Source organism: Hyla sarda, chromosome 4 (genome assembly GCF_029499605.1).
Source record: "Hyla sarda isolate aHylSar1 chromosome 4, aHylSar1.hap1, whole genome shotgun sequence".
Classification (NCBI taxonomy): Eukaryota; Metazoa; Chordata; class Amphibia; order Anura; family Hylidae; genus Hyla; species Hyla sarda.
Window position 1 is genome coordinate 401,930,997 of NC_079192.1, and position 144,179 is coordinate 402,075,175.

General features: G+C 44.8%; 4 protein-coding genes across 11 annotated transcripts in view; 3 read left to right on the forward strand and 1 right to left on the reverse strand.

The window, feature by feature from the left end:
- Positions 1-7,341: 7,341 nt before the first annotated feature.
- On the forward strand, positions 7,342-31,376 carry LOC130267491 (hepatitis A virus cellular receptor 1 homolog). The gene is made up of 5 exons (XM_056517370.1): positions 7,342-7,390; positions 19,648-19,980; positions 22,610-22,669; positions 24,610-24,674; positions 31,319-31,376. Exons 1-4 carry the CDS (start codon positions 7,342-7,344, stop codon positions 24,639-24,641), a joined length of 474 nt encoding a protein of 157 aa, XP_056373345.1. The 3' UTR covers positions 24,642-24,674; positions 31,319-31,376.
- A 9,591-nt stretch (positions 31,377-40,967) lies between these two features.
- LOC130267492 (hepatitis A virus cellular receptor 1 homolog) lies at positions 40,968-62,795 on the forward strand. Of its 7 annotated transcripts, none has more exons than XM_056517372.1 (7): positions 40,968-41,265; positions 46,758-47,093; positions 50,272-50,352; positions 50,720-50,778; positions 54,985-55,099; positions 57,859-57,895; positions 62,267-62,795. In XM_056517372.1, the coding sequence occupies exons 1-7, from the start codon at positions 41,019-41,021 to the stop codon at positions 62,337-62,339; spliced, it is 948 nt and encodes a 315-aa protein (XP_056373347.1). In that variant the 5' UTR covers positions 40,968-41,018; the 3' UTR covers positions 62,340-62,795. The 7 variants fall into 7 exon arrangements, with proteins under 7 accessions (XP_056373347.1, XP_056373346.1, XP_056373350.1 ...); XM_056517371.1 differs by lacking the exon at positions 50,720-50,778 and adding an exon at positions 52,131-52,189; XM_056517375.1 differs by having other exon boundaries at positions 50,275-50,352.
- Positions 62,796-65,422: 2,627 nt separating this feature from the next.
- On the reverse strand, positions 65,423-90,085 carry LOC130267493 (patatin-like phospholipase domain-containing protein 2). Its single transcript, XM_056517379.1, has 9 exons — positions 89,627-90,085; positions 77,730-77,962; positions 77,275-77,340; positions 76,241-76,450; positions 74,430-74,490; positions 72,382-72,591; positions 71,298-71,430; positions 71,089-71,202; positions 65,423-69,641 (listed from the first exon to the last, which is right to left on the reverse strand). Exons 1-9 carry the CDS (start codon positions 89,811-89,813, stop codon positions 69,374-69,376), a joined length of 1,482 nt encoding a protein of 493 aa, XP_056373354.1. The 5' UTR covers positions 89,814-90,085; the 3' UTR covers positions 65,423-69,373.
- Positions 90,086-133,336: 43,251 nt separating this feature from the next.
- SULT4A1 (sulfotransferase family 4A member 1) overlaps positions 133,337-144,179 on the forward strand; it is a 22,461-nt gene continuing 11,618 nt past the window's right edge. The window contains exons 1-2 of one of the 2 annotated variants that reach the window (XR_008843208.1): positions 133,337-133,618; positions 142,374-142,504. Coding sequence is in view for 1 of the 2 variants with exons in the window: in XM_056517380.1 (XP_056373355.1) it covers positions 133,450-133,618; positions 142,374-142,504 (300 nt within the window). In the remaining variant the exon portion in view is untranslated. The remainder of the gene's footprint in view (positions 133,619-142,373; positions 142,505-144,179) is intronic. The other variant, XM_056517380.1, reaches the window with a different exon arrangement.

Genomic DNA, 144,179 nt, shown 5'->3' on the forward strand with positions numbered 1-144,179 from the left:
CATGGATTCCCACCTGGCCTGGGCTCCTGGAAGTTGAATTGTGCCCTGTTGGAGCGGAGGGAGGTCATGGAGGAACTTAGGGATGCGTACCTTGTATGGCGAAATGACAAATGTCTGTTTAAGTGCATCAGCAATTGGTGGGAATATGTTAAAGTCGAATTCCGTTGTTTCTTTCAGGCAAAAGGCAGACAACAGGCGTGTGCGAAGAAGTGGGACTTCAGGAAACTGCAGCGCGAGCTGCGGTCCCTGCAGGATGTGCTCCAGTGTGGCTGGGACGTCAGGGAGGAGCTGGAGGAGACCAAAAAGAGCTTGAAAAGGCACTTTGAGGAGGAATCCAAGCGAATCGTCTTTCGTTCCAAGGTGGAGAACCTGGAGAAGGGTGAGAAATGTAACTCTTTCTTTTTCAGGAAGCTCCATGCCGGCCACACGCCCCTGACTGAGCTACGAGATGAGACCGGACACATGAGGAGAGGCAAGGAGGAAGTGATGGGGGTCGTCTCCGACTTCTACAGCAACCTCTACGCCCCCAAGTCATCCGACCCCGAAGCCGCCTAGAGGTTCCTGTCAGGTGTCACTAACGTTGTTGATCCCGCAGGTGCGGCGGCTATGGACGATGACGGTGGGGGAGCTGCTCTCTGCCGCTAAATCCTTTAAGCCCGGCAGGACCCCGGGCAGTGACGGTCTCCCGGCCGAGCTCTACGTAGCGCTGTGTGACCTGATCTGTCCGGACCTGTTGGAGGTGTACGAGGAGGTGGTGGTGGGGGGCAGAATGCCTCCGTCGTTGAGGGAAGGGATGATCACGATCTTGTATAAGCGGAAGGGGGAGAGATGTGACCTGAAAAACTGGCGTCCCATCTCTCTCCTGAACGTGGACTACAAGATCCTCGCCAAGGTGCTGGCCAACAGGCTGAAACCTGTCATGGGGCAGATCGTCCATTCGGACCAGACCTGCAGCATTCCTGGCCGCAGGATTGCTGACAGCCTTGCCCTTGTGAGAGACACGGTCCATTACATCCAGGACCGCGGGGGCCGCGCCGCCCTGGTCAGCTTAGATCAGGAGAAGGCGTTCGACCGTGTCTCCCACGCATTCATGGACGGGGTTTTGCGCAGGCTGGGTCTGGGGAAGATGTTTTGCTCTTTTGTTAACGTTATGTATTTTGACATTTACAGCACGGTGTTGGTGAACGGCTGGAAGACTGACCCCTTTCCGATTCTTTCAGGGGTTAGACAAGGCTGCCCTCTTTCACCTCTTCTTTTTGTTTGCGTTATAGAGCTCTTCGCTGAGACTATCCGGCAGAATGGAGAGATCAGAGGGATCACCGCACCAGGACCAGATCGCCACGAGGTTAAGTGCTTGCTCTACATGGACGACGTGACCGTCTTCTGCGCTGACCAGCGTTCGGTGACTGCACTCGTCCAGACCTGCGAGGACTTCGGCAGAGCTTCGGGGGCAAAAGTCAACTGCGGGAAGTCGGAGGCCATGCTCTTCGGGGAATGGCACCTGGCTTCTTCCGCCCCCTTCCCCTTTACTGTTAAGCCGGACTTCATTCAAACTCTTGGAGTCTGGTTCGGGAAGGAAGGAGCGGCCCTTAAGTCTTGGCAAGACCGACTAGGAAGGATAAACTCGAAGATCGGACTGTGGAGCTCCAGAAAGCTCACGATGGAAGGCAAGGCACTTGTCCTGCGGAGTGAAGTTTTGCCTGTGCTCCAATATACCGCACAGGCCTGGCCTCCCCATACCACCGTTTGCAAGGCCATCACCCGGACAGTGTTTGGCTTAGTCTGGGGCAAAATGGACAGAGTCAAGAGGACCGTGATGTACAAGGAGCCCCGCAAGGGTGGGAAGGGAATACCCGACATCCCCGCTCTGCTGAGGGCCTCCTTTGCATGTGTCACGGTGCAGCGGACTCTTGTTGAAAAGACTGGCTCAGCGGGCAGGTCCATGTCTCGCTTGCTTCTCATGCCCCTCTGGAGACAGCTGGGCTGGGACAAGTGGGACAGCTCCATCCCTTACAACTGGAACACTCCCTGGTTCTATGGGGATGTTGTCCGGTTTGTGAGGGAGCACCAGCTGGAAGGACTGAAACTCGACCTATGGAAGCTGAAGACAATCCACAAGCTCATCCGAGATAAGGACTTGACCGAGCTGGTGCCGGGACTCCCCGCAGCCACTGCAGAGACAGTTTGGAACAATGTGGCCTCAAAGCGGCTTACCAATGGACACAAGGACTTGTCGTGGATGGCCGTCATGGGAGGTCTCTCTCTCAGGTCATTCATGCATGCCCGCGACCTGTGCAAGACCCGGTACTGCCCCCGTTGCCCCTACGTGGAGGAAACATCTTTCCACGTGTTTTGGCAGTGCCCCTTTGCACAGGGTCTGTTGGATGCCCTAGAACATGAACTCAGAGACTCAGTGCCCAGGAGCTGCCTATCGTACCATTCGGTGCTTTACGGCCTGTTCCCTGGGACCCACGACGTGGAGGCCATCCAGGAGGCCTGGCGCCTTATGAACTGTTTTAAGGACGCAGTGTGGCTTGCCAGGAACCGCCTCGTGATCAACAGGGAAAACATGTCCGTCCAGGACTGCCGCAGGTTCATCAAGAACCTGCTTAGAGACTATTCCATCTTGGACAGCCCGGCCGTTGATGAGGAAGAAGAGTAGTGAAGACCCCTCTCCTTCTCCCATGTCTCCCTGAAGATACAGCCCAGCAGTTTGGCCCTGTGATCCGCCCCCTCCCTACCCCCACATAGTCGCCCACACCCCTACCCCGATCACAGATTGTATTATTTGGTTTTTGTTCGATCTCTTGTGCCTTTCTATTGCAGGATTGAGCTGAATGTTAGAGTAGCATGGTGTGCGATGTATAGCTTAGGGAACCTTTGCTGTGTATTGTACTATCATGCCTTGTGTGACTGTAATTTATTGTACGACTTGTAATGACTGAACGGAAAATAAAGCTCTTTCAATCAAAAAAAAACAAAACTCTGGCAAGCACATGGAGGGCTGTGCGGCCCCCCAAAGAAATGCCACCCCACACCATTACTGACCCACCGCCAAACCGGTCATGCTGGAGGATGTTGCAGGCAGCAAAACACTCTCCACAGCGTCTCCAGACTCTGTCACGTCTGTCACATGTGCTCAGTGTGAACCTGCTTTCATCTGTGAAGAGCACAGGATGCCAGTGGCGAATTTGCCAATCTTGATGTTCTCTGACAAATGCCAAACGTCCTGCACAGTGTTGGGCTGTAAGCACAACCCCCACCTGTGCACGTCGGGCCCTTATACCACCCTCATGGAGTCTGTTTCTGACTGTTTGAGTGGACACATGCACATTTGTGGGCTTCTGGAGGTAATTTTGCAGGGCTCTGGCAGTGCTCCTCCTGCTCCTCCTTGCACAAAGGCGGAGGTAGCGGACCTGCTGCTGGGTTGCTGCCCTCCAACAACCTTCTCCACGTCTCCTGATGTACTGGCCTGTCTCCTGGTAGCGCCTCCGTGCTCTGGACACTACGCTGACAGACACAGCAAACCTTCTTGCCACAGCTCGCATTGATGTGCCATCCTGGATGAGCTGCACTACCTGAGCCACCTGTGTGGGTTGTGGACTCCGTCTCGTGCTACCACTAGAGTGAAAGCACCGCCAGCATTCAAAAGTAACCAAAACATCAGCCAGGAAGCATAGGAACTGAGAAGTGGTCTGTGGTCACCACCTGCAGAACCACTCCTTTATTGGGTGGTGTCTTGCTAATTGCCTATAATTTCCACCTGTTGTCTGTTCCATTTGCACAACAGCATGTGAAATTGATTGTCAATCAGTGTTGCTTCCTGAGTGGACAGTGTGATTTCACAGAAGTGTCATTGACTTGGTGTTACATTGTGTTGTTTGAGTGTTCCCTTTATTTTTTTGAGCAGTGTATTATTGTAGGCTGTTTGGAGCCACAAAGGCCCTGTGGGTCAGCACAAGCCAAAACATTACATTGTAATACATTCTACTAAGATCTATATGTATAATAAATTATAAATATAAAACCTAGAGGACTGGAATACAAATTTTTGATTTACATTGTGGTGTAGACTTCTCTTTACTTACACAACTCTGGTCCTGTGACACGATACGCAGAAGGATGTATCCCGGAAAGTCATAGAAACATAGAATGTGTCGGCAGATAAGAAACATTCAGCCCATCTAGTCTGCCCAATAATCTGAATGCTATACCTATCCCTATCTTATATGAAGGATAGCCTTATATCTATCCCTATCTTATATGAAGGATAGCCTTATACCTATCTCTATCTTATATGAGGGATAGCCTTATACCTATCCCTATCTTATATGAAGGATAGCCTTATACCTATCCCTATCTTATATGAAGGATAGCCTTATACCTATCCCTATCTTATATGAAGGATAGCCTTATACCTATCTCTATCTTATATGAAGGATAGCCTTATACCTATCCCTATCTTATATGAAGGATAGCCTTATACCTATCCCTATCTTATATGAAGGATAGCCTTATAAATATCTCTATTTTATATGAAGGATAGCCTTATTCCTATCTCTATCTTATATGAAGAATAGCCTTATACCTATCCCTATCTTATATGAAGGATAGCCTTATACCTATCCCTATCTTATATGAAGGATAGCCTTATACCTATCTCTATCTTATATGAAGGATAGCCTTATACCTATCCCTATCTTATAGGAAGGATATCCTTATAAATATCTCTATCTTATATGAAAGATAGCCTTATTCCTATCTCTATCTTATATGAAGGATAGCCTTATTCCTATCTCTATCTTATACGAAGGATAGCCTTATACCTATCTCTATCTTATATGAAGGATAGCCTTATGCCTATCCCTATCTTATATGAAGAATAGCCTTATACCTATCCCTATCTTATATGAAGGATAGCCTTATACCTATCTCTATCTTATATGAAGGATAGCCTTATACCTATCCCTATCTTATATGAAGGATAGCCTTATACCTATCCCTATCTTATATGAAGGATAGCCTTAAACCTATCTCTATATTATATGAAGGATAGCCTTAAACCTATCTCTATCTTATATGAAGGATATCCTTATAAATATCTCTATCTTATATGAAGGATAGCCTTATACCTATATCTATCTTATATGAAGAATAGCCTTATACCTATCCCTATCTTATATGAAGAATAGCCTTATACCTATCCCTATCTTATATGAAGGATAGCCTTATACCTATCTCTATCTTATATGAAGGATAGCCTTATACCTAACCCTATCTTATATGAAGGATAGCCTTATACCTATCTCTATCTTATATGAAGGATAGCCTTATACCTATCCCTATCTTATATGAAGGATAGCCTTATACCTATCCCTATCTTATATGAAGAATAGCCTTATTCCTATCTCTATCTTATATGAAGGATAGCCTTATACCTATCCCTATCTTATATGAAGGATAGCCTTATACTTATCCCAAACATGCTTAAACTTTTTCACTGTATTTGCAGCTACCACTCCTGCAGGAAGACTATTCCATGCATCCACTACTCTCAGTAAAATAATAAGTCCTGATATTACTGCAGAAACTTTCCCCTATATTATAAATCTATGTCCTCTTGTGGTAGTTTTTCTCCTATATAAATCTCTTCTCCTCTTTACCGTGTTGATTCCCTTTATGTATATATAAGTCTTTATCATATCCCCTCTGTCTCTTCTTTCTTCTATACATGTTAAAATCCTTTAACCTTTCCTGATAAGTTTTATCTTGCAATCCATGTACTAGTTTAGTATCTTTTCTGAACTCTATATACTTGTATCTATATCATTCTGGAGATGTGGCCTCCTGTACTGCACACAATACTCCAACCCTCTCTACTGCTAAGACCTTTCCCCATACACCCACGAGCACTTCCCTCTTTCCACTGCTAATAACTCAATCTATATACACCCATGAGCACTTACCTCTCTACTGCTAATACCTCTCTATATACACTCATCAGCACTTACCTCTCTACTGCTAATACATCTCCCTATACACCCAAGAGCACCTCCCTCTCTACTACTAATACCTCTCCCTATACAACCATGAGCACTTCCCTCCCTACTTATCCCTTTCCCTGTACACTCATGAGCACTTCCCTTTTTCTACTGCTAATACTTCTCCATATACAACCATCAACACCTACCTTTCTACTGGTAATACCTCCTCCTATTCACACATGAGCACTTCCCTGTCTACTTCTTATCCCTTTCCCTATACACCCATGAGTACTTCCCTCTCTACTGCTAATACATCACCCTATACACCCATGAGTACTTCTCTCTTTCTACTTATGATACCTCTCCCTATACACCCATGAGTACTTCCCTCTTTCTGCTGCTAATACCTTTCCCTATACACCAATAAGTACTTCTCTCTTTCTACTGCTAATACCTCTCTCTATACATCCAATCATTTCCCACTGCTCTATTACATTGTCTGCATACCTTTAAGTTTTCTTAAATAAATACAACTAAATCCCTTTTCTCAGATACTGAGGTTAGGACTGTATCACATATTCTATATTCTGCAGTTGGGCTTTTACATTTAAGGTGCATTATCTTATATTGAAAATCTTTATTTACATAAAATGTCAGTTTCCAGAATTCTGACCATTTTTCTAGTTTCCTAAATTATTTTTCCATTTGGGGATTCGCTTCTACTCTGGACAGTTCCTAAAATGGACAGAGGTGTCAGCAGAGAGCACTGTAGTCAGACAGAAAAGAAATTCAAAAAGAAAAGAACTTCCTCTGTAGTTTACAGAAGCTGATAAGTACTGGAAGGATTAAGATTTTTATATAGAAGTAATTTACAAATCTGTTTAACTTTCTGCCAACAGTTGATTTAAAAAAATGTTTTCCAGTGGAGTACCCCATTAAGGCCATATATACATTAAATAAAAAGATGGTGGAATCCACCAGTTTCAGCAGGACTAGACAATTGTCTTCAGATCATATCGAATAGAGAAGGGTCGAGCATGTAGAATTTCACCCCATACTTGTTCTCCCTGAAGCAATTACAGGTGTATGGGCACCTATAGGCCTGGGTGATGGCCACAGCTACCCTACTAGGCTATCTTCATCAGGCCTATCGAATTGACTGGAACAACCCATACCCAGTGCCCTGCCCCCCACTCATCTGCCACTTGTTTATTCTGCAGAAATTCTTCACTACCACAAAGTTACAGCTTCATATTTGCAATCTCTTTGATATTATCTCTTCTCTACTCCACCTAATCTATATAAGAAAGTGAAATGATAAGTATTCTGTTCCGTATTCTCCAGAAGACTGCAGACAATGAAGATGTGCTCAGCTTGGGTTTTTTGCCTCGTCCTGTCCATTACAGGTAGGGAATCTTGTTATGTCATTTATTACTTCTTTGGCGGTAAGTTATCATCTTATCATCATGGTACAATGGGGGTTAATGTTAAGTTTTTTTTAAAATTGACAGTCAAATCACTTCCATCGGTGTCGCAGTGCCTAACCTTATATGGACAGGGTATTTGTGCCCTAAAAGTAGTGTATTTACATGTACAATATGGTGGCATCACTTATGTGCACAGTATGGCGACATACCTACACTGCAGTATGTCATTATTTATTCCCTTATAGAAAGGTAATTGACCACACATTACCTCCAATACTGGTTTATTAGGCTGCTATCACTTATTTTAAAGAGACTATTGCAACCAAAGCCCTAAAATTTAACCTTTACTAATCTGTCTAAAAGTATCCTTGGATACATGAATACAGTAATTCCTAAACATAAACAATTCATAGATAAGTGATCTTGATGTGGGTAGATGAGGTTTGTACATTCAGTCACCTCCTTCACCCTATACACACACCAAGGAGTTAATATCAATTGTTACAGATCATCTCATACTTTTCCAGTTATACAGACAACTCGGTATTTAATCTAGGTATGACCAGATACTGTATATAGTATCCAACGTGTTTCACCATCAGGTCATGGTTCATCAGGGAGATATGAAACAAGAACAATCACAAGGCAATGTGAAGAGACCCAAAACCACATCTGGTACAATATAGTGATACACCAGGACACCTGTAGGATACTAAAGAGAAGCAATGTCCTGTTGTGATTGGATATCCTGTAAGATGAATGTCCCTGTTAACCCTTGATAGTGTGAATAAGATATAGTGCTCAGAGCTAGATGCCCCGAAATGTTGTTCTGATAGTTATATTGCAGAGATCACAGCATAGAGTCCAAATTCAAGCAACAAGCGTATAGGTGTATACTGCATGAGGACATCTATATGGGTGCGAAATAACCTGGAGAGATAAAGAAGACACCACTTGTCTGTATCTTAGACTGGTCCTCTTCATCATTCCGGGTTAGTTCCTCATATGACCGGTATCAGAAGCCTGCCTTCCCATGAAGCATTTATATAGATGACTAGTTCAGTGTTGAGCAGTGGCGTCTCTGTGAAGTTCTTTGTCAAACATTAACATAAGTTAGACAATTTCCAATAATAAATACATGTGTCTCTAAAAAAAAAAAATCATCTAGTTACCAAAAATTAAAGAGGAAACGAAATTATTATAAAAATATTATTACCATACTGTTACGCCGAGCGCTCCGGGTCCCTGCTCCTCCCCGAAGCGCTCGCGGCGTTTCTCTCCCTGCAGCGCCCCGGTCAGACCCGCTGACCGGGAGCGCTGCACTAACGTGGCCGGCGGGGATGCGATTCGCATAGCGGGTCGCGCCCGCCCGCGAATCGCACCCCAGGTCACTTACCTGTCCCGGTCCCCGGCTGTCATGCTCTGGCGCGCGCGGCTCCGCTCCCTAGGGCGCGCGCGCGCGCGCACCAGCGCTCTGAGATTTAAAGGGCCAGTGCACCAATGATGGTGCCTGGCCCAATCACCCTGATTAGCTGCACCTGTTCCTTGCCCTACTTATGCTCACTTCCCCTGCACTCCCTTGCCGGATCTTGTTGCCTTGTGCCTTGTGAAAGCTTTACTGTGTTACCAATACTGTGTTCCAGACCTTCTGCTACGTCTGACCTTGCTCTTGTCTACTCCCTTGTACCGCGCCTATCTCAGCAGTCAGAGAGGTTGAGCCGTTGCCGGTGGATACGACCTGGTTGCTACCGCCGCTGCAAGACCATCCCGCTTTGCGGCGGGCTCTGGTGAAAACCAGTAGCAACTTAGAACTGGTCCACCGACACGGTCCACGCCAATCCCTCTCTGGCACAGAGGATCCACCTCCAGCCAGCCGAATCGTGACAGTAGATCCGGCCATGGATCCCGCTGAGGTTCCCCTGCCAGCTGTCTCTGACCTCACCACGGTGATCGCCCAGCAATCCCGACAGATTACCCATCTAAGTCACCAGCTGTCGGAAGTGTCCACCATGGTACAGCAACTTCAGTCGCAGCTACAGCATCTGCAACAGCAGCTACCATCTCCTCCACCAGCTCCTGCACCTCCTCCGCAGCGAGTGGCCGCTCCTAACCTCCGCTTGTCCCTGCCGGACAAATTTGATGGGGACTCTAGACTCTGCCGTGGTTTTCTGTCACAATGTTCCCTTCATTTGGAGATGTTGTCGGACCAATTTCCTACAGAAAGGTGGCTTTCGTGGTCAGTCTCCTGTCTGGGAAGGCTTTGTCTTGGGCCACACCGCTCTGGGACTGCGATGACCCTGTCACCGCCTCTGTACACTCCTTCTTCTCTGAGGTTCGCAGTGTCTTCGAGGAACCAGCCCGAGCTTCTTCTGCCGAGACTGCCCTGCTGAACCTGGTCCAGGGTAATTCTTCAGTAGGCGAGTACGCCATCCGATTTCGTACTCTCGCTTCCGAATTATCTTGGAACAACGAGGCTCTCTGCGCGACCTTTAAAAAAGGCCTATCCAGTAACATCAAAGATGTGCTGGCCGCACGAGAGATTCCTGCCAACCTGCATGAACTTATCCATTTGGCCACCCGCATTGACATGCGTTTTTCAGAAAGACACCAGGAACTCCGCCAGGAAAAAGACCTTAATCCCTGGGCACCTCTCTCTCGGTATCCCTTGCAATCTACCCCTGTGCCTCCCGCCGAGGAGCCTATGCAAGTAGATCGGTCTCGCCTGACTATTGAAGAGAGGTCTCGCCGTAGGGATAAAAATCTATGTCTGTACTGCGCTAGTACCGAACATTTCTTGGTGAATTGACCTATTCGTCCTCCACGTCTGGAAAATGCACGCACGCAACCTGCTCATGTGGGCCTGGCGTCTCTGGGTACGGAGTCTGCTTCTCCATGTCTCTCTGTGCCCGTACGGATTTCTCCTTCTGCCAACTCCTCCTTCTCTGCTGTGGCCGTCTTGGACTCTGGTTCTTCTGGAAATTTTATTCTGGCCTCTTTGCTTGATACTTACTGCATCCCGGTGACCCGTCTCATCAAGCCGCTCTATATTTCTTCGGTCAACGGAGTCAAGCTGCACTGCACTGTGCTTTATCGCACAGTGCCCCTACTTATGAACATTGGACCACATCTCGAGGAAATTGAATTTTTGGTTTTGCCCGGCTGTACCTCTGAAATCCTCCTCGGTCTGCCATGGCTCCAGCACCATTCTCCCACCCTTGACTGGACCACCGGGGAGATCAAGAATTGGGGTCCTGCTTGCCGCAAAGAGTGCCTCACGTCTGCTCCCAACCCCGTCTGTCGGTCCTCAGTGTCTCCTCCTGTGCCTGGTCTCCCCAAGGCCTGTCAGGACTGTGCCGTGCATAGTCCCCGTCCTGGTGACACTCTGCCCCGTGCCAAGTCTCACCCTCTGCCCCCCCTCCCCATTCCCACTCCTTCTGACCGGTCTGCCATTCTTGTTAAAACCCAGGACTTCACTGTCCCCCAGAAGGAAACTCTACAATCACTCCCGATGTCCTTGTCCTCTGTGGAGCGACATCCCGACAAAAAGAGGGGGAGACCTAAGGGGGGGGTACTGTTACGGGTCTGACCGGGGCGCTGCAGGGAGAGAAACGCCGCAAGCGCTTCGGGGAGGAGCAGGGACCCGGAGCGCTTGCGGCGTTTCTCTCCCTGCAGCGCCCCGGTCAGACCCGCTGACCGGGAGCGCTGCACTAACGTGGCCGGCGGGGATGCGATTCGCATAGCGGATCGCGCCCGCCCGCGAATCGCACCCCAGGTCACTTACCTGTCCCGGTCCCCGGCTGTCATGCTCTGGCGTGCGCGGCTCCACTCCCTAGGGCGCGCGCGCGCCAGCGCTCTGAGATTTAAAGGGCCAGTGCACCAATGATGGTGCCTTGCCCAATCACCCTGATTAGCTGCACCTGTTCCTTGCCCTACTTATGCTCACTTCCCCTGCACTCCCTTGCCGGATCTTGTTGCCTTGTGCCTTGTGAAAGCTTTACTGTGTTACCAATACTGTGTTCCAGACCTCCTGCTATCCCACCTTGACTACGAACCTTGCCGCCTGTCCCGACCTTCTGCTACGTCTGACCTTGCTCTTGTCTACTCCCTTGTACCGCGCCTATCTCAGCAGTCAGAGAGGTTGAGCCGTTGCCGGTTGATACGACCTGGTTGCTACCGCCGCTGCAAGACCATCCCGCTTTGCGGCGGGCTCTGGTGAAAACCAGTAGCAACTTAGAACCGGTCCACCGACACGGTCCACGCCAATCCCTCTCTGGCACAGAGGATCCACCTCCAGCCAGCCGAATCGTGACACATACATATTAACATCATACTGTTACTGACCAAATCCTGTTTAATGAGACCAATATTACCAAAAATACCAGTATACAAGGAGGAATATTATCACCATATATATTGCCACCATACTGTTACTGACCAAATCCTGTATAATGAGACCAATATTGCCAATAATATCAATATACAAGGAGGAATATTATCACATATATATTGCCATCATACTGTTACTGCCCAAATCCTGTATACAATATTACCAATAATACCAGTATACAAGAAGGAATATTATCACCATACATATTACCATCATACTGCTATTGAACAAATCCTGTATACTGAGACCAATATTACCAATAATACCAGTATAAAAGAAAGAATATTATCACCATACATATTACCAAAATACTGTTACTGACCAAGTCCTGTATACTAAGACCAATATTACCAATAATACCAGTAAACAAGAAGAAATAGTATCACCATACATATTACCATCATACTGTTACTGACCAAATCCTGTATTCTGAGATTAATATTACTACTAATACCAGTATACTAGGAGGAATATTGTCACTATACATATTATCATCATACTGTTACTGCCCAAATCCTGTATACTGAGACCAATAATACCAATAATATCAGTATATAAGGAGGAATATCATCACCATACATATTACCATTAATGGGATATTTCACAAATATATTGATGATCATTCGTCCTATCTTTGCGAAATTTGCATGTTTGCTATGTTCGTTCACTTTTTTTTTCCATGCAAAAATTTGCATGGAAAATTTGCATAAAATTAACTTAAAAATTTGCATGTGAAAAAAAACCAAATATTCGTCATTACGAATATATAGCACTATATTCTAAATATTAGCAAAATCGCAAAGTGCTGATATTCGCATAAAAAATTCGTATTACGGATATTCGTGCTCAACACTAATTACCATCATACTGTTACTGACCAAATCCTGTATACTGAACAATATTACCAATATTACCAGTATACAAGGTGGAATATTGTCACCATACATATTACCATCATATTGTTACTGACCAAATCCTGAATACTGAACAATATGAACCAATAATACCAATATACAAGGAGGATTATTATTACCGTTATTTATTACCATCATACCATTACTGCCCAAATCCTTCATACTGAGACCAATATTACCAATAATACCAGTATACAAGGAGGAATATTATCTCCATACATATTACCTCATACTGTTACTGACCAAATCCTGTATACTGAGACCAATCTTACCAATAATACCAATATACAAGGAGGATTATCACCATACATATCATCTTATACTGTTACTGTCCAAATCCTGTATACTAAGACCAATATTACCAATAATACCAATATACTGTCACGATTCGGCTTACAGGTTGTGGATCCACTGTGTCAGCGAGGGATTGGCGTGGACCGTGCTGGTGGACCGGTTCTAAGAGGCTACTGGTGTTCACCAGAGCCCGCCGCAAAGCGGGATGGTCTTGCTGCGGCAGTAGCAACCAGGTCGTATCCACTAGCAACGGCTCAACCTCGCTGACTGCTGAGAAGGCGTGGGACAGAAGGACTAGGCAGAGGCAAGGTCAGACGTAGCAGAAGGTCGGGGCAGGCGGCAAGGTTCGTAGTCAAGATGGATAGCAGGAGTTCAGGTAACACAGGCTTGGACAACACTAAACGCTTTCACTGGCACAAGGCAACAAGATCCGGCAAGGGAGTGCAGGGGCAGTGAGCAGATATAGCCAGGGAGCAGGTGGAAGCCAATTAAGCTAATTGGGCCAGGCACCAATCATTGGTGCACTGGCCCTTTAAGTCTCAGAGAGCTGGCGCGCGCGCGCCCTAGAGAGCGGAGCCGCGCGCGCCAGCACATGACAGCAGGGGACCGGGACGGGTAAGTGACTTGGGATGCGATTCGCGAGCGGGCGCGTCCCGCTGTGCGAATCGCATCCCCGACGGCCATGTCAGTGCAGCGCTCCCGGTCAGCGGGACTGACCGGGGCGCTGCAGGGAGAGAGACGCCGTGAGCGCTCTGGGGAGGAGCAGGGACCCGGAGCGCTCAGCGTAACAGTACCCCCCCCTTAGGTCTCCCCCTTTTTTTGTCCGACAACTGCTTTACCTGGGACGAGGACACCGGGAGTGAATGGAGGGTTTCCTCAAAGGCAGGCAGTACAGCAGGAGTGGGAATGGGGAGGGAGGGCAGAGGGTGAAGCTTGGCACGGGGCAGTGTGTCACCAGGACGGGGGCCATGAGGAGGCACTGAGGCTTGCCTGACGGGACTGGGAGGGGGGGAGAGGCATTTCTTATGGCAAGCAGAGTCCCAGTTCTTGATCTCCCCGGTGGTCCAGTCAAGGGTGGGAGAATGAAGCCGGAGCCATGGCAGACCGAGGAGGACCTCAGAGGTACAGTTGGGAAGGACGAAGAATTCAATCATTTCGTGATGGGGTCCAATACACATTAAGAGGGGTTTTGTGCGGTAACGCACGGTGCAATCCAATCTGACTCTGTTGACCGCGGAAATGTAGAGCGGCTTGATGAGACGGGTCACCGGGATGCAGAATTTATTCACCAAAGACTCCAAAATAAAATTCCCAGAGGCACCAGAGTCCAAGCAGGCCACGGCTGAGAGGGAGAAGTTGGCAGAAGGAGAGATCCGCACGGGCACCGTGAGACGTGAAGAAGCAGATTTTGAAGCAAGAGACGCCACACCCACGTGAGCTGGGTGCGTGCGTGCGTTTCCTAGACGTGGAGGACGAATAGGGCAATCCACCAAGAAATGCTCGGTACTGGCACAGTACAGACAAAGATTTTCCTCCCTACGGCGATTCCTCTCTTCCTGGGTCAGGCGAGACCGATCCACTTGCATGGCCTCCTCGGCGGGAGGCCCAGGCGTAGATTGCAAAGGATACTGTGGGAGAGGTGCCCAGAGATCTAAGTCTTTTTCCTGGCGGAGCTCCTGATGTCTCTCAGAAAAACGCATGTCAATGCGGGTAGCCAAATGGATGAGTTCATGCAGGTTGGCAGGAATCTCTCGTGCGGCCAGCACATCCTTGATGCTACTGGATAGGCCTTTTTTAAAGGTCGCGCAGAGAGCCTCGTTATTCCATGATAATTCGGAAGCAAGAGTACGAAATTGGATGTAGTACTCGCCCACTGAAAAATTACCCTGGACCAGGTTCAGCAGGGCAGTCTCGGCAGAAGAAGCTCGGGCTGGTTCCTCGAAGACATTACGGACTTCAGCGAAGAAGGACTGGACTGTGGCTGTGGCAGGATCATTGCGGTCCCAGAGCGGTGTGGCCCAAGACAAGGCCTTTCCTGAAAGAAGGCTCACTACGAACGCCACCTTAGACCGTTCTGTAGGAAACAAGTCCGACAACATCTCCATATGCAGGGAACATTGAGACAAAAATCCACGGCAGAGTCTAGAGTCCCCATCAAATTTGTCCGGCAGGGACAAGCGGAGGCTAGGAGCGGCCACTCGCTGCGGAGGAGGTGCAGGAGCTGGCGGAGGAGATGGTTGCTGCTGTAGCAGAGGCAGAAGTTGCTGTAACATGGCGGTCAACTGCGACAGCTGCTGTCCTTGTTGGGCAATCTGCTGCGATTGCTGAGCGACCACCGTGGGAAGGTCAGCGAGACTTGGCAGCGGCACCTCAGCGGGATCCATGGCCGGATCTACTGTCACGATTCGGCTTACAGGTTGTGGATCCACTGTGTCAGCGAGGGATTGGCGTGGACCGTGCTGGTGGACCGGTTCTAAGAGGCTACTGGTGTTCACCAGAGCCTGCCGCAAAGCGGGATGGTCTTGCTGCGGCAGTAGCAACCAGGTCGTATCCACTAGCAACGGCTCAACCTCGCTGACTGCTGAGAAGGCGTGGGACAGAAGGACTAGGCAGAGGCAAGGTCAGACGTAGCAGAAGGTCGGGGCAGGCGGCAAGGTTCGTAGTCAAGATGGATAGCAGGAGTTCAGGTAACACAGGCTTGGACAACACTAAACGCTTTCACTGGCACAAGGCAACAAGATCCGGCAAGGGAGCAGGGGCAGTGAGCAGATATAGCCAGGGAGCAGGTGGAAGCCAATTAAGCTAATTGGGCCAGGCACCAATCATTGGTGCACTGGCCCTTTAAGTCTCAGAGAGCTGGCACGCGCGCGCCCTAGAGAGCGGAGCCGCGCGCGCCAGCACATGACAGCAGGGGACCGGGACGGGTAAGTGACTTGGGATGCGATTCGCGAGCGGGCGCGTCCCGCTGTGCGAATCGCATCCCCGACGGCCATGTCAGTGCAGCGCTCCCGGTCAGCGGGACTGACCGGGGCGCTGCAGGGAGAGAGACGCCGTGAGCGCTCCGGGGAGGAGCAGGGACCCAGAGCGCTCGGCGTAACATATACAAGGAAGATTATCACCATACAGTGGGGATCAAAAGTTTGGGAACCCAAGGTAAAAAATTGTATTAATGTGCATAAAGATTTCTGGGCTGTCTGTCACGCACTGCTCTTTTAAGATCTATCCATAGATTTTCAATTATGCTGAGGTCAGGAGATTGTGAAGGCCATGGCAAAACCTTCAGTTTACACCTCTTGATGTAATCCCCCGTGGATTTCGAGGTGTCTTTAGGATCATTATCCATTTGTAGAAGCCATCCTCTCTATAATTTCAGCTTTTTCACAAATGGCATCAAGTTAGCATCCAAAATTAGCTGAAATTTTTTTGAATCCATTTTTCCTTCTACTAGTGAGATGTTCCCTGTGCCACTGGCTGCAATACAACCCCAAAGCATGATTGATCCATCCCCATGCTTAACAGTTGGACAGAGGTTCTTTTAATTAAATTATTTTCCCCTTCTCCAAACGTACCTTTGCTCATTCCGGCCAAAAAGTTCAATTTTAACTTGTTTCCAAAATGCATCAGACTTGTCTATATGTTAATTTGCAAAGTTCAAACGCTGTTTTTTGTGGTGAGGACATAGAGGAGTTTTTCTTCTGATGACTCTTCCGTGAAGACCATATTTGTAAAAATATCTCTTTATAGTGGAACAGTGTACCACAACTCCAGTGTCTGCCAGATCTTTCTGGAGGGATTGTGCAGTCAAACGTGGGTTTTGAATAGTTTTTCTCACAATCCTGCGCGCTGTTCTGTCTGATATTTTTCTTGGTCTTCCAGATCTTGCTTAAACTTCCACTGTTCCTGATGACTGCCATTTCTTAATTACATTCCGAACAGAGGATATTGACATCTGAAAACATTTTGCTATGTTCTTATAGCCTTCTCCAGCTTTGTGAGCGTCAACTATATTCAGTTTCAGATTTCTAGACAACTGCTTAGAAGAACCCATGGTGCTGATTGTTGGGGCAAGGTCAGAGGAGTCTGGGCATTTAAAACCTTTGAGATTGACATCACCTGGTCTTCCCAGATAATGATTGAGAACAATCCATGACACTGGCAGGTCTCAGCTTTGCAAAGGGGGCAGTTCATGCTATAAATTCTGCAGGGTGCCCAAACTTTTTTTAGATCCCATTTTTTTTGTTTTCTGTTATTTTGAAAGTGTAAATGATGGAAATAAAATCTAGCTTTTGTTGACATATTATGAGAATTTCTAATCTGTAATTTCATGCCTTTTGGATAAAGGCACATTAATACAAATTTTTAACTGGGGTGCCCAAACTTTTGATCCCCACTGTACATATTACCTCATACTGTTACTGACCAAATCCTGTATACTGAGACCAATATTACCAATAATACCAATATACAAGCAGGATTATCACCATACATATTACCTCATACTGTTACTGACCAAATCCTGTATACTGAGACCAATATTACCAATAATACCAGTATACAAGGTGGAATATTATTGCCATACATATTACCATCATACTGTTACTGATCAAATCCTGTATACTGAGACCAATATTACCAATAATACCAGTATACAAGGTGGAATATTATTGCCATACATATTACCATCATACTGTTACTGATCAAATCCTGTATACTGAGACCAACATTACCAATAATACCAGTATATAAGCAGATAATATTATCTTCATACATATCACCATCATACGTTACTGACCAAATCCTGTATACTGAGATCAACGTTATCAATAACATCAGTATAGTAGGAGCAAATATTCCTCCATACAGAGACCATATAGTGGTAGATATCAGCTCCACACAGGCTCTGCAGACCGTATAAGTGATTACTTATATCAGGTGATGTCTTCTCTAATTGGAGTTCTTCACTTTTTCTTTTCTTCTACATCCGGCCCAGACCTTCATGACGATTTCTACCAGCCGCAACTCTTCTCCACAGAACTTACCAGACAAAATTTTAGTCTCTGCACTTTTCCAACACCTGTAGTGCTCTATGCAGTAATAATAAACCCTTTAGTGTCTCATACAGTAGAGTGGGCAGGTAAATGGGTTGGGGGAAGAGTAGGTAGGTTGCCCCAATTAAGTAGATAGGTCACTCTAGTAGGTAGACAGGTCTGTTCATGTGCTTTCCCTATTATGGAGGTGACCCAATTAGGTGGGTCCCAGTGTATATAGCTGCCCTATGTAGATTTTTACTCCCTGTAGGCAGTTGCAGCCTCCTATAAGTAGGGGTCCCTGTCCCCTATATATAGTAGTAGTAGCAGATGCCCCCTTTAGGAGATAGTAGTGGCAGCCCATTTTAGGTAGTAATAGCGGCAGCACCCTTTAGATAGTAGTAACAGCAGTAGTTAAAGTATCTATTATACATACACACATTATACAAACACACACGTACATCTATCATACATGCACACATTATACATACATACATATATCAAACACATATCTATCATACATACGCACATCATACAAACATACAAATTTATACACATCATACAAACATCATAAATACACTTCATACATACATACACACATCATATATACACACTTCATACATACACACGCGCATATCACACATCATACATACACACATTATACATACATACATCATACATACACACATCATACCAACATAAATCATACATACATACATATTATTCATACACTCATATCATACATACATACATAATACATACGCACATCATACAAACACACATATTATACAGACATACATCATACATACACATCATACCTACACACATCACACATGCATACACACCTCATACATACACATCATACAAACACATATCACACATACATAATACATACACACATCATACAAACACACACATTGTACATACATACATCATACATACACACACATCATACCTACATATATACACATCATACATACATCATACATGCATCCATCTATAATAAATACTCCTCCCCACTCCCATCCTGTCTACCCACCCTCCTGACTTGCGGCATCTGAACCAGGATGTGCAGCAGCCACAGAAGGGGGGCAGAACGGTTGGAGCCGCAAACTTAACTAACTTTTTGAAAAAAATAAAAAAAATAAAAACAAAGCAAGGTAGGCAGACGGACGGACAGTGAGGCCCTGGGGCAATTAGTGACGACACTTATGTTGAGGCTGTAAAGTAGCTACACTAGTGAAACAATTGTTGCCTGTTGCTAAAGTTAAGTTGGATCGGTGAGGAGTTCTGCCGCAAGTCTTATAGCTTTCAACAAGGGAAGTGTAGATAATCTAAATATGTGGTATATGGAGTCTGAGTCTGAGTCTAACACATAAGAAAAGTGCTGATATTAAAATATAGCATGTCCCCCTCGACATGTTTCACTGTATACCAGCGTCATCAGGAGCATAAAGAGGTAAATGCATTTCTTAAGAGCAGTAGCCTCTTACCGGGTTGGCTGAATTCTATGACTGCAGAATTTTAGTAAAGACTGGCCATTATTAGTATATTCCCCCCCATGTGAGCAATTATTAGCTGTATACATTATTGTATTGTGTTTTCAATCTGCAGGTCTTGTGGCACCAGCAGAAGTTGTGACTGGAAGACTGAATGGCAGAGTCACGTTACCTTGTACATATTCCGGGCCGGCAACCTCAATGTGTTGGGGACGAGGCAGCTGTCCATTATCTAAGTGTAATGATAAGATCATCTGGACTGACGAAAACAAAGTGACCTGGAATAAATCTGACAGATATCAGTTATTGGGGAACATCGGTCAGGGGGACATGTCCCTGACCATTACTGGGGCCACTAAAAAAGATGAAGGAACCTACTGCTGCCGTGTGGAGGTCTCTGGATTGTTCAATGATGTGAAAAAAGAGATGACAGTGAAGATACAAGAAGGTGAGATCATTTGACACTATTGAGATCCCTAAAAACCTAGGAGTATATAGATTAGGACAATATTAAAAGTAGGTCAATTGGAGGCCTTCTAAGGGAAAGATAAGCTCCATAGTATTCAGACACCGATGGCATATAATATGAGGCTGTACTGGGTGGGAATATGAGATGTCTAGTTAACAATAATGAATCACCAAAAGCAGCGGTTAGGACCATGCTGCCTATACCTAATGTGGGGGAACTCTGCTGCCTATACCTATTGTGGGAGAACTCTGCTGCCTATACCTAATGTCTGGGAACTGCTGCCACCTAAACTTAATGTGGGGTAACTGCTGCCTACAGTTATATAGTAGCAATCACCACAAAATTAGGAACTGCATTAACCCCTTAAGGACGCAAGGGCGTACCTGTATACCCTGTGCCCACTCCCCTGCTATGATGCAGGCTCATGAGCTGACCCTGCGTCATAGCCGGGTGGTTCTGGTGGGTTTCAGCCGTCAGGACCCGCGTCTGATGCTGGACATCAGAGTTGATTGCGGCATGTAAAATGAAAAAAAAAAATTTCCGCCAGCTCAGCGGAGCTGATCGGGACCACCACGGTAAAAATGCAGTGTCCAGATAAGCTAAGAGGATGGCAGGGCGGCCCTTACCTGTCTCCTGGCCGTCCAATCCGTGCTCTGATGCTCCAGGATGCCTCAGCAGCCTGGAGCAATTGAGCACAGATAACACTGATCAATGCTATGCAATGGCATAGAATTAAACAGTGTATGCCAGTGATTCCCAACCGGGGTGCCCCAACACACTGCTGTACCGTTCGGCACTGCCAGGGGTGCCATGGGATTTTGCCATCAATTTTTCATTTTTATTTTATGTATTTTTAAATTTCCCGGCGCCTGTGACTCACGGCGACGCAGGGGAAGGGAAGCTTGTGTGCGCTTTGCTTGTGTCACCCATGTTCATGTCCCCCCCCCCCCCCTGTCCACCCCCTGTCACCCATGTCCACCCCCCAATTCACCCCTCTGTCCCTTTGTTACCCATGTCACCCCTCTTTTATCCCCCCTGTCATCCCTGTTAACCCCCCCCTGTCTCCCATGTCCACCCCCCCTGTCTCCTGTGTCCACCCTCCTGTCATCCATGTCCACCCCTCTGTCACCCATGTCCACCCCCCATCCACCCCTCTGACCACCCCCCGTCTACCCCTCTGTCACCCATGTCCACCCCCTATTCACCCCTCTGTCACCCCGTCCAACCCTCTGTTACCACCTTGTCACTCCTTTCGACCCCTCTGTCACCCCCTACACCCATCTGTCACCCATGTACACCCCTCCACAACCATCTGTCAGCCCCTACACCCCTCTGTCACCCCTAGGCCCCATGTTACCCCCTATGCCACCCTGTCATTTATATACACTCCTCTACACCCCTCTGTCACTCATCTATCACCCATGTACACCCCTCTGTCACCCATGTACACTCCTCTACACCCCTCTGTCACCCATGTACACTCTACACCCCTCTGTCACCCATGTACACCCCTCTACACCCCTCTGTCACCCCTGTACACTCCTCTACACCCCTCTGTCACCCATGTACACTCCTCTACACCCCTCTGTCACCCATGTACACTCCTCTGCACCCATCTGACACCCATGTACACCCCTCTACACCCCTCTGTCACCCATGTACACTCCTCTACACCCCTCTGTCACCCATGTACACTCCTCTTCACCCCTCTGTTACCCCTTTACACCTATACGCCCCTGTATTCCTCTTCACTTGTAAAAGGGGAATCTGGAGGCTGATGCTGGAAAAGTGCAGAGTCAACGGGTAATGAAGAGGGCAACATACCAGCAGCATAATATAAAGCAATGGAGATGGTGGCAGGTACTATGGGGTTAAATGGTCGCGGCATTATGAAGGTTGAGAACCAATGCCCTAAAGGGTACCTGTCTTGTTGAACAATCAATTTGATTTGCCAACTAAATGTATAACACTTTGTGGGAAAATATTTTTTGTTACTTGACATTTATGAATTATAATCGCAGCTCCTTCTATGCTTAAGAGTCCAGTGGGCGGTCCTAATCAGTGACTGAAAGCTATCCCTGTACTTCCCTACTTCCTTAGACAATTCCCTAAAGAAATGGAATATTCATGAAATACTTATGAATTAAGGTGACTTCTGTCCCTATTGTTTTGCATGTGTTGCTTCAGAATAAAAAAAAATAATCATAACCCAGACCAGACGTCTGTTGCTTCTACATACTTACCCTTCTGGTTCCTTTTCTGCTCCCACTGCCATTTCATTGGAAACTGATGCCTCCCCCAGCCAGGAGGTTGTTTGCACCTCTGTACAGCACCGAGGACAGGGGTACCTGGAGCACAATTGGAACACGGAGGGTAAATATACAAGCCCATTCCTGCCATAGAGAATAAAGTAGTGGTCTCCAAACTGTTGACCTCCAGATGTTGCAAAATTACAAGTTGTATATTTGCATCAGCTGGAGGTTCACAGTTTGGAGACCACTGGTATTTAGCATCACATAGTTCTCATTGAGTTCCATATCTCTGTACTCCAAATAGTTACGCCCCCCCCCCATGTGCAAATACTAATACATTACTGTTTTCTCAGCAGAACCCCCAGTCACTGCAGTTTATCATCCTACAACTACAGAGCAAGATATGTTCACCATGCGTGAGTCATTTATCATTGTACGACCCTTCCCAAATGTCTGACTATCTTTTTGAAAGCCCCCAAAAATTGTCAATTCTCAAGCTGAACTTATACATGTACTAATTGTTTGCTGAATGCTTAAAGGGGTACTCCGCCCCTAGACATTTTATCCCCTATCCAAAGGCTAGGGGATAAGATGTCTGATCGTGGGGGTCCCGCCGCTGGGGACCCCTGTGATCTCCCTGCTGCACCTGGCATTCGTTTAGGGCATCAGGTGCAGCACCGGAGGCTCGCCCCCTCTCATAGGCTTGCATTGAGGGGGCATGGTCGTGACGTCACGAGGCTCTGCCCCGCATCGCCAGTCATCCGGCACAGAGCAAAGTTTGCTCCGTTAACCAGATGTCTGGGGTGCCGTAGCAGAGATCGCGGGGGGTCCCCTGCGATCAGACATCTTATGCCCTATCCTTTAGATGTCTAGGGGCAGAGTACCCCTTTAACCTCCAGACTGTTATTGCTCCTGACTCTGCTGAGTGTGCATGTCTGTGTCAATGGAGTGAAGGCATTAACCAAAGTCAGACCACCTCCTCCCAGGGGAGTAAAGGGTTGGGGTTGTTGCCTAGACCTGGAATATTGGAGATCAGGGGTCTCAAACTCAAATTATCTGGGGGCCACTGGAGGTAGAGGCTGGGTGAGGCTGGGCTGCATGCACCCCTCACATATAATGCCCCCATCATGCGCCCCTCACATATAATGCCCCATCATGCGCCACTCACATATAATGCCCCCATAATGCGCCCCTCACATATAATGCCCCCATCATGCACCCCTCACGTATAATGCCCCATCATGCGCCCTTCACATATAATGCCCCATCATGCGCCCCTCACATATAATGCCCCCATCATGCTCCCCTCACATATAATGCCCCATCATGCGCCACTCACATATAATGCCCCCATAATGCGCCCCTCACATATAATGCCCCCATCATGCACCCCTCACATATAATGCCCCCATCATGCACCCCTCACGTATAATGCCCCATCATGAGCCCTTCATATATAATGCCCCCATCATGCGCCCCTCACATATAATGCCCCCATCATTCGCCCCTCACATCTAATGCCCCCATCATGCGCCCCTCACATATAATGCCCCATCATGCGCCCCTCACATATAATGCCCCCATCATGTGCCCCTCACATATAATGCCCCATCATGCGCCACTCACATATAATGCCCCCATCATGCGCCCATTACATATAATGCCCCCATCATGCGCCCCTCACATATAATGCCCCCATCATGCACCCCTCACATATAATGCCCCCATCATGCGCCCCTCACATATAATGCCCCATCATGCGCCCTTCACATATAATGCCCCCATCATGCGCCCCTCACATATAATGCCCCCATCATGTGCCCCTCACATATATTGCCCCATCATGCACCCCTCACATATAATGCACCCCTCACATATAATGCCCCATCATGCGCCCCTCACATATAATGCCCCCATCATGCGCCCCTCACATATAATGCCCCCATCATGTGCCCCTCACATATAATGCCCGATCATGCGCCCTCAGGGGGCATTATATGTGAGGGGCACAGCACAGGGGGCATTATATGTGAGGGGCACAGCACATGCGGCATTATATGTGAGGGGCACAGCACAGGGGCCCCACCTGTCATGTGCTCTTTACATATAATGCCCCCTGTGCTTTTCCCTTGTCCAGGGCATGTCTTGCCCATTGCTTGAGAAGTAGAACGTGGCACACAGATTCTCCATTTTTGGCATTTGGCCTCCCCATGACCTGCAGTTTTTTTTTCTGCAGTGTTCCTTTAAGAACCAACAAAGGCTGTGGGGAAGGTTTCCAAAGTCTGCTTTGCCTAATGGGCGGATTCTGTCCTGTGATGTCATTAGATCATTTGTTAATACTTTCATTTTCTTCCAGTTGAAGAATGTCCTGATGATACAGAATCTTGAATAATCTTCAATGGTAAAAGAATCACGAACCAGGTAAAACTCTGTTTGGGATCACATCCATTAATCATAGTGTTTTATTATAGTTCTGCAGACATGTTATAGAGCAGGAGGAGCTGAACAGATTGATATATAGTTCTGTAGACATGTTATAGAGCAGGAGGAGCTGAACAGATTGATATATAGTTCTGTAGACATGTTATAGAGCAGGAGGAGCTTAGCAGATTGATATATAGTTCTGTAGACATGTTATAGAGCAGGAGGAGATGAACAGATTGATATATAGTTCTGTAGACATGTCATAGAGCAGGAGGAGCTGAACAAATTGATATATAGTTCTGTAGACATGTTATAGAGCAGGAGGAGCTGAACAGATTGATATATAGTTCTGTAGACATGTTATAGAGCAGGAGGAGATGAACAGATTGATATATAGTTCTGTAGACATGTTATAGAGCAAGAGGAGCTGAACAGATTGATATATAGTTCTGTAGACATGTTATAGAGCAGAAGGAGATGAACAGATTGACATATAGTTCTGTAGGTATGTTATAGAGGAGGAGGAGCTGAAAAGATTGATATATAGTTTTGTAGACATGTTACAGAGCAGGAGGAACTGAGCAGCTTGATATATAGTTCTGTAGGCATGTTATAGAGCAGGAGGAAGTGAGCAGATTGATATATAGTTCTGTAGACATGTTATAGAGCAGGAGGAGCTGAACAGATTGATATATAGTTCTGTAGACATGTTATAGAGCAGGAGGAGCTGAGCAGCTTGATATATAGTTTTGTAGACATGTTATAGAGCAGGAGGAAGTGAGCAGATTGATATATAGTTCTGTAGACATGTTATAGAGCAGGAGGAGCTGAACAGATTGATATATAGTTCTGTAGACATGTTATAGAGCAGGAGGAACTGAGCAGCTTGATATATAGTTCTGTAGACATGTTATAGAGCAGGAGGAAGTGAGCAGATTGATATATAGTTCTGTAGACATGTTATAGAGCAGGAGGAACTGAGCAGCTTGATATATAGTTCTGTAGACATGTTATAGAGCAGGAGGAAGTGAGCAGATTGATATATAGTTCTGTAGACATGTTATAGAGCAGGAGGAGCTGAACAGATTGATATATAGTTCTGTAGACATCCAAAGAATAAGTTGGCCAGCACTATTTGATTCCAAACTATTGTATAGACCTGGCTTACAGGTGCAGGCTGCTGGGCTAAATATACAGCAACAGGAGAATACAGCAGCACACTGCTAGCACAAAGATATAGATAAAACATCAGTATATAGATAAATATCTATATCTTTGTGCTAGCAGTGTGCTGCTGTATTCTCCTGTTGCTGTATATTTAGCCCAGCAGCCTGCACCTGTAAGCCAGGTCTATACAATAGTTTGGAATCAAATAGTGCTGGCCAACTTATTCTTTGGTTGTATTACACATACGGGGGAGTGGCTGCCTCCATGTTGGCTCCTGCACCCCACCCACCTCTATTAGGTGTATATAAGTAGTGTTGCTCGCGAATATTCGCAATTCGAATTTTATTCGCGAATATCGCATATTCGCGAATTCGCGAATATTCGCGAATATAGCGCTATATATTCGTAATTACGAATATTCATTTTTTTTTATTTTTTTTTTCACAGTACACATCACAGTGATCATCCCTCTCTGCTTCCAGCTTATGTGGTGTAAGAAGGCTCTAATACTACTGTGTGAGACTGGCGTGCGAATTTTCGCATGTGTTAATTTGTTGTATATGCAAATTTTCGCATATGGTAATTTTCGCACGTGTGAATATCCGCATATGCGAAAATAAAACGAGAATATTACGAATATGCGAATATTCGCGAATATGACGAATATTCGTCCATATATTCGCGAATATTCGCGAATTCGAATATGGCCTATGCCGCTCAACACTATATATAAGGTGCCTTGGATGTTTCAGACCTTGCAATGCCTGTTGAACTGTTCACACAGAGGCATATTCATAGTGTAGGGTCCGTCCCAGAATGAGGTCAACTTACCGTGGTGGGACGGTCCACGCTATTTGGCCGCCAAATTCGCAACCTAAGTACCTCATGATTTCATAGTTTCATATTTTCATTTATTGCATTATAGCTGTATAGCTTTTCATGTTCTATTTATGTACTCATGTTTTATCTATATACTCATGTTTTATCTATATCTTTGTGCTAGCAGTGTGCTGCTGTATTCTCCTGTTGCTGTAGTTCTGTAGACATGTTACAGAGCAGGAGGAACTGAGCAGATTGATATATAGTTCTGTAGACATGTTATAGAGCAGGAGGAAGTGAGCAGATTGATATATAGTTCTGTAGACATGTTATAGAGCAGGAGGAGCTGAGCAGCTTGATATATAGTTTTGTAGACATGTTATAGAGCAGGAGGAAGTGAGCAGATTGATATATAGTTCTGTAGACATGTTATAGAGCAGGAGGAGATGAACAGATTGATATATAGTTCTGTAGACATGTTATAGAGCAGGAGGAGCTGAAAAGATTGATATATAGTTTTGTAGACATGTTACAGAGCAGGAGGAAGTGAGCAGATTGATATATAGTTCTGTAGACATGTTATAGAGCAGGAGGAGCTGAGCAGCTTGATATATAGTTTTGTAGACATGTTATAGAGCAGGAGGAACTGAACAGATTGCTATATAGTTCTGTAGACATGTTATAGAGCAGGAGAAGCTGAACAGATCAATATATAGTTCTGTAGACATGTTATAGAGCAGGAGGAGATGAACAGATTAATATATAGTTCTGATGACATGTTATTGAGCAGGAGGAGCTGAGCAGATTGATATATAGTTCTGTAGACATGTTATAGAGCAAGAGGAGCTGAACAGATCAATATATAGTTCTGTAGACATGTTATAGAGCAGGAGGAGCTGGACAGATTGATATATAGTTCTGTAGACATGTTATAGAGCAGGAGGAGCTGAACAGATTGATATATAGTTCTGTAGACATTTTATAGAGCAGGAGGAGATGAAGAGATTTATATATAGTTCTGTAGACATGTTATAGAGCAAGAGGAGCTGAACAGATCAATATATAGTTCTGTAGACATGTTATAGAGCAGGAGGAGCTGAGCAGATTGATATATAGTTCTGTAGACATGTTATAGAGCAGGAGGAGCTGAACAGATCGACATATAGTTTTGTAGACATGTTATAGAGCAGGAGGAACTGAGCAGATTGATATATAGTTCTGTAGACATGTTATAGAGCAGGAGGAAGTGAGCAGATTGATATATAGATCTGTAGACATGTTATAGAGCAGGAGGAGATGAACAGATTGATATATAGTTTTGTAGACATGTTACAGAGCAGGAGGAGCTGAGCAGCTTGATATATAGTTTTGTAGACATGTTATAGAGCAGGAGGAACTGAGCAGCTTGATATATAGTTTTGTAGACATGTTATAGAGCAGGAGGAGATGAACAGATTGATATATAGTTTTGTAGACATGTTATAGAGCAGGAGGAGCTGAACAGATTGATATATAGTTTTGTAGACATGTTACAGAGCAGGAGGAGATGAACAGATTGATATATAGTTCTGTAGACATGTTATAGAGCAGGAGGAGATGAACTTTTTTGGTGAAAAATCCCAAAATTTCATGAAAATTTAGAAAATGTAGAATTTTTCTAACTTTGAAGCTCTCCACTTGTAAGGAAAATTGATATTCCAAATACATTTTTTTTTATTCACAAATTCAATGGGGGAGATTTATCAAACGATTTAGGCTGTATTTTCCTGTCGCACAGAAAGTCGCAGTCTAAATATGTGCGACTTTTCTGCGACTTTTGCTCTAGAGGATTTTTAGAACATGATGCATTCTAGTCTATTTTAGATGGAAATGCATTGGAAAATGCATTGGTGCTGAATTTATCAAGTGCGACTTTTGTGCGACAAGTCGCATGTGCCCAAAATACGCTGAAATGTCAGACCATGTTGGAGCAGGTCTAAATGCAGTTTAAGCTGTAGACCCTGAAGTCTGAGCACAGAATTTATCAAGGGCTGTGAGACCTTTGATAAATTAGGAGCACAATAGACAGGAGACTACCACATACACTGGTCTATTAGCATGCCCAGAATAGACTAGATTAGGAAATGTCCCCCAATATGTCTATTTTATGTTGGCATCATAAAATGGATAGTGTTGAGCGGCATAGGCCATATTCGAATTCGCGAATATTCGCGAATATATGGACGAATATGTGTCATATATTCGCAAATATTCGCATAGTCGTAATATTCTCGTTTTATTTTCACATATGCGAATATTTACGTATGCGAAAATTAGCATATGCAAATTTTCGTATATACGAAAATTCGCACACCAGTCTCACACAGTAATATTAGAGCCTTCTTTACACCACACAAGCTGGAAGCAGAGGGATGATCTCTAGTGTTGCTCGCGAATATTCGCAATGCAAATTTTATTTGCGAATATCGCATATTCGCGAATTAGCGAATATAGCACTATATATTCCTAATTACGAATATTTTTTTTTTTTCACAGTACACATCACAGTGATCATCCCTCTCTGCTTCCAGCTTGTGTGGTGTAAAGAAGGCTTTTGCGAATTTTCGCTTACGCTAATTTTTGCATATGCTGTTTGGCATTTGCGAATTTTCGCTTATGCTAATTTTCGCACATGCTAATTTTTGCATTTGTGAATCGTATATGCTAATTTTAGCATTTTCGCTTATGCTAATTTGCACATATGCTAATTTTTGCTTATGCTAATTTTCGCATTTGTGATTTTTTGCTTAAGCTAATTTTAGCATACGCTAATTTTCGTATATACGAAAATAAAACGCGAATATTACTAATATGCGAATTTAGCAAATATATGACGAATTTTCGTCCATATATTCGCGAAATATCGCGAATTCGAATATGGCCTATGCCGCTCAACACTAATGATCACTGTGATGTGTACTATGAAAAAAAAAATTAAAAAAAATGAATATTCGTAATTACGAATATATAGTGCTATATTCGCGAATATGCGATATTCGCGAATAAAATTCACATTGCGAATATTCGCGAGCAACACTAAAAATGGACATATTTTTACTTTTTGAAAAAATTAGAGGGCTTCAAAGTAGAGCAGCAATTTTCAAAAATTTCATGAAAATTGCAAAATCTGAAGGGACAGATGTTACAGAACTACAACTCCCAGCATGCCCAAACTGTGACCCTCCAGATGTTGCAAAACTACAATTCCCAGCATGGCCAGACAGCCTTTGGCATGCTGGGAGTTGCAGTTTGGCCTTCCCTAGTGTTTGCCACAGTAAAGATCACTTTACTTTCACTTTCATTCCCCCCACGTCGCTTCCCTACCTGAGCAAGCATCCAGCAGTCTGCAGCTACGATCAGCTGTTCCCAGGCATCTTCTCCTGCAGATACCGACCTCCATCTTCTCCACATGTTCCCCGCGACATTCAGGGGTGGGCAGAACGGGGGGTTGCCATGGCAGCCCACTGTCCTGCTCTTCCATTGGTCAGAATCAGTTCTGACCAATGGCAGGGGATAGGAGGGGATCGCATCACTACGCCCTCACTCCTACCCTGCAAGATGATCTGGGCTGTCACTGACAGGTCAGATCATCACCAGAGACCCGATCAGCCCGGAATAGCAGAAAATCACATGTCTGAATTGAAATGCGATTTTCTGCGATCGCTGACCCCCCTCGGCGTTTTGCCTCGGACGCCTGCTGAACTATTTCAGCAGGCGTCCGGTTTCGCAACCCGCCCGACGCGCGACGGGATGCAAAATTCCCACGGACGTATGAGTACGTGCCTGGCCCTTAAGACCCAGGGCGCAGGGATGTACTCATACGTTCCTGGTCCTTAAGGGGTTAACAATGTTGACCATGTACTGAGACGGAGCTGTATAAAGCAGTGGATTCCAATCTGTGGGCCGGTGGCTGTCCAGATATGCTGAAAGTTGTAGTTTTGCAATAGCTGTAGGTCAACCGTTAGGAGACCACTGGTATAAACGATCATATAGTTCTCATTGGGTTCAATATTTGTTGTAAAATTTAATATGACCTGAAGGGGGCGTTGTATGGACTTTAACTGCTCTTGATCACCTTTTTTATTTTGCAATCTGATAACAGGGCCCTCTCATGGTCATCTAAAAGTACTGATTGGTGCCCATTATAGGTGTACTCTAAAAAAAAAATTCAAATCATCTGGTGCCAGAATGTTAAACAGATTTGTACATTACTTCTATTAAAAAGTTCCACAGGAAGTTGTGTAGTTCTTTCTATTCTGATCACAGTGCTCTCTGCTGACACCTCTGTCCGTGTCAGGAACTGTCCATAGCAGGAGAGGTGTGGGGATTTTCTCCTGCTCCAGACAGTTCCTGACAAGGACAGAGGTGGCAGCAGAGAGCACTGTGGTCAGACTTGAAAGAAGTACACAACTTCCTCTGGGGGATATAGCAGCTGATAAGTGCTGGAAAGGTTACGATTTAAATAGAAGTAATTTACAAATCTGTATAACTTTCTGGCACCAGTTGATTAAAAACATTCCTCCAGAGTACCCCTTTAAGAATTATAGGTGTCCTTAGAATGATAAAAAAATAAAAATCCTTGTAAATGATCTAGAAATATTCTCTTTTCTCTACAGCATGAAATGGACAAATGGATGCAAGATTCATAAAGTGAAATTCTAATGTCTAATAAAAGATTTGTGATCAAATCTCCATCCAGTGTGATTTATAATAGTTGGTGGAAGGATCGTGAGGGGACCTCAAGCCAACAGCAACAAGACAATAATTATATAATTACTGTATATTTTATCAGTTTAGATCAATAGACCACAACTACTACAAGTCTCAGCATGCCCTAACAGTTGCAGGCTGTCAGGGCAAGCTAGTAGTTGTAATTTTCCTACAGCTGAAGACCCACTACATAAAGACTGCTAGTCTAGAATAAAGGAAGCATCAACAGTAGCAGTACAGTGCTTAGTGTAACTTTTTCCTTGCTGTGCTGCTGGTGTTCCTTTCATTTCAGGATTGAAAACGTGACGTCACGCCATTCATGTCTATGGGAGGGGGCATGATGGCGTCAAACCTAGTGCATGAGCGACCCCTTCTCCCTCCACATTCTGTACTGAACTGTTGAAATGATCCCCCTGCACAGTACCAGCCTGTTCAGTCTAGTGCACTTTCTCCAGCACTATGCCATGGCATAGCAGATATGAATATGCTGTGCTGTAATTTGCTAGACAACTAAGGGAGGAAGTTCCCGTGTGTGCACTACTGAAGCTGCTCCTATCCTCTGAAATGGAGAAAATAAAGAAAAGCTGTGCACCACAGAGGGGGCTCATTTTATTTAATTTCATAAATTTTTTTTCAACTTTAGCAAAATGCAAAAAAGGCCCAACTCTTCCCTCTTCCTCCTGCCTGAGGGACAGTAATGCAGAAGCGTAAGTTAAAGTTGTATTCCAGGATTTTTTTGTTAGTGTAGTGCATAATATAGTGTCAATACCTGTGTTTGGGTGATCTCGCAATTCCTAAGTGATCTTTGCCTCATACAAAATTATTTTTTTCTCGGGACTTTCCCAGGTTTCAGTGCAGCCTGAGACATAACATCCCTAGCCAAGTGTTGAAAGGGAACGTGTCTGTGCTTCAATGGGTGGAGCGACTGCTGGGAGGTAGATCATTCTCCACAGGGCTGCAGAGAATTGTAGTTTCAAGCACAGCACTGCATGGAAGAGAGCCTAGCTGTGCTGTAGTGGGTGGGGTGCGTGAGGGAGGGAGATAAGTCATGTCAAACCTAGAAACAAAGGATTCTGGGGATTGTAGTCTGAGGGAGGCCACAGAAGCCGGAAGTAGCCAGTTCACACAAACAAGCCAGCAGAATGAGGCGGGACACAGGACACAGCCAATTACCACCAACACAAGCACAGATCCTTCTTAAGCATGTCCATTAATGGCTGACAGATAATTAGTAAAGTCACTTCATGTTTGATAACCCCTATAAACAGGGTTGTCCTAGGAGCACATAAGATCTTACCTGTTTTGGGCTCATTTGCTTACTTTCACCCTTACCACGTCTCAGAAGTATAAAAGACAAGAGGGGGCGAGTGCCAGTTTCGATCATCACATGCGGGTGGAACCATGCCTACACATGATGATCAATAGCTGTACTATGTTGCAGATCGCAGTTGGCATCCCACCCCCTCTCATTTTAGAAGGTATACTTTCGAGGCATGAAGAGGGTGGAAGTAAGCACCATGGAAGAGAACAGGTGAGACCTCTTTAAAGCACAACTAATATGGTGCCCGGAAGATGTCTTCAATGTTTTTAGAACATCGGATATATTGTCATCGGTTTACATTACAGGTAACCACAGAATCAATACTACAAACATGGGGCCCAAAGATAAAGCAGACCTACATATGCCGGACATCAATAGGGTTGGTGCCAATTATTTACTGTTGCCAGGATTGATGCTTTATATTCATGTCATGTGTGGACATAGGGGGGCGGGACTTATTTATGGGCATTTGGCAGTACAGCACCTTCTCAGTTGGATCATATGACTGCTCAGGTGACACCTGATGGGCGTAGATTAGCAGGTCAAGTGGTTACCAGATCAGACCATGATTGGTCACTGAACCATTTATTAGGGAGGCTGGTCCTGCTATGACCACGCCCCGGATGAAGCCTTGAGCGAAACGTTGGGTGTTGGAGGATCCATTGTGGTAATGATACTGTGTTAATGTGCTTTTGTTTACACGTGTGATTTTTTTGTGGACCTCTGTGATTCATATATCTTATGCACTATGACACTTTACTTAATTTTTTTATACTGTAACCACCATGGTCCCTGTAATGCATATTGATTATACAGTGGTCCCTCAACATACGATGGTAATCCGTTCCAAACGGACCATCGTTTGTTGAAACCATTGCATGTTGAGGGATCCGTGCAATGTAAAGTATAGGACAGTGGTCTACAGCCTGCGGACCTCCAGATGTTGCAAAACTACAACACCCAGCATGCCCTGACAGCCGTTGGCTGTCCGGGCATGCTGGGAGTTGTAGTTTTGCAACATCTGGAGGTCCACAGGTTGTAGACCACTGTTAGAGGAAGTTGTACTCACCTGTCCCCGCCGCTCCGGACCGTCACCGCTCATCACTGCTGCCCTGGATGCCGCCGTCCATCGCTGTCGCCGTGTCCCCGGGGTGTCCCCGATGCTCCGGTAAGGCCTCTGCTTCCCTGGCATCCGTGCTCTCCGTCGCCGCCATCACGTCACTACGCACGCCGCTTCTATAGGATGACAGGACGGCGTGCGCAGCGACGTGATGACGACAATGGAGAGCGCCGACGATGCAGGGGATCCCGAAGAGGACGCGCCGGAGCCCGCAGGACAGGTAAGTGATCATCAGAGGACCACACGGGGCACCGTAAACGGCTATCCGGTGGCAGCTGAAGCAGTCTGCGCTGCCGGATAGCCATTTATGCGATGGCCCCGACATACAAAAGCATTGTATGTTGATGCTGCCTTCAACATGCGATGGCCTCTGAGAGGTCATCGTATGTTGAAAAGATCGTATGTCCGGGCCATCGTAGGTCGGGGGGTCACTGTATTCACATTTGTTCCTAATGTGGTAGGCCTCTGGGGTAGTGTAGTCAGGGTGTTGCTTCAGTATATCAGGGGTTAAGGTTTACCCTGTCACTCGTGACGCCAGGCTGAGGGCTAGTATGCTGAGGTAATTCTCCAGCCTATCGCCGCCCTTCCCAGTAACGATAGGTGCATGCATATAATGACTGAAGGTCCACAAGGTACTTGAACTTGAACTTGGATAAACTTTACTTAAAGACTTCCGGTACATCCAATGAACAGTAACAGTCTCATTAATGCAGTCTCCGTACACCTCAGTGAGGGTAATTTGCGAAGATCCGTCCGGATTTAGGGGTTAGATATGGTCCGGTGATCCTGCAGAGTGCGTAGGGATTGATTACACTCACAGTTTAGTAAAGATCAGCCGTCGCCGCAAGGCTCGGGCCTTAACTCACTGATGACAGCAGCGCAGATCCTTTCCTGTCAACAGCCCAGGAACAAGAGAGCGAGTCGAGGCCGCTGCGCCCTTATATGGGCAGGGGCGGGGCCCTTTTGGATTGGTCCATGGTCAGCTGTCACTCACCGTTACATAGCCTGATGGGTGAACACCTGACTTCCTCCAAAGGTCCTATACACAGAAACCATAGAGTCTTTTGAACGCATCACGTGACCTGCAGGTCCTGCGGCACTAACTAGGCAAGTACACTTACTATTCAAATGTATACACATTAAATTTAAATCATTTTAATTAAAAAAAGGGGTGACAAGGGGCTAACTAAGGATGGGGACCCCACCTACACCTAGGGACTCTGACTTCGGGGACCTCACCACAAGGCAACGGATGCAATCCGGTGCCGGGACACCACACTAAGCTTTATGCCAAGTGTGTAGTCTCTAAATGTCAGTCGGTTCCTCCAGCACCTTTGCTTTTAAATATATTTCACATTCATTATATTTGTTCAATAAATTATTTGATCAATTTAAACTTTTTTGGATGGTCATGCGCTTATTTCTGGTGTTTTTCTTAATTTAGGTAACCACAGAAACAAAACATGGTCTCTTCTCAGAAGCACTGGTCATAAAGTTCCTCTTTATAAGCGGATGTCCAATCTGTATAATCTCCTCAGATCTTGATGCTTAGCTGCTATATACCGTATTTTTCGTCCTATAGGACGCACCGGCGTATAAGACGCACCCAATTTTTAGGGGCAAAATCAAAAAAAATAAAGATTTTGAACCCAATAGTGGTCTTCAACCTGCGGGTCTCCAGATGTTGCAAAGCTACAACTCCCAGCATGCCCGGACAGCCGTTGGCTGTCCGGGCATGCTGGGAGTTGTAGTTTTGCAACATCTGGAGGTCCGCAGATTGAAGACCACTGCAGGAGGAGGTAATACTCACGTGTCCCCGCCGCTCCGGACCCATCACCGCTGCCCTGGATGTCGCTCCATCGCTGTCGCCGTGTCCCCATCTCTCCGGAACGTCTCTGCTGCCGGCCGGGTATCCTCGCTCTCCGTCGCCGCCATCACGTCGTTACGCACGCCGACGCACGTACGCGACGACGTGATGACGAGGAAGGAGAGCGCCGGCCATACAGGGGATCCCTGAACGGAGAAGACACCGAGGAGGCAGGTAAGGTCCCTCCCGGTGTCCTGTAAGCACTAACCCGGCTATTCAGTCGGGCTGTTCGGGACCGCCGCGGTGAAATTGCGGCGGTCCTGAACAGCCGGGTTAGTGTCACTTTCCCTTCAGACGCGGCGGTCAGCTTTGATCGCCGCGTCTGAAGGGTTAATACAGGGCATCACCGCGATCGGTGATGTCCTGTATTAGCCGCGGGTCCCGGCCGTTGATGGCCGCAGGGACCGCCGCGATAGGGGTGTATTCGCCGTATAAGACGCACCGACTTTTTCCCCACAGTTTTGGGGAAGAAAAAGTGCGTCTTATACGGCGAAAAATACGGTACATTGCCTACAGCAGTGTTGCCCATGTGCAATCCTCAAGTACCCCCAACAGGTCATGATTTGAGGATATCCCATACAGAGAAGACTTTTGGGGATGCACGATGCATTGACCATAACTATTTCACTTGTGAAAGACCAAGGAAATCCTGAAAACATGACCCTTTTGAAGAATTTAAAGGAGTACTCCGGTGGGGAAAAAAAAAATTAAAACAGATTTGTAAATTACTTCTATTTAAAAATCTTAATCCTTCCAGTACTTATCAGCTGCTGTATGCTGCAGAGGAAGTTGAATAGTTATTTTCTGTCTGACCACAGTGCTCTCTGCTGACACCTCTGTCCATGTCAGGAACTGTCCAGAGCAGGAGAGGTTTCCTATGGGGATTTGCTGCTGCTCTGGACAATTCCTGACATGCACAGAGATATCAGTAGAGAGCACTGTGGTCAGACAGAAAAGAAGTTTAAAAAGAAAAGAATTTCCTCTGTAGTTTACAGCAACTGATATGTACTGGAAGAATTAAGATTTTTTAATAGAAGTAATTTGCAAATCTGTTTAACTTTCTGGCACCAGTTGATTAAAAAAAATAATAATAATAATTCCACCGGAGTACCCCTTTAACCCCTTAAGGACACAGCCCTTTTTCGCAATTCTGACCACCGTCGCTTTATGAATTAATAACGCGAAAACGCTTTTACCGAATATTCTGATTCTGAGATTGTTTTTTCGCGACATATTCTACTTTATTTTGGTGGTAGATTTTCGGCGTTACTTGCATCATTTGTTGGTGAAAAATCCCCAAATTTCATGAAAATTTAGTATTTTTCTAACTTTGAAGCTCTCTACTTGTAAGGAAAATGGATATTCTCAATACATTTTATTTTGCTTCACAAATACAATATGTCCACTTTATGTTGGCATCATAAAATGGACATAGTTTTGGTTTTTGAAAAAATTAGAGGGCTTCAAAGTAGAGCAGCAATTTTCAAAAATTTCATAAAAATTGCTAAATCTGAAGGGACAGATGTTCCAGAACTACAACTCCCAGCATGCCTGGGCAGTCTAGCCATGCTGGGAGCTGTAGTTTGGCAACATCTGGAGGGCTACAGTTTGGGCACCACTGTAGCATGCCTTTGGCTGTCTGGGCATGCTGGGAGTTGCAATTTGGCCTTCCTAGTGGTTGCCACAGTAAAGTGGTTGCCCCCCCCACCGTCGCTTCCCTACCTGAGCCAGGATCCCGGCTGTCCTGCTCTGCCATTGGTCAGAATCAGTTCTGACCAATCGCAGTGGATAGGAGGAGATTGCAGTACTGCGACCTCACTCCTAGCCCTCAGGATGATCGGGGCTGTCTCTGACAGCTCCGATCATCCCTATTTTCCGGGTGATCGGGTCACCAGAGACCCGATCAGCCCGAAATAGCAGAAAATCGCATGTCTGAATTGACATGCGATTTTCTGCGATCGCCGACATGGGGGGGTCTCAGGACCCCCCTGGGCGATGTGCCGGGGTGCCTGCTGAATGATTTCAGCAGGCATTCCAGTCCGGTCCCCAACCGGCTAGCGGTGGGGACCGGAATTCCCACGGGCTTATGCATACGCCCCACGTCCTTAAGGACTCGGGATGCAGGGCGTATGCATACGCCCGGCGTCCTGAACAGGTTAAGAATACCCCTTTAAATGGGCACTGTCAGAATCTAAAACTTTTTATATGTTATAAATCTTGGAAAAATATTAACCTTTCTAATATACTTCATTAAAAAATTTATCTCCTCTTTAGAGAAATCCACTAGGGTTCCCTATAGCATCCAAAACATAATCCTGTCCGAAACGACCAAAAGTTTTAGGGACTCCTCTTCTTTACATAGGTTCCAAAGAACCTACATACGATCTTCAGTTAGGAATACCCCTTTAACAAAGACATTTCTTACTCTTTGACTGCAGTTTTACACACATTTGTTATGTGATGTCCCAGTATGGGATCTGCATCTCACAGTCCTATCAGCCTAGTCCCTGCACGTCCCCAGGGATCACCTGCATGGTACCCCCATAATGTAATTAGTTGTATATTATGTGTAAAGGACCTTTGATATGGTCACATGGCTATTGATCACATGATAATAGTTGTCACATGTTAAAGTCACATGTACTGTTACCCAGAGAGCACCAGGTGACCAGATGACCCGCAGCTAGCCTATGGGCTTCTTGCTCAGCCCCCCTTTATAAGGAAAGGAGGAGCTGCAATCTGCCTCTTTTGCTCTTACTTTCTGCTGAGGTCAAGTCCAGTCCAGACGTCTCAGAGCCAGTGTCCAGCACATCTGGGGGACCTCAAGCCTAAATTACAGCCACAAGTCAATAAGTCAAGTCATCTCTGTCTGCTGTCACTATCTTCAGTCAAGTCTAGTCTATTATAGTCAGCGTGGCTGTCCTAAGGTCTGTCAAAGTCACTGCAAGTCCCAGCAAGCTGTGAGGTCCCCTGTGTTACTCATCACCTCTCTGGGATTCTAGCCGAACTGTAAAGACTGTACCATGTGTCTACCTCAGTAAAGCTACCGTTAACCCTGACCTTGCCTTGGACTCTTATTTGCCCTGCCTAACTAGGACTAGCGGTTCTACCGTTCGGGTGGTTCTCGGTAAAACCCCACCCTGACGTCACGAACATTTAGGGGTTAACACCATCTGCCCCATGGACTACAACATCTGCCCCATACACCTCACATCGCACCCCCGTGGCTCACCAATGTTAGTAGTCCCATACGTTCCTACATTTACAAAATGCAGATAAGAAGCTACAGCACAAAACCACAGATCCCCGTCATTGTGAAACTAACATAAACATGTGGTCAATATTTCGTGTAACTCTGCAAGGTTATTTTGGTTACAAGAAGGTATGACCAGACGCCCCACCATGATAAAGCTGAAGAAGTAGAGAGAACTTCTTCAATACACACAAACACAGCAAGACATCGCTCAGGAGCAAGAAGACAATGAAGAACCCTGCCGCCAGCTGCCTCTGTTCACTGTGTATAATGGGTGAGAAACTAGAAGGGATTTGTGTCCATCCGGTAGAGAATGGCTCCATCCGTGCTCCTGAGGAATCATGTGTCCTCTATAATATACTGCAATACTCCTGTCCTGGGCCAAAGGGATAACTGTAGGAGGTGCAGAGGTAGTGGTCAGACGAGACCCTGGTGTCCTACCATGGCACCCGGTGGGTGAGGATCCTGTTGACCGTAGTTGTGTTTTGGCTGGTGGATGGACCTTCAATTGGGATCTCAATCTTTCCATTTAGGTCCTGAAGAAGTTACAACCCCCATAACATATATCACCTGTAGTGGTTGTCACTTTAATAGTTAAAGATAAACTTCTGAAGCATGGATATCTTCACCATGGTCGGTCACGGAGGGTTTTGGGGGGCTTTATGGTATAGAATGGTTGACAATTGCCAAAATCCCCAATTTCTTACATAAAGTAAATGAGGGAGATTTATCAAAACAACTATGTTATAAATGGCACTTAATAGGTCAAATTTGCATTGGTGTCCGGGAGCTTTGTGTTACGCCACGAGATGTATAGCGACCTCTCTCTTCTCTCTCTCATTTTCACACTCTCTTCTCTCTTTCTTTCTCTCTTTCTCTTCTCTCTCTCTCTCTCTCTCTCTCTCTCTCTCTCTCTTTCTCTCTCTCTCTCCTCTCTCTTTCTCTCTCCTCTCTCTTTCTATCTCTTTCTCTCTCCTCTCTCTCTCCTCTCTCTCTTTCTCTCTCCTCTCTCTCTCTTTCTCTCTCTCTCTCCTCTCTCTTTTTCTCTCTCTCTCTCTCTCTCTCTCTTTCTCTCTTGTGTTTTCTCTTTCTCTCTCTCTCTTGTGGTGTCTGGTACAGGACCTTGTCCTGTCCCTTTCTAAATTCCCCTCAGCTAGAGTCCCTCCATTCCACAGGGCTCTCCTGCAGGGCTTGCCCCTGGACGCCTCGTATAAATTGTGTTTACAAGTATTCAATGTACAGTGGGGATCAATAGTTTGGGCACCCCAGGTAAAAATTTGTATTATTGTGCATAAAGAAGCCAAGGAAAGATGGAAAAATCTCCTAAAGGCATCAAATTACAGATTAGACATTCTTATAATATGTCAACAAAAGTTAGATTTTATTTCCATCATTTACACTTTCAAAATAACAGAAAACAAAAAAATGACGTCTGCAAAAGTTTGGGCACCCTGCAGAGTTAATATCATGTACTGCCCCCTTTGGCAAGTATCACAGCTTGTAAACGCTTTTTATAGCCAGCCAAGAGTCTTTCAATTCTTGTTTGAGGTATCTTTGCCCATTCTTCCTTACAAAAGTCTTCCAGTTCTTTGAGATTTCTGGGCTGTCTGTCACACACTGCTCTTTTAAGGTCTATCCATAGATTTTCAATTATGTTGAGGTCAGGAGATTGTGAAGGCCATGGAAAAACCTTCAGTTTACGCCTCTTGATGTAATCCCCCGTGGATTTCGAGGTGTGTTTAGGATCATTATCCATTTGTAGAAGCCATCCTCTCTTTAACTTCAGCTTTTTCACAGTTAGCATCAAGTTAGCATCCAAAATTTGCTGACATTTTATTGAATCCATAGGTCTGCAGGGTGCTGTGTACACAAAACGATGGGAAACGACGACACAGACATTCACTATTATCCTGTGTTCTTGTATCTTGTGTCGTCTAAACATAAAACTTTTCCCCTGTACAGTTCTGGCGGCATCAGGAAAAGGATCAGTGAATGGTATATTACATGTGCCCTGCACTTATTCTGTTCGTGGCGGTCGATACCACATGTGCTGGGGGCGAGGCTGGTGCCCATGGTATGGCTGTAATGATGAGATCATCAAGACTGATGGGCAGAACGTGACCTGGAGGAAATCTGGTAGACACCAGTTACTGGGGAACATCAGACAGGGGGACGTGTCCCTGACCATCACCGGGGCCACGAAAGAAGATGAAGGAACCTACTGCTGCCGTGTGGAGATCCCTGGATGGTTCAATGACCTAAAAAAAGAGATGAATGTGAACATGAACGAAGGTAAGACATTGTACACTTGACTTTTTGCAGTGTAGGATACAGTATATCTCATTATAGACAGGAAAACCCCAATTATTGGCCTGTGTGGTTGAAGTAAATACATATGAATTATAGGGTCAGGACCCGTAGCTGTTATGTGGTCCCTGAGGAAAGGGGATGACACCAGGTCGTCCTTGTGCTTTATCTAAATTGTGCCGCAGCACTATACCTATGTTAGCTGCCCTCCGCTGCCGAGTGCCGCGGAGCACAGCTGATCACCGCTGACTAGTGTCGCCGGAGCGCAGTTGCCTAGTACATTGCAGGCTGCGCTCCCGCAACAAACAATTACCAATCCTATCAAAATGACATTAGATATGTTGTAACGCTACGGTATATGAACTAAGACTGTAACCCAGAAGATTGTTTATTATTTCTGTCACAAATGGACTTTTTAGCAACACGTGTGCAGGTTTGTTTACATTCCTGCGAGCCTCCACGTGGGTCAGTGATTACGTCACTTGGTCCTGCCCCCGGGGCCCTGCAGGTTTTCACGGGCTTTCTTTTCAGTATAAAAGGAAGCCATGTTAAGTGTCCCCCACATGACCTGAGGAATAGTGTTGCTCGCGAATATTCGCAATGCGAATTTTATTCGCGAATATTCGCGAATATAGCACTATATATTCGTAATTACGAATATTCGTTTTTTTTTTTTTGTTTGTTTTTTTCCACAGTACACATCACAGTGATCACCCCTCTCTGCTTCCAGCTTGTGTGGTGTAAAGAAGGCTTTTGCGAATTTTCGCTTACGCTAATTTTCGCATATGCTAATTTTCGCATTTGCGAATTTTCGCTTATGCTAATTTTTGCATTTGCGAATTATCACTTATGCTAATTTTCACACATGCTAATTGTCTCATATGCTAATTTTCTCATATGCTAATTTGCGCATATGCAAATTTTAGCTCATGCTAATTTTCGAATATGCTAATTTTCGCTTTTGCGCATATACTAATTTTCGCATTCGTGAATTTTCGCTTATACTAATTTTCCCATGCGCTTATTTTTTTGAATACGCGATTTTTCGCTTATGCGAATGTTCGCATATACGAAAATAAAACGCGAATATTACTAATATGCGAATTTAGCAAATATATGACGAATATTCGTCCATATATTCACGAAATATCGCGAATTCGAATATGGCCTATGCCGCTCAACACTACTGAGGAAGAGGGGGGCTGTCCCCTCGAAACGTATTGTCACTCCAGTTTTGTACAAATAAAACGCTATTTTGCTTCTACTACTCTGAAGTCTGGAATCATCATTACGGAGAAGCGTCCTTTTTCTCAGGTTGTGGTTCTCTCCAGACCTTTATCTAAATTGGACACACTTATGGTAACTGACACAAGGGCAGGCTAGACACCTATTCCCAATACGATGCAGATCAGCCACAATGCTATATAAGGGAGGTCGCACAGGTGCAAAATACTAATGAACAACCACTCAAACCCTACTATTCATGAGTAGTATTGAGCGGCATAGGCCATATTCGAATTCGCGAATATTGGCGAATATATGGACGAATATTCGTCATATTCGCGAATATTCGTAATATTCTCATTTTCGCATATGCGAATATTCGCGCGTACGAAAATTAACATATGCGAAAATTCGCATATACAAAAAATGACATTGGCGAAAATATGCTTATGCAAATGTTCGTACATGCGCAAATTCACACACCGGTCTCACACAGTAGTATTAGAGCCTTCTTACACCACATAAGCTGGAAGCAGAGAGGGATGATCACTGTGATGTGTACTGTGAAAAAAAAAAAAAAAGAATATTCGTAATTATTAATATATAGCGCTATATTTGTGAATATGCGCGAATTCGCGCATATGCGATATTCGCTAATAAAATTCGAATTGCTAATATTCGCGAGCAACACTATTCATGAGTGGGGTAACTGCTTAGTATTGTAGCTGCACACAGATAAGGCATACACGGGGTGCCAGTTACATGGAAACGTGTAGTGCACCATGCTGGCTTATAGTGTTGCTCGCGAATATTTGCAATTCGAATATTATTCGCGAATATCGCATATTCGCGAATTTCGCGAATATAGCGCTATATATTCGTAATTACGAATATTCGTTTTTTTTTTTTCTTCACAGTACACATCACAGTGATCATCCCTCTCTGCTTCCAGCTTGTGTAGTGTAAAGAAGGCTGTAATACTACTGTGTGAGATCGTGAATATAACGAATATGCGAATATTCGCGAATCTATGACGAATATTCGCCCATATATTCGCGAATATTCGCGAATTCGAATATGGCCTATGCCGCTCAACACTACTGGCTTACAACCTATAAGTGACGCCCATACTATTCGATCACCAACAACATGTGAGTGCACCCCGCAACGCACTGACACCCTTGCCAAACCCAGCATCACAGCCAGACCACATAATAGTTATACATTATATATATATATATATACAGTGGTTAGTGTTGAGCGGCATAGGCCATATTCGAATTCGCGAATATGGTCATATATCCGCGAATATTCGCATATTCGTAATATTCGCGTTCTATTTTCGCATAAGCGATAACTTCACAAATGCGGAAATTAACATATACGAAAATTAAAATAATCGAAAAATCGCATATGCGAATATTTGCGCACACTAATTTTCGTATATGCGAAAATTCACACAGTACTGTGAAAAAAATGAAGAAAAAAAAATATGAATATTCCTAATTACGAATATATAGTGCTATATTCGCGAATATTCGCGAATTCGCGAATATGCGATATTCGCGAATAAAATTCGCATTGCGAATATTCGTGAGCAACACTAACAGTGGTCCCTCAAGTTACAATATTAATTGGTTCCAGGACGACCATTGTATGTTGAAACCATCGTATGTTGAGATCATAACTCAATGGAAACCTGGTAATTGGTTCTGAAGTCACCAAAATGTCATCCAAAAATAGGAAAAAGTGAGAATTAAAGATAAATAAGTAGATAACTAATATAGATAAAGCAAATCCTTACATATAAAAGTAATAAAGATCTGCTGGGAGCTGTAAATCACTGTCTATTTCAGTGTTTCCCAACCAGGGTGCCTCCAGCTGTTGCAAAACTACAACTCCCAGCTGGAGGCAACCTCTTTGGGAAACACTGGTCTATGTAGAGGACAGAAGCTTCTTCAGGGTCCTGTAAAGAACATGCAATGTCCTAAAAAAAGGAACATGGAGCCGCCCTCACCTGGTGTCCAAAGGAGCAGCTAACCCTGGTACAGGTAAAGAGTACAGAACATGTAATACCTCCCTGTACTATAGGGGTGCTACCAGACACCAGTCAGTGCATACACTTCAGTAATACAGGTAAAGAGTACAGAACATGTAATACCTCCCTGTACTATAGGGGGTGCTACCAGACACCAGTCAGTGCATACACTTCAGTAATACAGGTAAAGAGTACAGAACATGTAATACCTCCCTGTAATGTAGGGGGCGCTACCAGACACCAGTCAGTGCACATGCTTCAGTAATACAGGTAAAGAGTACAGAACATGCAATACCTCCCTGTACTGTAGGGGGCGCTACCAGACACCAGTCAGTGCATGCACTTTAGGAATACAGGGGTTTTACCAGCGAAATATCCATTCTGATTGGTCGGTTCTTCCAGCCATTGACACTTTTCGCAGATTCCATAGCATTGTATGTTGAGTCTGGTTTCAAGTTACAATGGTCCAGAAAAGACCATTGTATGTTGAAACTATTGTATGTTGAGGCCATTGTAAGTTGAGGGATCACTATATATATATATATATATATATATATATACATACTTGTGGTGACCACGAGGTGTTGCAGTGTAGGTAGCGGGATCTAATGGAATTAACCCTGGGGGCAAGATGTTGTTAACTACTAGTGTTCGTGACGCCAGGATGTGGTTGTTTTGGTATAGGGCACTGCCGACAACCAGCCAAAAAACGGCATGCAATGAATGAAGGTCCACAGCAAGGTTTTGAAGCAACTTGAACTTTTACTTAGAATAGGTGGAGAACAGTCTTTCCAATTAGGCAGTTTCTACAGAGGTAACCTGGACACGGAACCTCTCTGGCTTGCTTGGACTTGTAGTTATTGTGATAATGCAGCAGGCCACTGTGCTACTAGTATTACTTTAGCTGGGTAGTAGGCACTGGTTTTGTAGAAGTGGCTGCTGGTCTTTAGGCTTTGGCCTCGCTGAGATGAACTTGGATAGTACAGGACCTTGTGCTTTCTTCAATGTCAGGAACTAAGGGGGAGATTTATCAAAACCTGTGCAGAGGAAAAGTTGCCTAGTTGCCCATAGCAACCAATCAGGTCCCCTCTTATTTTTTTTTACAAGGCCTCTGCAAAATGAAAGAAGCGATCTGATTGGTTGCTATAAGCAACTGGGCAACTTTTCCACTACACAGGTTTTGATAAATTTCCCCCTAAGAGAGGGAATTAAGAGACTACAGCCCCTTATATACTAGGGGGCTGGACTAAAGCCCATTGGGGTACCTGTGCCCTTGGAACTTTGGGTATATCATGTGATTACAGATCACATGACCAAGGAAGGTCCTATACATTTTATACAAACTGTACAACTTTATACATAATGGCATTCTCAGTAGAACAGATACACTTAATGTACATAGTGAATATACAATGCTACTCATATGATGAACATGAGGTATTAGTTGATATTTTTTGCCGTAATACGCAAGCTCGCAACCCACTTCAACATCGCAACCCACTTCAGTCTCTTGCACCGGTGCACCTATGTGACCTCCCCTTATATAGCATTGTGGTCGATCTGCATTATAATGGCAATAGGTGCCTAGCCTGCCCTTGTATCAGTAACCTTCAACCATTAAAGGGGTACTCCGCTGCTCAGCGTTTGGAACAAACTGTCCCGAACACTGGAGCCAGCGCCGGGAGCTCGTGATGTAATAGCCCCGCCCCCTCAATGCAAGTCTATGGGAGGGGGCGTGACAGCTGTTCACGGCTGTCACACCCCCTCCCATAGACTCGCATTGAGTGGGTGGAGCGTGATGTCATGAGGGGGCGGGACTATGATGTCACAAGCTCCCGACTCCAGCGTTCAGAACAGTTCGCTGCTCAGCATTTGAAACAGAGTACCCCTTTAAGTCTGGTCTTTTTCTGTGATTTATGTTCCTTTCTTTCCGTTTTTTTTTTGTTTGTTTGTTTTCTCCAATGTTATTGTAGGGATTTGCAATAGACTGAGAACCCTTGATGTGGGTTTTGAGCTTGCATATTTTGGCCAAAATATCAACTTACATTTATCATATGGGGTATATATTTTTTGTTACCGGTATGTGGTCTGGCCTTGGGATGCCGGGGGAGTCCGGGGTGTCAGATATGTTGGTTATGAATGTGAACATAGTCATTTACTATAATCCTGTTTTTGGATATTGTGTAGTCTAAACACTAAGTTTCCCCCTCCCCAGTTTTGACAATATCAGAAGATGTGACAGGTTCGATGAATGACACATTGACCCTACCCTGCACCTATACGCCTCATAAGGATCAACGCTCCATGTGCTGGGAACGAGGCGACTGCTCACAGTTTGGCTGTAATAAAGAGATTATCAAGACTGATGGCCAAAATGTGACCGAGAGGAAATCTGACAGATACCAGTTACTGGGGGATATAAGTGAGGGGGACGTGTCCCTGACCATCACCGGGGCCACTAAAGAAGATAAGGGAACCTACTGCTGCCATGTGGAGATCCCTGGGCAATTCAATGATCGGAAAAAAAAGGTGGAAGTGAAGATACAAGAAGGTGAGACATTATTTTGGGCCTGTGTGGGAAAAGTCAAAGCATATGGAATATGATGGCTGGACAAATAGCTGTTATATGGTCGCTGGGAAAGGGGGTCAATTCTAGTTTAAAGGGTACCTCTCATCAAAAAAACTTTTGATATATTATAGATTAATGTATGCAGAATAACTTTACAATTGCATGTTATTAAAAAATATGCTTCTTTCTATTTAATTTTCCACTTTGAAGAAATGACCACTAGGGGTCTCCCTACCAGTCCTGGCAGCAAGCATTTCAGACTCATGTTGGAGTCCTAAACACTACGAGCTGCCAGTCTGCTTTGTTCACAAAGGAGAACACTCAGAGCTGCCAGCCTGCTTTGTTCACAGCCCGTTCGGCTGTGAACAAAGCAGGCTGGCAGCTCTGAGTGTTTAGGACTCCAGCATGAGTCAGAAATGCTTGCTGACAGGACTGATCGGGAAAAATACAATAGAAAGAAGCATATTTTTCATTAACATTCTATTGGAAAGTTATTCAACATTCATTAATCTAAAATATATCAAAAGTTTATTTGATGAGAGGTACCCTTTAATAGGAAGTGAAAATGTTGGCATGTGTATAATGTTAGGAAACAAGGGTGTGGAGAATGGAATGAAAATAGGAGATTAGATAGGAGATTATATAGACCACCTTTAAAGAGTACCCATCATCAGCTAAACTTTCCCTAATCCCCCTCCCCTAACTATCTCTATCCCTGTGATTATTTCAAGTGTAAACCCCCAGTAAATACCTTTTTACATCTATCTTCAGTAGCTCAGTTTGGAGCTGTGTGCGAGGGGAGGAAGAAGGCGTGGCCTGGCAGGCGTGACGTCATCTGATGCCTGCCAGGGCCGGCTTCCGCCCTTCTTCCTGTATACTGCGCTCCCTCTTGGGAGCGCGCATACAGGCTGAGTACAGGGCAGGGACGGCAGCCTGAGTCTTCTCCTCTCTGTTTGGCTATACACGTGCCATACAGAGAGGAGGAACGTCAGAGGACTGAGCTGCAGGGATTCGCACACTGCGCTCGCTCCCGAGGAGCTGCGCTTAGTAAGCGATTTCGGACTCAGCAGCCAGGCCGGCGTGAGTCCGAAATCACGGAAACAGGAACTCCTAGGGAGACCCCTGGTGGCCAAAATTTCAAAAGTAAAAAATACATGAAAGAAAGAATTTTTTTTAATAGAATCCAATTACAAACTTAATCTATATATATATATATATATATATATATATATATATATATATATATATTAAACTATAAAATATAAAAATAACTTTTGATGAGAGGTACTCTTTAAAATATAACTGTATAGTACTTAGTTGCAGTGCCCCAAAATGCCCAAGTAACTTTGCCAAACACTGAATAAAGGGGTTCTCCACTTTCAACAATTCATTCTTCAGCGCCGGCACAGGACAAATTTGGCATTTCACAGTGCCAATTCAAATAAATGGGATGTCTGTGTGATGCAGGACAGGATGGCTCCTCCAGAGCTACAGAAGATCTTTATAACCATTCCCCACTCTGGCCAAGATATGAAGATCCAGAGCAAGGAACCCCCCCCCCCCCCCCCCTCCACCTCCCTATGAGAATGTTTTATGTGTTATGTGTAGTGATGAGCGGTAGGGGCCATATTCAAATTCGCAATATTTCACGAATATATTGACGATTATGCGTCCTATGTTCGCGAAATCCGCATATTCGCTATGTTCTCTCACTTTTTTTTCCATGCAAAAAAATTTGCATGGAAAATTCACATTAAAATTTGCCTAAGAATTTGCATGTGAAAAAAAAGAATTATTCGGCCTTTACGAAAATATAGCACTATATTCTAAATATTCGTGAAATCGCGAAGTGCCGACAAAAATTTGCATTACGAATATTCGTGCTCAACACTACTCAACACCAGCTATGTGTTTTTTTTAAACTTTAACACTTTCACTCCTTTAACAAGAGGAACGGTGACCAGTTATCTATTACTACACTTTTAGTGGTATCCGTGGAATAGCACAATGCGGAGTAAGAAATTAGATCTGAAATTTTTATTTTGTGAAAAATACAAGTACAGTGATCCCTCAACTTACAATAGCCTCAACATACAATAGTTTCAACATACAATGGTCTTTTCTGGACCATTGTAACTTGAAACCAGACTCAACATACAATGCTAACGACAGTCCAGATCTGCGAAACGTGTCACAACTGGAGGAACTGACCAATCAGAATGGGCATTCACTGGTAAGACCCCTGTATTACTGAAGCGTATGCACTGACTGCGTCTCTGGTAGCGCCCCCCTACAGTACAGGGAGGTATTACATGTTCTGTACTCTTTACCTGTATTACTGAAGTGTATGCACTGACTGGTGTCTGGTAGCGCCCCCTACAGTACAGGGAGGTATTACATGTTCTGTACTCTTTACCTGTATTACTGAAGTTTATGCACTGACTGGTGTCTGGTAGCGCCCCCCACAGTACAGGGAGGAACTACAAGTTCTGTACTACTCCTTACCTGTGCCAGGGTTAGCTGCTCCTTTGGACACCAAGTAAGGGCGGCTCCATTTGGGACACTGTGTGTACTGTACAGGACCCTGAAGAAGCTCCTGTCCTCTACATAAACCATTGTTTCCCAACCAGGGTTTCTCCAGCTGTTGCAAAACTACAACTCCCAGCATGCCCGGACAGCCAACGGCTGTCCGGGCATGCTGGGAGTTATAGTTTTGCAATAGCTGGAGGCACCCTGCTTGGGAAACCCTGACATAGACAGTGCTTACAGCTCCCAGCAGATCTTTATTACTTTTATATGTAAGGATTTGCTTTATCTATATTAATTATCTACTTATTTTTCTTTAATCCTCACTTTTTCCTATTTTTTGGATGACATTTTGGTGCCTTCAGAACCAATTACCAGGTTTCCATAGAGTTCTGGTCTCAACATACAATGGTTTCAACATACAATGGTCGTCCTGGAACCAATTAATATTGTAACTTGAGGGACCACTGTATTTACTTAAATAGAAATGTCAGGAAAGGTCACGTGTTCTCTGCAATTTTTCATCTTTACCCTCGCAGTGTCCACGTGAATTCTCCGTTTGTTTTTTTCAAATTCTCCATTTTTCTTCAGAAAAGTGTAAATAAATATATTGTATTTTTTTCTCTCATACCAGCAGAAAACGCAGAATCTACCTCCAAAATCCCCAATTCTCATACACATATCACAGCTACCCGAAAGTCCATGTATCAGACATGTAAGTAGACCCTATGTATCTTTTTTTTTTGCTTAAAGGGATACTCCACTGCTCAGCATTTAGAACAAACTGTTCCGAACGCTGGAGCCGGTAGCTTGTGATGCTATAGCCCCGCCCCCTCATGATGTCACGCCCCGCCCCCTCAATGCAAGTCTATGGGAGGGGGCGTGGCGGCTGCCACGCCCCCTCCCATAGACTTGCATTGATGGGGCAGGGCGTGACGTAATGAGTTGGCGACGCTATGGCATCACGAGCTCCTGGCACCGGCTCCAGCGTTCGGAACAGTTTGTTCCAAACGCTGAGCAGCGGAGTACCCCTTTAAGCCTTTGCCTGGGCAGAGTTTTTTTTTAAAATGTTCTCTTTATAGATGATGTTTCCCACAATCCTGTGACTCTTACAACCAGGACAACTTCATTCACCTCACAGGTATCCCGCATCTATTCACAATTCTTAGTTTTAGGTGAAAAGCAATAAAAAAAAAAAAAAATCTAAAGTTATAGTAAATGGCTTCGATCAGTTAAAGTAGAACTCCACCAAAACCTGAAACCTGAGATATATGGAGTTGTAAGATCAGGTCTAGAGATGAGCGAACTTACAGTAAATTCGATTCGTCACGAACTTCTCGGCTCGGCAGTTGATGTCTTTTCCTGCATAAATTAGTTCAGCTTTCCGGTGCTCCCGTGGGCTGGAAAAGGTGGATACAGTCCTAGGAGACTCTTTCCTAGGACTGTATCCACCTTTTCCAGCCCACCGGAGCACCGGAAAGCTGAACTAATTTATGCAGGAAAAGTCAGCAACCGCCGAGCTGAGAAGTTCGTGACGAATCGAATTTACTGTAAGTCCGCTCATCTCTAATCAGGGCCTCATCCTACACTCTTCAGAAGATGGGAGCTGTATTGTGATTCCACAAGAATGTATTTATGCAGGTGCGTTCGAATATACAGCAAAAACCACAGGTGCTACATGAGGATTTTGTTACAGATTTACCATGGATCTCACCTCTATATACAGAACAGATATCAATCACAAACCCAGGGCCAGCGCTACCATAAGGCAGTTTAGGCAGCTATGGGTGGGGGGTTGGAAAAAAATCCAAATCACCAGCCAAATCACCAGCAGGGGATTCGGATAGGGCTGGGCGGTATATCGGTTAATACAGAATACTGACAATTTTGTGCTGCACGATATGAATTTTAACCCATACCGCAATACCGGTATGGCCCCTCCCCCTCGGGAATGAATGAATCAGCCCAGCGCTGCGCTGTCCCCCCAATTAATTATTAGCCCAGCGCTATCCCTATCGGGGTAAATACTCACATGTCACCTGCAAGCGCTGCCCTCCTCTTCCTCCTGTTTGTTGCGGCTGCCGGCGCTGACACTTTATACCAGTGGACTTCAACCTGCGGACCTCCAGATGTTGCAAAACTACAACTCTCAGCATGCCCGGACAGCCGTTGGCTGTCCGGGCATGCTGGGAGTTGTAGTTTTGCAACATCTGGAGGTCCGCAGGTTGAAGACCACTGCTCTATAGTGTACGGTATCCCTATGCCCGGGCTGCAAAAAAAAAAGAACTTTAACTCACCTCCTGCCACGCCCCCTCCCATAGACTTGCATTGATGGGGCAGGGCGTGACGTAATGAGTTGGCGACGCTATGGCATCACGAGCTCCTGGCACCGGCTCCAGCGTTCGGAACAGTTTGTTCCAAACGCTGAGCAGCGGAGTACCCCTTTAAGCCTTTGCCTGGGCAGAGTTTTTTTTTAAAATGTTCTCTTTATAGATGATGTTTCCCACAATCCTGTGACTCTTACAACCAGGACAACTTCATTCACCTCACAGGTATCCCGCATCTATTCACAATTCTTAGTTTTAGGTGAAAAGCAATAAAAAAAAAAAAAAATCTAAAGTTATAGTAAATGGCTTCGATCAGTTAAAGTAGAACTCCACCAAAACCTGAAACCTGAGATATATGGAGTTGTAAGATCAGGTCTAGAGATGAGCGAACTTACAGTAAATTCGATTCGTCACGAACTTCTCGGCTCGGCAGTTGATGTCTTTTCCTGCATAAATTAGTTCAGCTTTCCGGTGCTCCCGTGGGCTGGAAAAGGTGGATACAGTCCTAGGAGACTCTTTCCTAGGACTGTATCCACCTTTTCCAGCCCACCGGAGCACCGGAAAGCTGAACTAATTTATGCAGGAAAAGTCAGCAACCGCCGAGCTGAGAAGTTCGTGACGAATCGAATTTACTGTAAGTCCGCTCATCTCTAATCAGGGCCTCATCCTACACTCTTCAGAAGATGGGAGCTGTATTGTGATTCCACAAGAATGTATTTATGCAGGTGCGTTCGAATATACAGCAAAAACCACAGGTGCTACATGAGGATTTTGTTACAGATTTACCATGGATCTCACCTCTATATACAGAACAGATATCAATCACAAACCCAGGGCCAGCGCTACCATAAGGCAGTTTAGGCAGCTATGGGTGGGGGGTTGGAAAAAAATCCAAATCACCAGCCAAATCACCAGCAGGGGATTCGGATAGGGCTGGGCGGTATATCGGTTAATACAGAATACTGACAATTTTGTGCTGCACGATATGAATTTTAACCCATACCGCAATACCGGTATGGCCCCTCCCCCTCGGGAATGAATGAATCAGCCCAGCGCTGCGCTGTCCCCCCAATTAATTATTAGCCCAGCGCTATCCCTATCGGGGTAAATACTCACATGTCACCTGCAAGCGCTGCCCTCCTCTTCCTCCTGTTTGTTGCGGCTGCCGGCGCTGACACTTTATACCAGTGGACTTCAACCTGCGGACCTCCAGATGTTGCAAAACTACAACTCTCAGCATGCCCGGACAGCCGTTGGCTGTCCGGGCATGCTGGGAGTTGTAGTTTTGCAACATCTGGAGGTCCGCAGGTTGAAGACCACTGCTCTATAGTGTACGGTATCCCTATGCCCGGGCTGCAAAAAAAAAAGAACTTTAACTCACCTCCCGTTGGTCCGGTTCCGGCCTCACCTGCTTTCTGGGACCGGGAACGTTGGACAGCCGTCAGCCTATCACCAGCCGCAGCGATGTTCCGCCTCGGCCGGTGACAGGCTGAGCCCATTGTCATGTAAGGAGCCGTCCAGAGCTCCTTACGTGACAGTGGGCTCAGCCTATCACCGGCCGAGGTGGAACATCGCTGCGGCCGGTGATAGGCTGACGGCTGTCCAACGTTCCCGTCCCCAGCGTAAGGCCGACGTAGGAACGTGCGTTGGTTTATTTTGTTTACCTTTTGCAGCCCGGGCATAGGGATACAGCTATAGAGTGTCAGCGCCGTCGGCCGCAACAAACAGAACGAGGAGGGCAGCGCTTGCAAGTGACATGTGAGTATTTACCCCGATGGGGGCAGCGATGGGCTGATAATTTTTTTTTGGGGGGCGGGGAGGAAATACCGTTATATACCATGGAACCTCCAAAAGTTACAAAAATACCGTAATACACACATTTGGTCATACTGCCCAGCCCTAGATTCGGATTTAAGAAACACGATGTGATTTCCGGCATCAAATCAACTGGTGCCGGAAAGTTAAAGGGGTACTCTGGTGGAAAACAGTTTATTAATTTTATTTTTTTTAATCAACTGGTGCCAGAAAGTTAAACAGATTTGTAAATTACTTCTATAAAAATAAAAAATCTATTCTATAAAAAAAATCTTAATCCTTCCAGTACTTATTAGCTGCTGAATACTACAGAGGAAATTCATTTCTTTTTGGAACACAGAGTTCTCTGCTGACATCACGAGCACAGTGCTCTCTGCTGACATCTCAGGAACTTTAGGAACTGTCCAGAGCAGCATACGTTTGCTATGGGGATTTTCTCCTGCTCTGGACAGTTCCTAAAATGGACAGAGATGTCAGCAGAGAGCACTGTGCTCGTGATGTCAGCAGAGAGCTCTGTGTTCCAAAAAGAAAATAATTTCCTCTGTAGTATTCAGCAGCTAATAAGTACAGGAAGGATTAAGATTTTTTTTATAGAAGTAATTTACAAATCTGTTTAACTTTCTGGCACCAGTTGATTAAAAAAAAAAAAAAAAAAAAAAATTTCCACCAGAGTACCCCTTTAACTTTCCGGCACCAGTTGATTTGAAAAAAAAAAAATTTCTAAAATTTGACACAGAGGGCATGAGCATCAAAAAAATGTTCAGTGAGAAAGTGACAGAATGAGGGATTGGGTAGAGGAGGGAAAGGGGGAGGAGTAGCGGTAACTATTATGTAGGGAGGAGGAGACAAGCAGTAACCGCGTATCCCGGACCTGAATTAGACCGTCCTCAGGCCATTTTTGTCACTTGTAGTTTGAACAAAGAGGTCATTTTAGGTCCTGCTTGGAAAAAGCCCACGAGATCCCCTTATAGGCCGGCAATAAACGTTCATTGATGACTACTTTGTCCTGTCCAGGGGAGTTCTGCAGGTAAAGGGGGCAGCCTTGTCAGTCAGCACCAAAGATCCCAGCTCTATAAGGCTTTAGGGATTCTTTTGTGGGAAGTTGTTCACAAAAGCCATGGTCACCGCTATAAACCATGATGATGTAATGTCGCAGCGCTTTTCTCTATGATAGATTCAAAATGTCCTTTTTTTATGGTTTATAGGTGACCGGAAACTCTGAACACAAGTCGCAATCCACATCCACCACCAGTATTGTAATTCCCAGCATTGTTGTAACACTTTTCCTTATCACATTGATAGGAGTCATCATATTCCTGTGTGAGTAATTCACTTATGTAAAATGATAAGAGAAATGGGGTTCACGTCGGACAAGACAATGTGACCTGGTGGGGTATGAATGTATTAATATATATTAAATAAATATAAATAATATATACACATATACAAACACACAAGCAGGAGAATACAGCAGCACACTGCTAGCACAAAGATACAGATAAAACATGAAATGCTATATTGCTACAATGAAAAAAATGAAAAATTGAGGTGCTTCACCAGGGCTGCCATCAGAAATTTTGGGGCCCATTACACAGCTTGTAGTCTGGGCCCCCCTAGATCCCTCTGTGCAGCTGTATAGTATTAGGTCCTAACATTGTAGTTTCCCCACATTAGGTAGACAACACAGTTTCTCTACATTAGGCAGCACAGCACAGTTTCCCCACATTAGGTAACATAGTATAGTTTCCCCACATTAGGTAGCGTAGCATAGTTTCCCACATTAGGTAGCGTAGCATAGTTTCCCCACATTAGGTAGCGTAGCATAGTTTCCCCACATTAGGTAGCGTAGCATAGTTTCCCCACATTAGGTAGCGTAGCATAGCTTCCCCACATTAGGTAGCTTCCCCACATTAGGTAGCTTCCCCACATAAGGTAGCCTCTCCACATCAGGTAACACCCCCACATCAGGTAGCCTCCCCACATCAGATAGCATGCCTACATCAGGTAGCCTCCCTACATTAAGTAGCACCGGCACATTAGGTAGCACCCCCACATTTGGTAGCCTCCCCACATCAGATAGCACCCCCACATCCGGTAGCCTCCCTACATTAAGTAGCACCGCCACATTAGGTAGACTCCCCACATTAGGTAACACCCCCACATTAGGTAGCCTCCCCACATCAGGTAGTCTCCCCACATCAGGTAGCCTCCCAACATCAGATAGCACCCCCACATCCGGTAGCCTCCCTACATTAAGTAGCACCGCCACATTAGGTAGACTCCCCACATTAGGTAGCACCCCCACATCAGGTAGCCTCCCCACATCAGGTAGCACCCCCACATCAGTTAGGGCCCCCCCCCCCAACACACACACACACACACACTCACACGGCCTGTGCTACTTACATCTGCCTGCGAAGACTTCCTGGCGGAGGTGCGCACTGTAAGTGACATCACATGCGCCACGCAGGACGCCGGCGTCCCGGTGAGGCGCTTGCGATGACGTCACTCACCACGCGCACCTCCGCCAGCAAGTACCCAAAGGCAGGTGTAAGTAGCAGTTTAGTGACGGGGCAAGACTGGTTGCCCCGTCATATATGCACCGGGTTCCCCAGTAGCGCTGACCCAGCGTGTGAGGGGGCCCGCAGCATTTTCAAAGGATTCTGACTGATTGACTGACTGTATGTAGTCAGTCAATCAGTCAGCAAACAGCATACAGTGGCGGGCCCCCAGCGGTCAGTGAGTGACAGACACAGTCACTCACTGACAAGCAAAAAAACAACAACACAGGGCCGGCCGGGCCCCCCTGAAGCTCTGGGCCCCTTACTAGTGTATGGGTTGTACCCCCCTGATGGCGGCCCTGTGCTTCGCTCCCCATTTGGCCAAATAGTTTGGACCATCCCACGGCGATAAGGTGACCTCATTGGGACGGACCCTACACTATGAATGTGCCTCTGTGCAGTAAGTTACCAGCCTTGTAAGGTTTGAGACTTGTGTATATTTAGCCTAGCAGCGGGCACCTGTATGCCGGGTCCATGCAATAGTTTGGCTAAATTTGTGAGCGAAGCACCTCAATTTTTCATTTTTCTATGTAGCAATATAGCATTTCATATTTTATCTGTATCTTTGTGCTAGCAGTGTGCTGCTGTATTCTCCTGCTTGTGTATATTTGGCCTAGCAGCGTGCACCTGTATGCCGAGTTCATTCAATAGTTTGGTATCAGTATGTGCCGGCCAACTTATCCATATATATATATATATATATATATATATATATATATATATATATATATATGTATATATATATATATATATATATATATATATATTAACGGAGTACTCCAGTAAAAAAGAAAGTTAAACAGATATGTAAATCACTTCTATATAAAAATCTTAATCCTGCCAATACTTATCAGCTGCTGTATGCGACAGAGGAAGTTGTGTAGTTCTTTTCTGTCTGGCCACAGTGCTCTCTGCTGACACCTCTGTCCATGTCAGGAACTGTGCAGAGTAGAAACAAATCCCCATAGCAAACCTGTCCTGCTCTGGACAGTTCCTGACATGGACAGAGAGCACTGTGGTCAGACTGGAAAGAACTACACAACTTCCTGTGGAGCATACAGCAGCTGATAAATACTGGAAGGATTAAGATTTTTAATAGAAGTCATTTACTAATCTGTTTAACTTTCTGGCACCAGTTGATTTGAAAACATTTGTACCCCTTTAAAGTAATCTACTTACTTACCAGAAGCATATAAGACTGATATTAAAGACTCTATGACAGTAGAGAATCATGGCTGCTATACTACAGAAACAGTGCCACCCCTGTGCATGGGTTGCTTATGGTACTGCAGCTTAGCTGGATTTATTGAATAGAGTTGAGGGGTGATACTGTTTTTAAACAGGGTGCCTCCAGCTGTTGCAAAACTACAATTCCCAGTATGCCCGGACAGCCAAAGGCTGTCCGGGCATGCTGGGAATTGTAGTTTTGCAACAGCTGGAGACACCCTGTTTAATACAAAGACCTATCAATGTGAACTATTCTATGACTGAAGTGTTTACATATATATCTTTTTCCAGATAAATATAAAAGTGGTAAGAAGACAATAACAGAGAGGTAAATAACATATAAGGATTATCATAGGGAGTGTAAACCTTTACAATTTAGTATTTCTTACCGTTCTGGTGCCTCTAAATTGCTGACTTGCGACTCTATAAATAGTCCATATACTATTTTTTTCTAATCGTTTTGGGTATACAGCTCCTATGCAGACCAATTCAGGATAAATTGTAAAGTGAACCTCCACATCATGTGTTAATATTTGGTCAGAGCTGCGTTTTACTGATACAAAACTCCAGATCCCCTGCATAGATATAAATTGTATTCACCACTACAGGGAGTGTCCTATATTACGGTTATACATTACGATCAATAAATAAATAATTTGCATGTTGTTCCTACGCAGAATTTTCTCAAGGTGAGGGGGGTTTGAAAAGAATAGAAATAATACTGCCATACAAGGACCATATAATACTACTGTACTAACTGGATGATACCGTCATAGTGTAACTAAATAATACCGCCATACCAGAACCATATATTACCACTGTACTAACTTAATAATATCACCATAATGTAATTAAATAATACCACCACACCAGGACTATATAAAGTATTACCATTGTACTTACTAAATAATACCATCATAGTGTAACTAAATAATGCCACCACATCGGGACTATATACAGCATTTCCACTGTAGTCACTAAATAATACCATCATAGTGTTACTAAATAATACCGCCACACCAGGACCATATATTACCACTGTACTTACTAAATAATACCACCACACCAGGACTATATAAAGTATTACCATTGTACTTACTAAATAATGCCATCATAGTGTAACTAAATAATACCACCACACCACTACCACTTTACTAACTAAATAATACCATCATAGCATAACTGAATAATACTGCCATACCAGGACCATATATTACTAATGTACTAACAAATAATACCATCATAGTGTAACTAAATAATGCCACCACATCAGGACTATATACAGCATTTCCACTGTAGTCACTAAATAATACCATCACAGTGTTACTAAATAATACCGCCACACCAGTACCATATATTACCACTGTACTTCCTAAATAATACAATCAGTGTAACTAGAGAATAACGCCACACCGGGACCATATATTACCACTGTTGTAACTATATAATACCGCCACACCAGGACCATATATTACCACTGTTGTAACTATATAATACCGCCACACCAGGACCATATATTACCACTGTTGTAACTAAATAATACTATCATAGTGTAACTAAAGAATAACTCCACACCAGGACCATATATTTCCACTGTTGTAACTAAATAATACCGCCACACCAGGGCTATATATAACCACGGTACTAAATAGTATAACATCATAGTATAACTTAATTATACAGTCACACCAGGACTACATTTTACCACCACATAGTGACCAATTTACTGATTCTAAACCACTATACAAAGAACAATATTAATGTTACACAGTGACCATATAGTAATAGATACCAGTTCTCTGCACAGTATAAGTGATTACAGTGCAGTTACATCCAGTGAGTACAAGAAACATTTTCTCTGATCAAAGTCTTTCACTTTTTTTCTTCTTCATTGGGCCTAGACCGCCATGACGACTTCTTCCAGCCACAACATGTCTACAGTGCTTGTGGCCCAAATATTTTTTGGCTCCGTGCTTTTCCAGCACCCTCTACATAAACTTTCCATTCTGATTAACTTTTAGTTCCATTATAGTGCCATTATAGTATAATTACCCACAATAAAATAGTGCCAAACAGATAGTGCCCCACACAATATAAGTGCCTCTACTGTGCACCATACATAGTGCCCCCCACACAGTAAGAATACCTCATACACAAATAAAGGGCCCATTTAATGCCCTCATATGGTCTCTAGGTATTATGAGTAAGCCAGGGTGTGTGCCTGGAAACGCGTCTTCCTTTTGCTTGAGCAAATTGTTCTTATTCTGTTTTTAATGCATGTCGTGTGGCTGGACATCATCTTTAATGTCAACAAGGTTTAGAATTATACAGGTGATTTGAAGTTCTTTTTCAGGTTACACCAATAGACATTGGCGGCACATTACATGTAGGATACAAATTCCTGTGTTGCCGCTGTGTCGGACTCTGATTGACCTATTTGTGGTGCAACACGAATAATCTTCTATCTTCTGCAAAGGTTGGCGCTCACACATGGGGGTTTTGCTGTGAAAATACCCAGAAATCCAAGCAGAAAATACTTTTGTGTCAGAAATGCTGCGGATTGTGCTCATTTATGTGTCACTGTCATTCATTTCAAATTTCGACATGTCTTCCACCCTTAAGTGGAAATGTAAAAATTGGGCCCATTTGACCATTTTCCCTCGCCCGTGTCATGTGACTTGTTAGTGTTACAACTTACAACTCAGGAGTGAATGGGGAGCTGATGGCTGAAATTTGGTGTTATCGCTCTCACACTCTCTAATACTGGTCACAGGAAGATCAACATGGCACCTCATGGCAAAGAGCTATTTTCAGGAATCAACTCACTTATGGGATATACTGTATATATAATGTGAGGGGTGCAGTCACTTATGGGATATACTGTATATAATGTGAGGGGTGGACTCACTTATGGGAGATACTATATATAATGTGAGGGGGGACTCACTTATGGGAGATACTGTATATATAATGTGAGGGGGGACTCACTTATGGGATATACTGTATATAATGTGAGGGGTGGACTCACTTATGGGAGATACTGTATATATAATGTGAGGGGTGGACTCTCTTATGGGAGATACTGTATATATAATGTGAGGGGGGACTCACTTATGGGAGATACTGTATATATAATGTGAGGGGTGGACTCACTTATGGGAGATACTGTATATATAATGTGAGGGATGGACTCACTTATGGGAGATACTGTATATATAATGTGAGGGGTGGACTCACTTATGGGATATACTGTATATATAATGTGAGGGGTGGACTCACTTATGGGATATACTGTATATAATGTGAGGGGTGGACTCACTTATGGGAGATACTGTATATATAATGTGAGGGGTGGACTCACTTATGGAAGATACTGTATATATAATGTGAGGGGTGGACTCACTTATGGGAGATACTGTATATATAATGTGAGGGGTGGACTCACTTATGGGAGATACTGTATATATAATGTGAGGGGTGGACTCACTTATGGGATATACTGTATATATAATGTGAGGGGTGGACTCACTTATGGGAGATACTGTATATATAATGTGAGGGGTGGACTCACTTATGGGAGATACTGTATATATAATGTGAGGGGTGGACTCACTTATGGGAGATACTGTATATATAATGTGAGGGGTGGACTCACTTATGGGAGATACTGTATATATAATGTGAGGGGTGGACTCAATTATGGGAAATACTGTATATATAATGTGAGGGGAGGACTCACTTATGGGAGATACTGTATATATAATGTGAGGGGTGGACTCTATTATACATACAGTATCTCCCTTAAGTGAGTCCACCCCTCACATTATATACAGTCTCTCCCATAAGTGAGTCCACTCCTCACATTATATACACAGTATCTCCCATAAGTGAGTCCACCCCTCACATTATATATAGAGTATATCCCATAAGTGAGTCCACCCCTCACATTATATATACAGTATCTCCCATAAGTGAGTCCACCCCTCACATTATATATACAGTATCTCCCATAAGTGAGTCCACCCCTCACATTATATACAGTATCTCCCATAAGTGAGTCCACCCCTCACATTATATATACAGTATCTCCCATAAGTGAGTCCACCCCTCACATTATATACAGTATCTCCCATAAGTGAGTCCACCCATCACATTATATATACACAGTATCTCCCATAAGTGACTCCACCCCTCACATTATATATACAGTATATCCCATAAGTGAGTCCACCCCTCACATTATATATACAGTATCTCCCATAAGTGAGTCCACCCCTCACATTATATATACAGTATCTCCCATAAGTGACTCCACCCCCTCACATTATATATACAGCATCTCCCATAAGTGAGTCCCCCCTCACATTATATACAGTATCTCCCATAAGTGAGTCCCCCCCCCCTCACATTATATACAGTATCTCCCATAAGTGAGTCCACCCCTCACATTATATATACAGTATATCCCATAAGTGAGTCCACCCCTCACATTATATATACAGTATATCCCATAAGTGAGTCCACCCCTCATTATATACAGTATATCCCATAAGTGAGTCCACCCCTCACATTATATATACAGTATATCCCATAAGTGAGTCCACCCCTCATTATATACAGTATCTCCCATAAGTGATTCCACCCCTCACTTTATATACTGTATCTCCCATGACATTTATTTAATCTTATGTTTTTGCAGCACATTGCCGGTGGTAAATTTGGAAGCTCTGGAAAAAGCAGGACACAAAACCACAGATAATATCTATACCTAATGGAATTAGGGAAGAGAAACACCCTGTTGCGCTCATTTGGATCTGACCAGGAGAAGGAGGATAATCGTGCATTTACTGTATATTAAGACAACAAGGACCATGAAACGTGTAGGCACTTGGGGGTTTCGGCCATATTGCTCATGTTCAGTGTGAAAGATGGTAACACCATATGGTTAGGCTGGTTTTAGGAGGTAGGAAAATTAGGCAATGGCTTATGGGGTTACCCAAAGAGAGGATTCCTTGGAACAACCTAAGAGTGGACCGTGACTCACGGGAAGCAAAAACGGGCCTGGTCCAGATTCCGGTTATGGAATGGTCCTACATTGCTTCTACCGCACGTAGACTAGACCCCAGCACCATGCGTTGGCCAATGGCCGCAGGTTTTTGCTGTCCAAACTGCATAATTATTGATATAATAGTGGAGCTATTAATGGGGAAAATTTATCAAAACCTGTCTAGAGAATAAGTGGCCTAGTTGCCCATAGCAACCAATCCGCTCACTGCTTTCATTTTCATTTTGCAGAGGCCTTTTCAAAAATGAAAGAAGCGATCTGATTGGTTGCTATGGGCAACTCAGCAACTTTTCCTCTGGACAGTGTTTTGATAGATCTCCCCATTTGTCAGTACATGTAAATGTGGTAACCGCCCTGTTGGTCCTTGTTTATAGAGCCAGACATCTAGGGGGAGATTTATGAAAACCCGTCCAGAGGAAACGTTCCCGAGTTGCCCATAGCAACCAATCAGATTGCTTCTTTCACTTTGCAGAGGCCTTGTTAAAAATGAAAGAAGCCATCTGATTGGTTGCTATGGGCAACTCAGCAACTTTTCCTCTGGACAGGTTTTCATAAATCTCCCCTCGTAGAGAAGTGAAAATTCAACCCATTGTATGCCCTCCAAACTGTGGACCTCCTGCTGTTTCAAAACTATGACTACCAGCATGCCCGGACAGCCGTTGGCTGTCCGGGCATGCTGGTAGTCATAGTTTTGCAACAGCTGAAGGATTATTCCTCTCAACAAACTAGGCCATCAATAGAAGATAATTGAAATACTTAATACTTGGGCACAATGGGGGAGATTTATCAAAACCTGTCCAGATGAAAAGTTGCCCAGTTGCCCATAGCAACCAACCAGATTGCTTCTTTCATTTTTAACAAGGCCTTTGTATAATGAAAGAAGCGATCTGATTGGTTGCTAGGGGGGCAACATTTCCATTGCACAGGTTTTGATAAATCTCCCCCAATATGGCCGTATATTTGAATACTGTACAGATGTTTAATATAGGCGCTATATACCAGTATTGGGGTACAATCTAAATTCCCCAAAAAAGGGCCTAAAAACGTAGGATGTTTCCCAGTGCATTATTTTCTTTAAGGGGGTACTCCACTGGAAAACATGTTCTTCATATCTAAACATATTGCTATTTTTTCTGTTACATTGTGTAGCATATGCATACTCAAACACTGTTTACATGATCGATTATAGTGAAAATACTACTATCCATATACGGTAATTATACTCTCCAAGGTTCAATTTGTGATACCATTTATATAATTATTTCTATTTAAATCAACATACAGCCTTAGGGCCCTGCGGCTGCATTTCTTTTGATTTATTTTCTACAATTTTAACATTGTCTAATCTTTTAGTATTAAACAATTTTATTATTATTTTGGTCTGGAAGTTTACAATTAGAGATGAGCGAACTTACAGTAAATTTGATTCGTCACAAACTTCTCGGCTCGGCAGTTGATAACTTTTCCTGCATAAATTGGTTCAGCTTTCAGGTGCTCCCGTGGGCTGGAAAAGGTGGATACAGTCCTAGGAAAGAGTCTCCTAGGACTGTATCCACCTTTTCCAGCCCACGGGAGCACCTGAAAGCTGAACCAATTTATGCAGGATAAGTCATCAACTGCCGAGCCGAGAAGTTCGTGACGAATCGAATTTACTGTAAGTTCGCTCATCTCTATTTACAATTCTTTTCCATCCTAGACCACATATCCACTGTACAGTCTTTTTTGGAGTGGTTATGCTGAGGACTGAGTAATCCATTTTTTGCACAACCTTTTCTTAATTGATTCTCTTTGGGTATGAGAATATCTCAGTTAACCTCGTATATTTTTTCTGTGAGCTACCCATATCTATTTACTTGTATCATTTACAAATCCGTTTAACTTTCTGGCACCAGTTGATTAATTAAAAAAAATAATAAATAAAAAAAATGCTTTCCAGTGGAGTACCCCTTTAAAGGGGTACTCCCGTGGAACCCTTTTTTTTTTTTTTTTTTTTTATCAACTGGTGCCAGAAAGTTTAACAGATTTGTAAATCATTTCTATTAAAAAACCTTAATCCTTCCAGTACTTTTTAGGGTCTGTATACTGAAGAGAAATCCAAAAAAGAAATGCATTTCCTATGATGTCATGAGCACAGTGCTCTCTGCTGACCTCTGCTGTCCATTTTAGGAACTGCCCAGAGCAGCATATGTTTGCTATAGGGATTTTCTCCTGCTCTGGACAGTTCCTAAAATGGACAGCAGAGGTCAGCAGCGAGCACGGTGGTCATGACATCAGAGGAAATGCATTTTTTTTTTTATTTCTCTTGAGTATACAGCCCCTAAAAAGTACTGGAAGGATTAAGATTTTTTAATAGAAGTGATTTACAAATCTGTTTAACTTTCTGGCACCATTTGATTTAAAAAAAAAAAAGTTCCAGTGGAGTACCCCTTTAAGTCAATAGGGATTAATGAGATGCCAGACCCACTTGCCCTTTTCTCACAAATTTTTGGTGTTTTTAAGCATGTACCATATTTTTGAAATTTCTGGCGGACATACTGCAAACAGTAGACGCTGGTAGAACTTGACAGCGCTAGGACCGCTCGGAAATACACAGTCTCCGTAGACCACAATGCATTTCTGAGCAGATTCTGCAGAAACAATTCGCTGGTCAATTCTTATAGCGGAGGCTGAAATCGGAATTTCCGTGGCAGAGGTTTCTGCCGCGTAAATTCCGCCGTGTGCACAGCGCAGCAGACTCCCTTTTGGGGGTGTCGCTGGTGATCACATAATATACATTGTTCCATGAAAAACTCACCAGACGTTCCTTAACAATTGTGATATTTATTTTATTTTTTGAATCATAGCGACTTATAAAATATCCACCATTTGTCAAGACATAACAGAACATGTAAAACGGAGGAAGTACATCATAGGTGATGGCGCAGACCTCACCAAGGGCGCCAGCGAAACTTTATCTTTTTGCAGGTTTAAAATGAGTCTTAATAAACACCGGCTTAAACAATAATAAAAAAAATGAAATCCTTAGAAATTAAAGGGAACTCCAGTTTGTAAAAACTTAACTATCCTCTGGATAGGACAGTGTTTTCCAAACAGTGTGCAGCCAGCTGTTGCAAAACTACAACTCCCAGCTTGCCCGGACCGCAGAAGGCTGTCCGGGAATGCTGAGAGTTGTAGTTTTGAAACAGCTGGAGACACACTTAGGAAAATACTGAGATAGGGGATAAGTTGTTGATTGCCGAGGGTCCCAGTGGTCAGACAAGAACGTGACCCATACCTTCCCCCAAAGCACTCCAGCCTCCAACTTCCCAGACAAACTAATCTCAGAAGGTGGGGGTCGGAGCGCCCTGAGGTAGGGAAATAGGCCCTGTTCCGGTTTCAGCAGTCAGACCCCTCTTGTCATCAACTTATCCCCTATCTTGTGGATAGGGGATACATTTCTACAAATCCGGGGTTCCCCCTTAAATGTTACATTACACACAAGTACAAAACAGTAAAGCGTGTCAAAACTGAAATCAGAAGTCGCCTACGCGCCGGTTATGACGCACTCCTCCTCCCCCCCCCGCCACTAGAGGCGGCCGGTGACAATGATAGAGTGAGGTACATGGAGCCTTATGGATCGGAGATCACTGGGACCTTGTAAACTGAAAGGTAGCACACAATATGGCGGCACAAGTCGCAGTGACCCAGCACCCGTCATATCAGGTTTCAAGCAGCAGTAGTGTCAAAAGTTAAGATGGCGACAGCGCACCTCACTCCCCGGAACAGCATTTCCCAACCAGTGTTCCTCCAGCTGTTGCAAAACTACAACTCCCAGCATGCCCGAACAGCCAAAGGCTGTCCGGGCATGCTGGGAGTTATAGTTTAGCAACAGATAGAGGCACCCGGCTTGGGAAACACTGTCTTCGAGGGACAAAAGTAAGTAATTTATATATACATTAAGTTCTACTTGAAATATAAAAAAAGATCATCTGAAATATATACATATATAACAATCTCACATGTAGGAAACAAGGCTGATCCACGCACCAAGATATGTAGATAAAACGCCATTTTAGCAGTCATGAGATACTATATTTGTGTCTGTTGCACACAGCAACCAATCACAGCACAGCTTTCACTTTCTATAGCACAATAAAAAATGAAAGCTGTGCTGTGATCTGTTGCTAAGGGCAACCAACACTTTTCTTCCTTTAAGGTAGTGCTGCCCATAGTAACCAATCACAGTGCAGCTTTCATTTTGGATTCTGTGAAGCTGTGCCGACACTGGTTGCTAAGGTCAACAGTGAACTGCCCATAGTAACCACAGCGCAGCTTTCCTTTTCAATTCAAGATATTTAAAATTTAAAAAAAAAAACTGTTTAATCCATAGCAACCAATCAGTGCAGATTATGAAATGAAAGTAGCACTGATTGGTCGCTATTAGAGATGAGCGAACTTACAGTAAATTCGATTCGTCACAAACTTCTCGGCTCGGCAGTTGATGACTTTTCCTGCATAAATTAGTTCAGCTTTCAGGTGCTCCGGTGGGCTGGAAAAGGTGGATACGGTCCTAGGAAAGTCTTGAATCGAATTTACTGTAAGTTCACTCATCTCTAGTCGCTAGGGGTAACAGTTTTCTTTAAAAAGACAGTAATGGAAATTTCGACAATAGCTGGTGAGGGTGGCGACGCTAGAGGGTATTTTTTGGCGAGGAGTTCGGACTCTCTATAGCGCCACCGTTTCATAGGATATGGCCGCCCACAGTACACAACGTGGAGACTGACCACACTGCAGCTTGAAAGTCTGAAAGGAGGCACACGGTGCCCATGTGACAGCGCTGGACAATATGGAAGTTTTATGGCTGCTCGATATGGCGGTCTCCACTGGGTGTGCCTGGTGATTTGGGCAACAGTGTGCTGGATAACCCTTTTTTTGCAAAAGCGCCACACTTGTCCACAGGTTGCGTGCAGTAGTGCAATTCATTCCCATTTAGTTTAATAGAGCTGAGCCGCAATACCACACACAACCTGTGGACATGAGTGGCGCTGTTTTGCAAGAAAGAGTGTATTTTCTAATCTGGATAACCCCTTTAAATGGTGTTGCGCATATGGTGTAGCATAGGAACACCATAGCTACACCATCTTATGCAACTTCGGTACCCCATTGCGCCCATTTTCGGCATTCCAACTAATAGTCGCTGCAAATAGATCAGAGGTGGGCAGGAAGCCATCTTTTGGGCTCAAGGGCAAAACAAGGGTCAAACTGTAGATCTATAGATTCTTTAGGACTAGATGCCCCACCAGGCCTAGACATAAAAAGCTGCTATGTTATTTTTTCCTTCTGTGAAACAGCGCCACTCCTGTCAATGGTTTGTCTCGGTATTGCAACTTCTTTCCCATCCAAATTAAAAATTATTATCCGGGAAGAGAAAACCAGATTCTTCCAAAAAACAGCACCACACCTCAGTTTGTGTGTGGTATTGCCACTCTGATCCACTGAAGCCAAATTGTAATACCACACAGAACCTGAGGACAGAGGTGGCGCTGTTTGTTTTTATTTTTAGAAAATCAGCTCTGTTTTTAATAATCCTGGATAACCCCTTTGATAGAGCTCAGTTGCAATACCACATACCGCCTGTGGACAGACGTTTTCTAACAACCTCGCCATTGAAGATACATTCTTGATACACAACGCATGTCAAGAGCGTCTCTGGGCTTTTAAAGTGCTATAATGACCAGTTTTTAAAAAAAATATATATATAATGTACAATAAAACTTCAACTTTTTTTGTTCTTTGATCATTAAAAAGTACAATTTAGCTTATTATTTACACCAAGTTTAAACATTACTACACCAAGGAAAGATGTGACGTGAACAAGTATGAAACATATAGAAGTGTTTTCCAGAGAAGTGCAGAGTAAATAGGATTTTGTTTTATATAAAATACAAACACACACGAAACAGCGCCACCATGGTCTGTAGGCCGTGTCTGGTATTGCAGCTCAGCCCTATCCACTTGAATAGCAATGTTAGGAATACCCTTGCACAATGGTCAGAATTTTAGAATAGTATTCCCCAACCTGTGGCTCGCTAGCTGTTGCCAAACTACAACTCCCATCATGCCTGGACAGCCGAAGGCTGTCCAGGCATGATGGGAGTTGTAGTTTGGCAACATCGTTGTAGAAGACAACTCACATTGTTCTGGACATAACATAGACCATAAATTTTCTCATCCAACACAGTGTTGCTGCCTGATCAGGAAAAGGCCTTTTATAGTGGTACAAGTTAGAGATTCTCCAGAACAGCGCCATACAGGTCCACAGGTTGTTTATGGTATTGCAGCTCAGCCTCATTTATGCTAGTAAAGCTGAATCCAAAAAGAACAAAACTAGCTCTGAGTGTTCCTGTTCGATATATAAAAAGTTACTTTCACTTTACCGCGACTGGTTTCTGGGGTCTGTATGACCCTTAGTCATGGCATAAACTGCAATACCCCACACAACCCATGGACAAGCGGTAGTAAGATGCCATGTTTTCTCTAACCTGTCCACCTCACAATGTGGCGGTATAGTCACTTCAAGTGCGGTTTAGAACAAAAGACAGGGGTGTTGCCCCCTAGTAGATGGGTCCCAGTGATATTGCAGAGCACAGTGATATTGCAGAGCACACGGATATTGCAGAGCACACGGATATTGCAGAGCATCCTTCTTCTCTCCCCCCCCCCCCCCCCACGCGAGATGAAATCTTAAAATTCCAGTAAAACCTAGAACCCGACTTCTGAGGAAGAATCGGCATCTTCAGCGGAGAGGTTCATCTCCACCCCCGAGTCATCAAAACTGAAGTGCGCGGGACGGCCGCACGTTGCCATCACGTGTACAGGAGAGTAGTCCGAACTCACAGGGGTGGAGAAGTCAAACACCCAACTTTCTAGGTCCATGGAAGAGTAGTTATTAGCGGGGAGATAGGCGGACGGCTGGTGGTATGGAGCTGGGAGGCTCAGACACTTTCTCAGGGTGCCACGAACTGGAGGCCTGTAGGACAGAAGATAAGTGAGAAAATAAAATAGGGATTAAAATATATATATATATATATATATATATATATATATATATATATATATATATATATATATATATATATATATATATATATATATATATATATATATATATATATATATATATATATATATATATATATATATATATATATATATATATATATATATATATATATATATATATATAGTTAAAGGGGTACTCCGGTGGAATTTTTTTTTTTTTTTTTTTTTTAAGTCAACTGGTGCCAGAAAGTTAGACAGATTTGTAAATTACTTCTATTTAAAATTCTTTACACTTCTAGTACTTTTAAGCAGCTGTATGGTACAGAGGAAGTTCTTTTCTTTTTGAATTTCTTTTTTGTCTTGTCCACAGTGCTCTCTGCTGACACCTGAGGCCCGTATCAGGAACTGTCCAGAGCAGGAGAAAATCCCCATGGCAAACCTATGCTGCTCTGGGCAGTTCCTGACATGGACAGAGGTGTCAGCAGAGAGCACTGTGGACAAGACAAAAAAAGACATTCAAAAAGTAAAGCATTCCCTCTGTAGCATACAGCTGCTAAAAAGTACTGGAAGTCATTTACAAATCTGTTTAACTTTCTGGCACCAGTTGATTAAAAATAAATAAATATTTCCACCGGAGTACCCCTTTAAATTTATTCCAAAAAACAGGGCCACACCTGTCCTCAGGTTGTCTGTGGTATTACAACATAGCTCCATTCACTTTAATGAAACTGAGCTGCAATACCACACACAACCTGAGGACAAGAGTGGCGCTGTTTTGGAAGAAATTAGCCATTTTGTTCTAATGCTGAACAACTTGTTTGCAGTGCTCAAGGTTCTTGCATCTTGCTAAAGCAGTGTTTCCAAACTAGGGTGCCTCCAGCTGTTGCAAAACTACAAGTCCCAATATGCCCGGACAGCCTTCAGCTGTCCGGGCATATTGGGACTTGTAGTTTTGCAACAGCTGGAGGCACCCTAGTTTGGAAACACAGGTTAGATGCATTGCAAAGAATGACCCACCGATATTTAAATTTGGGATTCCAGGGTCACTACACCCCATGATTGTGTTTCAATATGGCTTCTATAACAGACAAACTTTTCAAGAGACTGGGAAAGCTGGGTGGCAGGCAGTACACAGTATAGGGCTCACAATACTTTAAAATTGGAATTTAAGGGTGGAGAACCCTGAAATTGGTGGCATGCAGTGGGTGTGCCACCCGGCTTTGCCAATGTCCTCAAGAGTTCCAATATGGCTTCTATACCAGACAGATATTCTGGAAAAGCTGGGTGGCAGGCAACGGGAAGACCCAGAAATGGACCCCCACTATTTTCTTATCATTAACTTGCCCCTAACTAAAAATCTCCTCTAAGCCTATGAATCATGGAGTCAGTAGTCGATGACCAACACCTCTACCAACCTTGCCGGGAGCAGCCTTTTCCTCGCCTGGTAATAGACCGTTCCAGCCACCGAGCGCATCAGCTCCTGCATCCAACGAACATCATCCGGGATATCAGGGAACCAGTCGACCAACCTGGACGGAGAATACAGCGCATACAAACATTTGTATTATTATCCCCCATAAGCTCTGCATTATACTGGCAAAAAACAGCACCAACTAGTTCTTACCTTAAAGCCATAGAATAGGCAGATTCCACAGGCAGAGTACAAGGCAGGGCCATATAGGAAGCCACCCGCATCGGCAGGAGACTGGTGATCTGATTGTACAGTCCTTCTTTCTCCTTGCAGGCTTCTTGTAAAGCTTAAAAATATGCAATAAAAAAAAAAAAAAAAATTATATATTATATAAAAAAAATGTATATATTATATTAAAATTATATTAAAAAACAATTAGATAACAAATATATATATCATATATATTTTATTTATTTAATTTATTCTCCCCCCTTGACTAAACTTGGCACACCCTTTTTCTTTTATATTTCAAATAAAAATATAGTAGAGTTTTAGGGATGTCCCAAACAATCTCAGCAGCCAAAAAGTGACAACAGCAGAGCCCAGACAGTTAAATCATACTTTATCATGACAGAACTGAAGGTCCCATGTAAGTCTATGGGATTTCCTCGTTGCTCTAGGGCTGCGGAGATTGGCCAGGAATTTTACACATCCTCCCGCCGGACCAACATCATGTATGATTTAACTGTCCTGAAGGCCGGTGCAGAAAATAGTTCGGGCGTAGGCAATGGGAGGGAGGGGGGGGGGGGGGGGGGAGAGAAGATTTATTGTGGGCTGAGAAGACGTCAGTACTGGAGCAGAAAGAGGGCATGGCAGCGAGTGGAGCAGGGAGGACAAACAGCCTATTACTGCTGGGGCTTCAAAGGACTGTACCACCCAGCTTTCCCTATCTGCTGAGGAGTTCCAATATAGCTACTATACCAGACAGATATTCCCTTTAGAAGACTGTGAAAGCTGGGTGGTACGCAGTAGGCGTGCCACCCAGCTTTCCCAGTCTGCTGAAGAGTTCCATATTGCAGACAGGAAAAAAAAAAAAAAGTAGCAGATGTCACTTAGCTGCTTTATTTCCTGAAATGGCCTTGATAACTATAAAAGCCACAAAGCTACCGCCATGGCGAATTGTTGTTACCGCCAGACAAGTCACCATTGTCATTGCCGGTCATTTTTTTTTTTTTTGTACCAAAAACTGCATTGTAGGAGTACTTTCTCATGACCAGCAGACAGGGGGCGCCATTACCTTTTAACAAGGTGGGAGGGAGTCTTTCTATTATCCTCTTATCTAGAGGCCAAGGAACTTTCTTCGCCAGAGCAGCCATGTCACTTTGTTTCTTCGTTTCTTTCTCCGAGCGGGAGGCCGCAATACACTCCGGGCTGCTGCAGGGAGAAACGGAACCGGCCTCCTGCTTTAGCTGCAGATCTTTATGGGGCGATGGCAATATTAAAAGTTCTAGACAAAAAATAAAAAATAAAGTGTTCAATAATTTAAATACATTGAAACCATTGAATATAGTGAAATGTCAATTATAAAGTAGGGCAGTGTTCTCCCCACCCAGTCTCTCCCCAGCTGTTGTGAAACTACAACTCTCATCATGCCCTGACAGCCTTTGGCTGTCAGGGCATGATGAGAGTTGGAGTTTCGCAACAGCTGGAGAGCCACAGGGGAACACAGACAACCTGTAACTTGCCAGATGTCGCAAAACTACAACTCCTAGCATGGTGAGTAGTAGCTTTTGCACTAGCTGGTGAGGTTGAAAACACTCGTGATAATTTTGCTGATAGGCCACTGCATTTCCCTTCTAGATCTATAGGTGGCACTATATGCATTCTGAAATCAACCGTATCCAACCAGACACTGGCAGGTTGCAGTATGTATATAAAAAAAAAAAAAAAAAAAGTTATATTTTTACATACATATATTATTTATATATTATATTATATTTTTTTATATAACAAATATATAAATATATAAAAATATATATTTTTTATATTTCTTATATAAAAATATATTAAAAAAATTAGTATATAATAAAAAAAATTGATATATATCTATCACAAGTATATAACAAATATATATTTTTTATATAAATATATAAAAAAAATACATATATATATATATTTTTTTTATATAAAAAATATATATATTTTTAAATATATTTCACACACCAATATAATTATTCATTAAACAAAACTACAGTGCATTACATTTTCTAATTACTACGGATAAAAAGGGTCTTTGTGGTCACAAAACAATATCAGAGGGGAGACATAATGCACCATTGCCCAGATTTATCAAACAGAGAGAAAAAGTTGAGCGATTTTCTCACAGCAACCAATCACAACTCAGCTAATGAGCTCTGGTAAAGTGAAAGCTGAGCTGTGATTGGTTGTTGTGGGAAAATCCCTCCACTTTTTCCTCACACAGTTATTTTAAATCTATATATATATATATATATATATATATATATATATATATATATATATATATATATATATATATATATATATATATATATATATATATATATATATATATATATATATATATATATATATAAAAAAGTGTGTGTGTGCGTGCGTTCCACAAAAACGTCCAAACGGCTAAAGATATTACCATATGTCTTTTTTCGACCGTACTAACTATGTAACTATGAAACTTGGCCACGTGTTACTTATATGTCAACAACAAACATAGGATAGGTGATTTAACCCTTACTCGCCCCCATTTGCCAGGGTCGGGGTTTATGTTTAAAGTCCCATACAAGTCTATGGGAAATATATGTTACTGCCTAACTTCCAAACGGCTGAAGATATTTCGATAGTACTTGGTCACATGTTACTTATATGTCCACTTAAAATACAGGATAGTTAATTTAACCCTTAACTACCCCCCCCCCCCCCCCCCCATTTGTGAGTGTCAGGGTTTTTGTTTAAAGTCCCATGCAAATCAATGGGAAATGTATGTTCCCACATAACTTCCGTACGGCTGGAGATATTTCAACACTTGGTACACATATTGGAGGTGGGGATATGAGGACGGGATATGATAACAATATATGAGGACGGGATTTCAAGTCAAAAGCTTCCTCCTTTGTTGATTTTCCTCCCCAACAAGGATGAGGAAGTAAAAACCGGGCAACGCCGGGTACTCAGCTAGTGTATATTATAAAAGGGATTTTCCTTGATCACATAGGCATTTATCAAACATCACATCGCAGTGTGCCCGCGGTAAGGGTGGGGTCTGGTAGTTTTTACACACTGAGGTTAGATGAAGAAATAAAAACATACTGTTGTCTTTTAGGAATCTAAGTGCATCATTGTAGCCCTGTTGGCACATCTCTCCCAGAACCTGTGAAGACAATATCAGGATCGTTAAATGCAGTAAACAAACATGGCGGACACCGGGGGCCTCGCAAGCCAGGCCACACAGGTCATGACCAGACAACTTAAAGAACAGGTATAAAATTAGCAAAAACACAATGTCCGGTCACCGTATGATCAAAAGAAAATATAAGACTATGAAGGTGCAGAGGATCTTATCCAACTCTTTCCTCTAAAAAAAGAGAAGAAATGAGGAGTTATGTGGCGCTACTGATTGACTGACTACTCTTCATTCTGGCTAATAGAGGGCTATCAATTAGATATAAGTGGGGGTATTTTCTGTTAAATCAATGCAGCCTTAAAGGGGTACTCCACTGCCCCCGCTTTCGGAACATTTTGTTCCCAACGCTGGGTGCGGGGGTCGTGATGTCATGCCACGCCCCCTCCCATAGACTTGCATTGAAAGGTGTGGCACCACAACTTCTGCACCCAGGGTTCAGCCAAAATGTTCCGAACGCTGGGGGCAGTGGAGTACCCCTTTTAAAAATTGCTTTTCTATAATGGACAACTCTTAAAAAGGGGTTCTCCGCTGCTCAGTGTTTGGCACAAACTGTTCCGAATGCTGGAGCCAGGAGCTGGTGACGTCATAGCCCCGCCCCCTCAATGCAAGTCTATGGGAGGGGCGTGACAGCTGTCACGCCTCCTCCCATAGACTTGCATTGAGGGGGGACAAGGCTATGACATCTAGAGCTCCCGGGCTCCATCGTTCGGAACAGTTTATTCCAAATGCTGAGCAGCGGAGTACCCTTTTAAGGCTGCATTGATTTAGCAGAGAGAATACCCCCATTTACCCTGGAGGACCCCTGACATCTCTGAAGAACATGGAAGACTGTTAAGTTTATTGGGCAACACTGAGAATAATCGGAGGTCCCCACAGCCATATCTGAGGGGGTTCTAGTAACAAGATCTCAACATGGTCAACTAGTCACTCCAGGACCAGTCTTCGATAGAGAGGCTAAGCTTCCAAGGGCATTCGTTCACGGTCAAATATTTGTTTACGACCTCTGGTAGGAAATGGCCAAATTACTCCGGAAGGTTCCATGAGTCAAAAATTGTAGATTCTGACCAGAAAGGAGGACACTGGATTAAAGGGGTACTCCAGTGGAAAACTATTTTTTTTTTTTTAAATCAACTGGTGCCAGAAAGTTAAACAGATTTGTAAATGACTTCTATTAAAAAATCTTAATCCTTCCAGTACTTAGCCGTTGAATACTACAGATGAAATTATACTTTTTGGAACACAGAGCTCTCTGATGACACCTTTGTCCATTTTAGGAACTGTCCAAAGTAAGAGAAAATCCCCATAGCTATCATATGCTGCTCTGGACAGTTCTTAAAATGGACAGAGATGTCAGTAGAGAGCATTGTGCTCGTGATGTCAGCAGAGAGCCCTCTGTTCCAAAAAGAAAATTATTTCCTCTGTAGTATTCAGAAGCTAATAAGTACTGAAAGGATTAAGATTTTTTAATAGAAGTAAGGCACCAGTTGATTTAAAAAAATAAAAAGTTTTCCACCGGAGTACCCCTTTAAGCCACAGAGCTTGTGGTGGTACCAAATCATGAAGAGGAGGCAGCCATTTTGGAGACAGAGCCAATACGCAGGAAAATGAAGTCAAAAGAGTTGTAGAAAATTCTAGCAGCCTGTTCAACATCAATGTTAGGAGAGTCAGAAATTGTAAAGTCTTAAGAGTAAATAAGAGAAGACATGTGGTTCCTTACTTTAGGCTCAGGTGGGAAGAGGGCGCGGGTTAGCCGGTAAAGATTTCCCAGGCTGAACTGGATGCTGGTGTTGGTCACTCTCAGCTCATGGAAGTTGGTTGAGTTGTCTCTCGGGCAGATGTCAGATTCCCCAGAGAAGGGAGAGATTGTGATTGTGTTCTTCAGCTCATATTCTGGCAAATTATTGCTAATTCCACCATCAACATAACGCTACAAATAAAGAAAGAATTCTATGAGAAATGCAAAAAGCACACCCACATGGTACCCACGAAGAACGGTCTTCAAGTAGGCCATCATAGCCATCTGCATAGCTGCTCAGGGGTGGGCACAAGTCAAAAAGACCCTCCCCCAAGGAATGACTAACGCCAAGTCAGTTTTAGGATTTCCCAGGTGGGTCATGACCACCTCTTCCCAAGACCTCAGCATACAGGAAGGCTACATGATTGGCCATCTAGAGAACATCCCTGGATATCCTGATTAGTAGGGACCACTGATGATTCACTTGAGATGGACACATTCACACAGGCAAGTGTTATTTTTTTGTAACCATGTACAACTCATCAGAATGATGAAGCTCAATAAGTTGTCCCCTTTTCTAAATCAGCCATGTGCTTAAAACAGTTCTCACTGTCCTCCCGTAATTTCTACCAGCAAACAACTAATCCGGAGGTGACTAAGGAACAATTCTGGATTACTAAATGGGTTTTGCTTTAAATTCCCAAGAAACAGCACCACTACTCTTCATAGGCTTTGTCTGGTATTGCAGCTCTGCCCCATTCAAGTAAATTGAGATTAGCTGTAGTACCAGGTAAAAAGCCCATGCACAGAGGTGGCACTGTTTCCAGGTTGGAGAACAGATGTCCCTTTTCTAACCCTGGACAATCCCTTTAAAGCTCAAAGACAGTGCAGCCATTTGGTGGTCATTAGGGATTAACTATACAGCTCTGCTTCCCAGCAAATATTTGGCCATATATATCTTTACTTTTTATGACACCTAATCTAGGTCTTAAATCCTTTTAAGAAAAGGCACTTACCACTCCTCTGAATGTTGGCGGGATGATCCCACAGTAAATAGGGACAAAGGCGCTACATATTAAGGCCTATGGGAAAAAGGTAAAGATTCAGGTCGATAAACTGATTTAAAATAAATAAATAAATAAATCCAAACACTCATCCATCATCTCCACAACATCCAAGGCAATCCATACAATCAATAAGGTCTCCAATCCAGACAACAGTCAGTCAATGACCATTTTCTACTGAACTAATAAAAACTTCATGGTGGCTCAAGTGAGTGGTTATGGCCCCTGGAGACACGTTTGGAGGTCATCTTCACATCCCAGGCGCCATTTTATGCATTGGGGCATAAGACAAAATCTCGTCCCCTAGTTGCAGCAGAAGCTCTCCTCCGCAGCTTCATCTGCTATATGTGACCATGCACTTACCCTCCTCTGCCAGCTACACATAGCACTCGTGTTCTCTGTAATACCTGAATTAGCTCCTCTTTAGTGGCAAACTCCGACACCAGCACATTCTCTCCATCTGAGACCCGAGTGAGGGATATGCATAGTTTGCCCGATGCCAGCTCGTGTGCATTTTCCGGGAGGTTTCTATACAGTCCATTCTTCAGGATCTTGACCAAGTTGAAGGAAGGATGTAACGGCCCCAGGTTCCTCTTCCTGGCCTCCTTGGCCACCTCCATCACATCTGAACAACATTCCGCTGCAAAAGACAGACAATAATGTCCTGATATAAAATCGTCAAAAACTATTAAACGTTACACACCATAAATCAGTAGTGGTCTGAGGGGTTTATACAGATTAGGCAAGACAAGGGCAAAGGCCCCAAAACAGAAGAAAGCCCTAAAAACATGTCAGCATGATCAGTCGACTCTTCTACGGTCCTCCCGACCCATGACGTTCAATTTTGAGAAGAGCTGCCACCAATGGGTTCGGCAATGGCTCCCAATTGAAAACGTATGCATGTGTGTTTGGGGGGGGGGGGGGGCTGGAGGCGGGTTAGCCAACAGTTATTAAAAGTTTAGGAGCATCTTTACTATTTCAGGAGAGATAAGGATCGGGAATGTTGAATTTCTATTACATGATCTGTGATGCCCCAGTACAGGACATGGTCATGTACTACCTTTAGGCCCTGTCAGGTTGGGACCCTCAGTGACCTGGGGCCTCCCCCTGTTGATCCATAACGTGTATATCACTTTAATGCCTAGACAGGATCCCTATGTATAGGTAGTAAGAGCATCTATGGTCTTAAAGACCTGTGAGATGGTCACATGATTTGTTTTCACATGATCACCCAGAGAGCACCGGCTTAACCTATGACCCGCAGCTTGACCAATGGGCTTTAGTCCAGCCCCCAACTATATAAAGGGGCGGCCATTACAATTCACTCTCTTCTCTTAGATCTTACCACCTACTACCTTACTGAGCACAAACACCAGAGATCTAAGTGCAAGTGATCAGCATCTGGAAGATCCCAAAAGCTACAGTCATTCCAGTAAGTCTCAAGTCTATGTCTTCTGTTACTGAAACTAGTCGAGTCCTGCATATAGTCAAGTCCAATCTCAAGTCAAGTTAACTACAAGTATATTGGTCCAGCAAGCTGCGAGGTCCTCTGGGTCCTGGCCACCTCTCTGGGAAATCTGGCCTTAGCTGTGAAGATAATTCCATCTTTCTTATACCCAGTAAAGCCTCCGTTTAACCATAACTGGTTGTGGACCCTCATTTCACTACTAGCAACTAGGATAGTGGAGAATCCGGGCGTGTGGTGTTCCGGAACCCTAAAACCACACTGGCGTCACCAACACTAGGGGTTAACAACATCTTGCCCCTGGAGTCAATACCATCTGATGCCACCACTACATCCGTGGTCCCGCCATACACTGGTGGTCCACCACAGATCCTTCTGTTTTTGCGAAGATTCAGAGCACACACACGCATGACCGTGCCGATTAGAGATGAGCAAATTTACAGTAAATTCGATTAGTCACGAACTTCTCGGCTCGGCAGTTGATGACTTACCCTGCGTAAATTAGTTCAGCTTTCAGGTGCTCCGGTGGGCTGGAAAAGGTGGATACAATCCTAGGAGACTCTTTCCTAGGAATGTATCCACCTTTTCCAGCCCAACGGAGCACATGAAGGCAGAACTAATTTACGCTCGATCGAATTTACTGTAAGTTCGCTCATCTCTAGTGCTGATCTCTTCTGAGACATCCCTAAACGTTAGGCGTTCTACATAACATTTTCTGAAAATTTATGGACCACCAGATATGGACCACCAATCAGTTTCACCTTCTTTCTATCAGCAATACAAGAATCATTATATCCGGATACTTTTGCGTTTTTGCAGCACTCCCCACTGATATCGCAAAAAGAAGAGACTTGTGTCTGACCTTGTGAGAATTTCATCTGGTAAGGACAGAGCTGGACCATCTATAATTTAACACGAGATACAAGGAAATAGACCGGCTGCCGGCAAAGCACTTGGCAGATTCCGGGCACATTTCTCACCTAAGGGACTTGCATGCAATTTTCAACCGATAGAAATGCGGCCATATAAGGTGCAAACTCTACATATAAAAAGTGTCACATAATACCAATAACAGTTCAATTATATAGTGAGAGGTTTGTGGGCTGAAACGAAAAGAAATGGCTTATATTATCCCGACACGTTGGAAATGTCTGACCCCTGTGTGAAGGCAGATTCTGCCAATCCTAACTCTTCAGCCCTTGTAGAAGGACACAAATAACATTCCGCCACTGTCACGTCTCAGCAGAGCATGCAAAACGTAAGTCACAAGGCTTATTGTTTCTTGAGAAAAGTATCTGACAGTACAAAGAAACCCCAAAGCAATCTTTCTCAAGGTAAACAGAAGGGCTGGTAACAGAACCAGCTCAACGGCTGCTCTGATGTGACCTGTTTCCTCCGGGTCTGGCCATGAGGTTGGGGGGTGTAGAGCCGAGGTAAGTCTGTGCCTCGGGGAGTTGTGACCCTGAGGTGCCTAAAATCACTGGATGCACTCCCCACTGAGTGGAAGCACAGGCGCCATTAACTCTTCACCTTTGGCACTCACCCTTGGTATCCCGGCCTTCTGGCTAGGATCAGGGAAATTTTTATAGATCCGGACGGATGAGCGGGCAGTTTATCCACTTTTTTTTTGTTTGTCACTGTGCCACTTTTATGTGTTTGTTTGTACACAGGATTTGTCAGGATGCAGTGGCGGTCTAGGGGAGGTGTGTGGCCATTCGGTTCCTCACCTCCCTGCAACCCCTGGACATCTTGGCTTTGGTCAAGATGCCATCAGTATACGGCTCCTTGGCTGATACTTTGGCTAACGCCTAGGTTGAAGCCAGGAGCATTTTCGGCCCCTTAGTAGCTTCAGCGAAAAGGGCATCGAACCTGGATCCTTACAAGTGCCTTTTGGCCAGGAGGTGAAGGGTAGGTTTGTTGGGGGCCTCTCTCCTGTTGGAGAAAGGCTTAGCGATAGACTGCATCCTTTGTTCACGTTTTTTAGTATAACACTTTCCTCGGCAAAGAAAAAAAAAACGAAGGTCATGTCTTGAAGACATCTGGCTTGTCCATAGACCAAAAGATTTACTACTAACCAGTCACGGCATCAAAATAGTTCTATGAAGCCATTTACTAGCTCTGCCTGTTTCTAGTGATGACCCAGCTAGGACAGGCCTGACAGAACTGGGGGAGACGAACACTGAACACCTCATTGGAACGTATAGAGACTCACACAGAAGACGACGTGCAAGATTGTTTATAGTGTGATTCACATGGTATAGTCAGGGACCAGACCAGCGCTTAAAACAATCACAAATAAAGCTGCGTCACTATGTATGTCATCTACATTACCAACAGGCAGGAAATATAGAACTAGGCGATCGTGTGAAGGGGAGAAGGAGATTTCTGTATTGGAAAACTAGACTTTTTGACGGTTATAAACCTGCCCAAAACCACCATGAACCCCAACATGTTAGTGAAGACAACTTATCTCCTATCCTGTGATTGAAGGGGGGGGGGGGGGGGAGGCAACTGCTGGTACCCCCTGAACTGGACCCTGGCTCTCTGAGGGCACGTGCCATCTATCGGTACGCCGGGGATGCCCGAGTCTCTTTGGAGTTTCCAAAGAACACATGCAGTCTACAGCATGTGCTCCTCAAAGAGCAGGGGTCCCATTTTAGGAGACTGCTGGGACCTCTCAAAGTCACAGGATAGAGGATGACCTTTTTAAAGTATACAACATTTTTAAAAACCTTTGAGTTTTGATCAATCTCTCTGGGAATCAATCGGAGTCACTGTGCCAAGAACCCAACCATAGCGATCTCTGTCCAGCTCTACTGATTGACCCAATATAAGGTCACGTAACCTGGACAATGATTTTTGGGGAGTGAACCACGCTACTAAGCGCTTCTCCCTGTATGCCCTACTGATCAATGGAGGTTTTAGAACGGAGACCCCGACTGATCAAAAAAAAAAATTCACATGTCAAAGGTTTTTTCTAAATGACAGGGTCTCTGAGGCAGTCACCTGACTCACCCTCCCCCGATGTTGGGAGAGATCGATCAAGTAAGTTGTATTTCAACATGTACCTGCACGCTGAGGCCCTCTGCGTTCCTGTCTATTCACCTGTCTGACACCGCCACCGTGTTCATACAATAAAGAACCTTTTTTAAGCTACCATCTTGGGTGAGTGCCGTCCTCCATTCTTACTACATCTATATTGGATTTGATCAACTATCTTTGGACTGAGCACCACAGAGATTTGGGTTTTTGCTTCTGCCATTCACCTGTTGCGGACTACTTGCCGTATATACAGCAGTGCCGGATTCTGTGTTACCAATAAATGTCAGCCTAATGCTCCAACTATCTAAGTTGTATGGCCGATTTAGGTCACTAAGGGTATATTCACACAACAAAAACCTCCACTGACACGGATTCCAACCAGCGTATTTCTGTATGGAAAGAAACTGCTTTGATTGTCCAGACATAGAAAACTTTTCCATTTTTCTCAGTGCTAAAAACATAGCCCAATGTCCCTTACGTGCGAGTCTATTATCTCATAGTTGGCATGTAAACATGATAAAGTTGTCATTACAAGGTGAACTTTACCTCATGTATCATCATGTTATGTCAGGACGGGCCCAGACACATTAACCATATTCTTAGAACAATCATAATCCTCAGCAGTGAATGTACACAATACACAGATAAGACGGCTCACATGACTCCCGCTTCCAGCAGCTATATAAAACCTTACGTTACCTCCAATGGGAAGATCCAAAATATACAGCAGTATAGGCATACATAGGCTAACCGTACATTGAATAGACAGTCACAGATTTTATATATAATTACACATATATGTATAGAGGCCTGCATCTATACACGGGGGGGGGGCAGTATAGGGGCCCTACAACTATCGACGGGGGAAGTATAGGGGCCCTACAACTATCGACGGGGGGCAGTATAGGGGCCTACAACTATATACCGGCCTACAACTCTATATGGGGGCCAGTATAGGGACTACAAACTATTTTATGGGCATAGCCTAGGCATACAGCACAGTACGTAGTCATTGACTCACAGAAGAAAGTGGCATGGGGCATGGTGGGCTGTCACACTATGAATGGAGCCTCCAATGCAGGTGTGAACAGAGCCTTATCTATGAACACACCAGGTCCTCCATAGTGAAATACTACGGCCGGTCTCTGCTATCCACACCCAAATAACACATTGGCCATCCTTTACTACTGCAATTCTGTACAAATTGTGATAAACAAAATAACGGGGAAATTCGTAAAATACTATAAAATAACATAGTACACCAAATTTTTTTTACATAAAAGTAGTCACTTTCAGCTATTTGTCCGAGATGCGGGTGTAGCCTTTCAGATTTTTCATAATCTGTATCCTTTATTACACTGTTCGTCCTGTTTTTTGGTATCTCCCCCCCCCCCCCCCCCCCCCCTTGTGATCCTAAAAAACAACATGAAACAGGAATGGTTGATAAATGAGGGCATTGTTCCCGTGGGACGGAAGACTTGGACGGACAATCAGGTCACTATCCTCATGTCACTGCCGCGGATGGGGAAATGTCGGATGATTCCTGAACACAAGTCCAGGTTTGGAAATCTGTGCACAAATACTAAGTAAACAAGCGACCTATGACTATTGGGCTCACACTGGACATGTTATCTAAGGGAGAAGGTAATAAACCGCCCGCGAACAACAACAGCAAAGGACCAAACTCCAAAGGGTTTTCTCACGTCATGTGTATGGAGGCGGCAAACAGGGAGAAACTTACTAAGTGCCACAGACTCTTCTGTGTGAACATAACCTAATGCTAAATAACAAGAAGTATGGCAGCATATTTGATGTTACGCACACATTTTCACACCTTTTTACCCTGCCTAGCTTTTATCTACAAAGCTACCTAACTACCTACCCACCTATCTACATAGCTTCCTACCTTCATTCCCATGTGCCTACATAGCTACCCACCTATCTACATTGCTTCCTACCGTCATTCCCATGTGCCTACATAGCTACCCACCTATCTACATTGCTTCCTACCTTCATTCCCATGTGCCTACATAGCTACCCACCTATCTACGTAGCTTCCTATGGCTAGGAGAATGGCTAGGAGAGCGAGCTGAAACGTTGCTACGGACACTTACATGCTTATGGAATAAAACCTTGGATTTTTTTGAGAATCGTGTGCTGTGGATATCCGTATTTCTGTACTTCATATGGACCCCTGACCCAGGTCTGGACTCTGCGGGCACCGTTTACTAACCTTTCACATTGACGTGCTGCTTTCCTCCTTTTGAATACATAGCTTCCTACCTACATACCCACATAGCTATCTACCTACATACATAGCACTACCTACCAATCTACATACTTACCAACAAAGCTAGCTAATTACCTTTACCTTCCTAATGATGTATTTATCTATCTGAGGGGGGGCTACGTAATAAAGGAACTAGGGATCGGCCAATATTCACGATTTTGGACGTTATCGGTATCAGTAATTACCTTGCCAATAATCCGATAATGCCCCACCCCCTGCACCGGCCAGAGACCGCCGCTGCCCCATTGCCTCCCCCATCCCCGGTTTTATAATTACCTGTTCCCGGAGGCCCGGGGTCCGCGCTACTTCTGGCTCCTGCGGCGTCCTGTGTTACGCTGTACACTGCGCAATGATGAGTGACGTTCTCAACGCGACATCACCGTCAGTGCGCACAGTGACCGCTCAGGACACTGCCGGAGCCAGAAGTAGTGCGGACCCCCGGCCCCGGGAACAGGTAATTATAAAACTGGGGATGGGGGAGGCAATGGGGCAGCGGCGGTGGTTGGACTAAGGACCGGTAGGGGGAGAGAAGCAGGCGGCGGTCTCTGGGCAGAGGATAGGTAGGGGGGGCAGCGGCGGTGGTAGTAGTAGGACCCCAGGACAGGCAGGGGGAGAGAAGCGGGCACCGCCAAAGCTGCTGCAGTTCATTGATTTAAAGCGGCCGCTTCAAATCAATGATCTGCAGTGGTGTCACTTGTTACGCCTCGTGTGCCAGCCACACTATCTAGCCAATAACAAACACTAGTAAAAAAAAAAAAAATATATAGAAATCAATCATTAAAAATAAAATTATAAATAAAAAAAGTTTCTGCAGGATTTTATAATAATAAAATCAACATTTTAATTTTAAAACTATATATTGTTTGTTTATTTTTTTTATACTTTTTATAGTTTTAGAACTAGGGCGGTCAAAAGGGCCAAAGACAGACAAAGATGTAAAAAAATAAATAAAAATAAAGTGAATAAATAAGTGTCTGTGTATACCAATAAAATAAATTAAAAAAAAAGTGCATATAATGAAACGCACATCTGAGTCTAACCTCAGATGCCCTCTGCACGGAGATGACTTGTATACATTGGATTATGTATGTGTATAATATATATATATGTGCAGAGTCAGCATGACCTGCAGTAACCCTTTGCCTTTCTTCTCACTGATCTGTGTCATTTCCATACATACAGGATAGTGCAGGCCCCTGACCAGCAGTAACCCCTTCACTGACGGGGGCAGGACAACCCCCACCCACAAGTCAGCTCACCACTGCCGACCAATCACAGGACACATTCCTCAACTCCGGCCTGACAGAAAATATTTGAGCAAGGGTCTCGTCTTGCTTCTTTAGTTTCGCGGCCTATACAAAGTATGGTCAAAAACCCAGCAAACATCCTAAAATAGCAAAACACAAAAAATAAACATATAAAGAAGAAAAATAGGGTAAGGGGGTGTTCACACGGCCGTCTGTCCCCGTTTTTTTTTTTTTTATCCCTGTTTTGGTTCCGTTCTTGAAGTTCCATTCATGTCAATGGGATTATTTTTACAATCTGTTTACATCTGTTTGTACCGTCTGCTCTCATTTCCGTTTTTTTTTTATTTATTTTTTACGGCAGAAAATAACGGCACATGCAGTATTTTTTCTTCAGTCCAAAAATAAATAAATAAAGAAGAAATAACGGATACAGTAAATTTAACATTGAAATCTATGGAAAACGGATGAGCCTTTAATGTCATCCGTTTGCATCCTTTTCTTTCAATCTGTTTTTACTTCTGAGCATGGTCAGAACAAAAAAAAAATTAAAAAACTATGTTTTTTGGTTTATTAACTGAACCATAACGGATCCAATCTGATAACATCCGTTATTGTCAGTTTTTATTTTTGATGGGAGAAGAACAGGACGGGTCTAGACGGCCGTGTGAACGCAGCCTAATAAATTAGTTAAAAAAAATAAATAAATAAATAAAAGCATAAAAACAGTGTATCAAAATAGAAAATAAAACACTGCATATACAAATAATTGTTCATTTCTGACTTATTTTACCATTGAGCAGAAAGAGGGGAACGCTAAAGTTGTGCGAACATATCCTTAATTGTATATAAGTTATATATGAAGCAAATTAAGACTATTTTAATTTAAAAAAATTATCAGCTTGGTGCCCATCTTTCTTAAAGGAGCCATGACAGCTTAAAAGGGATCCCTTGGAGGTGGCACGGTGGTTCTGTGCACAGAGCTGCGGGTACTTTTCTGTGTCGCCATATAGTGCGCCTTATCACAGAAATACATCAAGGCTAGTACATCATTTTTGTTGGATTTATACAAAATTAAGCAAAAAAAAAATAAATAAAATAAAACTCTAAGGCTAGGTTCACATTACTGTTTTTAATCAGTTTTTCTAAAGAAAACCGTATGGCAAAAAAAAAAAAAACACAAAAAATAAAAAAATAAAAAAAAAACTGATGGAACAGTATGGGAAAACGTAAACTGTATGCGTTTTAAAAACAGTATAAGGTTTAAAAAAGTGCATACAGTTCCGTCCATCTTTATAAAAATATAAGTTTTTGATAATTTTGTCCATTTTTAATAGGAGGGGTCTTGGGTGAGGACTTTAGGATGCAAATGCGCATGTGCAAAGTAAAAAACGTATACATGTGCGTTTCCCATTGACGTCCATGTTAAAAAATAAAAAATAAAAAACATATGCGGTTGCAGTACGGTTTTTAAACCGGAGACAAAAAAACGTGGTCAACCATACTGCAATCGCATACGTTTTTTTTTTGTTTGTTTTTTTAACATGGACGTCAATGGGAAATGCACATATATACGGTTCCATATGGGAAACCGTATATGGTTTTTACTTTGCACATGCGCATCTGCATTCTAAAGCCCCCACCTAAACACCCCTCCCAAAATTTTCTAAAACGTAGTTTTTATTTATTTCTTTTTTAAACGGACAGAACTTTTAAACGCATACGGTTTACTTTTTCCCATACTGTTCCATCCGTTTTTTTTGCCATAAGGTTTTCTTTAGAAAAACTGATTGAAACCAGTATGGCAAAAACGTGATGCGAACCCAGTCTAAGAAATTGGCGGCATACGTAGGTATGGCGGTAAAGACTTCTGTGGGCGCTGTATTGTGGTCCATACACTATATAGGGGGAGATTTATCACAACCTGTGCAGAGGAAAAGTTGCCCAGTTGCCCATAGCAACCAATCAGATCGCTGCTTTCTTTTTGCAGAGGCCTTGTTAAAAGTGAAAGCAGTCATCTGATTGGTTACTATGGGCAACTGGGCAACTTTTCCTCTGGACAGGTTTTGATAAATATCAGTATTATATTTAGCTAGAGGTTATTGCAGTGTTTCCCAACCAGGGTGCCTCCAGCTGTTGCAAAACTACAACTCCCAGCATGCCCGGACAGCCTTCGGCTGTCCGGGCATGCTGGGAGTTGTAGTTTTGCAACAGCTGGAGGCACCCTGGTTGGGAAACACTGGGTTATTGTCTGACGGCATGAGTGCACGTGATGATACCGCACACAGAGCACGTATGTGACGGTGAGGTATGTGACGGTGAGGCTAGTAATGGATAGGACCCCAGGTACTATTACTCCTGACTTCTCGGAGCCGTTCTGGACCGCACGCCTCAGCAGTATCAGTTTGTCACGGGGCGTCTTGTTGGCAGGGTCATGTGACTACTTGTACAGAGTCTTCCTAGAACGGATCGATGGAGGCCAAGTACAAGACAAGGACTTATATAAGGAAGGCAGACAAGTATTTTCATGGTGTCTGGAAACAGAGTCCAACAACCAGGATAAAAGGAACACGAGGAAAAACAATGAGGTCAAGCTGCAATACCCCAAACAGCCAGAAACCAGTGTGGCGCTGTTTTCAGGAGAGCAGACTTTTTTTTTTGCTAATCCTGCTTAAAAAAAAAAAGGTGTTTGGATATTGGGGGGCTCCACAATAGATGAGAGAAGAGAGAAAAAGAGATAGATATGAGAGAGATAGATAGAGAGAAGAGAGATAGATAGATAGAGAGATATAGAGAGAGGGAGAGATAGATATGAGAGAGATAGATATGAGAGAGAGAGAGAGATATGAGAGAGAGAGAGAGATATGAGAGAGAGAGAGATAGATATGAGAGAGAGAGAGATAGATATGAGAGAGAGAGAGATAGATATGAGAGAGAGAGAGATAGATATGAGAGAGAGAGAGATAGATATGAGAGAGAGAGAGATAGATATGAGAGAGAGAGAGATAGATATGAGAGAGAGAGATAGATATGAGAGAGAGAGATAGATATGAGAGAGAGAGATAGATATGAGAGAGAGAGATAGATATGAGAGAGAGAGATAGATATGAGAGAGAGAGATAGATATGAGAGAGAGAGATAGATATGAGAGAGAGAGATAGATATGAGATAGATAGATATGAGATAGATAGATATGAGATAGATAGATAGATATGAGATAGATAGATAGATAGATACAGTAGATATGAGATAGATAGATAGATGGATAGATATGAGATAGATATGAGATGGATAGATAGATAGATATGAGATAGATAGATCTGTACACAGAAAGAGAGTGTTTCCGTAATGTATGGATTGGGAGCTCTATACAGATACAGCAAGATCCTCTCATAGGAAGTTATGAAAATATTGGGGTGAACAGCCTGGGTGCTCTGCTTATAACACATTTAGGGGTGCACTGCTATACATATGGGGTGCACAGCAGGTGCCCTCTTTATATATGAGTGCATTTCCCTAGACCATGTTTTTAACCAGGTTGCCATGTGCAGTTGCAGGACTACAACTCCCAGCATGACTGTCTTGTAGTTTTGCAACAGCTGGAGGCATCCTGGTTGGGATAAACACTGCTCTAGACACATATCTAGTGCAGTAACCTGCAAAGATGGCGCCCGACTGCTCCAGATATACTGTACGGAGGGGGTCTCTATATAGATTTAGGGGTGACATGTTAGAACTGTCTGGGGCCCCTGTGATTCAGATACAGCACATGCAGCTTACACACTGGGGGGGCAATGATTATATATATGTGTGTAGCCTAGGTTGGGGTGAGAGGGGATTCATACAGATTTAGGGAATGCCCTGTAAGCATAGTCTGGAGTCCTTCTGCTCCAAAATCAGTGTGTGCAGGGGGGTCTCCATTATAAATTTGGGGGTTCCCTATATGGAATGTCTTTGATCTCTCTGGTCCAGATTCAGTGTATCCAGGGGGTTCTCCATATATGGGGGTGACCTTTAGTGTTTCCCAACCGGGGTGCCTCCAGCTTTTGCAAAACTACAACTCCCAGCATGCCCGGACAGCCTTTGGCTGTCCGGGCATGCTGGGAGTTGTAGTTTTGCAACAGCTGGAGGCACCCCGGTTGGGAAACAGTGGTATTATATATATGGTCACTGTCTAGGGCCCCTCTGCTACAGATATAAAGGAGGGGGAGGGGTGATCAGCTGACAGAGCCGATGACCTGGATGATGCAGCCGATCACTCACCCAGGCAGCAGCCACACACCAGCGCAGCCGCGTTCAGGGCTCCGGCAGACGCTCCGTAGATCTTGGTGGCCTCGGTGATCAGATAGGGCGCCCTCTCCTGGAGACAGCTGGACACCCCGACGTGATAGACGCCGAGGAAGCCACAGCCGGCGAACGACAGATTCCAGCCCCGCTCCCGGTCAAACATCGTGTCGGAGAACGGAGAGGTGACCCGGAGGAACGATCACTGCTGCACTGACATCCCAGGGAGCCGCCGCCTCCGATATATAGTCATTTAAAGGGAACGATGACGTAGCACATTAGCCACGCCCACTTGGGAGTTCCTTCAGAGCGACCGCGACCAATCAGGGCGCGAACCGCGAGACCGGCCTCTGTCCTGCGCACAAGGAATCCCCTTGTCATGACGTCACCGGGACTCTGCCGAATCTGTGAGGATCACGTGACGAGAGGGTCAGATTTATGTTGTCAATCACACGAGCAATAAACTGTAGTCATTGCATGTAATCTGATGTCCTTCTGGAGGAGTCACTGTGTATATACATTACTGATCCTGAGTTATATCCCGTATTATACCAAATAGCTGCACTCACTATTCTGCTGGTGGGGGTCGCTGTGTATATACATTACATTACTTATCCTGTACTGATTCTGAGTTATATCCTGTATTATACTAAAGAGCTGTACTCACTATTCTGCTGGAAGAGTCACTGTGTATATACATTACTGATCCTGAGTTATATCCCGTATTATACCAAATAGCTGCACTCACTATTCTGCTGGTGGGAGTCACTGTGTATATACATTACATTACTGATCCTGTACTGATCCTAAGTTATATCCTGTATTATACTAAAGAGCTGTACTCACTATTCTGCTGGTGGGAGTCACTGTGTATATACATTACATTACTGATCCTGTACTGATCCTAAGTTATATCCTGTATTATACTAAAGAGCTGTACTGGTGGGGCAAGCTGTGCATAACTAGCTTGCCCCCTGACTGGTGAGCAGTAAGGGGTTAAGAAATATACAGGCAATGTTTTAGCCCCCTCCCCCACCTGTAAAACTTGCCAGTGGCTATAGTGGTATGTCCCATGGGTGGGGGGAAGGAGTGCACCAATCAGGGGTTCAATAGTTTCCCGGGCTTTCAGGGGCCCTCCCCTGGGTATTTATAGCTGTGGTGCCTCCCTTCCCCCCTCAATCTGCCCAGGACCCGGAGTTTTGTCTGCTGGTTGGTATGTTACTGCCCCTTATTTATGGCCTGGATGGAGCAGGAGGGTGAGGGCTGGCATGCTCGCTTGTGGCTGAGCTGGCCTCCCCTCCTGTTGCGCAGGTGTTGGGTTCGGGAGGCTGGCGGACCTCTCCTCAGTCCCGCTCTCCTTTCCCCTGTAGTCCCTGTGCGGCCTGCCCCACCCGCTCTTTTTGCCCTCTTCCCTGCCCCGAGCCCTCTCCCCTGCCTGTACCTTCATCCCTCTCCCCAGGCATGCTCCTTATGAGCATGCTCTGGTTTCTTTCTGGTCCCCCCCTGTTGTCCCCCCCCCCTGTTGTCCCCTCCGTCTCTGGAGGTGGCGGCCCCTGGGTGGCTGCTGCTGGCTTAACCCCCCTTTTTTCCTGCGCAAATGGACGTTTATTAACGTCCATTTGCGCGTCCCCAGCTGTAATGCGCGCTCCTAAGGCGAGCGCGCATCATAGCCGTGAGTCCCGGTTGCTATTAGCAACCAGGACTCATGCTATGCCGGACATCGCCGATCGGGCAGATGTCCGGCATTGCATCTTTAGACGTGGCGATTGCAAGCATCCCGGCTGCTCAGTCGGGCTGATCGGGACCATCGCGATACAATCGCGATGTCCCGATCAGCTGGGACGCAGCAGGAGGGTCACTCACATGCCTCCTGCGCGTCCGCTCGTGATTGATTGCTACAAGCCTGAATTTCAGGCTTGAGCAATCGATCGTTGTTAGCACTGATCGTTGCCATGTTCATACATGGCAAGTGATCAGTGTCAGGTTCAGTGAGTGCAGTGACATAGCTCCCTGTGGGAGCTATGTCAGTGCAAAAAAAAAAAAAAAAAAAAAAAAAAAAATTTCAACAGTTAAGTTTAACCCTTTCAATAAAAGTTTGTATGTATATGTGTGTATATATGTATGTGTATGTATGTATATATGTATATATGTATGTGTGTATATGTGTATATGTGTATATGTGTATATGTGTGTGTGTGCACATAAATTAAGTACTGTATATTGTAACAAACACACACATATTTGGTATCGCCACGTGCGTACATGACCGAAATATAACAATATATCATCAATTGAAGCGCTCCGTCTATGGCGTATGTGCAAAAAGAATAAGAAAAAAAAAAAAAAAATTAATAAATAAATTTATAAAAATAAAAAAAACAAATAAAAAAATAAAATAAAATAAAAAAAAAATAAAATAGATAATTTAATACATAAAAAAAAAATTAAATAAAAATAATTAAAAAAATAATAAATTATTAAATAAATACGATACATAAATAGCTACAAATATAAATAATTGAATAAACATATTTCACAGTCCTAATTAGCGTGTTTTTGATTGCTTTTTGTACTGTAAATATGTATAAACAGTGATCTCATCATCTGATCAAAATGACGCTGGTACCACGTACGACTTCAGATCACGGCGCAAACTGTATGAGCCCTCATATCGTCCCCACTCATTTACCCAGCTCCTTACCCCCACCACACTAGCGCCCCCCCCTTATCTCCCTCTGCTTTTCTAGTGCTCCCCATATCCTTGCAGCCACGGCCCCCCCTCCCGCCTCCCCATTACCTCCCCGTCCCAAGTTCCCACCCCCCCCCCTCCCCCCCCCCCCTGCTGCCGCTGCTGTCCTTCTTCCTCCTGCCTCTCCAGTGCCCCCCGTGGAGGGGTAGGGAGTGCTCCCCTGATTTCATGTTGCTCTTCCCCCTCTGGGGCCGGATGGGAGCATAGACTTATTCGTCGCCGCTCTCGCTCTGGCCCTGGGAGGCGGCGTTTTTATTTATTTATTTATTATTTTTTATTTATTTATTTATTTTTGGACCTTCTGCTCACCTGCAGGGAGTAGGTGTTTCGGTTCTTCCCGCAGTGGTTCTCCCTCATCCTCCTCTGCCTCATACAGTGCCTCGGAGTCCTCTACTGTTGGTTTCCCGGCATGGTTTCCAGCACCGTTTCGGGCGGCGGCCGAGTGCCTGCTACCCGGCGGTCTCCAGCGTGCCTTGTCCCATGCCTGCGGCAGTGGTGTAGTGGTCCCTCCAGCTGTTGTGCTTCTCCATCTTCTGGAATTGGTGAGTGTTCTGTTGTGGGGCTTGGCCCCTTCCCCGGTTTGTGTGCTGATGGCTACGTTCTGTTTAGTGTTCGTCCTTTTGTTATTGTGCGTTTGTTGTGTTTGGGTCTCGGATATGGATGTATGTCTGTTTTGGTCTCTGGTGGTGAGTTGGGTAAGTCTCTTCTTGACGGGGTGCTTTGGTAGGGTTTCATCTTGCGCGGTGTGCACTTGGGTGAGTGGTCTTTTGGCCTTAAACTCTGGGTGGCCGGGGTTTGGCGGACTTCGCTCCCGAGGCTTGTTCCTTATCCTGGATCAATGGTTGCCACCGAGTTACGGTTTTGTTTCTTTTGGTTTTCTCCCCCTTTGTTTGGTTTATCTCTCCATCTTGGTTGTAGTCTCTCTCCGCTGCGACTCCTGTATGTTGTGCTGGGTGCTTTAGCTGATGTGGCGGTGGGTAGATTTTGCTTGAGTCTTCAGTGGGTAGGTTTCGCTTGAGTGGCCGTTTGTCCACCCTTGTGAGTTCTTTTCGTGGTGGTATTCCGGAGGGTGATTCTCCAGTGCTCTACGCTTGTTGGGGTGTGGTTTATTGCTGCAAGGCTGACATGCAACTTTGTGAAGTGTTCCATATTTTGTGCTCGCTTTGGCAGCACGTATGTTATAATTGGAACAATACAGTAAAGATTAGCATGGCTTCCGCATGCCGCGTTGGTGTTGGTCTGCTGCTTTCCTGTGGTTAGGGAGTGATTGCGTTCAAAAGTTTAAAAAAATAAAAAAATAAATAAAAAAAAAATAATAATAAAATATAAAAAAATAAAAAAATTAATTCTCTGTTTTTGGTTTCCTCTGGGCTTGTAGGTGCCCTGGTTCCGGTCCTTGCTAATTTACTGAATGTTACACGGGGACTATGGTTCTGGGTGGAGTTTTTTCCTCCAGGTTGTCTCTGGCTGCCGAGGGTGTGTGGTGTCTGTGCCCCTGCATATGTGCCCCGGGTGCGCTAAGGGCTGACGTTTCGGTTGCTTGGGGTTTTTCGTGAGTTGTGCAGTGGACAGGCCTGCTTTCAGTCCCCGGTTGCGGCTCACGGGGAGCTTGCTCTGTTCTCAGATGTGGCTGGTTTGGTTGGTTGTTGGTGTGGTGTTTGGTTTTCCCAGTGGTGCTGCGGGGTGGTTTACCCCTGGGTCTTAGTAGTCGGGGGGTTTCTGCCATGCTTGGGTTTTGTATGCGTTTTTCCCTTGGTATTGGTTGTGGGGACTTTGGGTGCTTGCTTCGGCAGCTCATGTTCTAGAATTGTAACGGTACTGTGTGGGTTGGCGTGGCCTCTAAAACATGGCCGAGCGGTCTAAGGCGCCAGACTCAAGAGGACTCTTTTGCGCTTGGTTGCGCTCTAATTTGGTGATACTTTTCTTCTTTTCTAGGGTGTGATTTGAGTGATCGTGGTGTGTTGTCGGTCTGACATTCGGGGCGTTGTCTCTGCTATTATCTCTTTTTCGGCTTTCTTCCTGTGCTCGGTTTGTTGCACCCAGTTCTTCGCTGTTTGGAGTTACGAGTTATTTTGGGGCTATGCTCCTTGGGGTCGGTACTGGGTGTTGATGCTTTGTCCCGTTTTCTTTGGCAGTGGTTCCGGAGGTTGCTCCCTTGGGTGGAGTTGGAAGGTTTGCTTGTGTGGCTGGCCCATGTGTCATTGTGCAGAGTGGTGTATTTCTTGGTCCGCTTTGGTGGGTCCTGCGACTCACGGTAAGGCGTTTGCGAGTGGTTGGTGTTGGTGTGGAGGCCGGGATGTCTACAGCCGAGGAGGGTCCCGGAGGTTCCCAATGGTCTGTGGATAGGGGATTTGTTTTTCTTACCTGGAATGCCCCTTGTGGTAACCTTACGAGGCTCTGATGTTTGATTTCCTATTTCGTTTTAATAGGTTGTGTTAACGGACGTTAACTGCTGTGTCACCTCTCTAAGGAGGTTCGAGATTTGGACGGTGTTCTCCGTGAATCCAAATAACATTCTTAGTATGTGACGCTGGGTATCTTCACCTGTTCATGTGAATCACCTGCTAATAAAAAAAATAAATAAATAAATAAATAAAAATAAAAAAAAATTGGGTGGCTTTCCCGCTGTGCTGCGATCCAGTGGCGTGCGGTTGCCGCATGGCACATGGCGGGGGTGTTTTCTTTTTTGTTTTGCGGTTGGTGTATACCTAGGGGCTGGGCCCGTGAGTGGGTGGCCTTGCTGTCGGCGACCGGTTTTTCCTATCAGTTTTTTGGGTCGCTTGGCGGCGGCTGCGGGTCGGGTTTTTTGGTTGTCGCTTTTGCGTCGTTTTCTCTGATCCGAGGTTTTGCGTTAGCTTTTTTCGGGGCTATGTGGATGGGGCACTTCCTTTCTCCTCGTCCCCTTCCATGGGACTTGGGTGTCTGTGTTTTTGGGCACCTATCTTGTGGTTTCACGGAAAAAGTAAAAAATAAATAAATTAAATAAATTTTAAAAAAGGCCCGTCGGTCCGAGACTGCTTAGGCGATCGGGGTCACGCAGCTTGTGCTGCATGAGGGTCCGCGGATGACTGTTTTTTCCACTGTCCTCCTATTGTTGCCTGGACGGTGGTGGGGCCCCTCCCCCTTTTTCTTTTGCTCCCCGCCCCCGATTATTCAGTTCCCGGTTTTTTGTCTGTTTTGGGTTTTGGCTTTTCTTTGATAGGATGTGGTTTTTGTGAGTTCGGGATTTGCTCTCTTTTTGTATCGGGGCCGGCGGAGGTGGCTGGGTTTCCGGAGAGGGTAGCGCTGTGCATGGGGCGCGGGCGATCTGCATGTTGTGTTGCTATTTTTGCCCAGTTTGATTTTTCCCATATGTGTTTTTGTTTTGAGAGCGGCTTTCCACAAGGTGGTACGAGTGCTGCGGCACTCTTCGCTGTATGGGCGAGTCTGAGAGTGGAGTTCACACGAGTTATTTAATAAAAGAAAGAAGAAAAAAAAAAAAATGGTCCTGGCGGCAGGTACCTCTGATTTCCTGGAGAGGAAAAGTGTTGGGTGTATTTCCTGGAGAGGAAATGTGTTGGGTGTATTTCCTGGAGAGGAAATGTGTTGGGCGGATTTCCTGGAGAGGAAATGTGTTGGGCGGATTTCCTGGAGTGGAAATGTATTGAGCGGATTTCCTGGAGAGGAAATGTGTTGTGTGTGTCCGGGGGGCTGAGGTGGCCCCAGGTGTTGGCTATCCAGTATCTCTTGGGTGGGGGTCGGAGCCCAGTGTAGGGCTAACTGGGCTCCTCCGTGGCGGTAAGAAGACGGTGAAAGCGGGGTCAACCCGGGGTAGACCTCCACACAGGACGGTGTGGCAGCACCTCTCGGGTTGGTAAGAAGCCAATCGGTGTCTTTGTTACAGTTAAATTGTTATTTATATAAGTAATTTTATAAATAAAGCTGTGGCCGATCCCCACCCACGGAAAAGTTAAATTGTTGTTGTGTCAGTTATTATTTAATTAATTATTGTAGTAAGGGGGAGGGGTAGTTATAGCCTGCTAGGAGCTAATTGGGTCTCAACAGTCTGGTGGGGCAAGCTGTGCATAACTAGCTTGCCCCCTGACTGGTGAGCAGTAAGGGGTTAAGAAATATACAGGCAATGTTTTAGCCCCCTCCCCCACCTGTAAAACTTGCCAGTGGCTATAGTGGTATGTCCCATGGGTGGGGGGAAGGAGTGCACCAATCAGGGGTTCAATAGTTTCCCGGGCTTTCAGGGGCCCTCCCCTGGGTATTTATAGCTGTGGTGCCTCCCTTCCCCCCTCAATCTGCCCAGGACCCGGAGTTTTGCCCTCCCTCCCTCCCTTTTTGTATCTCTGTTTATTGTAAGTCACAGCTTGGCGGTAAGAAGACGGTGAAAGCGGGGTCAACCCGGGGTAGACCTCCACACAGGACGGTGTGGCAGCACCTCTCGGGTTGGTAAGAAGCCAATCGGTGTCTTTGTTACAGTTAAATTGTTATTTATATAAGTAATTTTATAAATAAAGCTGTGGCCGATCCCCACCCACGGAAAAGTTAAATTGTTGTTGTGTCAGTTATTATTTAATTAATTATTGTAGTAAGGGGGAGGGGTAGTTATAGCCTGCTAGGAGCTAATTGGGTCTCAACAGTCTCACTATTCTGCTGGTGGGAGTCACTGTGTATATACATTACATTACTGATCCTGTACTGATCCTAAGTTATATCCTGTATTATACTAAAGAGCTGTACTCACGATTCTGCTGGTGGGAGTCACTGTGTATATACATTACATTACTGATCCTGAGTTATATATCAGACAGGAGGCTCATATCTTGCATTAAACCTTTCTTTTTAATGCCCATAGCAGAAAAATTACAGAGAATTTATTTCATTAACATTAGAAAAAATTTCATTAAAACTACAACTCCCAGCAGCCCTTGGAATCCCCTCCCCTGGGACGGAGACCCTATATAAGGGGCTGGCTGGACCTCCTCTTCCTCTTTCTTTCTGCTCATGGCAGATAAGTATTGTCTTCTATATTTCTTATTCATGTTTTTTTTTTTTTTTTTTTTTTACATATTGTGTGAATTTTATTCTTAACCCCTTAAGGACTCAGCCCATTTTGGCCTTAAGGACTCAGACAATTTAATTTTTACGTTTTCATTTTTTCCTCCTCGCCTACTAAAAATCATAACTCTTTTATATTTTCATCCACAGACTAGTATGAGGGCTTGTTTTTTGCGCGACCAGTTGTCCTTTGTAATGACATCACTCATTATATCATAAAATGTATGGCGCAACCAAAAAACACTATTTTTGTGGGGAAATTAAAACGAAAAACGCAATTTTGCTAATTTTGGAAGGTTTCGTTTTCACGCCGTACAATTTATGGTAAAAATGACGTGTGTTCTTTATTCTAAGGGTCAATACGATTAAAATGATACCCATTATTATATACTTTCATATTATTGTTGCGCTTAAAAAAAATCACAAACTTTTTAACCAAATTAGTACGTTTATAATCCCTTTATTTTGATGACCTATAACTTTTTTATTTTTCCGTATAAGCGGCGGTATGGGGGCTCATTTTTTGCGCCATGATCTGTACTTTTTTTTGATACCACATTTGCATATAAAAAACTTTTAATAAATTTTTTATAATTTTTTTTTTAATAAAATGTATTAAAAAAGTTGGAATTTTGGACTTTTTTAATTTTTTTTCGTTCACGCCGTTCACCGTACGGGATCATTAACATTTTATTTTAATAGTTCGGACATTTACGCACGCGGCGATACCAAATATGTCTATAAAAAATGTTTTTTACGCTTTTTGGGGGTAAAATAGGAAAAAACGGACGTTTTACTTTTTTATTGGGGGAGGGGATTTTTCACTTTTTTTTTACTTTTACTTTTACATTTTTTTACATTTTTTTTTACACTTGAATAGTCCCCATAGGGGACTATTCATAGCAATACCATGATTGCTAATACTGATCTGTTCTATGTATAGGACATAGAACAGATCAGTATTATCGGTCATCTTCTGCTCTGGTCTGCTCGATCACAGACCAGAGCAGGAGACGCCGGGAGCCGCAAGGAGGCAGGTGAGGGGACCTCCGTGCGGCGTTATGAATGATCGGATCCCCGCAGCAGCGCTGCGGGCGATCCGATCGTTCATTTTAATCGCGAACTGCCGCAGATGCCGGGATCTGTATTGATCCCGCCACCTGAGGGGTTAATGGCGGACGCCCGCGAGATCGCGGGCGTCGGCCATTGCCAGCGGGTCCCTGGCTGCGATCAGCAGCCGGGATCAGCCGCGCATGACACGGGCATCGCTCCGATGCCCGCGGTTATGCTCAGGACGTAAATGTACGTCCTGGTGCGTTAAGTACCACCTCACCAGGACGTACATTTACGTCCTGCGTCCTTAAGGGGTTAAGGTGGCAGTTTTTACAACTGTTCACCCGTCCCTTTGAGAGAACTTCTTGTTTTCACATATCTTTTCTTATTATTTCTATTTTATTTCTATTGTTATTCTATTATTTTTCTTACATTTCTTACTATTCATTAGTTTCTTGCTCTTACATCTATCCTCCGTTATCTGTTTCTAACGGGTTCGGTTTTTCCTCCCTTTTTCCCTATCTCGGGCTGTATTTATACTCACTGTTTAGTTCTTACAGGCGCCATTTTAGTTTACCACAGAAGCGCCTTCTTCTACCTTCTTCCCGCGCGCGCCGCGCTTCGCGGGCTTGCTGACGTCGGAGGGGCGTGGCCTAGTGACGCGCTCCGTGCGACACGCCTTCGAGACCCAGCGCGTCCTATCACAGCGCTCTCGGCCGTAGTCTCGCGATACTACGGCTGAGGGCTCTGCTTGCTGTTCCCTCCTCCTCTCACCATCGCCAGTGTTGCAGCGAGCGGTGAGAGGAGCAACAGCTTGGTCTAGTGTGGTCTCCATAGCGGTATTCTGTTTGTCCTTAATAGGTGTGAATCCTGTGCTTTCAGCCCCTTAGTACAGTGGCCATTTTCTGGACATTTTCCATAGACTAGCTTACTTGTCTTATCAGATCATATTATGGCTAATGATAATAATGCCATGCCATTGTCTGGCCTCACTGGTCTGACTAGTGAGGCTGTGGAACTGGGTGCCTCCCACCTCATGTCCACAGTCCAGATCCAGGACATGATTAACAAGTCCATACAAGCGGCTTTAGCTGCTAATGCACGCACTGATATACTCTTACCATCCACTTCTGCAGACGCCCCCGCTAGGGGTAAGGTGTCTCACAAACGTAAGCACTTGAATGTGCAATCCGACTCCCCGGCAGGGGAAGTTTATAATGTGCCCCAGGCAGGACCTGACCCGGCCTGCCGCACCCCGCACCTCCCTGACCTCTCTCGACCCTTGGGCCCCAAGGAGAACAAAAAAGGGCAGAAGTCCGCCAGGCGGGCTAAGCCGGACTCATTTGAGACATCTGATGAGTCTTCCGGCGAGTCTGACAATGCCGAGGTCACAGACTCCGATTTTGATGATGATGAGGATGCGGGGTTCACGGCGGACCAGCATGTCGCCAGCACTGAGGTGCCAAATGAAGCCATATTAGACTCTCAGGGCCAACCATTGTTCAACCCTGATGAAATTACACACCCACGCTCAGGTGATTGGGCGCCTCTACCTCATGTAGCGCAATACATTGAGTATTGGACTAGACGGTCTTTGGACCGAGTGAATCGCAATAAATTGCGTGCTGAATGTCCCAGGCCATATATAGCCAAGAAAGTTGCGGTCACCCCAGAAATAGACCCGGTGCTTCTCAAATATTTAACGCGGTCTGGTAAATATTCTAAGAAAGGAATTGAGCGGTCGTTTAAGGTGATCCAAGACCGCATCTTAGATGTCCTAGGTCCGCTCACAAAGATTTTAAATCTGTCGGAGCAGGCGGCCTCATCGGCCCAACCGGTTGACCTATCGCAACTCAGGGGATGGGCCCAACGTGCTGTTTGTATGCTGGGCAACGCGAACACGACCTGTTCAGTGGAGCGCCGTCGCTCAATCCTCATGAAGCTGGAACCCCAGCTGAGCCATTTAGCGGAGAATGAACCAGGCCCTTCCGCTGAAGGTCTCCTTTTTGGGGAAGACCTTATTAAAAACATCAATAAATTTGTGAGCCTTTTCTCCAGCCTGGATAAGGCGCAAACCTCATTGAAAAAGACCGGTCAACCGACCAAGGTTTTTGGCAAGGCCGGTAGAGGCAGAGGGCGATCTGCCGGCCGCACTAACCAATATAGGCCCTATACAAGACCACCAAACCAGCAGTTCACTCCTGCTCAACAACAATATGCCCTACCCATGGCTCAACCGGCGCCATTTTTCCCTCCTCGAGGACGACCCTGGAGGGGATGCGGAGGTCGCGGATTCCCTAGATCTCTGCCACCGACCGGTGAGTACATTCCCACTTTCAATTCCACACACAGTAGTGGGGGGCAGACTGACGTATTTTTCCCACGTCTGGTCCACGATTACGGCAGACGTGTGGATCCTCAATACGGTAACCGGATACCGGATAGAGTTCCAATCTCTTCCCGATCTGAACGTTGTACCTCAACCCATTCGGTTCTCTACTCAAAACATGGAGCTCATAGACAACGAGCTCCAAGAGCTTTTGTCCAAAGGAGCGGTGCTGGAGGTAGACCCCTTATCACCCGGATTTGTCAGCAACATCTTCTTAGTGAAGAAGAAAGATGGCGGCTATCGCCCAGTGATCAACCTGAGGGACCTCAACCAACATGTGGTTTACCGCCATTTCAAAATGGAGGGAATCCATCTATTACGCGATCTTCTCTGGCCAGGGGACTGGCTAGTGAAAATCGACCTGAAGGACGCGTATCTGACCGTTCCCATACACCATACCTCCCAACCTTTCCTAAGGTTTCTGTGGAGGGACCGAATGTGGCAGTTCACCTGCCTTCCGTTCGGATTGTCCTCTGCCCCTTGGTGTTTCACCAAACTGCTCAAACCAGTGATGGCTGTTCTTCGGAGCAGAGGCGTTCGCCTTATCATCTATCTGGACGATCTACTCATTATGGCACGTTCCAGAACGCAGGCCTGGCTACACAGCCAGTGGGCGATCTCGTTGATGGAGGAACTTGGTTTCCTCATCAAACACAAAAAATCGGTGCTGATACCCTCGCAAGAGATGGAATTCCTGGGTTTCCTAGTGGATACCAAGAGAGCCATCCTGCTGTTACCAAAATCGAAATTAGCCCTGATCCGCAAAGAAATCAGGGCAACGTTACGCAAGGGTCAGGTATCCTTGCGTATGATTGCTCGCATAGTCGGCCTGTTGTCGGCCTCTATTCAAGCAATTTTTCCGGCCCCACTCCATTATCGAGCCCTACAAAGACTCAAGACCCTCCATCTTCACCAGGGTCTCAAATATGCGGACGAGGTTCCCCTCTGTCCGGAGTCTGTAAAGGAACTGTTGTGGTGGCTTCGCCACGCCGTCGAATGGAACGGCAGGACAATTTTCAACTCCTGCCCGGACATTATTCTAGAATCCGATGCGAGTCGCCAAGGTTGGGGTGCTCGTTGCGGGCTAGACACTACCGGAGGGAGATGGTCCGTAGAGGAATCTCTCCTCCATATCAATGCTTTAGAACTCCTGGCGGCATTCTTCGCTATCAGGAGTTTTCTCTCTCACACTTCCAACAAGTGTGTGCTTTTGCGTATGGACAACGTGGCAGCGGTTCAGTATGTCAACCGCCTTGGGGGCACGAGGTCCAAAGTGCTGGCGGACATCGCGTCCGAATTTTGGCACTTTTGTCTGTTCCGGAATATCTTTCCAGTGGCAGAATATCTCCCCGGGATATCCAATACTGTGGCGGATTGGAATTCGCGCTACCTGACAGATTCCAGCGACTGGTCGCTGGACCGTCCGATTTTTCTGGCATTACGAGACCTTTGGGGACCTTTTTGCCTCTCGTCTCAACCGGCAATTACCCCGTTTTTACAGCTGGAGGCCGGATCCGGAAGCTTCAGCAGTGGACGCATTCAGTCAGATTTGGTCACGGGGGACGCATTATGCGTTTCCTCCGTTCAATTTGATTACCAGAACCCTTCTCCAAGTAGCGAGTCAGAGGGCAACGGTCGTGCTGATCACCCTTTGGTGGCCAACGCAACCGTGGTTTCCCCTACTGCTGGGGATGGCGATCGATTATCCGCGATTGATTCCCCACTCACCTCAACTTCTCTCGAACCCGATCAAGGGTTGTCACCCTCTCATGTTGGACGGCAATCTTCCACTCTTAGCGTGGTTGGTTTCGGGATCCCTGACGCCGGTGGCGACCTTTCACAATCGGCTAGAGACATTCTCGCCTTTGCCTGGGCCCCAGGGACTAGATCGGCATATCGATCTGCCTGGGCCCTGTGGGTTCGTTGGTGTGATCAACGGCAAATTGATGCCGTTCAAGCACCTGTTTCAGTCGTAGTGAATTATTTAGCAGACTCTTTTGAGTCTGGCAAATCCTATAGTTCGCTAAATGTCTATCGTTCTGCCATATCGGCATATCATTGTCCAGTAGATGCGTTACCTGTAGGTAAACATCCTCTGGTATGTAGGCTTTTAAGGGGAGTAAAATTTAAACGTCCCCCTCGTCCTAGATACCAGTCGACTTTGGATGTCTCCCGTGTACTAGAACTTTTTTCCGCTTGGGAGGACAATGATGTCCTGTCCTTGAAACACTTATCTTTTAAACTTACAACCCTTTTATGCTTAGTATCCATAAAAAGGGTATCGGATGTAAAAGCATTGGATGTTACCAGGCGACAATTTTCGCCTGATGGGGTACGGTTTTCTGTGGTTCGCAGAACTAAGACGAGACTTCAGTCTTCTATCCCTTTTTTCCTGACCATCCGCGCCTTTGTGTGGTGCGATGTCTGCAACGGTATGAGGAGCGGACTGCACAATTGCGGTCTGTTGCTTATAATCAATTATTAGTCTCCTATGTCAAGCCTCATCTTCCGGTAACCTCGGCTACCTTAGCCAGGTGGGTGAGGGCAGCCATGGATTTGGCTGGTATTGACGTTTCTCTTTTTGGTGCCCACTCTTCTAGAGGGGCGATGGCCACTAAGGTGGTCACGTCAGGGGGTTCACTCTCGGACCTTTTATTAGCTGCTGATTGGTCGTCTGAGTCGACCTTTAGGCAGTTCTATTTTCGGCCGCAGGAACATGTTTCTGTGTCTGTCCTCTGAACGTGTATGTTCACATATTTCCTGATTAAACTTGTTTAGCTTTAAACTTGCAAGATATGAGCCTCCTGTCTGATATATAAATCGGGATTTTCCTAGCTAACGTGACGGAAAATCTAAGTTATATGAAGACAGGAGGCGAGTATCTTCCCTCCCTTCCCACCCTGTTACGGTGTGTTTTCTCGTTTCAGGATATTGAAGAACGGATCCTGCATCTACGCAGCAAAGTATGAGAAGTCCCTGAGTGACAGCTGTTCTGTTTTGTTCCAGTTGAAACACAGTTGCTGGAGGCCCAGTTGGCCCTGACGTCTAGTTCCGGAGGTGGAATTCGTTTGCCGTCGGAGTGTATCCGGGGTATCCAAATGCCGTGCGCTGTTCCGAAGTTCGCACGAAAGAAAGAGGAAGAGGAGGTCCAGCCAGCCCCTTATATAGGGTCTCCGTCCCAGGGGAGGGGATTCCAAGGGCTGCTGGGAGTTGTAGTTTTAATGAAATTTTTTCTAATGTTAATGAAATAAATTCTCTGTAATTTTTCTGCTATGGGCATTAAAAAGAAAGGTTTAATGCAAGATACTCGCCTCCTGTCTTCATATAACTTAGATTTTCCGTCACGTTAGCTAGGAAAATCCCGATTTATATCCCGTATTATACCAAATAGCTGCACTCACTATTCTGCTGGTGGGGGTCACTGTGTATATACATTACATTACTTATCCTGTACTGATCCTGAGTTATATCCCGTATTATACCAAATAGCTGCACTCACTATTCTGCTGGTGGGGGTCACTGTGTACATACATTACATTACTTATCCTGTACTGATCCTGAGTTATATCCTGTATTATACTAAAGAGCTGTGCTCACTATTCTGCTGGTGAGGTCACTGTGTACATACATTACATTACTTATCCTGTACTGATCCTGAGTTATATCCTGTATTATACTGCAGAGCTGCACTCACTATTCTGCTGGTGGGGTCACTGTGTACATACATTACATTACTTATCCTGTACTGATCCTGAGTTATATCCTGTATTATACTGCAGAGCTGCACTCACTATTCTGCTGGTGGGGTCACTGTGTACATACATTACATTACTTATCCTATACTGATCCTGAGTCATATCCTGGATTATACTCCAGAGCTGCACTCACTATTCTGCTGGTGAGGTCACTGTGTACATACATTACTTATCCTGTACTGATCCTGAGTTATATCCTGTATTATACTGAAGAGCTGTACTCACTATTCTGCTGGTGAGGTCTCTGTGTACGTACATTACTTATCCTGTACTGATTCTGAGTTTTATCCTGTTTTATACTACAGAACTGCACTCACTATTCTGCTGGTGAGGTCACTGTGTACATACATTACATTACTTATCCTGTACTGATCCTGAGTTATATCCTGTATTATACTGCAGAGCTGCACTCACTATTCTGCTGGTGAGGTCACTGTATATATACATTACATTACTTATCCTGTACTGATCCTGAGTTATATCCCGTATTATACCAAATAGCTGCACTCACTATTCTGCTGGTGGGGGTCACTGTGTACATACATTACATTACTTATCCTGTACTGATCCTGAGTTATATCCTGTATTATACTAAAGAGCTGTGCTCACTATTCTGCTGGTGAGGTCACTGTGTACATACATTACATTACTTATCCTGTACTGATCCTGAGTTATATCCTGTATTATACTGCAGAGCTGCACTCACTATTCTGCTGGTGGGGTCACTGTGTACATACATTACATTACTTATCCTGTACTGATCCTGAGTTATATCCTGTATTATACTGCAGAGCTGCACTCACTATTCTGCTGGTGGGGTCACTGTGTACATACATTACATTACTTATCCTATACTGATCCTGAGTCATATCCTGGATTATACTCCAGAGCTGCACTCACTATTCTGCTGGTGAGGTCACTGTGTACATACATTACTTATCCTGTACTGATCCTGAGTTATATCCTGTATTATACTGAAGAGCTGTACTCACTATTCTGCTGGTGAGGTCTCTGTGTACGTACATTACTTATCCTGTACTGATTCTGAGTTTTATCCTGTTTTATACTACAGAACTGCACTCACTATTCTGCTGGTGAGGTCACTGTGTACATACATTACATTACTTATCCTGTACTGATCCTGAGTTATATCCTGTATTATACTGCAGAGCTGCACTCACTATTCTGCTGGTGAGGTCACTGTATATATACATTACATTACTTATCCTGTACTGATCCTGAGTTATATCCTGTATTATACTCCAGAGCTGTACTCACTATTCTGCTGGTGGGGTCACTGTGTACATACATTACTTATCCTGTACTGATCCTGAGTTATATCCTGTATTATACTCCAGAGCTGTACTCACTATTCTGCTGGTGAGGTCACTGTGTACATACATTACATTACTTATCCTGTACTGATCCTGTGTTATATCCTGTATTATACTCCAGAGCTGCACTCACTATTCTGCTGGTGAGGTCACTGTGTACATACATTACATTACTTATCCTGTACTGATCCTGAGTTATATCCTGTATTATACTCCAGAGCTGTACTCACTATTCTGCTGGTGGGGTCACTGTGTACATACATTACATTACTTATCCTGTACTGATCCTGAGTTATATCCTGTATTATACTCCAGAGCTGCACTCACTATTCTGCTGGTGGGGTGCAGAATGTAGTAAATGTGAATAGTGTGCAGCCTATTAATCCATAATAAACAGTCATTCACGTAGAATAAATATAATACTCATGAAAAAATAATTTAATTGATGCAACTTCTCAGAAATATGTTTTCGCTGAGATATTAGTTATCATTCGTCCTGTAATACAGTAGTACAAAGTGCGGTAATAACCTGATAAACATATGAGCTGAAACTATAACAGTAGAACATAATAGATATAGAACAGCATAAAATACAATATAAAGAACCTCACCACAGTCCAAAGTGCTCCATAGGATCAGCCGGGGATACAGATCTGGGCTTGGTTGTCTGAAAATGATCAGCGCACCACCGATCGGGCCATCCAGGTTCAAGGCTACTGATTCAGCGGAGACTTTGTAACCACCATGTTTCTGATCACTGACATTTTGATGGCCGGTCTGATCCAGCTTATTGTTTCTCTATCACCTTACCTGGTTACTTGGTGCTTTATAGGACTAAATGCAGATGGGTCCCAGGGTACGGCCATGGGTTCCCAAGAGTTCCCCAAATATGGGAAAAGCAATAATGGGGGTGTGGTGTCCCGGTACTGTATTGCATACTGTACCTAGTGTAGAGGTCCCCAAAGTCAGAGTAACTAAGTTCAGGTAGGGTCCCTCAGGTGGGACAGCCCCAAGTCGCCTCTCCTCTACTCTAATTTTACAATGTTAATACATGTATATATTTAGTAATAATGTATATTTAATATAATGTATAGTACTTACCTTGTTCAGCGTCACAGGACTTTCGGTCATGTGACCATGTTAAATATCCTTTATGGTATTTTGCAGGACCTTTGGAGGTCCTTGGGTCACATGTTACCCATAATCCTTTGTAATGGTGATTGACACAAGTATTGGACCAATTAGCACTAGTCCTGCCCCTGTCCATATAAGGGATCTGTAGCCAATTATCGCTCTCTTGGGTTGCTGCTCTCGTGGATGCCAGACTAGCAGGACGGATCTGCGCAACTTGCAAAGACACTCTAGGCCTGTAAACCTGCCGGCCTCAACTAAACTAAAACCGTGAGTTCTAAACTACCCCCGCTTAAGCTAGCGTGACTACTGGACCGCAACTAATCCCCTAAATCCAGTGGAACAGCGCATAATACCTTAAAGACTCTAATTTGCTAAAGTCCCAACCTTTGTCAATCTCCAAAGAAAGCAGTTGCATGCATAGAGAATGTTCAGTTTATGGAGTTTGCGGAAAATCTTCAGTAAAAGTTATACCTGTTTCAGAAAACTCTCCGGTTGTGGACATTCTATTATTATCTACCTCCATATCGCTCTTGGGAAGGGTGGCGGTAGGACAAGCGTTACTGAGGAGCCCTCACTTTGGCGTCACGAATAGCAAGGGTTAACAAGCACCCTTTAATTACTGTACAGCTACACTCCCCATACCCTACGCCCCCCAGGCTATCACAGGGGCATCTTTAAATTCACCTTGGCCAATGTGCCTCATATGTCGTGATGAGCAGCATTGGCCATATTCAAACTCAAGATATTTTGCGAATATTTGGATGAATATTCGTCCTATATTCGCGAATTTCGCATATTTGTTCACTTTTTTTCCATGCGAAATTCGGAATAAAATTCGCTAAATGTGCATGCGCAATTATATCTTTCAACGAACTACTTTCCTATTGGTTGCTAGGGATGTAGCTAACCTCTGACAACTGTATTTGCATCCTTCTCATTGGCCCACAAGCTAAAAGAAGGAGGGATCAGTGTCCTCTGGAAGTGCCGATATTCGCGAATTTGCGCATATTCGCCTTCTTTGGACCACAAGCTGGAAGCAGGGAGGGATGATCACTTTTTATTTACACTGTACACATCCTTGTGATGTGTACTGTGAAAAGAAAAAACGAATATTCGTCATAATGAATATAATTCACGGTATTCAAAATATTTGCGAAATCGCGAAGTGCTGATAGTCGCTGGAAAAAAATCGCTATCCGAATATTCACGCTCAAAGGGGTTATCCAGGAAAAAACTTTTATATATATATCAACTGGCTCCAGAAAGTTAAACAGATTTGTAAATTACTTCTATAAAAAAAATATTAATCCTTTCAGTACTTATGAGCTGCTGAAGTTGAGTTGTTATTTTCTGTCTAAGTGCTCTCTGATGACACCTGTCTCGGGAACTGTCCAGAGTAGAAGCAAATCACCATAGAAAACCTCTTCTACTCTGTGCAGTTCCCGAGACAAGCAGAGATGTCAGCAGAGAGTAGTGTTGAGCGGCATAGGCCATATTCGAATTCGCGAATATTCGCGAATATATGGACGAATATTCGTCATATATTCGCGAATATTCGCATATTCGTTATGTCCGTTTTATTTTCGCATATACGAATATTCGTGTGCGCGAAAATTCGCGAATGCGAAAATTAACATAAGTGAATATTGGCATATGCAAAATTAACACGCGCGACAATTCGCATATGCGAAAATTAGATATGCTAATTTTCGCATATGCGAATTTTCGCACGCCAGTCTCACATAGTAGTATTACAGTCTTCTTTACACCACACAAGCTGGAAGCAGAGAGGGGTGATCACTGTGATGTGTACTGTGAAGAAAAAAAAAAAAAAAAAAAAAATATTCGTAATTACGAATATATAGCGCTATATTCGCGAAATTCGCGAATTCGCGAATATGCGATATTCGCAAATAATATTCGAATTGCGAATATTCGCGAGCAACACTAGCAGAGAGCACTGTTGCCAGACAGAAAACAACAACTCAACTTCAGCAGCTGATAATTATTGGAAGGATTAAGATTTTTTAATAGGAGTAATTTACAAATCTGTATAACTTTCTGGAGCCAGTTGATATAATAAAATAATAATTTTTCCTGGAATACCCCTTTAATACTGGGGAAACTGATGGCTCTAGGTAGATAATTCTAGTTTTAAAATTGTCTCCAGGGTTTCGCATCAGGGTCTCAAACATTTTCTAAACAAATGGAAACAGAACTGGCCTCAAGAAGTGCACGGCAGCACCAAAGTGTGGAGCTGTAACTACGGCCAGGGACAATACGTGTCCTTTATGGCCCACTGGGTGAATGTGGTTCCTGCACAGCCACAACAGCAAGTTGGACAGGTCACTCCGCTTCCGCCTCCACGCTCTCAGGCCGTTGGTCATGTGACAGTGTGCGACTCCGCCTCCTCATCCTCCACCGTGTCCTCAGTAGTGTTGAGCGGCATAGGCCATATTCGAATTCGCGAATATTTTGCGAATATATGGATGAATATTCGTCATATATTCGCGAATATTCGCATTTTCGTAACATTCTCGTTTTATTTTCGCATATGCGAACATTCGCATATGCGAAAATAACATATGCGAAAATTAGCATATACAAAATTAACATAGGCAAAAATTCGCATAGACAAAAATTCGCATATGCTAATTTCCGCATATGCGAAAATTCGCACACCAGTCTCACACAGTAGTATTAGAGCCTTCTTTACACCACACAAGCTGGAAGCAGAGAGGGATGATCACTGTGATGTGTACTGGGAAAAAAAAAAAAAAAAGCGAATATTCGTAATTACGAATATATAGCGCTATATTCGCGAATATTCGCGAATTCGCGAATATGCGATATTCGCGAATAAAATTCGTATTGCGAATATTCACGAGCAACACTAGTCCTCAGCCTCCACTGCCCAGACAAGGCTCAGTGCCCCTTCAGCATACCAAGTGTGTAGGGCACGATGGTGTCACGCTGTTCTTCACATGGCGAACGGAGTCACACAGGGGAGGAACTGCTAAAAGTCATTCATAAAGAAATTGAATCATGGCTTACTCCACAAAAACTGGAAATGGGAACCATGGTGACCGACCACAGGAAGAACATCTTGTCTGTGCTGCGACAAGAAAGCCTGAGGCATGCGTCCTGCATGGCACACGTGTTCAATCTGGTTGTCAAGCGGTTTCTGAAGTGTTCCCCCCATCTGCAAGACATCCTAACAATGGGAAGGAAACTGTGCATACACTTGAGCCACTGAGCTGCAGCGTCAGAACGATATCCCCCAACATAGTCTGATTTGTGACGTTTCCACACGTTGAAATTCCACCCTCCATATATTGGACCGAATATACGAACAAGAGAAAAGCCATCACCAATTTTTGCTGATCCAAGCAGATAGGGGGACTCCCCTGTGTAACGTCAATGTGAACCAGTGGCAGCTCATTCGTGACACCTGCCGTTTGCTCAGGCCCTTTGAGGAAGCCACATTATTAGTCAGTTTCCTGGATTACGGGATGAACAACGTCATTCCACTGCTTCCTCTACTACAACATGTGTTGGAAACTATGGCTGGTGAGGGCAATGGAGACGTGGCGCCTACATCTCACGGCCACATGAGCCCTGTGGGGGCTGAACTGGAGGAGGAGGATGAGGGGCACAGTGGAGCAGAGTTTAGGTTTGATGAGATGGTGTTTCTAATCATCGGACAGGAGAGGAGGAGCAGCCAGAGGAGCTAGAGGGTTACGAGGAAGGCGAGACAGAGGACCCAGACACATACGGGCAGTATGCAATGGAGATGGAGGCAGGGAGTCCCTCCAAGTCCCTTGCACAAATGGCACGATGCATGCTCACTTGCTTGCGTAGTAACCGCCGAATTGTCACCATTCAGCAGCGGGATGACTTCTGGATCTTCACCTTATTGGACCCTCGCTACCGGCACAAAATGAGGGCCTTTTTTACACCCACTGAGTGGGAGGACAAAATGACCTACTACAGAGACATCCTACGTAGTCAGTTGGCCAATGCCTATCTGCGCCATCGTCTATCCTCTCGCAGGTCTGAATTGGGGGGCCCTCTGCACTTACCTTCCACTGCCATGGCTGCTGGAGAGGGGGGGGAGGGGTGGCAGGAGCAGTACCGGCTCCATCAGCAGCAGCCTGAGTCTACAGTCGCTGATGAGTAGCTTTCTTCACCCGCATAGTGAAGCAACTCATCAGCAGCAGGTAGACATGGAGCAGGACCTGAACCAGCAGGTGGTGGCATACCTTGACATGCCCATGCCTAGTCCAGGATCCAGCCATATACCTTCGGGAGGTATTGAGGATAAACCATGCCCTGGCGTCACGAATACAAGGGGTTAATGCCATCTGCCCCTAGGGTAATTCCCTCTGCCCTGCATCACACCCCATACCACAACTTGTCCTAGGATAGTTTATTTATTTATTTTTTTAATTGACAGGTACTTTTTAAAGAAGTTGTCCCAAGATAGAAACGTAAATCCCCTATAAATAGATAATTAATAGAGTGGTTGAAAAGTGTCTGATCGCTTGGCAATCCTCACGATCACGAGAATGCAGTGGTGGCCTAGAAGGTACACTACTGCTCCTGAGGGACTGAGGAAGATAGCCAAGTGCTGCAATTTTTTAGTATTACATGCACTCAGTTAGTACTGCCCTAACATAACGATTTCATAAATTCCAGATTTAGGCCATTATAGAAATATTCGGGGCAAACCCATTATGTCACTTGGGAAAAGAGCCAGGTTGGCAGCTATGATAAAGTTCTCATGAAACCATCTGCAATCTGTTATTACATTATAATTACAGGTCTGGGTGAGGGTAAAGTGCTGATCATGTGTCATCGGGATATTGCTCTGATATTCTTGGATTTTGCAACCTTCTTCAGATCTGGGTTGGCTGTCATGGTGATGTGGTGGTTTAGTTGTCTGAGGTGCTGTGATTATCATTTTGAAATTGCATTTCCCCGCCCCAGACCCAACGCCTGTGTGTGCCTGATGTCCACTATCTCCCACCTGACCCCAGTGTATGCCCGGCTGTCCACTATTTCCCACCTGGCTCCCACGTGAGTCTGGCTGTCCACTATCTCCCACCTGACCCCAGTGTATGCCCGGCTGTCCAATATTTCCCACCTGACTCCCACGTAAGTCTGGCTGTCCACTATCTCCCACTTGACCCCAGTGTATGCCCGGCTGTCCGCTATCTCCCACCCAACTCCCGCAGGAGTGTGACTGTTCACTATCTCCCACCTGACCCCAGTGTATGCCCGGCTGTCCGCTATCTCCCACCCAACTCCCGCATGAGTGTGACTGTCCACTATCTCCCACCTGACCCCAGTGTATGCCCGGCTGTCCGCTATCTCCCACCCAACTCCCACATGAGTGTGACTGTTCACTATCTCCCACCTGACCCCAGTGTATGCCCGGCTGTCTGCTATCTCCCACCCAACTCCCGCAGGAGTGTGACTGTTCACTATCTCCCACCTGACCCCAGTGTATGCCTGGCTGTCCGCTATCTCCCACCCAACTCCAGCATGAGTGTGACTGACCACTATCTCCCACCTGACCCCAGTGTATGCCAGGCTGTCCGCTATCTCCCACCCAACTCCCGCAGGAGTGTGACTGTCCACTATCTCCCACCTGACCCCAGTGTATGCCCGGCTGTCCACTATTTCCCACCTGACTCCCACGTGAGTCTGGCTGTCCACTATCTCCCACTTGACCCCAGTGTATGCCCGGCTGTCCGCTATCTCCCACCCAACTCCCGCAGGAGTGTGACTGTTCACTATCTCCCACCTGACCCCAGTGTATGCCTGGCTGTCCGCTATCTCCCACCCAACTCCCGCATGAGTGTGACTGTCCACTATCTCCCACCTGACCCCAGTGTATGCCAGGCTGTCCGCTATCTCCCACCCAACTCCCGCAGGAGTGTGACTGTCCACTATCTCCCACCTGACCCCAGTGTATGCCCGGCTGTCCACTATTTCCCACCTGACTCCCACGTGAGTCTGGCTGTCCACTATCTCCCACTTGACCCCAGTGTATGCCCGGCTGTCCGCTATCTCCCACCCAACTCCCGCATGAGTGTGACTGTCCACTATCTCCCACCTGATCTCAGTGTATGCCCGGCTGTCCGCTATCTCCCACCCAACTCCCACATGAGTGTGACTGTTCACTATCTCCCACCTGACCCCAGTGTATGCCCGGCTGTCCGCTATCTCCCACCCAACTCCCGCAGGAGTGTGACTGTTCACTATCTCCCACCTGACCCCAGTGTATGCCCGGCTGTCCGCTATCTCCCACCCAACTCCCGCATGAGTGTGACTGTCCACTATCTCCCACCTGACCCCAGTGTATGCCAGGCTGTCTGCTATCTCCCACCCAACTCCCGCAGGAGTGTGACTGTCCACTATCTCCCACCTGACCCCAGTGTATGCCCGGCTGTCCGCTATCTCCCACCCAACTCCCGCATGAGTGTGACTGTCCACTATCTCCCACCTGACCCCAGTGTATGCCCAGCTGTCCGCTATCTCCCACCCAACTCCCACATGAGTGTGACTGTTCACTATCTCCCACCTGACCCCAGTGTATGCCTGGCTGTCCGCTATCTCCCACCCAACTCCCGCATGAGTGTGACTGTCCACTATCTCCCACCTGACCCCAGTGTATGCCAGGCTGTCCGCTATTTCCCACCCAACTCCCGCAGGAGTGTGACTGTCCACTATCTCCCACCTGACCCCAGTGTATGCCCGGCTGTCCACTATTTCCCACCTGACTCCCACGTGAGTCTGGCTGTCCACTATCTCCCACTTGACCCCAGTGTATGCCCGGCTGTCCGCTATCTCCCACCCAACTCCCGCAGGAGTGTGACTGTTCACTATCTCCCACCTGACCCCAGTGTATGCCTGGCTGTCCGCTATCTCCCACCCAACTCCCGCATGAGTGTGACTGTCCACTATCTCCCACCTGACCCCAGTGTATGCCAGGCTTTCCGCTATCTCCCACCCAACTCCCGCAGGAGTGTGACTGTCCACTATCTCCCACCTGACCCCAGTGTATGCCCGGCTGTCCACTATTTCCCACCTGACTCCCACGTGAGTCTGGCTGTCCACTATCTCCCACTTGACCCCAGTGTATGCCCGGCTGTCCGCTATCTCCCACCCAACTCCCGCATGAGTGTGACTGTCCACTATCTCCCACCTGACCTCAGTGTATGCCCGGCTGTCCGCTATCTCCCACCCAACTCCCACATGAGTGTGACTGTTCACTATCTCCCACCTGACCCCAGTGTATGCCCGGCTGTCCGCTATCTCCCACCCAACTCCTGCAGGAGTGTGACTGTTCACTATCTCCCACCTGACCCCAGTGTATGCCCGGCTGTCCGCTATCTCCCACCCAACTCCCGCATGAGTGTGACTGTCCACTATCTCCCACCTGACCCCAGTGTATGCCAGGCTGTCTGCTATCTCCCACCCAACTCCCGCAGGAGTGTGACTGTCCACTATCTCCCACCTGACCCCAGTGTATGCCCGGCTGTCCACTATTTCCCACCTGACTCCCACGTGAGTGTGGCTGTCCACTTCCTTCCACCTGACCACAGTGTGTGTCCAGCTGTCCTTTACCTCCCACCTGAACCTAGTGTGTATCCATCTGTCCTTTACCTCCCACCTGACCCTGTCACGATGCCGGCTGGCAGGTAGTGGACCCTCTGTGCCAGAGAGGGATTGGCGTGGACCGTGCTAGTGGACCGGTTCTAAGCCACTACTGGTTTTCACCAGAGCCCGCCGCAAAGCGGGATGGTCTTGCTGCGGCGGTAGTGACCAGGTCGTATCCACTAGCAACGGCTCACCTCTCTGGCTGCTGAAGATAGGCGCGGTACAAGGGAGTAGGCAGAAGCAAGGTCGGACGTAGCAGAAGGTCGGGGCAGGCAGCAAGGATCGTAGTCAGGGGCAACGGCAGAAGGTCTGGAAACACTGGCAAGGGACACACAAGGAACGCTTTCACTGGCACTAAGGCAACAAGATCCGGCAAGGGAGTGCAAGGGAAGTGAGGTAATATAGGGAAGTGCACAGGTGATAACCCTAATTGGAACCACTGCGCCAATCAGCGGCGCAGTGGCCCTTTAAATCGCAGAGACCCGGCGCGCGCGCGCCCTAGGGAGCGGGGCCGCGCGCGCCGGGACAGAACAGACGGGGAGCGAGTCAGGTAGGGGAGCCGGGGTGCGCATCGCGAGCGGGCGCTACCCGCATCGCGAATCGCATCCCGGCTGGCAGCAGGATCGCAGCGCCCCGGGTCAGAGGACGTGACCGGAGCGCTGCAGCGGAGGGGGAGAAGCGAGCGCTCCGGGGAGGAGCGGGAACCCGGAGCGCTCGGCGTAACAGTACCCCCCCCCTTGGGTCTCCCCCTCTTCTTGGAGCCTGAGAACCTGAGGAGCAGACTTTTGTCAAGGATGTTGTCCTCAGGTTCCCAGGATCTCTCTTCAGGACCACAACCCTCCCAGTCTACTAAAAAAAAATTTTTTCCTCTGACCTTTTTGGCAGCCAAAATCTCCTTGACCGAGAAGACGTCCGAGGAGCCGGAAACAGGAGTGGGAGGAACAGATTTGGGAGAAAAACGGTTGAGGATGAGTGGTTTGAGAAGAGAGACGTGAAAGGCATTAGGGATACGAAGAGAAGGAGGAAGAAGAAGTTTATAAGAGACAGGATTAATTTGACACAAAATTTTGAAAGGACCAAGATAGCGTGGTCCCAACTTGTAGCTAGGGACACGGAAGCGGACATATTTAGCGGAGAGCCATACCTTGTCTCCAGGGGAAAAAACGGGGGGAGCTCTTCTTTTCTTATCCGCGAATCTCTTCATGCGTGAAGAAGCCTGTAAGAGAGAATTTTGGGTCTCTCTCCATATAATGGAAAGGTCACGAGAAATTTCATCCACAGCGGGCAGACCAGAGGGCAAGGGGGTAGGGAGGGGGGGAAGAGGGTGACGGCCGTACACCACGAAAAATGGGGATTTGGAGGAAGATTCAGAGACCCTGAAGTTATACGAGAATTCGGCCCATGGAAGGAGATCTGCCCAGTCATCCTGGCGGGAGGAAACAAAATGTCGCAAATAATCACCCAGGATCTGGTTAATTCTTTCTACTTGTCCATTGGACTGGGGATGATATGCAGAGGAAAAATTTAATTTAATCTTGAGTTGTTTACAGAGAGCTCTCCAGAATTTAGACACGAATTGGACCCCTCTATCCGAGACAATCTGCGTAGGCAACCCGTGAAGACGAAAAATGTGTACAAAAAATTGTTTAGCCAACTGAGGCGCAGAAGGAAGACCAGGAAGAGGGATGAAATGTGCCATTTTGGAGAATCGATCAACGACCACCCAAATAACGGTGTTGCCACGGGAAGGGGGTAAATCAGTAATAAAATCCATACCAATCAGAGACCAAGGCTGTTCGGGGACAGGCAGAGGATGAAGAAAACCAGCGGGCTTCTGGCGAGGAGTCTTATCCCGGGCACAGATAGTGCAGGCTCGCACAAAGTCCACAACATCCGTCTCCAGAGTCGGCCACCAATAGAAGCGGGAGATGAGTTGCACAGATTTCTTGATGCCCGCATGACCTGCGAGATGGGAGGAGTGACCCCATTTGAGGATTCCGAGGCGTTGGCGTGGAGAAACAAAGGTCTTTCCTGGAGGAGTCTGCCTGATGGAGGCAGGAGAAGTGGAGATCAGGCAGTCAGGTGGAATGATGTGTTGCGGAGGGAGATCAACTTCTGAGGCATCCGAGGAACGAGAGAGAGCATCGGCCCTAATGTTCTTATCGGCAGGACGAAAGTGAATCTCAAAATTAAATCGGGCAAAGAACAGAGACCACCGGGCCTGGCGAGGATTCAGCCGTTGGGCCGACTGGAGGTAGGAGAGGTTCTTGTGGTCGGTGTAGATAATAACAGGAAATCTTGATCCCTCCAGCAGATGCCTCCATTCCTCAAGTGCTAATTTAATGGCTAGAAGCTCTCGATCCCCGATGGAGTAGTTCCTCTCCGCTGGAGAGAAGGTCCTAGAGAAAAAACCACAAGTGACAGCATGCCCGGAAGAATTCTTTTGTAGAAGAACAGCTCCAGCTCCTACTGAGGAGGCATCAACCTCCAATAGGAAGGGTTTGGAAGGGTCAGGTCTGGAGAGCACGGGAGCCGAAGAAAAGGCAGACTTGAGTCGTTTAAAGGAGTCCTCTGCTTGAGGAGGCCAAGACTTGGGATCAGCATTTTTCTTGGTTAAAGCCACGATAGGAGCCACAATGGTAGAAAAATGTGGAATAAATTGCCTGTAATAATTGGCGAACCCCAAAAAGCGTTGGATAGCACGGAGTCCGGAGGGGCGTGGCCAATTTAAGACGGCAGAGAGTTTGTCTGGATCCATCTGTAGTCCCTGGCCAGAGACCAAATATCCTAGAAAAGGAAGAGATTGGCATTCAAACAGACATTTCTCAATTTTGGCATAGAGTTGGTTGTCACGAAGTCTCTGAAGAACCATACGGACATGCTGGCGGTGTTCTTCTAGATTGGCAGAAAAAATTAGGATATCGTCCAGATATACCACAACACAGGAGTATAACAGATCACGAAAAATTTCATTGACAAAGTCTTGGAAGACGGCAGGGGCATTGCACAGTCCAAAGGGCATGACCAGATACTCAAAGTGTCCATCTCTGGTGTTAAATGCCGTTTTCCACTCGTCCCCCTCTCTGATGCGGATGAGGTTATAGGCGCCTCTTAAGTCCAATTTAGTGAAGATGTGGGCACCTTGGAGGCGATCAAAGAGTTCAGAGATGAGGGGTAAGGGGTAGCGGTTCTTAACCGTGATTTTATTAAGACCGCGGTAGTCAATGCAAGGACGTAGGGAGCCATCTTTTTTGGACACAAAGAAAAATCCGGCTCCGGCAGGAGAGGAGGATTTACGGATAAAGCCCTTTTTTAGATTCTCCTGGACGTATTCGGACATGGCAAGAGTCTCTGGGGCAGAGAGAGGATAAATTCTGCCCCGGGGTGGAGTAGTACCCGGGAGGAGGTCGATAGGGCAATCATAAGGCCTGTGAGGAGGTAGAGTCTCAGCTTGTTTTTTGCAGAAAACATCCGCGAAGTCCATATAGGCCTTAGGGAGACCGGTTACTGGAGGAACCACAGAGTTACGGCAAGGGTTATTGGGAACCGGTTTTAGACAGTTCTTGGAACAAGAGGACCCCCAACTCTTGATCTCCCCAGTGGACCAATCCAGGGTTGGGGAATGAAGTTGAAGCCAGGGAAGTCCAAGGAGAATCTCCGAGGTGCAATTGGGGAGGACCAAAAGTTCAATCCTCTCATGATGAGATCCGATGCTCATAAGAAGGGGCTCCGTGCGGAAACGTATGGCACAGTCCAATCTTTCATTATTTACACAATTGATGTAGAGGGGTCTGGCGAGACTGGTCACTGGGATGTTGAACCTGTTGACGAGAGAGGCCAAAATAAAATTTCCTGCAGATCCAGAGTCCAAGAAGGCCACTGTAGAGAAGGAGAAGGCAGAGGCAGACATCCGCACAGGCACAGTAAGACGTGGAGAAGCAGAGTAGACATCAAGGACTGTCTCACCTTTGTGCGGAGTCAGCGTACGTCTTTCCAGGCGGGGAGGACGGATAGGACAATCCCTCAGGAAGTGTTCGGTACTAGCACAGTACAGGCAGAGGTTCTCCATACGGCGTCGTGTCCTCTCTTGAGGTGTCAGGCGAGACCGGTCGACCTGCATAGCCTCCACGGCGGGAGGCACAGGAACAGATTGCAGGGTACCAGAGGAGAGAGGAGCCGAGGAGACGAAACGCCTCGTGCGAACAGAGTCCATATCTTGACGGAGTTCCTGACGCCTTTCAGAAAAACGCATGTCAATGCGAGTGGCTAGGTGAATAAGTTCATGTAGATTAGCAGGAATTTCTCGTGCGGCCAGAACATCTTTAATGTTGCTGGATAGGCCTTTTTTGAAGGTCGCGCAGAGGGCCTCATTATTCCAGGACAATTCTGAAGCAAGTGTACGGAATTGTACGGCATACTCGCCAACGGAAGAATTACCCTGGACCAGGTTCAACAGGGCAGTCTCAGCAGAAGAGGCTCGGGCAGGTTCCTCAAAGACACTTCGGATTTCCGAGAAGAAGGAGTGTACAGAGGCAGTGACGGGGTCATTGCGGTCCCAGAGCGGTGTGGCCCATGACAGGGCTTTTCCGGACAGAAGACTGACTACGAAAGCCACCTTAGACCTTTCAGTGGGAAACAGGTCCGACATCATCTCCAGATGCAGGGAACATTGGGAAAGGAAGCCACGGCAAAACTTAGAGTCCCCATCAAATTTATCCGGCAAGGATAAGCGTATCCCAGGAGCGGCCACTCGCTGCGGAGGAGGTGCAGGAGCTGGCGGAGGAGATGACTGCTGAAGCTGTGGTAGCAACTGTTGTAGCATAACGGTCAGTTGAGACAGCTGTTGGCCTTGTTGCGCAATCTGTTGTGACTGCTGGGCGACCACCGTGGTGAGGTCAGCGACAACTGGCAGAGGAACTTCAGCGGGATCCATGGCCGGATCTACTGTCACGATGCCGGCTGGCAGGTAGTGGACCCTCTGTGCCAGAGAGGGATTGGCGTGGACCGTGCTAGTGGACCGGTTCTAAGCCACTACTGGTTTTCACCAGAGCCCGCCGCAAAGCGGGATGGTCTTGCTGCAGCGGTAGTGACCAGGTCGTATCCACTAGCAACGGCTCACCTCTCTGGCTGCTGAAGATAGGCGCGGTACAAGGGAGTAGGCAGAAGCAAGGTCGGACGTAGCAGAAGGTCGGGGCAGGCAGCAAGGATCGTAGTCAGGGGCAACGGCAGAAGGTCTGGAAACACTGGCAAGGGACACACAAGGAACGCTTTCACTGGCACTAAGGCAACAAGATCCGGCAAGGGAGTGCAAGGGAAGTGAGGTAATATAGGGAAGTGCACAGGTGATAACCCTAATTGGAACCACTGCGCCAATCAGCGGCGCAGTGGCCCTTTAAATCGCAGAGACCCGGCGCGCGCGCGCCCTAGGGAGCGGGGCCGCGCGCGCCGGGACAGAACAGACGGGGAGCGAGTCAGGTAGGGGAGCCGGGGTGCGCATCGCGAGCGGGCGCTACCCGCATCGCGAATCGCATCCCGGCTGGCAGCAGGATCGCAGCGCCCCGGGTCAGAGGACGTGACCGGAGCGCTGCAGCGGAGGGGGAGAAGCGAGCGCTCCGGGGAGGAGCGGGAACCCGGAGCGCTCGGCGTAACAGACCCCAGCATGTGTCCAGCTATTCACCATCCTCCCACTCAACCCTAGTGTGTGTCCGGCTGTCCACTATATCTCATCCAACACCCATTTGTGTAATATGTTGCTGGAGCATGAGAAAAAATATACTGATGCTTACCTAGCCCTGTTCCCCCTGCAGGTCTGCCGCAGCTTCTGTTCTTCCAGTGGTCCCTGTGTCTTCTCTGGGCTTTCTTCTACTGAGCCGAGCCAAGCAGCTGGTTGCCGGACCTTCCCGCTCAGCCATTCACTGGCCGCAGCAGTGTCCTTTCTCGGCTGAAGGGGAAGAAGGAAGCACAGAGAGGGCTGGGGCGGGGGCTAGGTAAGCATCAGGGTTTTTATGTTCTGTATGTTAGACTTAGAATATTTGTTAATGGATAACCTTGACATGAGGGGATGCGACATGAAATGGAAAGGGGGGATACACATGAAAAGGGGGATGGAACATGAAATGGAGGGAAGGATTACCATAAAATGTTTGGGATGGACCATAAAATGTTTGGGATGGAACATGAAATGGAGGGATGGGAAATGAAATGCGGGGTGGAACATGAAATGGAGGGATATATCATGAAATGGGGGTGGGGTGGAACATGAAATGGAGGGATATATCATGAAATGGGGGTGGGGTGGAACATAAAATGGAGTGATGCACCTTTTAGTACTCACTTCTGTGGGGGTTCATTGTTCAAAAACGAAGACAGAAAATATGGCGTTGGCCAAAACAGATGGAGTCTTCTTTACTTTCCTTTTTACTTTATATCATGTTAAAAATATAGGAGTCAACCACATATGCAGCAGTCAAAGGGCATATTGCATCATCAGGCGCCCTCTTGTGGCCTTAAAGGGGTACTCCGCTGTGTTCCGAACACTGGAGCCAAACGCCCTGCTCCCTCAATGCATGTCTATGGGACGCCCAGCCCCCTCAATGCAAGTCTTTGGGAGGGGGCCTGACGGCTGTCACGCTCCCTCACATAGACTTGCATTGAGGGGGCGAGCTGTGACATCATGAGGGGGCGAGGCTGTGATGTCACAAGCTCCCGGCGCCGCCTCCAGTGTTCGCAACAGTTTCTTCCAAGAGTACCCCTTTAAGAAAGTGAATACTTATGTCACTGTAATATTTTAGTTTTTTGTGATTTTCCAATAAATTAGCAAATATTTCTAGCATTCTGTTATCACTTGTTTTTTTTATTTTTATTTTAGCACAGGGTCACAACATAGCAAAATGTGAAAAAAAAAGTGTAAGGGTCTAAATGCACTGTATTCGCTCTAGACTATGCAGAATAGGACTGACAGATAGTTGAGCACTGTACTGGCCTTGCCTCATCAATCCTATAGAATGTGAATGGTTAAAGGGGTATTCCAGGAAAAAAAACTTTTTTATATATCAACTGGCTCCAGAAAGTTAAACAGATTTGTAAATTACTTCTATTAAAAAATCTTAATCCTTTCAGTACTTATGAGCTTCTGAAGTTAAAGGGGTATTCCAGGCCAAAACTTTTTTATATATATCAACTGGCTCCGGAAAGTTAAACAGATTTGTAAATGACTTCTATTAAAAAATCTTAATCCTTCCAATAGTTATTAGCTTCTGAAGTTGAGTTGTTGTTTTCTGTCTAACTGCTCTCTGATGACTCACGTCCGGGACGTGACATCATCATTGAGCAGTTAGACAGAAAACTTCAGAAGCTAATAACTATTGGAAGGATTAAGATTTTTTTATAGAAGTCATTTACAAATCTGTTTAACTTTCCGGAGCCAGTTGATATATATATAAAAAAAAGGTTTTGCCTGGAATACCCCTTTAAAGGTTGTTCTTTTCTGTCTAAGTCCTCTCTGATGACACCTGTCTCGGGAAACGCCCAGTTTAGTAGAGGTTTGCTATGGGGATTTGCTTCTAAACTGGGCATTTCCCGAGACAGGTGTCATCAGAGAGCACTTAGACAGAAAAGACCAACCTTAACTTCAGAAGCTCATAAGTACTGAAAGGATTAAGATTTTTTAATAGAAGTAATTTACAAATCTGAATTCGGGTAGAAAAACAGACATGTTGCACATCTACAATCTTGTATAATGATCTGATTGCTTCTCAGCATAATATCAAATATCAAATAATATCAAATAATATCAGATTGTTAGTGATCAAAAAGTACAAGCCCACTCGCCACGTCAAGGCCACCTATTTAGAGTGGGTCCCTAACGTCCCTAGCATAAAATGGCGCAGCACCGGGCGGTGACCACCACCGCCGCGACACCAGTGCCCACAGGGGGGGGGGGGGGGGGGAACGACCCACTGGCAGAGCGGCCCCAATAATTTACAAATCTGTTTAAGTTTCTGGAGCCAGTTGATATATAAAAAAGTTTTTCCTGGAATACCCCTTTAACTTGAATAGCCCTTAGCCTATGACCTCCATAACAAAAATGAGTAATAGATATAAATGTAATCTTAGTAACTTAATGATATGGAGAAACCCTTTAATGATGCAACTAAACATAAACAGATGCGTTATCATTGAGATGTGATTTATCATTCTTACTGTAATACAATAGTGCAAAGTGCAGAGAAAACACTAGAAAATAGCAATATACATAAAACAGCGGAAAATACCCTATATATAGATCATCACTACAGTCCAAGGTACTCCATAGGATAAGGACACTTCGGGGAGCTTGGCTGGAGTGGCTGGAAGTCAATGATCAGTGTAACACCTATCAGTCCAGTCAGGTTACTGACTTCTGGTTTAAAGGGGTACTCCGCTGCTTAGCATTTGGAACAAACTGTTCCGAACGCTGGAGCCGGCAGCTCGTGAAGTCATAGCTCCACCCCCTCATGACTTCACGCCTCGCCCCCTCAATGCTAGTCTATGGGAGGGGGCGTGACGAATGTCCTTTCTTTTTTATTTCCACAGAGTCTTACAACAATCTGGTCTTTCACCTATATAACTCCCTGTGCTTTCGATTTCTGACCCGTGAAGTCATTGAAGCTTCGGCCCAAGTCCTTTTATTGCAGGTTTATCAGTCTGTATATTTATAATTGTTAGGACAAGTAGCAAAGTCCCCGATTCATGTTCCAGGATAATCTTCAAGATTCTATGTAGACATAGTGTAGACTGTATCTTAAAGGGCAAGTGCAGACATTTCAATATGCTGGGATGATGGTTTGTATATGTCGTATACAAGTAATATGGCGTGCATGGGGGACATACAATGCATTTGGAATGTCTTCAAGCTCTTTCACTTTTTTTCACATTTTGTTATGTTGCTCTTTGAGCTAAAATCAAAACCATTCTTGTCCCTCATCCCCTAATTCTGCCCTCCATTCCTTATAACGACAAATAAGAACAGGATGTTAAAAAATCTTTTTCTAATTTATTAAAAAATTATAAACTAAAATGTTGCTGTGTGGAGGCCAAGATCTGGAGAAGTTCTTATGGGTACAGTGGCCTCCATGATTCTTAAGTAAAAGATGTTTGGAACAACCAGGACTCTTCCTAGAACTGGCCACCCCTCCAATCTAAGTAATAGGGGCAGAAGGGCCTTGGTAAGAGAAGTGACCAATAACCCAATGGTCTCTCTGGCTGAGCTCCAAAGATCCTGTGTACAGATGGCCTTAATTCTAAACAATATGTCTGGAGGAAACCAGGCACTGCCCATCACCTGCCCAGAACAAACATATGCTGCTCTGGACACTTCCTAAAATGGACAGCAGAGGTCAGCAGAGAGCACTGTGGTCAGGACATCAGAGGAAATGCATTTCTTTTTTGGATTTCTCTTTAGTATACAGCCTCTAAAAAGTCCTGGAAGGATTAAGATTTTTTTTTATAGAAGTGATTTACAAATCTGTTTAACTTTCTGCCACCAGTTGATTTAAAAAAAAAGTTTTCGACAGGAGTACCTCTTTAAAGAGAAACTGGCACCCGTCCTAAACCTAATACAGAGTTATAGTGCATGTGAACCAGATTAAAATGAGATATCACTCACCCAGATTGCTGTTCCGAAGATAGACCCGGTATTAGCCTCCATTGCCAATATGAATAAGGCTGGCTTAACGGACGCGGCATACCCAGCATCCTTGCCTCCTTCCTCTCTGCTCCAATATGCCCGCCCACAGCCAAGACAACATAGAAACGGCTTAGGGACAACTATGTAAATGTCCTTAAGTGCCATCCTTAAGTCCAGGCCAGAGTCCAAACCCAATGGAACATCTGCAGAGAGGAATGTCAGAAAATCCCCAAATCCGGGTGTGTAAACCTTGTGGCCTCATCCCCAAGAAGACTGGAGGCCGGAATCACTGGCAAAGGGGCGGCAACTAAGTTCTGAGTAAAGGGTCTGAATACTTATGTCACTGCAAGATTATAGTTATTCCTTTCTAATAATATGGTAGTGGGGTGTGAGGTGCAGGGCAGATGTTGTTACCCTAGGGGCAGATGGCATTAACCCCTTGTTTTCGTGACGCCAGGGCGTGGTTTAGCCTAAAACCACCCGAAGGTATACCACTGGATCCTGGGCTAGGCACGTGGGCAATAAAGACTCCGAATTAGGGATAACGGTAGCTTTACTGAGGGTAGACAGATGGTAAAGTCTATACAGTTCAGCCGGGGCCTAAGGAGGTGACCAGTGATGCAGAGAACTTAAGGACTTGCTGGGACTTGTAGTAGAACTGGACAATTGAATGCAGACCACGCAGACTTGACAGATGACAGGGACTGACTTGACTCATAAAGCTGTGACTTTATCTTACTTGACTTGATGGCGGCTGCAGGACCGGACTTTGAGGCCTCCAACACTCTGGACACACACACTAGGCGACTGCACTGGACCTCAGCCGGAAGAGAGAGAAGCTCCACCCAGGGCTTATATGGGGGAGACTAGCAGGGAGCCCATAGGTCACTCTTGGGATCACCTGGTCACTGGTACCTCCTGGGTAACAATCACATGACATAACTCTTAAAGATACAACATATTTTATAATACAATATACTGCAGGACATATGTATAGGGGGGGAAACAGGTTCAAGGGGCCCGGGGACACTGAAGGAGGCTGCCTGACAGGACAGCAAGGGTACGGGGTAACGCCTCCCATACTGGGCCACCACAATACTCTTACTACATGTTATCCAGGCCCCAGCTGTTGGCTGTCTGGGCATGCTGGGAGTTGTAGTTTTTTGCAACAGCTGGAGGCACCCTGGTTGGGGAACACTGCACTAAGGGAAACATCTCCAGTACTTCACCAACAGGAAATCAATTGAAAGACAATACAGATGAATGGAGCGACCAGGAATCCCAGTGCAGACGTCTGCCCGGAAAATGGAAATCTGACTGAGGGCAAAAAGCACAGTACTATAAATAAATACTACAGGGAAATGGATAGTATTAGGCTTCCTACCTACAACCGATGCATCAGGTCATGTTGTCATGCCTTAAAGGGTTTGTCCAGTCATCTGACATCTGTGATGAGCCACGGGGGTGCGATGTGAGGTGGATGGGGCAGATGTTGTAGCCCAGGAGCAGATGGTGTTAACCCTAAATGTTCGTGACGCCAGGGCGTGGTTTTACCGAGAACCACCCGAACGGTAGTACTGCTAGTCCTAGTTGGGCAGAGCAAATAAGAGTCCAAGGCCAGGTCAGGGTTAACAGTAGCTTTACTGAGGTAGACACATGGTACAGTCTTTACAGCTAGGCCAGGATCCCAGAGAGGTGACCAGAAACACGGGGACCTTGCAGTTTGCTGGGACTTTGTTACATTCTTATACTGGTCAAATTTCATTTGACACAGTCACCATTGGAGAGGAATAAATTACTCACTTTACGTCAAATTAAGTAAACAATCATACATTTATTTTAGGCTCATAGACAAATATGGCAAACAGAACAAACTAGTAAATCTTATGTAAATAACAGTTCTTGCTTAAGTATTACAATAATAACAGTAGGAAGTGCAGACATGTTCTCAGAACCATCTCACCAACTGAGGGTTGTGTGGGCTGGATCCATCATGGAAAGTTCATCTAAGATGGCTTCCTCCTTCATCAGACTGGTCTGGCTCCACCTCCTTCCTCTTAGCTTGGCTTGGCTTACTTCAATGGTCTTGCTTCATGATGTCCTCCTCGTCCTCCATGGATGAGGCTTCCTTAATGATGCTTCCTTAATGATGCCTTAATGATCCTGCTGTCTTCTTAAATACCGTACTTATGGGTGTGTTCTTTACATATGTGGGCGTGGTTATACTACGCCTTATATCCATAAATATACTTATCTCTATATATCTCCTCCTAGTGGGTTGGTTTGAGTATATCTTTAACTAATGGGTGTATACATTATGTCACGCTTAACTTACATACTGATTGTACATTAGTACCCTTCCTAGAATAGTATAGTTATGCATCCCTCAGCAATTCTATCTATAGTATTCAGCTATAGCTTAACTGTTCCTAAAGGTCATGGCATCCATTTTAGGTTTAACTTTTGTCAGCCATCTTGTATACCCTTGCATAAGTTATATTGTATATTAATCATTTTAACAGACTTGCAGTGACTATGACAGACTTTAGGACAGCCACGCTGACTATAATAGACTTGACTGAAGATAGTGACATTAGACATAGATGACTTGACTGACTGACTTGTGGCTGTCATTTAGGCTTGAGGCCTCCAGATGAGCTGGACACTGGCTCTGAGACGTCTGGACTGGACTTGACCTCAGCAGATAGTGCGGTGGAAGAGAGAAGCGCAAAGAGAGAGATGGCAGCTCCTCCCTTCCTTATAAAGGGGGGCTGTACAAGGAGCCCATAGGCTAGCTGCAGGTCATCTGGTCACCTGGTGCTCTCTGGGTAACAAAACATATGACTTTAACATGTGACAACCCTTATCATGTGACTATTAACCATGTGACCATATCAAAGGTCCTTTACACATAATATACAATTATATAGATTATAGGGGTACAACGCAGGTGAATCCTGGGGACGTGCAGGGACTCAAACTTATAGGACTGTGAGATGCATATCCCGTACTGGGATATCATGCATCGATCATGGTGTGACCCCTGCATGATACTCACTGGGTGTTGTGGTGGTCCTGCCAACTAGACCGCCCAGAGTGCAGGTACTTATCTCCACCCCTGGAATGGGGCTATGTGTCATGGGGGTGGTCCAAGGCGACTTCCTCCTGCTCTGCTGCTTGATTGACAGATCCTATCCACAAATAGGATGACATCTATCAATCAGGCACCGCAAGGGGGACCACCCTGGTTACATAAAGCCCAATTGTTGAGGCAGAATGAAACTCCTGAATGGTTCCCTTCATAGGTGTTATTCAGTTAGGAAAAATGTATCACCTAAGTGTCTGATCTAAGAGGGTCCCAGACAATCCTACTCTGGATGCAACAGCGTCCCACCTCAGCCGCTGCTTGGCCAAACGGGTCATCACTGTCAAGACTAATACCTCTGGAAAGGTGGTGCGATCAGAAAGAATCCCAGAGGTCGGACCCCCTGCAATTAGCTTCTTAATGTGTGAGGCACCCCCTAGTTATTGCTGAGGCAACGCTATACATAAAGAAAGAGCTGAACGGATTGATATATATCTTTATGGGAAAAGTTTCTGCAGATCTTGTCAATGTTTGGTTGAAATATCTGATTTTTCCATGCTTGGGAGTCCAGTGGGCAGTGTCACTCAATGCTAGGACCTCCCACTGGACTCTTAAGTAAAAACAAGTTCTACAGAATCTTTTCCCTCCAAGTTATATATCATTCTACTCGGCTCTTCCTGCTCTATAACATGATGTCTATAGATTAGATTTTTATAGGTTAAATAATAGTGAGTTCCTTGAAGAAAACAAGACTGTGACTCCCTTCATGATGTAAAAGAAAATTCCCACATTTCATTCAGTGACATTACATCTGGCCACCGTGGTGTTAACCCAAAGAACCTATTAAAGTCTCAGAACAATGGACCGGCTAATAATCCTGGAAAATCTGATAATCCGGCAAATTCCTGGCACGGTTCTCTACAGGTGGGTCAGGGTGATGGGATTGGATGACATTATATAAGGTATAAGAAAAAGACACCCTTATCGTCTCTTGTGCCAAGCCCATTGTCTACCACAGTGTTTCCCAACCAAGGGTGCCTCCAGTTGTTGCAAAACTACAACTCCCAGCATGCCCGGACAGCCGAAGGCTGTCTGTGCATGCTTGGTCTTGTAGTTTCGCAACAGTTGGAGGCACCCTTGTTGGGAAACACTGGGCTTCCATGTCATGCCTCTTTTATTGGTGCCCATACACCTTCAATAGCTGTCAGCTGAATGATCGATCCTTCTCTTCCCCGGCATCATCTTTTGGGCAAGAAACATGAGGCCTCCATATATACATAAGATGGTCATCTGGTCCCGCCAAAATCATTAGGGGCAGACAATTTTTCACCAATGTGTATGGGGAGCCTTAAAGGGGTACTCCACAGGGAAAAAAATATATTTTAAAGGGGTACTCCACAGGAAAAAAAACATATTTTAAATCAACTGGTGCCAGAAAGTTAAACAGATTTGTAAATTATATCTATTAAAAAAAATCCCAATCCTTCCAGTACTTATCAGCTGCTGTATGCTCCACAGGAAGTTCTTTTCTTTTTTAATTTCCTTTCTGCCTGACCACAGTGCTCTCTGCTGACACCTCTGTCCATGTCAGGAACTGTCCAGAGCAGGAGAGGTTTGCTATGGGGATTTGCTCCTACTCTGGACAGTTCCTAAAATGGACAGAGGTGTCAGCAGAGAGCACTGTGGTCAGACAGAAAGAAAATTAACACACAAAAAAAAGGACTTCCTGTGTATTATAAGTATTGGAAGGATTGGGATTTTTTAATGAAAGTAATTTACAAATCAGTTTAACTTTCTGGCAGCAGTTGATTTTAAAGGGGTATTCCAGGAAAAAAACTTTTTTTTATATATCAACTAGCTCCAGAAAGTTAAACAGATTTGTAAATTACTTCTATTAAAAAATCTTAATCCTTTCAGTACTTATGACCTTCTGAAGTTAAGGTTGTTCTTTTTGTCTAAGTCCTCTCTGATGACACCTGTCTCGGGAACCGCCCAGTTTAGAAGCAAATCCCCATAGCAAACCTCTTCTAAACTGGGCATTTCCCGAGACACGCGTCATCAGAGAGGACTTAGACAGAAAAGAACAACCTTAACTTCAGAAGCTCATAAGTACTGAAAGGATTAAGATTTTTTAATAGAAGTAATTTACAAATCTGTTTAACTTTCTGGAGCCAGTTGATATATAAAAAAAAGTTTTTTCCTGGAATACCCCTTTAAGGAAAATGTTTTCCAGTGGAGTAACCTTTTAAGCAAAGGTTTTTCACTATGTAAAAAGAGTAAAACAGGGGTATATAGTGGACTATGTAAAAAATATTTGTCCTCCTTACATGTCATTGCTGTGAATTACAGTGTTATGTCAACCCTTAATGCCTTTCTTTGCAAGAATTGTTCCAGTCCTGTGTATACACATGATCACATTCCTTGTTGTTGCTGAGTAGTTAAAGTGTACCTGTCGTCAACAAAAACTTTTTGTATAAATATAGATAATACCATTATATGTATATTTGTAATACACAGTTATGGCCGTAAATGTTGGCACCCCTGACATTTTTTCTAGAAAATGCAGTATTTCTCCCAGAAAAGGATTGCAGTAACACTTGTTTTGCTATACACATGTTTATTCCCTTTGTGTGTATTGGAACTAAACCAAAAAAGGGAGGAAAAAAAGCAAATTGGACATAATGTCACCAAACTCCAAAAATGGTCTGGACAAAATTATTGGCACCCTTAACTTAATATTTGTTTGCACACCCTTTGGAAAAAATAAGTGAAATCAGTGGCTTCCTATAACCATCAATAAGCTTCTTACACCTCTCAGCCGGAATGTCGGACCACTCTTCCTTTACAAACTGCTCCAGGTCTCTCTTATTGGAAGGCGCCTTTTCCCAACAGCAATTTTAAGATCTCTCCACAGGTGTTCAATGGGATTTAGATCTGGACTCATTGCTGCCACTTCAGAACTCTCCAGCGCTTTGTTACCATCCATTTCTGGGCGCTTTTTGATGTATATTTGGGGTTATTCTCAAGATCTCGGACGTAAACCCAGCTTTCTGACACGGGGCTGTACAGTGCGACCCAAAATCTGTTGGTAATCCTCAGATTTCATGATGTCTTGTACACATTCAAGGCCCCCAGTGCCAGAGGCAGCAAAACAACCCAAAACATCATTGACCTCCACCATATTTCACTGTAGGCACTGTGTTCTTTTCTTTGTAGGCCTCATTCCATTTTCAGTAAACAGTAGAATGATGTGCTTTACCAAAAAGCTCCATCTTGGTCTCATCTGTCCACAAGATGTTTTCCCAGAAGGATTTTGGTTACTCAAGTTCATTTTGGCAAAATGTAGTCTTGTTTTTTTATGTCTCTGTGTCAGCAGTGGGGTCCTCCTGGGTCTCCTCCATAGCGTTTCATTTCATTTAAATGTTGACGGATAGTTCGCGCTGACACTGATGCTACCTGAGCCTGCAGGACAGCTTGAATATCTTTGGAACTTGTTTGGGGCTGCTTATCCACCATCCGGACTATCCTGCGTTGACGCCTTTCATCAATTTTTCTCTCCCGTCCATGCCCAGGGAGATTATCTACAGTGCCATGGGTTGCAGACTTCTTGATAATGTTGCGCACTGTGGACAAAGGCAAATCTAGATCTCTGGAGATGGACTTGTAACCTTGAGATTGTTGATATTTTTCCACAATTTTGGTTCTCAAGTCCTCAGACAGTTCTCTTCTGCTCTTTCCGTTGTCCATGCTTAGTGTGGCACACACAGACACACAATGCAAAGACTAAGTGAACTTCTCTCCTTTTTTATCTGCTTTCAGGTGGAATTTTTTATTGCCTTCATCTGTTACTTGCCCCAGGTGAGTTTAAAGGAGCATCACATGCTTGAAACAATCTTATTTATCCACAATTTTGAAAGGGTGACAATAATTTTGTCCAGCCCATTTTTGGAGTTTGGTGACATTATGTCCAATTTGCTTTTTTTCCTCCCTTTTTAGGTTTAGTTCCAATATACACAAAAGGAATAAACATGTGTATAGCAAAACATGTTACTGCAATCCTTTTCTGTGAGAAATACTTCATTTTATAGAAAAGTTTCAGGGGTATCAACATTTACGGCCATGACTGTACATTGGTTAAAAAATATGTATATTTTTGTCCCTGCAGCTATTGCCTGTGTGTCTCTATGAGGAGTCCAAAAACAGGAAATGAGGACAAGCAGGACAGTGTGCACAGAGGCTGCACCTCAGCCGCTGCAAAACATAATACACACCTCAGTCGCTTCAGAATATCATAATACACACCTCAGCTGCTGCAGAACATCATAATACAGACCTCATCTGCTGCACAACATCATAATACACACCTCAGCTGCTGCAGAAGATAATAATATACATTTTATCTGCTGCAGAACATTAGTGAAAACCACAGCTGCTGCAGAACCCTTATAATACATGCTTCAGCGTCTGCTGAACCTCGTAATACACACCTCAGTTGCTGCAGAATATCATAATACTCACTACAGCTGCTGAAGAATACCATAAGTTAATAATACACATCTCAGCTGCTGCAGAACATCCTATTACATTCCTCAGCCACACCAGCAGCCTACATGGGGTTAACCATCACATACCACACATACCCCTTGGCTCCACTTGCAAGCAGCTGCAAAGAACATCATAATACACACCTAGGCTGCTGCAGAACATCATAATAAACTTCGTAGCTTCTGCAGAGCATCATAATACACACCTCAGCTGCTGCAGAACATCATAATGCACACCTCAGCTGCTGAAGAACATCATAATACACACCTAGGCTGCTGCAGAACATCATAATGCACATTGTAGCTTCTGCAGAGCATCATAATACACACCTCAGCTGCTGCATAACATCATAATACACCTCACAGCTGCTCAAGAACATCATAATATACACCACAGCTGCTGCAGAACATCAGAATACACACCTTAGCTGCTGCAGAACATCATAATACACCTCACAGCTGCTGCAGAACATCATAATACACATCACAGCTACTGCAGAACATCATAATACACATCCCAGCTACTGCAGAACATCATAATACACGCCCAAGCTGTTACAAAAACACCATAATACACTTCACAGCTGCTACAGAACATCATAATACATGACTCAGCTGCTGCAGAACATCATAATACACCTCATCTGCTGCAAAACACCATAATACATGCCTCAGTTGCTGCAGAACATCATAATATACACCACAGCTGCTGAAGGACATCATAATATACATCACAGCTGCTGCAGAACATCATAATATACACCACAGCTGCTGCAGAACATCATAATATACACCACAGCTGCTGAAGGACATCATAATATACGCCACAGCTGCTGAAGGACATCATAATATACACCACAGCTGCTGCAGAACATCATAACACATAACTTGGCTGCTGCAGAACATCATAATACACCTGGGATAAGAGCAATCACCAGTTCCCTACATTTATTTCTTATTACAGATATATATACATCTCGCAGAACACCCCTAATCATAAGTAAGTGCACCCCTGGTGATGCCAGCTGCCCTGCCCCCTGCTGCAGACAGGTAATACATTACATTGCACTTAACAAACACCAGATGGAAAGAGCAGACATCTGCAATTATAGAATTATGGAGCTTGTGTTCTCCATTCACATACATCAGGCATCTCCTATGACAATTCCCCAAAGTGCCATCATTACAGAGCAGGGAGTGCTGCGCCTGCGCTCTAGATCCCCCGACCCGCGCTGGCGTCTAGCGGCCACTAGATGGGGGTAGAGAGAAGGGCTTGCTGCAGCCTCAGCATCGCATTACATCACCCCAGCATCCTGCATCCCCCCCAGGATAGCCTTCACCTGCTGCTGCTGCTGCTCGCCCCCTGCACCCCCTCAGCATGGCAGAGAGTGAGGCAGAGACCCCCAGCACTCCTTGCGAGTTTGAGAGCAAGTACTTTGAATACAATGGCATCAGGTTACCCCCCTTCTGCAGAGGGAAGATGGAGGAGATCGCAGACTTCCCTGTAAGGGAGAATGACATCTGGATTGTTACCTATCCCAAATCAGGTGAGTGCAAAACAGCCTGGGAGGGGTTAATGTGCCCGGGCACTGCCCATAGTCTGCATTAGGTGGGCACAGTGGGTGGGTGCAGTCTGTCTGCAGAATGAGACATGGAAACTTTCATTGCAGCAGATGTCATGATGGAATACAAGGAGATCTGGGTGGGCACAGGGGGGGGGCACTGGGGGTGAGGGCACCCACTACACCAGCAGGGATATGCCCCCAGGCAGTGACATCAGTGTTATGCTTAACCTCTGCAATCCTAGCGCTCTGGAGGATGATGCACTTAGTCCAGTGTTTCCCAACCAGGGTGCCTCCAGCTGTTGCAAAACTACAACTCCCAGCATGCCCAGACAGCCGAAGGCTGTACCATGTAGGGCTAGCTTTAGGTTAGTGCCCATTTGGCTCTGAGTAGCTTTAGGCTAGTGCTCATTTAATTACAGTATATGAGTAGATTTAGGTTAGTGCCCATTTGGCTCTATGGCTAGCTTTAGGTTAATGTCTATTGGACTCTATGGCTAGCTTTAGGTTAGTGTCCATTGGACTCTATGGCTAGCTTTAGGTTAATGTCTATTGGACTCTATGGCTAGCTTTAGGTTAGTGTCCATTGGACTCTATGGCTAGCTTTAGGTTAATGTCTATTGGACTCTATGGCTAGCTTTAGGTTAGTGTCCATTGGACTCTATGGCTAGCTTTAGGTTAGTGTCCATTGGACTCTATGAATAGCTTTAGGTTAGTGTCCATTGGACTCTACGGCTAGCTTTAGGTTAGTGTCCATTGGGCTCTATGGCTAGCTTTAGGCTAGTGTCCATTTGGCTCTATGAGTAGCTTTAGGTAATTACCCACTGGACTCTACGGCTAGCTTTAGGTTAGTGTCCATTGGACTCTATGGCTAGCTTTAGGTTAGTGTCCATTGGACTCTATGAATAGCTTTAGGTTAATGTCTATTGGACTCTATGGCTAGCTTTAGGTTAGTGTCCATTGGACTCTACGGCTAGCTTTAGGTTAGTGTCCATTGGGCTCTATGGCTAGCTTTAGGCTAGTGCCCATTTGGCTCTATGACTAGATTTAGGTATTTGCCTATATGATTCTATGAATAGCCTTAGGCTAGTGCCCATTTCACTCTATTATTAGCTTTAAGCTAGTGCCCATTTGACTCTATTAAGACAAAAGACAGACAGCGCTCCGTAGTGTGATACCGTTGTTGCACAAAAATAGCTCAGGTGGATGTCAAGCTTACCAAAATGGGTTACACTCCACCAAGTGCAACAATGAGGTGTCCGCAGCCACTCCACATCTCGTAAGGTGCCCAGGGCTTATATGGAGGAGACTAGCAGGGAACCCATAGGTCACCCCTGGGATCACCTGGTCACTGGTACCTCCTGGGTAACAATCACATGACATATCACATGGTATAACTCTTAAAGCAACATTACCTTTTTTAACACATTACACTGCAGAACATATGTACAGGGGGGAAACAAGTGCAAGGGAGGCCCAGGGGACACTGAAGGAAACTGACGGACATTACATAAATGTTCATTGGTAGAATCCATTCAGAGATGCATTGCCGTCTATGAGCCAGATATTTCATTTATGTGAACCCAACATTAGTGTTCTGATCGCTATTGAAAAGGGGTACTCCGGTGAAAACCTTTTTTCTTTTAAATCAACTGGTGGCAGAAAGTTAAACATATTTGTAAAATACTTCTATTAAAAAAATCTTAATCCTTCCAGTACTTATTAGCTGCTGAATGCTACAGAGGAGATTCCTTTCTTTTTGGAACACTGATGACATCACGAACATAGTGCTCTCTGCTGACATCTCTGTCCAATTTAGCAACCATGCATAGCAGATGTATGCTAAGGGCAGCATGGTGGCTCAGTGGTTAGCACTGCTGCCTTGCAGTGCTGGGGACTTGGGTTCAAATCTCACTAAGGACAACAATAAATAAAGTGTTATTATTATTATAATAACGTCAGCAAAGAGAACTGTGTTCGTGATGTCATCAGCGAGCATTCCAAAAAGAAAAGAATGTCCTCTGTAGCATTCAGCAGCTACAGGAAGGATTAAGATTTTTTAATAGAAGTAATTTACAAATATGTTTAAATTTCTGCCACCAGTTGATTTAAAAGAAAAAAGGTTTTCACCGGAGTACCCCTTTAAGGAGTTAACCCCTTAACGACGCAGGATGTAAATGTACGTCCTGGTGACGTGGTACTTAACGCACCAGAACGTACATTTATGTCCTGAGCATAACCACGGGCATCGGAGCGATGCCGGCATCATGCATGGCAGGTCCCGGCTGTGCATAGCAGCCAGGGACCCACCGGTAATGGCGGACACCCGCGATCCCGCCGATGTCCGCCATTAACCCCTCAGATGCCGTGATCAATACCGATCACGGCATCTGCAGGATCGCGGTCACTTAACAGGATGATCGGATCGCCCGCAGCGCTGCCGCGGCGATCTGATCATCCTGCACAGCAGATGGAGGTCCCCTCACCTGCCTCCGCTGCCTTGCGGGAGTCTTCTGCTCTGATCTGCCTTCCCGCAGACCAGAGCAGAAGATCACCGATAACCCTGATCAGTGCTATGTCCTATACATAGCACTGAACAGGATTAGCAATCGAGTGATTGCTTTAAATAGTCCCCTATGGGGACTATTAAAGTGTAAAAATAAAAGTAAAAAAATAAAGTAAAGATAATGTGAAAAAAACCCTCCCCCAATAAAAACGTAAATTGTCCCATTTTACCCATTTTACCCCCAAAAAGTGTAAAAAAATTATTTTATATACATATTTGGTATCACCGCGTGCGTAAATATCTGAACTATTAAAATAAAATGTAAATGATCCTGTACGGTGAACGGCGTGAACGTAAAAAAAAAAAAAGTCCAAAATTGCTGCTTTTTTTATAACATTTTATTCCAAAAAAAAAATTAATAAAAAATGTAATAAAAGTTTTGTATAAGCAAATATGGTATTAATAAAAAGTACAGATCACGGCGCAAAAAATGAGCCCTCATACCGCCGCTTATATGGAAAAATGAAAAAGTTTTAGGTCTTCAAAATAGGGGGATTTTAAACGTACTAATTTGGTTAAAAAGTTTGCGATTTTTTTTAAGCGCAACAGTAATAGAAAAGTATATTATCATGGGTATCATTTTAATCGTATTGACCCAGAGAATAAAAAACACATGTCATTTTTACCATAAATTGTACGGCGTGAAAACAAAACCTTCCAAAATTTGCAAAATTGCGGTTTTCTTTTTAATTTCCCCACACAAATAGTATTTTTTTTTGTTGCGCCATACATTTTATGGTAAAGTGAGTGATGGCATTACAACGGACAACTCGTCACGCAAAAAACAAGCCCTCATACTAGTCTGTGGATGAAAATATAAAAGAGTTATGATTTGTTTAAGGGGAGGAGGAAAAAACGAAAACGTAAAAATAAAATTCCTTAAGTCCTTAAGGTCCAAATGGGCTGAGTCCTTAAGGGGTTAAAGGGGTACTCCGGTGTTTTTTTTTTTTTTTTTTTTTCAAATCAACTGGTGCCAGATTATTTCAATTTAATATTCTTCCAGTACTTATCAATTGCTGTATGCTACAGAGGAAGTTGTGTAGTTCTTTCCAGTCTGACCACAGTGCTCTCTGCTGACACCTCTGTCTGTGTCAGGAACTGTCAAGAGTAAAAACAAATCCCCATAGCAAATTTCTCCTGTTCTTGACAGTTCCTGACATAGACAGAGGTGGCAGCAAAGAGCACTGTGGTCAGACACAAAAGAACTACACAACTTCCTCTGGAGCATACAGCAACTGATAAGTACTGGAAGGATTAAGATTATTAAATAGAAGTAATTTACAAATCTGTTTAACTCTCTGGCACCAGTTGATTTGAAAACATTTGTTTTCCATCAGAGTACCCCTTTAAGGACAGACATCGTCGGGATCGCTTCATAGAGACAATGGTGCTCAGGACGTAAACGTACGCCGTGGTGCCTTAAAGCGTACCCGTCAGATCCAACAAAAAAACATTTTTTTAAATATATATCACTCAGTACCTAATCCTGACCATGTACATCTAATTTTTATGTGTCTAGCACCTTTATTTATTTTTTTATTACACTTTTAATTTAGCTCACTAGTCTGAATTCCTCTCAAAGGGAGGGGGCGTGGCCTCACTGTGCAGGTCTCCGCCCCCTCCCTCAGTATGCTGTCTGCTCACATCTCCCCTAGCATTAGCAAAACTACAACTCCCAGCTTGTCCTCACTGACAGTACCGGACACAAGCTGACAGTGGGAGGATATTTCCCTGCGCTCACAGCTGTCAATCAAGGAAGTGTGTCCATGACGTAGGTGATGACTCATGGACACAGCAGGGCTAGTATGTGTCCAAGCAGGCAGGGGGGGGGGGGGCAGTTGTTTGACTGGCTTTTTCAGTATGAAATACTGAATTTTTTTTTTATGAAAGCAATTACAAAACCTATTGGTTATACATGCTTTACAACATATCAAAAGTTTTTGTATCTGACAGTGCCCATTTAAGGACCAGCGCACCAGGGTGCACAGTTAGGTCCAGTGTCCTTTAAGGGTTAACTTCCTTTGTACATAGTATGTGCACTGATGGCATCTGGACAAGTCTTGGATCATGTAAATGGATATGAATAAGTGATGAGACATCCGGTGATGCCGAACGTCACCAAGCTGCCGCCAGTTTCGTAATGTCTGTCTTCCTGGACATAAATAAGAAATAAATTATGAATATTCAACAAAATATAAGGGGGGGAGATTTATCAAAACCTGTGCAGAGGAAAAGATGCCCAGTTGCCCATAGCAACCAATCAGATCGCTGCTTTCATTTTCAACAAGGCCTCTGAAAAATGAAAGAAGCCATCTGATTGGTTGCTATGGGCAACTGGGCAACTTTTCCTCTGGACAGGTTTTGATAAATCTCCCCCATTGTTCACGATCCCTAAAGGAAGTTCAACCAAAGTTGTGAAGGACATCAACCATCCAAGACCAGTGACCTCATGACCTCAGTGGACCTCCGGCGGTTGCAAAACTACAACCTCCAGCATGCCCGGACAGCCGTTGGCTGTCCGGGCATGCTGGAAGTTGTAGTTTTGCAACATCTAGATGTCCACAGTTTGGGTGGTTGAAGTCCTTCAGAACTTTGGTTAAAGGGGTACTCCACTGGAAAACATTTTTTTTTAATCAACTGGTGCCAGAAAGTTAAACAGTTTTGTAAATTACTTCTATTTAAATATCTTAATCCTTCCAGTACTTATCAGCTGCTGTAGCTTTCTTTTTGAATTTCCTTTCTGACTGACCACAGTGCTCTCTGCTGACACCTCTGTTAATGTCAGGAACTGTCCCTGTTCTGTGGGAATTTGGTCCTACTCTGGACAGTTCCTGACATGGACAGAGGTGTCAGCAGTAGAGATGAGCAAACTTACAGTAAATTCGATTCGTCATGAACTTCTCGGCTCGGCAGTTGATGACTTATCCTGCATAAATTAGTTCAGCTTTCCGGTGCTCCGGTGGGCTGGAAAAGGTGGATACAGTCCTAGGAAAGAGTCTCCTAGGACTGTATTCACCTTTTCCAGCCCACCGGAGCACCTGAAAGCTGAACTCATTTATGCAGGATAAGTCATCAACTGCCGAGCCGAGAAGATCGTGACGAATCGAATTTACTGTAAGTTCGCTCATCTCTAGTCAGCGGAGAGCACTGTGGTCAGACAGAAAAGGAAATTCAAAAAGAAAATAGCTTCCTGTGGTGCATACAGCAGCTGATAAGTACTGGAAGGATTAAGATTTTTAAATAGAAGTCATTTACAAATCTGTTTAACTTTCTGGCACCAGTTGATAAAAAAAAAAAAAAAGAAAAACAATAATAATTCTAGCGGAGTACCCCTTTAAGTTTTTTTTAAGGGATCGTAACCAATGTCAGGCCCATGGGGGAGATTTATCAAAACCTGTGCAAAGGAAAAGTTGCCCAGTTGCCCATAGCAACCAATCAGATCGCTTCTTTCTTTTTGCAGAGGCCTTGTTAAAAATGAAAGAAGCGATCTGATTGGTTGCTATGGGCAACTGGGCAACTTTTCCCCAGGACAGGTTTTGATAAATCTCCCCCATATGTACGAGGAATCGTCTCCATTAGTTTCCTAATTCTAGAATTCGACTTCAATCATATGATTTGTCCTGAAAATGTCTCCACCAGGAGGAACGTTACATAAGCGCATTCTGAATCCAAGAGGACACGTCAAGTAAGCTGTAAGAACTCATAATCTTAAGGCCGGGTTCACACCACGTTTTTACAATACAGTTCCCGTAGACGTTTTCTATGTGAAAACCGTATGGAACCGTATTGAAAACCGTATGCCAAAAGATGCATCAGTTTGTGTCCGTTTTGCATCCTGTACGGTTTTGTCAGTTTTTTTTCCGTACCCAAAACTGCAGCCTACGGCTGGGTTCACACTACGTTTTTGCCATACTGTTTTCAATCCGTTTTTCTAAAGAAAACCGTATGGCAAAGAAACGGATGGAACAGTATGGGAAAAAAGTAAACCGTATGCGTTTTTAAACAGTATACTGTTTTTAAAAGTGCATACAGTTCCGTCAGTTTTTATAGAAAAAAAACCATAAGTTTTTGAAAATTTTGTCCATTTTTAATGGGAGGGGTCTTGGGTGGGGACTTTAGGATGCAAATGCGCATGTGCAAAGTAAAAACTGTATAAGCTTTACCGTATGGAACCGTATATATGTGCGTTTCCCATTGACGTCCATGTTAAAAAAAACGTATGCGGTTGCAGTACGGTTTTTAAACCGGAGACAAAATCGTGGTCAACCGCATACGTTTTTTGCATACTGCAACCGCATACATTTTTTTTTTACATGGACGTCAATGGGAAACGCACATGTATACGGTTCCATACGGGAAAACGTGTACGGTTTTAATTTTGCACATGAGCATTTGAATCCTAAAGTCCCCACCCAAGACCCCTCCCATTAAAAATGGACAAAATTTACAAAAACGTATGGTTTTTTTTTCTATAAAAACTGACGGAAATGTATGCACTTTTAAAAACAGTATACGGTTTAAAAACGCATACGGTTTACTTTTTCCCATACTGTTCCATCCGTTTTTTGCCATACGGTTTTCTTTAGAAAAACGGATTGAAAGCAGTATGGCAAAAACGTAGTGTGAACCACGGTTTTTGGTCCTGGTGAAAAACTGTATTAAACCGTGTACGTTTTTTTTTCAACATGGGAGTCAATGGGAACCGTACAGATCCGTATGTGTGTACGGTTCCATACGGTTTTCACCATACGGTTTTTGACTTTGCACAGTTTTTTTTCTTGGAATTTCAATCAAACAAGTGAAACTTTATTCATAATGGAGGGAAAAGTTAGAAACGTACACTTTGTTTTCTTAAAAAACGGATGCAACCGGACATCATTTTTCAAACCGTATACGGGTTAAAATTTGTACACACGTTTTTATACAGTTTAATCAGGTTTTGAGGAATCCGTTTTTCATCAAAAATCTGATACAGGAACTGTATTGCAAAAACGTGGTGTGAATGCAGCCTTACCCTTGTCCAGATGCCTTGTTAGGGTTTACGAACACAACATAAAGGGGGGGGGGGGGGGGTTCCATTTAGTACCCCCTGTATCAGCCAGAACATTGAGCCGCCAAGATTCATTTGAATGGCTGCCATGTAATTCCACATTTCTCCAGCAGGGGCAGTGTCTTGCTGGCCACAACTTCCAGCAAAATCACCTGTTTGTCACTGATTGCTGGTTCCTATCTGAAAAAGGATGTCTATGGTGACTGATAGTGACCTGAAGTCTATGAGAAGACCTTAAAGGGGTACTCCTGTGGAAAACTTTTTTATTTTAAATTTTTTTAAATCAACTTGGGCCAGAAAGTTTAACAGATTTGTAAATTACTTCTATTAAAAAATGTTAATCCTTCCAATACTTTTTAGGGGCTGTATACTACAGAGGAAATGTCTGTCACGACCACAGTGCTCTCTGCTGACCTCTGTTGTCCATTTTAGAAACTGTCCAGAGCAGCATATGTTTGCATTGGGGATTTTCTCCTGCTCTGGACAGTTCTTAAAATGGACAGCAGAGGTCAGCAGAGAGCACTGTGGTCATGACAGAAGTAGAGAAATCCAAAAAGAAAAGCATTTCCTCTGTAGTATACAGCCCCTAAAAAGTACTTGAAGGATTAAGATTTTTTAATAGAAGTAATTTACAAATCTGTTTAACTTTCTGGTGCCAGTTGATCTAAAAAAACAAAAAAAAAGGTTTCCACGGGTGAAACCCTTTAAAGGGGTACTCTGCCCCTAGACATCTTTTTCCCTATCCAAAGGATAGGGTATAAATTGTCTTATCGCGGGGGTCCGGCCTGGCACCCAAGTAATCCACATGCACAGAGCAAACTCCACTCTGTGCCACATTACGAGCGACCAAAGCTGTCATGCCCCCTCCATATATCTCCCATAGACATTAATGGAGGGGACGTGATGAATGTTGAGAACACCAGGGTGCCAGGCCTGAGATCGATCGCGCGCGCGGGGGGGGGTCCTAGCGGCTGGACCCCCCGGTGATCATCCATCTTATTGCCTATCCTTTGGATAGGGGATAAGATGTCTAGGGGTGGAGTACCACTTTAACACGTGACTAGATTTATAAACAAATATAATAATTAAAAAAAAAAAATAAGTCTGGATTAATTCTCCTGTAGGAACCAGCTTGTTGCAGGAAATAGTGTATTTAGTAAGTCAAGGCGCTGATCCTGATGAGATCGGACTGATGAACATCGATGAGCAGCTGCCTGTCCTGGAGTATCCACAGCCCGGTCTGGATATAATCAAGGTATGTTCTTCTTAGGGGGGGCTGAGATTATATAGTGGGGTCAACCCCACTAGTGGGCCAACCATGATCATGCAGCATAGACTATTAATAGAGAATAATGGAGAGGTTCTTGTGCATGCCTAGTGCTTACCCATTTTAGCTGATGTGGCAGACATGGGGTTTTCAGCCGTTGCTGACTGCAAATCCATCCCTGAAATGATTTGATAATGCTGCCTACATGTTTCACAAATCCTCTGGCTTTGCCGAGAGAGGATGTGGCATTTGATCACTGCACCTGATCACCTAATTAGGCTGCTAGATGGACTCATTAGACTGGGTTGGGGTCAATTCACATTATGTGCAGTTTTCATGTGTTTTCTTACTCAAAATGTTATATATATATTTTTTTTTTTTTTTTTTTCAGAAAAATATTTGACCCATAATCACAGTTTTGTTTTTTTTTACCCATAATCACAATTGAGGTGTTTTACTGTATGAAGAGTTGAAGTCTTAAGGTTTTGTTCACACTTTGACTTTGTAGTTCAATTTCACCCGTTTTTACAGCATTTTGGGATGTTTCTATTGTGATTTTCCAAAATTGCAGTAAAATAAATGACAAATTTTCCCACCATCCATGCCTTTTTTTAAATAGTAAAAAATAGTAAAAATGGCCGCCCTTCATTCCTCTATATTGAATTATTTCCGAACACCAATATCTGCGCCATTTATTGTGACACTCTGGATTGAGAGTTAAAAGGTGTAGGTAGGAGAATCTTCCAGAAATGCACCATTATTATCTTTGGGCTTTGCCAAGTATTATAGCTCAAACCTTTTCTCTTTAAGGGTACGTTCACATGGGCGGATTACCTGTGGAATTTCTGCAGCGTATTTGCTGTGGAAAATCCGCAGCGGATTTTGTTACCATTGACTTTAATGGGTCATCAGAAAATCCGCAAGAGAGGCAGTTTTGCAGATTTTCCTTCGGACCCATTGAATTCAATGGTAGCACATTATCTGCTGAGGATTTTCCGCAGCAAATACGCTGCGGAAATTCTGCAGGTAATCCGCCCATGTAAACGTACCCTAAAAGGGTACTCCACTGCTCAGCGATTGGAGAGAAAACTGTTCCGAACGCTAGAGTTGGCGTCGGGAGCTCGTGACATCATAGCCCCCTCATGACATCACACCCCGCCCCCTCAATGCAAGTCTATGGGCCTCCCATAGACTTGCATTGAGGGGGCGGGGTGTGACGGCATGAGGGGGCAAGGCTATGATGTAACGAGCTCCCGACTACAGCGTTCGGAACAGTTTGTTCCAAACGCTGAGCAGTGGAGTACCCCTTTAGGTTGCGTTCACACACTATTTGTTCTTGCGGTTTTTCCGCTGCTTATTTGCAAGTGGGCGGGCTCTTCTCGGCGGTCCGCAGCAGATTTTCCATGGAGGAATTTATGCTGCGGAAAATCTGACGTAGTCCCTACTGACTTCAATGGGACTTGCGGCGGATTTTCCGCAGCGTAAATTCCTCCGTCGAAAATCTGCTGCGGACCCCCGAGAAGAGCCCGCCCCCTTTCAAATACGCAGCGGAAAACCCGCAAAAACAAATAGCTTGTGAACGCGCCATTAATGCTTCATTCAATACCAGAAACAGCCTGTAGACAAGGGTGGTGCTGTTCTAAAAGATGTTTCTTCACACAAA

Excerpts from the sequence above, each read along its gene's own strand:
- LOC130267491 (XM_056517370.1), top strand. The coding sequence starts at position 7,342 with ATGAAGATGTGCTCAGCTTGGGTTTTTTGCCTCGTCCTGTCCATTACA. Across the intron at positions 7,391-19,647 it reads CCTCGTCCTGTCCATTACAG|GTCTTGTGGCACCAGCAGAA; the intron begins GTAGGGAATCTT and ends TTCAATCTGCAG. Across the intron at positions 22,670-24,609 it reads GCAAGATATGTTCACCATGC|TTGAAGAATGTCCTGATGAT; the intron begins GTGAGTCATTTA and ends ATTTTCTTCCAG.
- LOC130267492 (XM_056517372.1), top strand. The coding sequence starts at position 41,019 with ATGTGCTGGGGGCGAGGCTGGTGCCCATGGTATGGCTGTAATGATGAG. Across the intron at positions 47,094-50,271 it reads GGAAGTGAAGATACAAGAAG|CAGAAAACGCAGAATCTACC; the intron begins GTGAGACATTAT and ends CTCTCATACCAG. Across the intron at positions 50,779-54,984 it reads CAACTTCATTCACCTCACAG|GTGACCGGAAACTCTGAACA; the intron begins GTATCCCGCATC and ends TATGGTTTATAG.
- LOC130267493 (XM_056517379.1), bottom strand. The coding sequence starts at position 89,813 with ATGTTTGACCGGGAGCGGGGCTGGAATCTGTCGTTCGCCGGCTGTGGC. Across the intron at positions 71,431-72,381 it reads CCCTCCCACCTTGTTAAAAG|CTTTACAAGAAGCCTGCAAG; the intron begins GTAATGGCGCCC and ends CATATTTTTAAG. Across the intron at positions 71,203-71,297 it reads GCCTATTCTATGGCTTTAAG|GTTGGTCGACTGGTTCCCTG; the intron begins GTAAGAACTAGT and ends TTCTCCGTCCAG.